Source organism: Thermobia domestica, chromosome 4 (genome assembly GCF_964235325.1).
Source record: "Thermobia domestica chromosome 4, izTheDome1.hap1.1, whole genome shotgun sequence".
In the NCBI taxonomy this organism is placed as follows: Eukaryota; Metazoa; Arthropoda; class Insecta; order Zygentoma; family Lepismatidae; genus Thermobia; species Thermobia domestica.
The window spans coordinates 22,383,284-22,505,179 of NC_137457.1; the positions used below are offsets into that span (position 1 = coordinate 22,383,284).

The window sequence follows — 121,896 nt, forward strand, 5'->3', positions numbered from 1 at the left end:
TACTTCCAGTACATATATAAATACTATGCCACATATATAAATAATTACTTCCAGTACATATATAAATACTATGCCACATATATAAATAATTACTTCCAGTACATGTATAAATACTATGCCACATATATAAATAATTACTTCCAGTACATATATAAATACTATGCCACATATATAAATAATTACTTCCAGTACATATATAAATACTATGCCACATATATAAATAATTACTTCCAGTACATATATAAATACTATGCCACATATATAAATAATTACATCCAGTACATATATAAATACTATGCCACATATATAAATAATTACATCCAGTACATATATAAATACTATGCCACATATATAAATAATTACATCCAGTACATATATAAATACTATGCCACATATATAAATAATTACATCCAGTACATATATAAATACTATGCCACATATATAAATAATTACTTCCAGTACATATATAAATACTATGCCACATATATAAATAATTACTTCCAGTACATATATAAATACTATGCCACATATATAAATAATTACTTCCAGTACATATATAAATACTATGCCACATATATAAATAATTACTTCCAGTACATATATAAATACTATGACACATATATAAATAATTACTTCCAGTACATATATAAATACTATGCCACATATATAAATAATTACTTCCAGTACATATATAAATAATATGCCACATATATAAATAATTACTTCCAGTACATATATAAATACTATGCCACATATATAAATAATTACTTCCAGTACATATATAAATACTATGCCACATATATAAATAATTACTTCCAGTACATATATAAATACTATGCCACATATATAAATAATTACTTCCAGTACATATATAAATACTATGCCACATATATAAATAATTACTTCCAGTACATATATAAATACTATGCCACATATATAAATAATTACTTCCAGTACATATATAAATACTATGCCACATATATAAATAATTACTTCCAGTACATATATAAATACTATGCCACATATATAAATAATTACTTCCAGTACATATATAAATACTATGCCACATATATAAATAATTACTTCCAGTACATATATAAATACTATGCCACATATATAAATAATTACTTCCAGTACATATATAAATACTATGCCACATATATAAATAATTACTTCCAGTACATATATAAATACTATGCCACATATATAAATAATTACTTCCAGTACATATATAAATACTATGCCACATATATAAATAATTACTTCCAGTACATATATAAATACTATGCCACATATATAAATAATTACTTCCAGTACATATATAAATACTATGCCACATATATAAATAATTACTTCCAGTACATATATAAATACTATGCCACATATATAAATAATTACTTCCAGTACATATATAAATACTATGCCACATATATAAATAATTACTTCCAGTACATATATAAATACTATGCCACATATATAAATAATTACTTCCAGTACATATATAAATACTATGGCACATATATAAATAATTACTTCCAGTACACATAAAAATACTATGGCACATATATAAATAATTACTTCCAGTACACATATAAATACTATGGCACATATATAAATAATTACTTCCAGTACATATATAAATACTATGGCACATATATAAATAATTACTTCCAGTACACATATAAATACTATGGCACATATATAAATAATTACTTCCAGTACATATAAAAATACTATGGCACATATATAAATAATTACTTCCAGTACACATATAAATACTATGGCACATATATAAATAATTACTTTTAATAAAATAAAAAATGCCAATTATTAGCAAGGAAAGACATAGTTTTAAGCTTCAGAAGGGTATTTTTTTTATTTCCGAGAAAATTACACAAGAGAGTTTAGAACTAACTACGTCATCTTGTGGAAATCGATCCGATTTATTGACTGATGTATGTATAATATTCGGATAATATTTAAGTTAAATATAAATAAAAAATTAGGATCTAATGATAATTTTAGGCTATACCTATTTCATTAATCGTAATATGCATTGTCCTACTGGTAATCCAGGCACGTAGCCAGGATTTCGTAAAGGAAGGGGGTCCGTGACATGACATACTTATCACACCAGGGACTGGATCAATCTATACTATTTTACTGGCAACATATATTTGTTTTTAGGACAATAAAATGAGGATATGTTAGTAAGTGTTTTAATAACAAACTGTGATGAAATCCCGAGTAAAAGAATAAAAAAGTATTGAAAAAAGATTTTACAATATTTAGTTCCTTATTTTATTCATTCAAATATAACAAGTTTCCTTTCATTATGACCTCAACTATTATAAAAAGTGCATATCCACTATTATAAAAGTACTATTCAATAATATATTGCAAAATATTTTACAATAGTTCCATTCCTTTCTCTGTTGAATCAAATGTTAACAGAATTTTCTTTCCATATAACTTTTTTTATTATTATTCTGTCAGTTACTGTCTGTTCCAAATGACAGGTTAAAGGAGCAGTAGAAAACTATTTATAAAATAACATGTTTGATATTGCAGAGAAGCGATGACGAAAAATTATGATAAAATAAATGTCCACACCGTTGCACAACGCACTATGCTTTCGAAAGCTTAAAATTTCCCTGCCTAGTAGCAGAACTTCTAAAAATTCCGTAACATTTCTAGAAATTTCAAATTTCTTGACTTTTCTACGATATCCTGCTCATTCGCCACCATGTATTGCAAGTAATACAAATCTCCTCATAACAAAGAGTAACTAAAAGCTTGATGTAGCTTTTCGCTTTTAACGCTGATAATTCTTTTTCTCGTTTCTTTTTCTTTCATCCGTCCTTAATTTTTTATTTCTGGTTTCGAAGAGGGTTCCGGACCCCCTGAACCCCCCTTAGATACATGCGGGGGTAATGTTATAATGAAGAGCATAATAGGAGCGTAATAAAGTTTCAGTTTCAAGTCCTTGAGTGGCATCGTTCTTGTGCAGCATTAATTATTAGGTTTACAAATTAACTTATTTTGCATTTTCCTGAGTATTACGCATGTGGTTTTATAGTCATGCATGTCATTTTGTTCAGTTAATAAGACCTACTCATTAGTAAATGTGTCATATTTGGACGTTTTTCTTTTTGTTAAAATTTTATTTTATTTTAGAATTCGGGATTCAGTCTGGAAGTAGTGAATCTTTTTTCAGAGAAGTTACTGTGTAGGTTTGCTAAAAGCTTACAATTGAATTTATGCTGATATTGTGTGTAAGAAGAATATACCATAAGAACTTCTTGTCCTATCCATTTTTAAATTAATAATCCCGTTTCAGAGTAATTATAATATGTTACTAAATCCTACAACTAATTAATTTTTTTGTTATTACTACTTAAAAAGGAACAAACAAAATCGACGTTTAGTTGTTTGCTGGACCTGAGAATCTTACCTGAATATATTATTATACCCCGACAATTGACAAAATTGAAAGAGACGTCAGAATTTTCATCCCGTAGCTATTAAGTAGTCTTTACTTTCATGAAATGATATCGGAAATGCATGTGGTTCACCTAACTACATACAGTATATATATATATATATATATATATATATATATATGTGTGTGTGTGTGTGTGTGTGTGTGTGTGTGTTTGTGTGTTTGTGTGTAAAAATGAAATGAAATTTTTGAGTTTTACGTCCCACGCATATGCCGGTTAGGTTAAAGGAGACGGTGATGATGAGAGATGAAAGAAATGGTGGAATGAAGAAAGTGGGAGGAAACGGGAGAACCCCGAGAAAACCCACGCACACGGTGTTTGTTCACCACAAAGTTCACTTGGCGGGAGCAGGGTTTGAACCCGGGATCCCAAGCACCAGAGGTAAACACGCTACCACTGAGCCACCACGGCCCCCAGGTGTGTATGTGTGCAATACACAGTTCAAAATCTCCCGTTACCAAGTGCCAGTCTGGCTTTTTCTTTCGGAAGAACTATCCAGAAGGAGGAGTTTACTTTAAGGTTTTCTCGGTGCTAGGCTAAACGTTGCTTGAATAGTGCGGCGTTGCCAGATAATATCGAGTGTTTAGATAATAAAGGATAGATAATAAAGGAAGTAATCACGGAATTTTGGTTGAATACTTACTGGAGAAATTAGTTACCTTTCCGCAATTCATAGCTAAGTTCCGCTTCTCAAACTAGAACGCTAGAACCCAGGAATTTTCTTATTGTGACTGCCACAGTTAAGATACAAATTTGGCAAAAACGCATTATGGCGTTTTGCGCAAGTTTCTTCTCAAAATCTATTTCCTTAAACATAAGTTAATATTTAAATAAAATGTCAAACATAACACAAGAAACGGCCAAACAATATATCTATTTCGTAATAAGACCGCTACTTTAAAATACTTTACACGTAGAAATAAACATTTCATAAAACTGGGCACTTCTAATAAGATCTGTTAGCAAGTGCCATCTTATGTGCTCATTCTAAAACGAATCAAATATTTTTCTTTTTTTTTTTTTGTTACATTTTTCGATATCAGAAGACAGAACCAAATGAATCAGTGTCTTGTGTTGTAGCTGAAGCATAACTGTGTCTTATAGTACAATATTTATAATATGTAACGTTTCATTGCGCAGTAGTTAAGGAAATGAGCTAAAATATGCACTGATTTCCGGGTGGTGATCCACCTTAAGGAGCAAATATTTTCCGGGCAGTTTTCTCGAAATTATTCTTTCGAGAATAAATAGATACTGTAACTAAATGTTTCATTAATATCTCTGCAATGTGATATAAAGTCATTGCTAATTAAAAATTAGGAAAGATTAATTTACTCTTCACTGAATAACTCTTTTTAGACAAAGTTCTTTGACAACACCTATTACAATTTTGTTCATATTTCGTAAATGAATGCTTCCGCAACAACTACTGCGTAACATGATTTAATTTAAGAAATGAGTGCGAGAATCTTTATACGAGGCGTTGTCTGCGAGATTAGATTTTGAGCTGTTTCATCTCGGAAAGGTTCAGTGAAACGTATATTTGTTCTTATTGAGAAAGTTTGTTTCATTTCTATTTCATCTGGAAAATTCTGTCTCGTCTCCTCTCCACTCGTTTCGTGGTCAGGACTAGTTCCGTTTCTCTTATTTGGTAGAAGTTTCTATTTCAGATTTATTGCTAAAATGTGAATAATATCGCTAATATTTGTACTTGATCATTAAATATGAACACGAAATTTTCTATCTTATTAAGGCAAATCGTAGTATTAACAAGATATAAAATATGTACATAACAGAAAATGATTTGTATGTTACTTTAAATATATAATAACACGTTAATTACTTTCTCTCACCTTTCTGCAGCCAGAATAAATTATTTCATATCTTCTGAATAATCTAATATTTTAACATTATTTCTTATAGTCTTTTATTTTCTTTTTCAGCTTGATGTTCCATTATGGGCAACAAGCAGATACAAACCGTTGTGCTTATTCTCTTGGTATATCTGAGTATTCACCAAATAAATGGAGATTCCACATGCCCAGCGGACTGTATAACATCAGTCAGTGATGATAAGAAAACAGTGGATTGTTCCGGCCAAGGATTGGAATGTATACCTACCACGTTAGACGTTGATACTGTTTCCTTATACTTGTCAAAGAATCCTATTGTGCATCTAGTGGATGACGCTTTCCAGAATGTATCTCTTGTGCAGTTGCAAGAAATTTATCTGTCTGGACATGCAGTGGATACCATTGATAAACATTCTTTCCGAGGACTCAAGAACCTTAGCATTGTAGATTTGTCCAAGAACAGAATAACAAAATTAGATATAAGCATTTTCGAAGACAATCCTAGCTTAACTACTTTAAATTTGAGCTACAATATTCTGCTTGAACTTCCAGAAAGTGGCCCATTCTTAAATGCTACTTCTTTAAAATCCCTTGACTTAATTTTTTGTAATGTTCACACGTTACAGCCACAACTCTTCTCGTTACTTTCAGGCATAACTCATCTTTACTTGGAAGGTAATAATATTCAAACCATAGAGAAAATTAACTTTTCTTTGCTTCCAAACCTCGAATATCTTGATTTATCTTTTAATTATATAGTTAAATTTAATAATACTATATTCGAAGACCACAACAAATTGAGAACATTACTTTTGAGACACAATCCTATGAATTACACGGAAGAAGAAGATTTAGAGGATCCAGATTATTGGTATACGCCTTACAAACGAATTGATCTTGGGTCAAGTAAAAACACAACATTACTTATATCCAGTTCTTTGGAAGTCTTAGATGTAAGTGGATGCCTAGACCACAAAATTCCTAGCTATACCTTCTTCTGTGGAACTCCTAGTTTAAACGTTCTCAATGTCAGTTCTAATGCCTTGATCAGAGTGGTAAATGAACATTTATCATGTTTGGAAGAGTTGGAAGAAATATATTTTATTGACAGTAGCTTGTATACTTTGTACCCAGACATGTTCAAGAAGAATACCAAATTATGGAAAGTAGTAATGCGTGGAAATTATTGGAGTTCCATTAAATTTGGAAGTGATATTCTCTTTGAAAGTCCAACTATTACTTACTTAGATCTCAGCTTTGATTGGATCACTCGTCTTAAGGGACCCGTCTTCAGTAAAATGAGAAATCTTACTCATTTGCTATTAACGTCAAATAACTTACAATCATTTGATGACGAAATGTTGTCATATCTTGAAAATCTTGAAATTCTTAATATGTCGTATTCCAAAATCAGTGCCATTCCAAAAAATGCTTTCTCAAATAACAAAAAGCTTGAGCAGCTGTACCTTATGGGCAATCCATTAGAAAATCTTCCAGATGGCACTGATATACTTGACATTCCCTCACTGTTACTGCTAGATCTTACAGCATGCCTTCTTAAGGAGATTCACCCGGAAGCTTTCTCTCAACTCTCAAGTTTAACCACCCTAAAATTAGGGAGAAATCCACTTACAGAACTGGGAACTCATATATTTTACAAACTGGGTAATCTTGAATTTTTAGATCTATCATATTGTGAACTAATTCACATAGACCCTGATACATTTGTTGAAAATCATAAACTCAAAACTCTTTCTCTTCGAGGTAATGCTTTACATGCTTTGCAACAAAAGGCATCTATTATAAATAGTTTTTCTTTGAAAATATTAGATCTCGGAAGGTGCAATATACCGCATTTATTACCTAATACTTTCAGTAATCTTACAAACTTGGAAGAACTATATCTCGATAATAACGAATTATCTAGCTTAAATGTTATTGTTGTAAGTCAATTAGAGAAGTTAGTAGTCCTGGAATTATCAGGGAATCTTTGGCGTTGTGACTGTGATTTAAAGGCATTAAGAGATTGGACATTGTCACAAAAAATTAAACAAAAGAATTTAATACGTTGTTCATCTCCAAGTGAAATGATTGGTTGGTCATGGGCGGAAGCTGGAGACGAGAAATGTGACGAAAATCAACAATTTATGTGTAAAGAAGATGGTGGTCAGGAGTTACCTTCCGACCAATTAACAACTATTAAACCTTCTGACCAATCAACAACTGTTAAACCTTCTGACCAATCAACAACTATTAAGGAAACTACACAACAAGCAATTGTTTCTTCTTCTAGCACAAAAGATAAAGGAATAGCTACAACTTTGCCTACTACCAGTAAAACAAAAATTGCAATTCAAACTGATTCTCCGACTACTGTCGCAACAATCAAGACTACAACCAATACTGAAATAACTAAACCAACAATTCATTATGTTGATGATATCATTGGACACAGCGCACATCATCAGATACCTGGTTATGGTTGGCTTCTTACAAGAGGAATTCTTGCTGGATTTTTAGGTTTTGTTTGTTTGGCATTTGTAATTTTTATGGCATGGCGGTTTATCACAAATCGATATGAGAGGCTACGATCGGGCAGCCAAGATGATCGCACATTAGAAATAGGGGACGATTCTTACTAGAAGTGCATTTCATTCAAAGAGAAGTGAAACAACATTTATCTTTATTTCTCATCTGACATCCAACAAAAAAATTAATTATTTTTAACGCTAATAACATTACTAGTAAGAGAGTGGAACTGTATTGATAAGATTATTGTTAAATGGAGCAAAAATTCGAAAATTCTTTTAGTATTTGTTTTATAAAACTTTGCAGTACTTTGTTTGAAATTTGTAATCCAACAATAATGTATTAGTTTCAACTATATGTTAAACTTTATAAGTCACTTAAATTATGGTAAATCAGAGTGATCATTTCTAATATCGTCAAATACCCTTTCCTATTAATTTACTACTTATGCTTCATGACATTGTCGATTGTAAGCTATATAACTTATTTGTAAGCCCCATGTAAGATACAAGAAACAGGTTTCTGAGCAACATCAATGTTGAACTATGAGGTTAATAATAATTGTTTAGAAGAATAGATGTTACAATATGTATTATGTTTAGGTTAAAGAATTTATTGAACCTTTAACCGTTAATTAACATCTTTTTTTATAATCCTCAAACGTTTAACATTGGTCTCAACCGGTTTCACTCCCTTTATAAGTAAGAGAATGAAGCTTGTCAATGCTCATACTTAGCATAAAGTTGAAGATCAAAGATATGTTGAGTAATTACCCACCTCCGAAAAATCTTGAAGCTATACAGACACAATGATTAACGAGTGTGTAACTAAGAAATTCTCGTTCTGTAAAATACCATTTCAGTAAAAACTTTTCATCATCCATATAGAGATAACGCATGTAAAACATGCGTAAAATACATTAATTAGTCCTAGAATACTGTATTAATGCTTAACTAATCTGAAAATGGAAGCGTGACTTAGTTATAGTTTTCTGTCAACTTGTGGAAACTTGAATTGTGAATTTTATAAAAACTACACTATTACTAAATCAGCAATCTCTGGTCTCTCAGTAATTCTATTGTAGAAATCGTTTTTTCTTTTTCTTTTCCATTTGCCGCTATTATGTGACAAATCATAATAAACATAATAATAAACATCACTAAAGCAAAGAAAATCAAATCAATGACAAGTTTCAAAGCTCTGCGAGAGGGTAAACAATTTAAGATTATTAGTACCCTACACTGTACTGCATATTGCACAGGTACTTGTGTTCAATTTATGTTATTACTTGTAACATCTGTGACTAAATCTGTACTGTAGTAATGTGTATTAAATATTATAGTTTCACGTAAATGCATGAAATGTAATGTAAATAGATAAGTTTAAACAATCTCAGTGATTTGATACGTTTGTTAATGCAGCACTCCTTTATGTATCCCAAGTTACTGACACTATGTTGCGTGGACTGTGAGAGAAGGATCAAGCGCATTTATAAGGAAAATCCGTAGGTTCCGGCTATAGGTGGCTTGCCTGACGTTGCTCCTGCCACAACAAGAGAACTCTAATTTGTATTATGGTACAGAATTTCTGTACTGAGTTGGAAAGAGCCTAGATGGTGTATAACTAATTTTTATCATTGTACGTATGTACCGTACATATTTTCTACATGGTGAAAATATACTCAATTCTTTTCCCTGTAGGTTAGGAACAGATGTTCTGGATTAAATTTGAACTCTGATTTTACCAGTACTTATTTGTTTCCAGCAAGAAGGAAAATCTAAATCACACACAAAAATGGGACTATGTAGTATTCGCATACAACCAGATAATGTTTATCAAAGCTTATAATCATGATTTCTTGCATACTGCTGACGGAGGACGCATGTGATTTAAGTAAATTTGTGAATATGCAGATTGTCTGTGGCTAAGCAACAAGCCTTACGTTACATAATACAGAAAATCATGTTTATGTGACACAAAATCGTGATAAATTTTGATGATCTGAATTTTCTAGAGTAAAAGTTTTTTTTGTTCTGAATGTAACTAAGCAATTTAACATCGTTTTTTGAATTCTGGGCTATTTGGTATACATTTGATTAGTCGATTCGTTGTATTGAAGATTAATGTCCGTTACAGCAGCGAGGCTATCTGAGACGTAGACTCCAGCTTAATGTAGTATCCGAAATATCTGAGCTCCCATCGCATCGAAAGAAAGCTGATTTTTAGTCTAGAAAATCCAGAAAGACGAAATTTACCCACTGTATTATACACGTGGCTTGCTGCACCCGGACTATAGTACTCGCGATGAGTCTTGAAACTTGGACTCTAAACCAATCATAGAAATATTTTGCTTGAGCTCCAACCCATCGGAAAACTTCGGTACAATTCGTGGAGCCGCTTCCCGAGCGCACACTTGGGGAAACGTCAAATAGCTGAAATTCCCCAACTATGTTGCCATACTTTGAAGACATAGTAAACGAGTATATAAAAAAAAACATTTAAAATTGCCAATAATAACACTGCACAACAATAACTACTGTAACAACTAGTCTAAAATGGTAATAATAGCACAAATAGTAACAACGAAAACATAACGCAACAAAAAAGAATTAACAAAACGGAACTTGACGCGAATCCGACAACACTGTACTCTCGGGAGATGTTTTCCGTGTAGCGCGAGAGAAGAAACTGACAAAATTTGATGGGTGGGGGTTGACGACCGGAACACACCCTCGCGTTCTATTGGGTGATGAAATTGGTAGATCTAGGTGAAGCTTCACGACTTGGTGCGAGTACTATAGTTACACGCTTGTTGATAACCAGGATCAATATGTTTAACTACAAATAGACTGAAAGCATGTGTGTATTCCGTCCGCATATACGCACACTACACAATCCAGAAAGTCTGCACTACAATACGAATTTTCTAGGATTACAGTTCTCCTACCATGTCAGGAGCAGTGCAGAGAAATCTGCCTACAGCTGTTATCTAGGGATTGTTCTTCTAAATCCACTTTATTTTTCTCTCCGTGTCGGCCTTTCGCGCCAAAGACGTGCACAATTGTTATACATTTGTCTGTGATGATATAGGCTGTAATAAACATTTTTGATAAGCAAAATTCGATTAGTTTGCCAATTCCTTTAAAGTTAATGAGCCCGAAGAATGTAAACTCACATGTAATTTTATCTGGTACATTTTTTTCGTTCTTTAATTTAGGAAGCCAAGAGCTACTTTTTTTCGACATGCTTTTAAGTACGTTTATCATTACAAGAGATAGAAATTCACAATTGATTATTGCTTATGTTTATCACTCATTTATTAAAAAAAGTTATTAATGGAAAACTTGCTTCAACAAAATAAACAAATATATATTTAAATTGTCTGTAAGAATTAAATTTCCTCTTCTTCTTGTGATGCCTTCAAACCAAGGATCTTATAAAATAGAGGATCTGCCCTTACAATAAAATCTTGAAGCCATATGTCACAGTTTTGCCACCCCTACTCTGCACACTCCGCCCAATAAGATCGCAAGGTTTTGAGCCAATCAGACAATGGCGAAAACGAGAGTAGCCAATCAGACTTGCCGATGCTCGGTTGTTTCTTGGCTTTATTAATTTAATAGGATGAAGATACATATAGGCAGATCCTCTATTTTATAACATCCTTGCTTCAAACAACATATTTATCTAGCAGAAAGCATAATACGTACAATTAACATTACTAAAGATAATTCATTTGGAAACCATTAGGGCGAAAAAGTAGATCAAGAAAATGGCAAATTAATAAACGGAATTTTTTGGTCGTTCATCTCACAATTATGTCTGTACGATGAAGAGAATGATTATGACGGAATTAGTAGTATGAGAATGTGTTAGCAAACATAAGAACCCTCAGAAAACCTATGATATTTTACTATCCACCACAAACTCATATCACCTGGGTCCTAGCTAGGGATCTGTTGTACCAAAATGAATGCTGTACTACTGAATCTGAGCCACCATTTCCCCAAAGAGTAAATGAAGTTAGTTACACATTTACGTCTTCAAGTTATCACGTACGATGTGATGTATTAACACTTTAAACGTACTAACTTGGAGAGCTAAGAAAAATTATTCACTACCAAACATCGTAGCTCGAGTGCTTTAAATTTCTTGTTCTACTGTAGTTTTTGAAGTGACTGTATTTCAGGTCTAGTCAGAGTTAAGCATAACGTATATTTCCTAATAGTTTTTAGTTTTGTAGAATACCTACTAGTTCTAGACTTTCGTCAATGATATCGTGCTCTCTAAATATTTAAATGCCTTCAAAATAGTTTTTCCACGGGAAATTCTTACTTTCAGTTATCCTTATGTGCGATTAAACTTAGCATATTCTCCTCGTGTGCAACTGTACCTTTAATTTTAGCTTGCAATTCATCATCATCATAGGAATTCTGCCATCATTAGCAGGTCACTTGCTGTAACAGAGAAGCCTCCATGTCCCACAGTCTTCCTCTAACCTCTTTGTCTTCACGTACGATTTCTCTGTTTGGATATCGTCCATTAATTGTAGTCTCCTTCTCCCTCTCCCTCTCCCACTCTTTCCTGTCACCAAACCCTCTTGGCTTGAAATTAATGAAAAATAGTTCCATGTATATCATGACTAACCTAAAGAGTATATTATGATTTAACTGGGTGCAAACAGGTGGAATTAAAAGCAGAACTTCTACACCTACCTGGAAATTTATTTTTAGCACATTGCTAGAATCCATTCACAGTTTATACATTCAAATTATAGAATGTACTTTCTATAATTTGGATGTATAAACTACACCGTTAGCTTGTTTACGACATTCTCGGAAAAGTACAGCCCTGACAAGCTTGAATACGGTAAATACGAACAAAACTTCATATCAAGTTTGAAGATTTTGTCACTTATTATACGTAGAAGTAGGATCTAAAACCAAATCTTGATATTTGTATTATATTAAGGAAACAGAATGAAATATTCACTCCTTACAGTTTCTAAAGACACTAAGGAAAGCTAATACCTATTATACATCTTTTATGTTTTTAATGTACAACATGTAAATAGGTAAAATTGCTTATACTTTTGTGATATTTGTTTGCAAGATCAAACTAGTTGTAATCCATTGGTTGTAAATACCAAGATATGAACATTATTTGTATTGGCAAATTACGTATGTTTCATTGAATTAAAATCATATAGAAGTTTGTTAAAGCTATGTTATAAGCTATATTTTGTTTGATTTCCAAAAATTAACGGAAAAGGTAGTGTAATCATTTCGGGAACGAAACAGCTGTTTCCTTTATCACTAAAACTTTCACTAACATCTGCTTGCAGTTGAATAAAGCTCTGACTTGTTTTCCGTAAACAGATTGACTTATTTACAGCTAATCTCTATCTTTCTTTTTGAAAAAGTTACTTTTACCATTGTAACTTATAATCCGTGATTTTGTATTTTGAAAAAAGTTACTTTTACCATTGTAACTTTTAATCCGTGGTTTTGTATTTTGAAAAAAGTTACTTTTACCATTGTAACTTTTAATCCGTGGTTTTGTATTTTGAAAAAAAGTTACTTTTACCATTGTAACTTTTAATCCGTGGTTTTGTATTTTGAAAAAAGTTACTTTTACCATTGTAACTTTTAATCCGTGGTTTTGTATTTTGAAAAAGTTACTTTTACCATTGTAACTTTTAATCCGTGGTTTTGTATTTTGAAAAAGTTACTTTTACCATTGTAACTTTTAATCCGTGGTTTTGAATTTTGAAAAAGTTACTTTTACCATTGTAACTTTTAATCCGTGGTTTTGAAATTTGAAAAAGTTACTTTTACCATTGTAACTTTTAATCCGTGGTTTTGTATTTTGAAAAAAGTTACTTTTACCATTGTAACTTTTAATCCGTGGTTTTGTATTTTGTAAAAAGTTACTCTTACCATTGTAACTTTTAATACGTAGTTTTGTATTTTGTAAAATGTTACTTTTACCATTGTAACTTTTAATCCGTAGTTTTGTATTTTGAAAAAGTTACTTTTACCATTGTAACTTTTAATCCGTGGTTTTGAAATTTGAAAAAGTTACTTTTACCATTGTAACTTTTAATCCGTGGTTTTGTATTTTGAAAAAAGTTACTTTTACCATTGTAACTTTTAATCCGTGGTTTTGTATTTTGTAAAAAGTTACTCTTACCATTGTAACTTTTAATACGTAGTTTTGTATTTTGTAAAATGTTACTTTTACCATTGTAACTTTTAATCCGTAGTTTGTATTTTGAAAAAAGTTACTTTTACCATTGTAACTTTTAATCCGTAGTTTTGTATTTTGAAAAAAGTTACTTTTACCATTGTAACTTTTAATCCGTGGTTTTGAATTTTGAAAAAGTTACTTTTACCATCGTAACTTTTAATCTGTGGTTTTGTATATAAGGGATTCAAACTTCTACTATAGATTATATAGCAATCAGCTACAACCATCAATCTGAAGATCAAAGCAAATAAGGTTAGCATGACGTGTAGTCTCATTAAAAGTACTTAGTACGACCAGATAAGAAAAGAAATAAGTTTTTTTCGCTTGTTATAAATTAAATTTGCTTGCTTTCATTTGGATATTTCACCAGCATCTTGTTTTCTGTATAACTCAAATAAATTTGCTACTAAAATACATAATGTAGATACACGAAGATTTCTTTATTTATATTTCTTCTTTTCTTTTTCTAAAATATACAAATCTTATGACTAACATTTTGTGACATCTTATGCAGAGATTCCCATTTCCAGGTCCATTATGCATTGGCAGTATAAATTATAGTTTTTTTTATACAAGAAGGATTCGAAAGGTATGATAACGAGCTTTTACGGATATACTTAAAAATGAAATGAAATCTTTAAGTCTTACGTCCCACGTTTGTGCCGACTAGGCTAAAGGAGAAATGAATGAAATGAAATGATATCTAAGTTTTACGTCTGTTGTGGCTGAGGAATAGAGGCCTCATGCTACAGAGTGCCCCTTTTTGTTGAATGCATTACGCTTCTAAAGTAAGAGACGCCACTCTTATTATGGTGAGTAAGTGGTGTGGGAGAGAATTAAGGTTGTAAAACTACCACAAGACAACCATCCTTAAATTAACAAAATAAATATTCTAATTTCTCCCTTGAAGTCTTGTATGTGACTTGCCGCTGGGGCCGCCAACACCACATTACTACACTGGTTGAGCATGAAAAAGTAAATTATCTCGGGGTTTTCATCAATTTCTTTAACAGTTTTGTCTGCATATTTTTCTCTTAGTCGGGCGTACACATTGATGAAAATTTACTTTGCTTGACTTTAAAGAAGTTTCCCTTCCTCGTGTTTGCGATAATACTGAGATGATGATAATTCGGATTCATTCATGATTTCAATTTCGCGCTTAACACTCTCCATGGTGTCAGTTTCACTACACCCACGTACCCACACTAACGCACGCCCGAAGACGATATTTGGCAGAGCAGTGTTACTCTCTGCACAAAAGTTGCAGATGTTACATGTGAGTCCCGTTCTTTCTTTTGTTTCATTTATCAGCAGGCATAGAAGTTTCTTACGGGGTAGCAACTCTAATTTATATACCATATAAAAATATTAAGCCATTTCTTATCCATTGTTGACGATTTGTAACATTGATCAATTAACTAATTTTACTGGTCTTCTATTTTTGATATAAGATTTTTCAAGTTTATAATCTTGCAACACTTGCAAGAGACTCGCATTCTAGCTACCGGCTTTTCACTCTTTTCTTTCCTTCTCTCTTTCCGATTCTGAGTCGTGACGTAATTTTCATAACCCGTTACTACTAAATCTAGTACCTTTTATTTTAAATGTTGTTTCTGTATTAACATTTTTATATACTTGAACTCAATTAGCTCTTTGAATTGATCTCCTAAGTGATGTTTTATGTGTGTAACGTGAAGAACTATGTAACGTGCGCGGAGTCGCCCGAATTGAAGTTGCGTATCTCGGCTATCAGGATAAGGTCGCGGCGAGTATAGTTATGTCCTCAGCAGCTACTTGTGCAGGAGGTATTAGACAGAAATAAAAATTATAAAAAAAAATAAATAAAAAATAGGAGGATACTTTATGGTACTCACCGGGCTGGAAATATGAAACCCTCAGGAGTTAGGATGGTGATGATAATTTATTGCAGAATAACACATAACTAATTCTTATTTACACTAAATTTTAGGTGCACCACACATATTTTATCACTCACTATATATTATATTTCAAATTTGCACACACACTATAACTTAATACTTTCATCAATTTGAATAAGCTTCAGATGAAATAATAATAATAATAATAATAATAATAATAATAATAATAATGAAGAAGAAGAAGAAGAAGAAGAAGAAGCTTCAATTAACTTCAATGATTAGATTTTACACAAACCCGATACTTTTCATTCTGTTCTTTCAAAGTTGATAGTCCTTCTCGTTTCACTTCTTTAAATAAAGATAATGATAAACAAAAAAATTATATTTGATGCCTATAACTGTTCCATACTGTTTAACATGTAAAATAATTCGTGATGACAGTCTCTCCACTGATCCCTAAGAAAATGGACAGTTTATCGCATTTCTGGTGGGCATTGGATCTCAAATCTGTACAAACTAGATGTTTCCAATAAACGGATTCATGACAGCACTACACCAGTTGTCACTATTGGTGAAAGAGATACTACTAATCACTTCTGTCTCCAAAATTTAAGGAAAGTTTGTCTTGTTGCGTGTACAGGCGTAATGGGGATAAATATTCTCGTGACGAGACACTATTGCAATATGTAACCGCAGTTGAAACTTAATCACAGCTCTCCTTCATCGTAAATGTCCAGTAGATACAACTGTCTGTGAATGTGGACAACTATCTGGAGGAATTTACCAAACGAAAGTACGACAAATGAAATCTTGGCACTGACGCAGATAACATGGTCTTTGCTAGAGGTAATGTTGATCCACTATCAGGTAATCTGTGTGTTAATTTTTATATGCACAAGATCACACCTTCGTACGGGAGTATGTTCTTACTTTTCAGACAAACACTGCATAGTTAATAAAATGATGATGCGAATTTTATAACTGTATTAGGATAACTTTATGTTTGTAATTCTTACACTTAAAAAAATGAACACTCCCGTATAGCCGTGAGGCTCTATATAGCTAAGGAACCACACTCCGCCGTGGTGGGCTCCCTCTCTTACGATTTTAAAACAGCAACTAACTTCTTTCTGTCCTTTTCTGCACAAACCACCACCGTTCCAGGAGAACAGGCCCAGACTCGCTCTAAAGGTCCATTGTTTTCAAATTACAAAAGCCCTCAGGCTACAACTATGTGGGTGGCCACTGCACCTACACAGACCAAGAGCTGCAGGAAACATGCAACATTTCAAAAACTTTTCAGGTAGGTGCTGCCCCTACTTGACCTGGTGGTGGTTTTCAGAAACCCTTGGGTGTCATCTGCCAAGAGCAGAAAAAAATGTGTACAAATAGTTATTTGAACTTTTTACCATATATACAACTTAATGAATAAAGACACGAAATAACATATGATATAAGATGATACACAGAACCTATTTACACATATTTCAAAGCATGACAACACTCTTATTTTTCCTTGGATTCATTTTTCCAGGCGATTGAGGTTCGTCGTCTGCAAATTTTCACCTGCCATCCCTCTCAGGAGGGGAGGGGAGGTATGTTACAATTGCAGAGAGTAATTTTGACAAAACAGAGATCTAAGTGTCTCTGGCGGTGAGGACCACGAGGAAAAGCCACATAATGAATGGTTACGTACTTTTCAAGAACATTCAAGCGTACTGCGATAGTATTAGTAAAATTTAATGAAAATTAGTCAAAATAATCATACAACTTTAAACTAGCAATGCATCCTGGGAAAATCAGAGAAAGGTCCGATAGCTTACGAGCTGTGACGGTTTGAAACAGACGCTATTGAAATTGAGGGCGAGACATTCTTTTAAAATGTGTGAAAAGCCCCTTTATTCAACTTCTAAGTACAGCGTAGTATTGCTAAAATTTGTATGGTACATGAAACAATAAGAACAACTCACGATGCACCTAGTGATTCCAACTAGGATTTCTTTTCAGAAAGAAGTTTCTGTATCCTATCAATAGTGTAGTTTTTCCATGTTCCTTTACAACTCTAGGTGTATATCCATAATATAGGTAGCAAACAGTGGAAACCAGACACCGAGTCAGAACTCTGTCTCCAGAAAAAAACTCCGGTTTTGCTCTGCTGCTGAACCAAGATCTCTAAGTTGAATATACATTTTTTAAATATCTATGCAGATAATTCCTGGTATTACTGCATTACAAATAGGTAAATTCTGCATCCCTCAGTTTTTACACAGCATAACATTTACAATATATACCAATAATAATATTATTATTAATTTTGTAGTATTTCGCTCTATGGTACCTAATATTTTATGATATGCTAAATATGTTATTAAATAATTAAATCTGATAATACATGAACACATAATTAAAACAGATAAAATTTTAATAGTGATATTGAAATGTGCACTCATCTGCATTTTGATATGCAGATGAGAGTTGAGGGCACTCGGCTCTATACACGTCCAACGATTATGCCGGTTAGGCTAAAGGAGACGGTGATGATGAAAAATGAATGAAATGCTGGAATGAAGAAAGTTGAAAAACCCAAGAAAACCGATGCACACGATGTTTGTCCACCACAAAGCTCACTTGGCGAGAACTGGTATCGAACTTAGCACCCCATGCACCAGAGGTGAAAGCTCAATCACTGAGCCATCGCTGCCCCAGAGGTATACTTGATTCCACAGGTAGATAAAACTTTACACGAAAAAATAGGACCTGTTACAAGTTACTTTTCAATACACTAAACATCAGACAGACAAGAACATCCGACATGTCGCTATCAGTTGTTATTTTTACCTTATTTCATAATTCTACATAAGATAAGAAAAGAAAAGTTCTCTTTAACCTATCGTCTTCGGTTTTGGAAGTTTGATTTTTCTTGTTATGTTACCATTTATCTACCTGTTCGGTTGCTTTTAGGGTTCATTTGGTGTCTTATATACGAAGAATAGTAAAGAAGTATGCTGTTCTTGTATTTGGATTGCAAATCTCTTATGTTTGCTTCATACGTTTAGATAGAAATATTAGAATATTGCAGCTACTACTTATAAAAATTTCATAACAGAACAAAACTGAATAAGATTCGACAAAATGTTTCGTACATGGGTCTAAAAATACGAAACTCTGATTTTCTGAGTAAAGTTTCAAGATTAACCCTGCTGCTCTGTTCCCATTTACTATACACATATACTGTTCTTGTCAATATGACTCATAATTAAATTGTATTGCAAAATGACTAAGTTTTCAAACAATGACTGGTTTATTTAATAGTCTAGTGCTAGGAAAATATTTTAATTGTCTTTAAATATTTTACAATGCATTACATGTACACTCATGTCCAAAACGATTGTCGCATATCTATAACTGTTTTCATGTAAGTAATATAATGTAATATGTTTTCATGTAATATAATTTGATAATGATTTTGCAGGGTACGGGAAATATATATTTGTGGTAAATTTTATAGGAAAAGAATTATAAATACGAAAATTAGAATGAGTAAAACAAAATGTTGCTAAATGGACAAGAAATTTTTATTTTCGTTTTATTGATCTTATTTACTGCTCTTTTGACATGAAATTTGCCACATACATGTATTTGCACACATACTAACATTTTAAGAAATACGGGGCGAATTCTTTATCAAATTATATTCCTACAACAACATATTTATAGACATGCGACAATAATTTTGGACATGAGTTTACATACTTTCCCCGGTGGATGAATGGTTACTCTCGCTACCTTATAATCAAGGGGTATCAGCTTCGACTCCCGTTGGGGACACAAGTGGTTCGGATCCCACTTTGAATTGTAGGTCCCGTCCTTAGGATGTTCTATCATCCCATGGAAGGCAATAGCAAACCGTCCTGGGTTCACCTTGCACAGGGACTTTCGGGTCAAGACCTACCTTCGAGCAGAAAATTTCATCATCATCATGATGTGTACATACTCTTGATGAAACCAAAATGTAGGAAATTTTGAATTAGACACAAATATTGGACATTTGCTAATGGTTTACTGTATTTTAACTTGGAACATTAGTTATTTTCAACTAAAACAACATGGCTTATGGTAGTCAGAATGTTATTACTATGCAACTGTTCATATTCGTAAAGGCCACATGTTTTACTGGTTTTAGTCTTCACAAGATTGGTAATTAGTAAAGAGAATATAACACAATAGACACGCATAACACTTGTTGGTAAATTTGGTAAGCGGTACTATTGACAAGCTTCCATGTAACAATTTGGTAAGCGTTAGACGCGATCACACCACTCTTTATTTACAGAGCGGACAATAATAAGCAGCATGGGATTTCATATGATTCTTGCAAATAAAGCAATCCAAATATTTTGTTGTCGTTAGGTGATGTACAGTATCTGCACCTTGCGCGCTTGATAAGAATTTGCTTCGGGTTTTATCACTGTAGCTTCAGATTCACAATTTCTTTGTGCTCTGGTTACAATCCTTAGAGTCTCGTCTCGTACAATCCTTAGCTGACAAATTGTATGTATGATACCCTTGGTCAAGAATCCAGTGGTAAATTCGGTATACGTGTTGCACGGAACGGGGAAGAAAGGTGCCCTCCTAATGGTGTAGTGGACACAAGTGTGAACGGGAACATGACGAGAGAACATCTTACCAAGCTTTTTGAGTCAGTATTAAATCCACATTTATCTGAGAACGATACATTGTTCGTAATGAGTGACTCTTGGTCGAGACACAAGAATGAACATATTCTCCGATATGTTTGTGTAGGAAAACGTGTCAATGAAACTAATCTCACCAAAAACTTCAAAATATGCTCAACCTTTGGACGCATATTTCTTTCGGAAATACAAATTATACGCCAAGCGAATTACTGAATACCTCCAGTTACGTTCCTAAGTGCATCAGCCGAATTTACATGATCAGTTCTTTCTCCTGAAATTTACATTTGGTCATCTACAATCAGTTCTCGGCGGATATATTTCAACCAATGCTTCGTTATGCATGGCAGAAAGCTGGTTACTGTAACGGCTCTGGTCGGTGCTTACAGCACTACAAGCCTAGTGGTTAGGTTAAATGAACCTGGCTGGAGTTTTATTTGCAGGAACCGGAATTTGAATATAAATCCACATTTCGATATAAAACAATTTATTGTAACAATAACTAAGAAGTAACAATGAAATAAATATTCAACAACTAACAGAACATTAAAAAAATATCGAAAGGGAGTAGTGAAATTCCTAATGTGCGCAATGTTACCGTGTAGACGTTGCTCGTGGTGACTAGAGTACAGACTAGGTATACTAATTTTAATTTAGAGGAGGTTGTTCCGAATGAATACAACTTAACACTATCATTAATTATTACTATCATATGATTAATAGGCAATCAGAATATGACCCTATGTTGAAACAACAGAATATGAAAAAAATGCAAAGTTACGAAAGAAAAAAAGTTAGAAAAAAAGTATTAAATAAATAATACCAATAATGAATAATGAACTTTCTACATACGGTCAACTCCTAATTCTCTATTAACCATTCACAAACCCATAGAATTCTTAATCTTCCTCCATAATTTATAAATCACCACAACATTTTGCACACTAAGAATTTGACATGTTATCACTAGGATGATTAGCTTTTACACTGCGCCCAGCGCTATTCTGCATTATATTACGTTAACATCCACAGATGGCAGCACAAGATAGAGCTATTATTCTTTCCAAAGCAAATCTAACCTTTATAATAACCTTACAAAGTTCAATATCTAGTTTCATCTTTAACGAGAAGATAATTCCCCCCCCCCCTTTTTTAACATCACTGTTTCATTACGACAATGATAAATTTGTGCAAGCTTTCAAAAGTGTAATCGATGGGGCTTTCCATTCGGAAATTACAGATGATGCGGTGTTAACATGTGACAGTTGTTCGTTTGTTGCCCTGCGTTCCGTAGTCTTCCGTACTGCTTTGATCTTTTTATTGAGAATTCTTATGTGCACGTTAGTCATGCCACATTACTATGACTCTCGTGGAGGTTTCCAACATCTTGCAGATAGCAGGAATGTCACCATTTGCTTGAAGGTTAGGAGGTTTGTTTAATCTTGTTTCTTTTCAGAATACCTTTTCAAAAATATACTACTTATTTTCCTTACCATTTAAAAAGTTTGTTTGGACCCTCTCTGCAATCCTCCGGGGGATCCTGGAACATAAATATTTCATTGAATACGTGAAATGAAATGAAATCTTTAAGTTTTACGTCCTACCGTTATGCCGGTTAGACTAAACGAGATGGTGATGATAAGAAATGAATGGAATGGTGGAATGAAGAAAGTGGGAGGAAACTGGAGAACCACGAGAAAACCCACGATCACGGTGTTTGTGCACCACAAAGTCCACATGGCGCGAGCTGGGATAGAACCTCCTTGTGAAGAGTTAGGGTAATCTTATTTCATTGGAAGTTTGGTCGTCCGGGACCCCAAACACCGGAGGTGAACGCTGTACCACTGAGTCACCGCGCGCCCATTCAATATGTGTGTTCTTAAACATAATTGGATACGTGTTCACCGATTTTTCGACCCGGTGTCAGCCCTTTTACGCAAAAATGGTCCGGGGTCAAACTTTATAGACGCCTTGTTGCTATTGCACATTCTCAACTTCGCCCTGCTCTTGTGAACGTTTACACCATCTTGCAAAGAAATGGACATCACTGTATGTTTCCGCGGTGCTAACATTTCACATGCTTCGCTTTTTGTATGTACTCAGCTGTTTGAGCCCAAGTACTTTCCTTGTTACACTTTACATTTGCACTTTGTGTTAACGAAAGATTAGTTTGAGTTTCACCTATTATTAGAACAGTTTGTTCATACATGTGCAACATTATGGATGTCTTGATATATTTTTCGTTTTCCGCCTGGCGAAACACCGAAAGTTTGACTGTTCACCTTAACGGCGAATAAACCAGTTTATTTGTAGTACAAGTACTCGCATGCACATAATTTATAATCATAACTATGCGCGAGAGAATGCACAAAAAGTATAATGTGTATATTTAGGAAACGACAACAGTTTTACATAACTATGATAAATATATTTATTATGCACACAATAATTGTATTAACAACGAAGAAAAAGTATTTATATATTTTGTGTTTAACATAAAGAATAAGCATACGAATAGAAAGTTCATCAACTCAGTTACATATGTTCACAGACGATATGTTTTATATGTAAGGATACATTATTCGAAATATAAAATTATATATATTATGCGAAGATGAAAATTTTGAGTTTCACCTTAAGAACAAAAACAAATACAGAGTTTGAACTGAACAGCTTTTATTATTTTTACAATAATTGTAAGAGAAAATTATGTAGGCATACAGTATTTGAATTAATTACCTAGCACGAAGAACTTACTTTCAATGGTGAACAGTATAATCAGTGGCGTACTTAGGGGGGCTTACGGGCTTAAGCCCCCCGAAATCTTACTTACTATGGTAAAGTATATGAAATATTTTGCAGAATTTTCATATTTTCAGCTAACCCCCCCCAAAAAGTTAGCAAAGCCCCCCCCCCCCGAAACAAAATCGTACATACGCCACTGAGTATAATTTACAGAATGATAGAATCAATTAAAAATAATTTAACTTACATTTTTACGCGATTACTATAAAATGATTACGTTAAAATAGATACCTTAAGAAAACAAGGACAATAAGCATATATAACATTTTATTAAGGCAGTGTAAAGGCATTATAGATCACCTTGCATGTAAAGACGGTTTTCATCTTGTTTACACAGAAGACTTTAATGCTTTAGATTCCGTGTACGAATGATGAAAGTATACAATATCTGGATGTCACGATTCTTTACCCATAAGTGATGGAACGTAAGAAGATTCCAGTAGATAAACCGAAAATATATGAGGGCCCTGATTTTGCGGAAGAGGAAAATATCCCAGGACTAGTATAATGCACTGTCTTGACCTCCAAAGATTTGTAGTTCTTAATCTTATCACCTTCTACGGGAGGACCATTACTTTTCGGTCTCTGCCATAAATGTATCCAAAAGGAAAACTGTCAATAATTGCTTATACTGCGATATGGACCGGTCTATCACTAGAACGTTCTGTACCCTAGGACTTCATGGAGCAATACAACCCGGAAACAAGATACTCGTTATTAAAGTAATATGGGAAATCGTACTGCTCGGTTCAGAGGATTGTAATTGTAATAGTCTTTTCCACGACTACGTGAATTGTTTCTTGAAAATGATATAAGAGACTTTAGGTTTTTCTGTTTGATGTAAAGCAAAGGAAACCGAGGAAAATTATATAACAGATTATTATGCACACAAAGGCACACAGTTAAATCAAGAAAATATAGGAACGACGCCTGGCTTGAGATATATTGCTATGATATTCCTTAACTCATTGGATGGTAAAGGTGACAATGAACAAACTTGTCACAATCGGTGATACGTCAGAGAAGTTTTTCAGTTATCTATGAGCACTACAGTATGAAGAAGATAACACACTTATTATTGGAGACAATAACATCTTATAATCACATATATAAACTTTGAAAACGAAAACAACCAGTAGAAATTTTTAAACATTATTCTTGCAGTTTATTACGTCATGAATAAGGCTTCGACTTCATGACCTATGATAGCTGTGGGAGCAAGAGACGTACTCTTACTGTGACACGGACATTATTATGTTTGTACAAAGATGAAATGAGAAACCTAAGCTTACCACATAGCCCGATCTGACAAAGGACATATTTCGGTTCGAACGCGAGGATCAACATAAAACTTGGTAGACATATACAGGACTAAGTACTGACCACTGTAGGGGGAGTCATTCCCGTGTAAAATTCGTTTTCCGTCGACAGTGCCACCTATCCTTCGAAACACCAGCAGTTAGATTCCGCGTTGTAGGCGCTGAGTGAAGATCAGTCATGTGCGCTAGTGTGTGGTAGTAAGCTCCAATTAGTGTTAGGTATGGTAGACTGTGTGTAAAAATGGGGCGGGCTGTTGGCATTAACCGCCTTCATGTAGTTGAACTGTTAAAAGGCAAACTAACGCTCAAATTTGAGGATCAGACGTCAGTTGGAGTGAAAGATTAGTCATTTGCGACATTCTTGTGTAATGTAATTATGACGGATACACATCTTTATGTTCTAAATGTTTGCAGTTCTTTTTGAAACGATCCTTTGTCAATGAGTGCAAGAATTTTCAAATTATTTTTTTAAATAAAATACTTTTAACTAAAATTTTTCAAACAAAATTTTCAAACTAAAAATTTCCAAAGCAATATTTTGAAACTAAAAATTTTCAAACAAAACTTTGAAGCTGTTTACAAACCAAAATTTTTCAAACTAAAAATGTTAAAACAAAATCTTAAAACTAAAATTTTTAAACAAAATATTCAAACAAATAATTTCAAACTAAAAATAATAAAATAAAATTTGAAACAAAAAATTTCAAACCAAACTTTTCAAACTTAAAAAATTCAAACAAAAATTTTGATATTAATGGTTGGAGTTTTTAAATGTGACGAAGATTTGCATGTGTCCTTCTCCTATGAACTGGTACCAAGACCATTGTCTCTGATGATATTTCTTTAAGAAAAATGAAGAAGTCGGTATTATTCGGAGTTTTGTATTTTATCGATGAGGAAGTAACAATAATCCCGAACAAGGTGTTACTGACGGGGACATGGATTTAAGGATAATTGGCTAGATCTTTATTACCTGAACTGGATTAAAATGTACCATACACGTTTGGAATAAGGTCGTTTCACGGTACTGGTGGCGGCCATTTTTCAAGATGGTGACCTCAGCTCTACTTGCATTTCCCAGGACTATTAGTATGTTGATTGGACCAGTATTTCACGCACCTGTACTGATTTTTTCTCTCTCTCTGACGATTTTCTGATATTGTGTGTGTGCGGAATAACGAAAACTGTCACTTTACGGCATAAGCGGTAGCCATTTTTTAAACATGGTGGCCCAAGCTCTATTCGCATTTCCCAGGACTTATAGTATGTTAATTGGGCCACTATCCCACACAACTCTACGGACTTTTATCTCTCTCTGACGATTTTCTGGCGTTTTGTGTGCAGAATAACGAAAAATGTAGTTTTAAGGCATCAGCGGCAGTCATTTTCCAATATGGCGGCTGAATCTCTACTCGGATTTCCCGGAACTTTTAGTATGTTGATTGAAACACTATTCCACACATCTCTGCTAATTTTTTTCTCTTTATGATTTTTTCCGCCACCTTCATTATTTTTGTCTAATTTGCCCACACTAATATTAGTATTGAAAATTAACACCTTATTCACACAACCCATTTGGAGCCAGCGTTCTATTTTTAGGACACTTGATATTTTATTTTTTATAACAAAGAAAAATAAGGTTTTCGAGTTCTGCTAATTACAGGGAGCAATTGGAGACCTGTCCTAATGCACTGTAATTTTTTTATATATTTTTTACCTGTGTAAGTTACTTTATTTGGGTATGATTCTTCAAACGTTATTTTTTGTTTTTAATGCAAACAATGCGTTTGGTATATATGTATGAGGCAGCAATAGGTAAGCGGCAATTAGACTATAGAAAAGTTATTTTAGTTTTGTTATAACTTTCAGTGCTATAGATGTTGAAACATTAGTGTCATATAAATAGGACGCTGGTCGAAAGTAATATACTACCAAGCAATAAAAGGGAATGTATAGATAGACCCACGTCCTTATTTGTTTCTACGTCTTATGCCTATTATGGTATTCATTGTCAACGCTTGATAACATCAATTTTTTGCTTTTGTCAATTGAATGCAATTTATATCTAACAAGGGACATCACCCAATTGTCCGGCTCCAATTTCAATGAAATTTGTCTAGCTGATAGAGGACATATATGTATTATTTGTGATTACAGAAATTTTTGCCATGGTGCATGTTTTCTATTTTTATAATTTTTAAGAGTTATGATGTGGTTATTAGAGATTACTGCAGAAGTCCCTTACTAACCTTTGTAAACGAAGCGTTAATGAAAGAACAACCATGTAGATACATATAAGGCCTATGGGGAGTTGTATGGTAGGTATGACCTTAACGGCAGCTGCATTTTGTTAGAATATTTTAAACAAAGAAACAAAGTTCGACCAACTCGACGTATCTGACTGTTTTTTCCCTGGCCACTTATAGATATTTAGAAAATTTAATTTATTACCTCATAAACAAACTTTGTTACACTCATATGGAAGTACATGATTGGTTTCCATGTATTTTGGCTAGTTTCGGAGTCCAGTTTGAAAAATGTACTCCCTGTTTTATCTTTACAACTGTATTTCACTAAATATTTTAACCAAACAAATGATGTTTGGAATAATTAGAGTACTTGGCAATTTGGTGCATTTGCCAACAGGGCATGGTGTTGCACTAATTTGTCATGAAAGCGAGAACCTTTCGGGGACAGTTCTTTTGACAACCGTGGATCTCTGTTCACGGAAACTCAAGACCATTGATCGTAGCAATGATTACTGACTAGGGTGGGATTCGTGTCATGGTAATCATCCGCTTGACAACCGGAGACATGAAAGAAATATATTTCCCTCATTATATGTAGTTTAGAAATCCGTTGAACAGTTATGACTGATATTTTACACATTAAGTATCAGTTGTGTGTTGTGTTGTTTGCTTTTGTGAGCCAATTAGAGTGCAAAATGTTATTCACAATGTTCATTTAGTCGACAAACAACCACATTTTTGTAATATAAAATCCACGACTGGAAAAGAAAAAAAATAATCATATTTTAAAACTCCAACGCCAATGCGACGTTTTAAGCGTCCATGTAGTCCAACAAAGTAATACTCACTTTGGCGCGTTGATAGCAGTGTTAATGTCGCGTTGATAATGCTTGTATAGTCCAAGCTTAAACTTGTAATGCGTGACTACGTTGTAATTCTCATTGGTAGGAATGTAAGATGAAGTCTATAGTAAAATTTGAAAGACTGCAAGTCAAGACAATACCGCCAAGGATCGAGTTAAGCGCAAGTGCTAGTTTGTTTTACTAGATTAATCTCATAATCGTTATCTTAATGTTTTCTTTGGGCAACTCCCAGGATTGGGAAAGGATGAGCATTGCGGATGTTTTAAAAGTGCAATTTCATTCCCATCTAAATATGGGCGGGCCGCAGAAGGTGTCGTTTTCTCTTGGGTCATGAGTATTCATTTATTTCTAGTTTCATTTGGAGAAGGATAACAAGGTTTATTTATTTATTGATGTGTTTGGCTGGGCACAATATAAAATTATACAATACAAAAATACACACCTACAAAATAAAACAAGAAAAATGCATCTTATAACAAACAATGAAATTCTGAAGTGCTGAAAAGGTTTCTTGACTTCAACAATAGTTCATAGAACAAATCCATGAAGATGATGAATTTCCTGAGCAGATCTCGGGCGGTTTCAGCTTTTGTATATAGATGTATAGCGTGTGTACTATGTTGGTCAGGTTTAAATCTTTCGGAAGTAGAAGTTATTTAATAGTTTGGATGATGTTTCCAGACGATGAACTACCATCAGGGGATGTCTTCGATATTGAAACTGTGATAGTGTATGGTATTGTAGGCTCAGGTCTTGAAGTGGATGTAGCAGTGATGTCTTGAACAGGTGCTGAATGTAAGACTGTGCTTACTGGTGTCGTTTTCCTTTTTGCTTGTAGAATTTGATGTATTGGCGGACATCCGGAATAATTAGCAGGACAAGTGTCTTACACATTTCACTGGTGTGTCTTGTGAAGTAAAAGGTGATGTACAAACATGAAAGTAAAAGCAAGGATATAAAGCATTCTCAAATCTCATTCCATGTTGCTATAACTCATTTTCAGAACCATCAAAAGTTGTTCCAAAAGAAGACAAGATACATTTCCAAGATCTCTCTTACCACCTCATTATTCTGGAAATATGTTGAAGGTTGAAAGTAATTTCGACATTTCTCAAGTTAGAGAGATGGATAAGTTAGCGATTATTTAAAACTTTTAACTGACTCAGCTAAGTTTTGGTTTCTGCTAAGTGAAGTCAAAATTTCTTAATTACAATGAGTTTGAAAAAGCAGTTTTAGAGAAATGTAACAATCCCAGAATAGTCAAAGCTAGAATTCGTCAATTACACAACTTGCGATATAACTCAACACGCTATTCTTCTTTGGTGAATTTTATCTGGGATGTTGCTAGAACTTATCAAAATTTAGATAAGGTAGAAACTGATGACCTTATTAAACTATGTTTAAATATTTTACCAGTAAGTTACTCTAGACAAATACATTTATTTCCGATTACTTCAATAGATCAATTAGTGGAAATGGTCTTCCAAATATAAACTGCAGGCATTAGTTTGCTTTTAGAAAGGGTTGAAAACAATAATGCAGTTAGGAATCGAAAGATTGCTGCGCGACACACTCCTCAAATAAGACAAGCAAATATTACCAAATCGTAAATTAAAGAGAGAAACTGTAGCTACCCAACTGAAACCAAAGCGGGCACTTCATGCTTCAGAAATTATAACAAAGAAAATAATAGTAGGAATATAATCCCATCAAATCCATACTATGATAGGAAGAATATAGGAAGAGAATGTCCATGTAGTTTAATTTAACTAATAATAGATATCCTATACAAAATTTCAGACAGAATGGGTTAAGGAAAGAGCAGTATCAAACTACACAAAGTGAACCGAGATAAAAACTCCAGCTCACAATAATGGAAATAACGCAGACGTGTTAAGTGTAAATATTGAAAATAGCGATAATAGTAAGCGTGCAGGTAAAGTTGGGGTTTGCAATCATATTCAACATGTAGGAATTACAGAGATGGATTCACCTGGTCAGAAATCTTCGACTTTAAACTAGGCCAGCAAATCCTGAAGTCGGCCAGTATTCGCCATAATTCTAATGGGAATAACACTAAATACCGACCATTTATAAAACTAAACGATTCAAACAATGCTAGTATTAATACAAAACGAAAAAAAAATCATTGTTCTAAATGTTCGGTTCTTAATACAAGAAGAAAAGGAAACACATGATAATATAAAGGTATGTAAATCGCCTGTAGTCAAAGCACACATAAACAACATTACTTTGGATGGTATTATTGATATAGGTAACGAAACTAATATTTTAAGCTAGGGATGAAAATAAGAAACACAATTTTACTCGCTCAAGAAAAAAGCTACTTCGCCACATCCCATAATAGAAATGATTTACTTACCTTCGGTATTGATATTAAATACTCGCCCGCACCGATGAACTACTCGCCCCGGGCAAGTGGGCGAGTGCTTATTTGTATCACTGTTTTGAGCTATGAAGTTTGGTGTAAACTAAAACAACAGTTTCCCCGTGCTAAATTAATATACACTGATACTTTATCATTAATAAGTTTCGTGGGAAATACCACACACAAAGTGAAAGGAATGACAATCCTTAATTTAAACATAGAAAATGTTATTTTTGAAATTTCAGTTTACCTGGTGCGAGAACTGGTCACTAATATTTTATTAGGTACCCCTTTCATTGCAGAATATCACGTGAATATTAATTATAAAACGAGGAAACTGACGGCCAGAAATAAACATGGACAAGAGATAACAGTTTGTTTAGCCCCATCTCAATTAATAAATCATGCAAAAATGTGTCTGTTCGACTTACCCAAGTAGAAGAAAAGTATCTTACTCAACCTAGGAATGACAGAAAATATATCTTCCTGTCAACCCAACAATATTGACTTAACAATTATCATAATACATTTCAGTTATCATTCTGCATTTAATTAAATAATTTAGTAATATATATTAATTAGGATCTACATTCAACGTAATACAAGAATCTGCATATTTAGAGATGAAGTACAGGTGTGAAAATACTGAAAGATTACAAGAAAAAGGCGACCATTTACATAATCAAGTACAGTTAACAATCGTAATATGGAATGAGATTTGAGAATGCTTTATATCCTTCCTTTTACTTTCACTTTTGTACATCATCTTTTACTTTATGAGACGCACCAGTGAAATGTGTAAACTGTGAAGAAACTTATCTTGTCAATTATTCCAAATGTCCGCCAATACATCAAATTCTACAAGCAAAAAGGAAAAGTGACACCAGTAAGAACAATCTCACATTCAGCACCTCTTCAATACACGACTTCTACATCCACTTCAAGACCTGAGCCTACAATACCACACGCTATCACAGTTTCAATGCCGAAGACATCCTCTGATGATAATTCATTGTCTGAAGACATCGTCCAAACTATTAAATAACTTCTACTTCCGAAAGATTTAAACCTGACCAACATAGTACACACGCTATACATCTACATACCAAAGCTGAAATCGCCCGAGATCTGCTCAGGAAATTCATCACCTTCATGGATTTGTTCTATGAACTATTGTTGAAGTCAAGAAACTTTTTCAGCACTTCAGAATTTCATTGATTGTTATAAGATGCATTTTTCTTGTTTTACTTTGTAGTTCTGTATTTTCGTATCGTATAATTTTATATTGTGCCCAGCCAAACACATCAATAAATAAATAAACCTTGTTATCCTTCTCCAACTGAAACTAGAAATAAATGAATACTCATGACCCAAGAGAAGACGATACCTTCTGCGACCCGCCCATATTTAGATGGGAATGAAATTGCACTTTTAAAAAATCCGCAATGCTCATCCTTTCCCAATACTGGGAGTTTCCCAAAGCAAACATTAATATAACAATTGTGAGATTAATCTAGTAAAGCAAACTAGCACTTGCGCTTAACTCGATCCTTGGCGGTATTGTCTTGACTTGCAGTCTTTCACACTTTACTATACACTTCATCTTACATTCCTACCAATGAGAATTACAACATAGTCACGCACTACATGTTTAAGCTTGGACTATACAAGCATTATCAACGCGACATTAACACTGTTATCAACGCGCCAAAGTGAGTGTTACTTTGTTGGACTACATGGACGCTTAAAACGTCGCATTGGCGTTGGATTTTTAAAATATAATTATTTTTTTTTCTTTTCCGGTCGTGGAATTTATATTACAAAAATGTGGTTGTTTGTCGACTAAATGAACATTGTGAATAACATTGTGCACTCGAGTTGGCACACAAAAGCAAACAACACAACAAACAACTGATACTTAATGTGTAAAATATCAGCCATAACTGTTCAATGGCTTTCTAAACTACATATAATGAGGGAAATATATTTCTTTCATCTCCCCCGTTGTCAAGCGGATGATTACCATGACACGAATCCCACCCTAGTCAGTAATCATTGCTACGGTCAATGGTCTTGAGTTTCCATGAACAGAGATCCACGGTTGTCAAAAGAACTGTCCCCGAAAGGTTCTCGCTTTCATGACAAATTAGTGCAACACCATGCCCTGTTGGCAAATGCACAAAATTGCCAAGTACTCTAATTATTCCAAACATCATTTGTTTGGTTAAAATATTTAGTGAAATACAGTTGTAAAGATAAAACAGGGAGTACATTTTTCAAACTGGAGTCCGTAACTAGTCAAAATATATGGAAACCAATCATGTACTTCCATATGAGCGTAACAAAGTTTGTTTATGAAGTAATAAGTTAAATTTTCTAAATATCTATAAGTGTCCAGGGAAAAAAACAGTCAGATACGTCGAGCTTGTCGAACTTTGTTTCTTTGTTTAAAATATTCTAACAAAATGCACAGATAAACAGGAAGTTTATTCCTTAAGTTCTGAGCGGAAGGTAGTACTACCAAACGCAATCAAATATATTGATCTATGTCAAACTTCTTTTGAAAATAATTTAAGAAGTACCTAAGATCAAATTACTAATCAACAATGCGCTTGTTTTATTCTTTGGTTTTGTCCAAGCTGTATTTACATGCGCTGTTTTTGTCCACGCTGTATTTGCATGCTCATGTTTTGTCCACTGTTTTTTGTTCATGCGCTGTTTTTGTCCAAGCTGCGTTTTTGTTCATTTACTGTTTTTGGCCACTGTATTTTCGCTAATTGGTGTTATTGTTTGCGCGGTATAGATCTAGAACGTCTGCTGGTAACACGCTATATTAATGTCAATATAAATTTTTTCACTGCTTTTGGAAATTTTTCGATTTATATGAGTTTGCACTGAATATGATTACGACATAAACTGGACTTATTGGTTATGACTTGTAGCTTCCAAATGGGCATGAACAAAGTATAGATTAAAAAACTAAAAAAATGCATTCAAGCAATTTACTGTATAACATTATATGTTAAATTGCATACAAATATATTGAATCATTTATGTATGTGTTAGTAGAAATGAGTTCATTTCGTAGATTCGTCCCCTTTAAGCTGCTCCATGTTGCATGAGAAAGAACGCTGTTAGCAGAAGAGAAAATCCTCAGCTACTTGTAGAAGTCATGAAACATAGGAACAAATAAACGGGAGTTTCCCTAAAATATCCATCTACTTTTCAATACTGATAGGTATTGTTTTATGTTACCGAAGTTTAAACAATAGTATGCGTTCCTTTCGTCTTCGTTTCAGATCCATAGTCTTAAACCTTCTTTCCATACTCTATGTTATTTTATAGAATATCACTTCCTAATATTGTATTTAGATAAGATTTAGGCAATTATTTGGGGCTATACGCAATTTCAGTTTACTCGTGATGTCTATCCAAATGCGCTTGTATCATTGGATCTAAGGAAACGATACAAATAATCACTCGCCCCAGGCGAGTGGTTCATCGATGCAGGCGAGTATTTAATATTATATCGAAGATAAGTAAATGATTTCTATTGTGGTATGTGGGCTACTAGCTTTTTTGCTTGGGCTAGTAAAATTTTGTTGTTTATTTGTATCCCTGATTTAACGATACTGTGAATTGCAGAAATAACTTATGAAATTCTTTCTCATATAGGCTTCTGCTGACAGAAATTCCATTGCAAATCTCCTTCTACAGAGGTTGTTCAGCCTACGTTTGGCCGATTTCGTTCCTTCCCCCTCCCGAGCAGAATGGACTCACCCGACCTGGCTCATGGTGTCCTGCAGTGTTGTGCAGTGGGTTCCTGGGAACGGAGTTGTTTTTAAGCGCGAACGACAATAACGCACAAAATAGAATCATTGTTGTGAGTGTTGTGTTAAATTTGTTTCCAATTGTCTGGGTTTCCGCTCTGTGTGACAAACATGCCGTCCAAACTCAAGGTCCGTCGACCCTACTGTTCCGCGCTTTTACAGGTCCCTTCATAATTCGCTGTTTCTGCGTAGCCACTTTCTCCAGCTGTAGTGTGACGTCACCGCGGTGAAGCAGGGACGTGTGCTAAACCTATGTTCCGCCGTAGCGATTTGCAAAGGAAAACAAATTTTTAAATGCAATAAAAATAAAGACTACATACAGATACAATATGTACTCACTATAGCATTGAGTAGCACTTGAAGAATAGCTTTGCATCCACTATCTTAAAGAACATTCCTCCTGTGGAGTTCCTGTGTTTTTCTATTCAAAAACCGAATTCTGAAGTATGTCTTAGCCGTGTCGAATAGTTTCAACATCGATTGTCTTTCTTAGGACATAAAACGGTCGGCCAATCACATTCTTTTTCTTTTCTTCGATTCACAGTTTTTTGTGAAATGTTCGAAATATAACTTCATACTATTTTATTGCTTCCATCCGCCTGAAAGAAGGTAAAAACGAGAACACCACGTAGCCTCATATTGCCGCCATTGAACTTCGAAAGAATCGCAACTATCTTGAATTCTGAGATTTCAACTTTCAATATGATTTCGAAGAGTAATTTTTTACTTTTGATAGTCTTATCGAAATCATAATGCACTGGCTGTTTCCACACATCTATTAAGCTCGAATCATTGCCACCTGGACATTTTGGTGTGGTCCTAAAAATAAATAAACGTCTTGGTCATAGCATACGCGCCTATTAACATTCAATTCATCAAATATAAGCACTGAAAATTTTTCCACACTCTTTAAGTAGCGCCCTTCCTAAGTCAAAATTTTCAAAACTGGGGTAAGAATACCAGAAAAAAAACGGTAATTTTTGCATACAACGTCGAAATGTTGACACATTGGGTACGGGGATTCGAACTTGTAACCGTAGATGATTGTATAATTTATCAATGAGGCGTGTTGTATTAATGCAAGAATGATATTTTAATCAATCCATCTTAGTTTTTTCTTGCCATTTATTAGCATATTTACTTGGCCTAGTGTAAAACTTTTTCGTAGTATATCATCACCCTGTTATTAACCACTTTATTGAAACGATCACAATATTATATTTTAGAACTGGCCTTTGAAATTAATTCTTTATTATATTTGCTTTCTAATTCTTTTAACTTCGTTTGTCAACATATTATTTTGGCTTTGTACATACTGTTAGACTTCAGATTTTCGTCCTCTTTACGCAAAAAGAAGAGCTCTTCTTTTGGTTTATGCCCCTCACTCTCCACAGAACAAACGGAAAATAACATAAACAAAGAGTTATTCTTTTGTTTTAGTCACAATAGTTATTTCATCTGGCTGCACCCCAATGTCTGATATGCTTTTTTTCTTTAAACACCTAACTTTCATACATTTAATTCTTTCATTATTTACATCAACGCGGTTCCGTATGGTAATGGTAAGTTTAGTGAAGGCACATCTTGTTTAATCTTTTTCTTGGGTAGAATGTTTAGAAGCTCACATTTTAAATTATGTCCATAAGCTTCGGGAATAAAATGATCGGAATAGACGCTGTCGTTTTCAACTTTAAATATGTCTTTACGACAGCATTTCTTTTGCCAAACTTCCCGCAAAAAATCCGAGGGCAATACATGATAAATAACTTTGGAACCCGTAGTATTTCTACTATAATTGCGACATGTACTTAGTGTAGAATTCCACATGCTTATAGGCTAACACGTGCACTACAGTAATTAATGTTTTATTAATACAGGAAAGCAAGAATCACTCACTTTCCTGCAAAAATCAAAGAAACAAGCAAGGGTGAATGACAAGGACCTTGGGAGAAAGCTGTTTCTACTCCCGCCGTGACGTCACAATTTTACTGCATCTTCGGTTTTCAAAGAAGGGTAGTTATGACGCGACCTTAAAAGAGGAAAGGAACAGTAGGGTCGACGGACCTTGGCCCAAACTAAGCCGGTTTTGGGAAGGCTATGTTGAGGCTCTTTATGACGCCCACTTTAGTGTTTCTGTCATTACAAAACAGTGCAAGAAGAATGGTTGCAACATCAGTTTAAGTGGAATAAAAAATGATATTAAAAAAGTCAAGGGCAACGAAGCTCCACCATTTGGATCACCAACGAAGTTGCCTAGGAAGCGGGAATGCACTAAGGTCACCTCCACCATGCAGAGGAAACTTCGCAAAATGGCAATGCAAGGAAATCCGCCAAGACAAAGGTGTATGGTTAATCGTCTTGACGTGTCTTTGGGGACTGTGGGCCGGACCTTACACCATCAACTCAAGCTGGAAAAAGTCCTGAAATCTCACGGCCACCTTCTCACGGATGTCCACCAAAAGGAACGAAAGTGTAACGCCCGGAAGCTGTACGAACGATATCTGGCAAACATAAGGTGGATGTACGTCGTAACTCTCGATGAAGCATGGATTTACCATTACTGACTGTGGCAAACCGAGAGTCATCATGTACTGAGAGAAAGGCGCCAAGAACTTCAGAAGGTGGGTCCGTGTCTGTAAAGAATCCTTTCCAAAAGGGTTCATGGTCGTTACTGGCTAATGTTACCGAGGTAAACTGAAGATTCGTAGGGTGGCGAAGAACTGCAAAATAAATTCGCAGTATTTTCAGGAGCAGATCATGCGGCCGATCTAGAGCATGAGATTCCAACAATGTGCGCAAATGACGCCAATCTGGCGCGCATTCACATGAACAAGGCCTCATCACATACCTCACGATCGTCCCTTGCATTATACAGGGAGATGGATGGGGCAAGTGGCATACAGGTGATATCTTTCAATGAGGTACCTGTTAAATCTCCAGATGCAAGTCGTATGGACTATTGTGGATTTGGATTGCTGAAGAGGGCTTTGGAAAAACGGCGTGTGACAACTGTGGAAGGACTTTGGAAAGCTGTGCAAATGGAATGGAAAAAGATTCCCCTCCCAGGTCTTCAGAGAAGGCTATTACAGTGGAAATTACGCTGCCGAGCTATTGTTATTAGCCTAGGAAACATATCGAGGACTTATGAACCTGGCACCATGGATTCTTCTAAATTTTTAGGTAAGTCGAAATCTACCAAATGTATACGGAACAATCTCTGTACTCTTCATACAGTCCAGTGATTGTGGTGTAAAATGGAAAATAGCTCTTCATACAATACAGGTGCTTACATCTGCAATACCAGAAAAAGGAGAACGTTTGTTTTGAATGATAGATACTATAAAACCTTTATTTTTCCTTAAAATATTGAAGAAACAACGTTACCCGCCACCTCTACGTGATATACAACCATCAGTGACGAAAATGTTGTTTAGGAGGGGGTTCCTGTCTTTTTCTGGATTAATGTTTTCCTTTAATATTCAATAAAATAAGGACATTCATTATTCTTAGACCACAGTCACTCATAGTCCAGTAACTATCAAAAACACATTTTCAATCTTCTTCTGAACACGCCAGTCTGTACGTTTTCTACACTCATCGGGCAGCTGAAACATTCGAGCATGAATATGTTTTGCTCTTGAAGTGAGATATGATTGACCTGGATTTCTTTTGAACTTTATCTCCTCTCGAAAAGCTCTTGTATCGTCTCAGAACTTCTTCTCCATTCTGCTTTTACGTGAACTACATGATAGATAAGATAATTTGTGGGTTCAAAATGTGACGATGATCCTCCAGTTTCGCGTTCATAACCCACACCTTAACACTCTGAAAGTTGTGCAGGAGTTGAATTAGACATAAATCCTTCTGTCGAGCTTATTTTCTCACAACTTTGCTTTCAGCGCTTTCTGGTATGCCTTTTCCGTGACGTGACTTGAGTTTAACGTCCTGTTAAGCATTGAGGCTATATGAGACGTGGACCTACTGATTAACGTGGAATCCGAACCACATGAGCTCCCGCCGGGAATCGAACCCGTGCCTCCCACGCCAAAGGCGCGTACGCTAACCGTTTAGCCACGGATGAGCTCTGGTATGCCTTTTCCATTTGCTACTTGCTTCATCGTCAGATGAACCACACGGAGTTGTTACATCGAAGAAAGGGTCCTTCATAGTATAATCAGTTCAAGTAACTCTCTGTATTCATTACCAGCTGATTTTTCACTGAAACAAGGGAAATAATACTTACCCAACACTAGATACAGAAGTTTCACACATATCATGCAAGTGCACATACAATTATAGCCCCACACACATAAACGTATGTACGCACACACACACACACACACACACACACACACATACACGCACACACAAAAGATCAGGGGCTCCCATGAGGCTAAATGGATAACACGCTCGCATTCTACAAAAGGGACCCGGGGTTGATTTCCAGTGGGAACTATGTGGCCCGCATTTCACGGTAAACTGTAGGTCCACGACTCATCTTGCCTCGCAGCTGAAACGGACGTTTAATCCAACAATCAATCAACAAACATACCCTCCACACGGACACACTTACATGCATGTGCCCAGACATGTTTACATGTGCATACGAAAACTCACGCACAAACGTATACATACCTACAGGCCAGGGTGGCTCAGTGACTTACCTTTGGTATGTAGAGTCGCCGGTTCGATCCCTGGAAAGTAAGTTTGTAGTGGACAACATCGTTACCATGAGTTTTCTCAGGACACTTTGGTATTCTCAAAATTCACATTCCACCAATTCTTCGATCTTCATTAGCTTCCTTTAATAATAGTCTCCCTTAGCCTAAACGTCTTTAAAGAGAAAGATTTCATTTTATTTTCATTTTCGCGCTAATGGATTTAAACGCCCGTATATTTTGTTAAAATAATGTATCGTCTATTTCAAATGAAATTATTTCAAAAAGAATAAAAATAATTTTTATGCTGAATATGCAATGATGCGCTTTAAGAATCAAAGACGTCGACATTGAGAAAAGATGAAAAATCCAAGTTGGAAACATTTGAAATGTGGTGTTGGCGCAGCATGCTGCTCATATTATGGACCGAAAGGAAAAGGAACGAAGACGTACTAAAGGAAGCTAATGAAGGACGACTGATTATAAAGATAATAAGAAAAAGAAGAAACAGCATGCTTGGCCATCTTATTCGACACTCCGATTGGATCACTGTGCTGATAGAGGGAAAGGCAGAAGGAGAACCAGGAAGAGGAAGACCAAGGATAGAATATCTAGGTGCAGTTACAAAGAAGAGACCTTATGAAAATATAAAACAGCTCTCCCAAGGGAGAGAAAATTTTTAGAATTTCCATGTTGCCCATCAACCTATGATTGAGGTCAGAAAGAAGATACATCTATCTATCTATCTATATATCTATATATCTATATCTATATCTATATCTATATCTATATCTATATCTATATCTATATATATATATATATATATATATATATATATATATATATATATATATATATATATATATATATATATATATGATCAACTATCGCCCAAATATTTACCATTCGCCAAATACTCGAAAAAAAAAGTGGTAATACAATATCCCGGTGCCTCAACTACTTATTGATTTTACAAAGGCGTACGACTCGGTTAGGAGAGAAACATTATACAACGTTCTTACAGAACTTGGAATACCGAGAAAGCTAATTAGATTAATTAAGATATGTTTAAATGAATCCCAAAGTAAAGTCCGGGTAGGAAAATTTTTGTCCACGAGCTTTCACGTCGAAAATGGCCTGAAACAAGGAGATGCGTTGTCGCCATTATTATTTAACTTGAACCTCCGGGTTCCATAAGCCATAGAGTTAGTTAGTTAGTTAGTTGTATTGGGTGACTCAGTTTTAAGTAAAGCTGTAAATTCCGCCATTTTGGTATACGTATATTAATTTTAACATTTCAGCTTACATACAAAAGTTGACATTTAAAAAGAAATCATGTGACGAAAAGAAAAAATCGAAGCTTTAAAAAGTCTTCTTATTCTGCTAACGAGGTGGCGAGCTGCAATTGGCTGAGGATGAAGCTTATGTCTCGTGAAGCTCCATCACTTTATCTTCTTCAGAAATTACATGTTCAAATATATTGGTATTTAAATGATATACAATATGACGAATAGACAAGAAATGAGAAACACGTCACACATTTCGCTTGAAGCAATAGATAACAACCATATTATCACAATGAATTAATACAATGTTAGGATAATACAAACCAGGCATGCAACCATCCACAGAGGTTTGGGGGGGCATGAATAAGTTAGGGGGGCTAAGTCATTAAAAATAAATTACAAATATCTAAATTGTGTGTTTCTTTTTTGTATTAATAATGGCATTTTGTATTGAAGTCTGGGGGGCCACGAAAACTTTAGGGGTGCCACCCCCTAGTTCCCTCTAGTTACCTGCCTGATACAAAGCTGCAAATGCAGCTGCTAAAAACTCAGTTACAAAAATAGGGAACTGATTACGCCACGCCTATTGAAACTTAATCATACAATTAGCATCAACAACTGGTGAAGATGTGGGAGTAGTATTTTATGTATATGAAATCCCTAATCCCAATTCTTAAATCTCAATGTAATATTCCATTACAACTGCCTAATATTTATTTAATTCATATATATCGTACACAGTGACGAGGAGAAAGTAACTTCAGAAAATAACGTTACTCCACCGGCTTAGTAAGCACGCCTACCTACGTTAAGTAAATGACTTAGGCCCCTTACTCAACATAGTTAATATTGGATAAATGAGTTAGAATCTTAGCTACATTGTGATATGGTTATACCGAAATTTTCCTATATTCTTCTTCCGTTTTTTCATCATTTAACGGGACGGAGAAAGGTAAACAGAACCACTTTATTTTAAATAGAACCTGGTGATACCACATACTTTATATTGTCTTTCTTTGCCAAAAACAAATGAATTTGTTTCTTTCAATGGATGATCAACTGGATTATGCACTGATTCGGTACTTTCGCTCTATCACACGCAGCAGTTATGCCTGTTCTGTGACGTTTAATATAGTGTTGCAGGTGTTTTATGTACTGCAAATGTTTTGTTCCTGCCGGAGCAGCAGAGACCTTTCAGCTGCTAACCCTAATTTACCCCTAAGTGAGAAAACGTAATCGCTAAATTCGGAATAAATACGTTGTTCTATAAAGGATGAGGGGTGATTCGAGATAGAATAATTGGAAAAGGAAGAATGAATTGGGAAATTTCGGTATAACCACACCGTTGAAAATATGAGTTGAAACCTTGGCTACGTATGATAAATGAATTACAATATAAACAAAATACATACATTTTAAAGAAGCAAATAATGCAATATAAGTTTAGTAAATTTAATTTATTTAATTTACATAAATACCAAACATATTATTATTTACTTGATATTCAAAATAATTTAGGGTACAAAATACTTAATACATTTTCTCATTTCATGATATTCAATAACATTAATACTTTCAAAATATGCACCTTATAAACAAGCAGGCAATTGTACGTATTCATCACCTGCTCCTTGCATTATTAATACCTTTGAAATTATTGAGAACACTTGAATACAGTTTCCTTATTCTAGAGAGAACGTCATCATCGGTACCTTGGAGAAAGCCATGCTAAGTCAGTCAACGTATTTCAAAGTTATTAGGTGTGCGTCTTAGGCGCAGAAAGACTTGGGATTTATTGGCCCCAGGAGCTCATATCATTCGGAATCCACGTTAAGCTCTAGATCTACAGCTTAAAGAGACGCTAAAAATTCAATCAACAAAATTAAGGTTAATACTATATTAAGGAGCTCCCTGAAAGTTGTACTCAAATATTTTCATTCATTTCTTCAGTGTGAACCAACGTAGCATGAGAAAAACGGTTATGTCTACCAGTTATTCTTTCCCTAAATTTAATAAATGCAAATGCTCCTAGTCCAACTAGTATTATTATACCAAATATAACAGCAAGAATAGTACTAGTGCTAGAGCCTTTACTAATATCACCCTGTGTATTTTCCAGCTTACTGGATTGTAAATCATTACTCAACTTTTCACTGTCTTTGGGTTTATCGTAACATCTGGGTGGTAAAATAATATTAGAGTTACCATCGCATGGGAAAGCATTAAGTTCGTACCATGGTAGTCCCATCAATTCTTTAGGTTCACTACAAATCACAGTATTTCTTACTAAAATCCTATTGGATAATGTCCAATTCAATAATGGTTTCAACTTACAATCGCAACGCCAGTAGTTACCAGATAAGCCCAAAGTTTCGAGCTTTGGTAAGGGAGATATAGTTTTAACGTCCAGATTCCTCAAAGAGTTGTCGTCCAGGTACAAAGTTCTTAAAGCTACTAGCTTAGAAAACGTATTTTCTTGAATACGGTATAACTGACACTCGCTTAAATCAAGGACTTGTAATTGTGTGTTATTAACAAATGAATTACCATGAGAAATTCCGTGAATAGGGTTGCGTCGTAGTGACAGAGTAACAAGATTAGGATTAGCACGTAAAATATTAGGATCAAACAAAGTCATCTCACAACTTGACAAATCCAAATTTTGAAGCAGTGGAACATGTAAAAATAATGTATCTGGTAAAACTGACAGTGGATTTCCATTTAGAAATAGAGATTGCAAACGTGGAAGATTTTCAAAAGCATTATTTGAAAGATTTGAAATTTCACAAAAACTCATATCAAGCACTTCTAACGTTGGGATTCTAAACACTTTAGGCATATTTATTCGAGTCAGTATATTGTTTTTAAGGTAAAGAAATCGAAGATTAGTATTTTTAGAGAACGCATCGTCATCTATAATAGCCAAAGCTGCGTTCGCAATGTCTAAATATTCCAGATTTGTAAGCTGTGAAAGCATATCCTCGTTCAAATTAACGATAATTGTAACTCTAAGAATTAAATGGGTTAAATTTGGTAACATTGAAAACCCAGTGTGAGAGAATCTCTGCTTTAAATTGTTGCTAAAATCCAAATGTTTTAGACTTGGTGAGTTTAACTCGAAAAATTCTTGTTTCCGACTGCGAATGAATACATTTCCTGAAATGTTTAATCTCGTTAAAAATTTATTACTTACAAAACTCAGACTTTCGATGTAAAAGACGTTAGCTTGGGACAAATCAAGTTCTTCTAATTTTGACAGACAAGTAAAATGGCGTTGAATTGTAAAGAGAAATGTTTGATTCAGATTTATTCTCCTCAAGTTTGGCATTTTGCAGAAGAAATCTTCAGGAAGCAGTCTCATAATTGCTTCACTTAGTTCTAGATTCTCTAACGAATAGGAGGACAGAAATGGACCACTATAATAGGACATGTCCGTGGGGAATAACAATGCAATTCCACTAAATTCTTCTCCTTGGGTTAAGTTCAGTTTTACCCGATTAAGAAGTAATGACTTCAACTTAGTATTTGTTTCAATTAAATCAGGTGGTATATCTTTAATCTTGTTTCCAGATAAATCCAGGTGCGTTAGTTCCTTTAACTTGGAGAACATTTCTGAAGAAACATTATGAATTTCGTTGTTGTCAAGTAGTAAGATTTCTAGACTTGGTAACTTTGAAAATGTAATTTCAGCAATGAATTTTATAGAACATTCTCCAAGGTTTAGTGTTTTCAACGAGTCGGAAACAAGAAACGGATTTTGATAAGAAAGTCGAAGAAACGGATTATGTCTCAAGTTGATGGAAGTGAACTTACGGTTCTCCTTGAACGTGTTTCTATCAATTGTCTCCAAAGTACTTCTGGATAAATCAACAGATTGCAGATTTTTCAGTCCACGGAATGAATCCACTTCAATTTGCTCTACAGAATGACCGGTTAATCGTATATGTTCTAACTGTGAAAGATTGTTATTAATAAAAATGTCATTAGTTAAGCTTTCGATTGGGTTTGAAGATAAGTCCAATGTGGTAGTATTTCCTGGAAGGGAAGAAGGAATCGCTGCTAATCCTTCACTGGAACAGTCAGTCAATGTCTTTCCGTTGGAGGTCACAGAGCAGCGGCATACTTCGGGACATGAAGTCACGTATCCAAGGATAGAGAGTAACACCAAATTACTCACAAACCAAGACATATCTTGCTTTCCTAGGGCATGTAATATCTGAAAATGCAAAAAAGTGTGTTAGTATTTTAAAATATACCTACTAATTTGTTTCTGATATACATACGAAAGCATTGCATTTTTTATAAGTACAGGGGACGATCGAAACACTTAGGTTACAAAACCGATATTTTTGGAGTTTCGTCTATTATAGAGGAATGAGAAGTGGGAGGTAATTTTATTATATGGAGTTGGCAACTGTGCAGAGTTTCAAGACACACAACGAACGGCGCTAGCAGTAGATAAACACAACGCCTCGTTTGGAAAAACTGATCTCGCAAAGAAGTCCGCTGAGTTATCCGATTTCTGTAGGCGAAACATGTAACCGCGGCCTCTATTCACCGGCTGCTGGTAGAAGTGTTCACGGATATACTGTAATGTCTCGTCAGCATGTCGCAGAATGCTGTCGAAAGTTTGCGGCTAGTTAAGAAATCGTTACCGACGAAAAGCCCAGAATACCACCATGTTGTTGAAGCAATTTCACTGGGAGATCACCTACCACCCTCCCTACAGCCCGGACCTCGCTCCAGACGACTTTCACTTGTTCTCGCATTTGAAAGAGCATCTAGGAGGCTTTAGCTTTGATTCAGATGAAGAAGTAAACACTGCGTGACAACGTGACTGAACACTCAAGAGCAGGATTTTTACCAGGAGGGAATCTTCAAACTCATTTCACGGTGCGATAAGTGCCTCAACTCATATGATGACCATGTCGAAAAATAATTTAATGTACCTAGGTATGTACTATTCGTTGGATTTATTGGTTGTATGAAATAATATATACACATTTCACTGCAGGCTTTGTAACGTTACTTTCCGATCACTCCTTGGATTTATTTAAAAGTTGGTACGTTCAGAGCATATGGAAATTAAGTTAAATTACCAAAGTTGTGAGAAAACGAGTTCATACAGTACTCTTAAGTACTAGTACACAGTACTCTTAAGTAGGCCTACTCTTAAGTACTCTTAAGTACGTGAAAAAATAACGTTCTGTGAATTGTATTTCTTTTTTTTTTTTACAGTAACGGAATATTTTTTTAAAAAACTGAAAAGAGAACAGATGGAAAAATGAAATCTTTGAGTTTTACGTCCCACGGTTATGCCCGTTAGGCTAAAGGAGACGATGATGATAAGAGATGAGTGAAATGGTGGAATGAAGAAAGTGGGAGGGAACGTGAGAACCCCGAGAAAACCCACGAGCACGGTGTTTGTCCACCACAAAGTTCACTTGGCGGGGGCTGGGTTCGAACCCGGGACCCCAGGCACCAGAGGTGAACGCTCTACCACTGAGCCACCGCGCCCCTCAAAGAACAGATGGAGATCTTAAAAATGAAATATGTCAAAATGACAAAAAAAAGAAAGTAAACTTGCTTCCCTTCTCTACTGAGCACGCCACTTATTTGTGTGTGTACAAATTAAGCGCAATATATTAGAAGAACATATTTCTGTATATTAAAATATTACTTTAACAATATATTAACGAAATATTTGGTATAGGAGATTAATGGCCATTAAAAAGGAAAATCTTATAGCAAACGCAATCAATTCTTTAACAATCAGTTATAGTATACTGTTCTAGTAACCATCTTTTTTTGTCATATAAATGTCTAAGTTACGATTTAAATGTACCAAAAGCTAGCTACACTGAAAAGAACATGATAACTACATTGAACTTTATATTTTGCACTTTGGAAAATAATTCCATTACAATAACTAAATGAATAAAGATAAAAACTAATTGTTGACTTATTTTTAATTAGCTCAGGCAAACTTGTTTATATTTCATACATAAATATTCCATTAATAACCTGATAATATCACATAAGTCATCTGGCCTGAAAACTGTACGAGAGATACTTCGTATTTGGGGTGAGTTTCTTTTTGACAATTTTCTCGGAAAGGACTATATATATTTCTCAGGTAAATCTTAATTGTTAGGGGAGACTGGGGGATTCACGAAACTTAAGCTTTGATTATAAATAACTCGTTCATTTTTGTAGATACAATTAAGATTTCTTGTTTATACAAAACTTGGAAGTTTTTCCTGTTTACTAAAGTGCAGAGGAGAATAAAAAGTAACATTTTTCAAAATATCAGTGAGATGTTTTAAAAATGTCCCTATGTTCGGGATTCCCCAGTGGTCGGGGTAATCCCGAGCATACTGTTTATTTTAAACTTTGTTTTTACGAAAACAGCGAAATGCATTAAAATACATTGAAAATATACCATAATTTAGTATTTAAATCTTTAATACAATTACAAACATAACTAATACATATATCATATAATAAATATAGGAAACTATTCTAATTAATAAAGCTAATAACGCTTATTACCAAGACATGATCTATTTCCCAAACCAATTTCATTAACTTATTACTTACTTTTCAATAAAGGAACTATTTAAACATTTTTGATAATTCATTTCACACCATAAGGCAATTCCGAACACTCCGGAGTAATGGCAAACATTCTGTCTGGCATTTCCCCATGAGACGCCATTTTATTGTTATAGTTGAAACTAATTGTTGACTGCATACAGACTAGTAACATTACAAAGAGTTAATGCTCACGCAGGGTGGGACCCACCTGAAAAAACCTACTTTAAAACCCACCTAGCTTTTTGGCCTTTTTGTTAGTATATTATTGGTACAACTAAGGTGATTACATTTGAAGTTATTTTTATCAGATTTTGACCTTTCTTTGGGCAAATTATATGCTTTCAAGTTACGATAGACAACAACATTCAACATAAAACCATTATAAAATTCTTACTGCACTGAATGAGTGAATTAAAAAAACTCACAGCTTGAGATAATTTTAAAACAAATTAATGTGTGGGTTATGCTTATTGCCTATTTGAAGTAAAATAAGCAATTTTATATTTTAGAAAATACTTTCCCTGAATAGTGTGCTTCCTGACTCGGCGCCGCCGAGGGACATTATCCCTCATACGCTGACGGGTTTAAGGTCATAGGTGCCGGTATTAACAGTAAATATGTAAATACATTAGTAAAACTATTAGTAAGTAATTATTTCTTACCTTTGATGGTGACAAAAGTATTCAGTAAAATTTGGTTTTCTAACAACAGTTCAGTTCAGTCATTTGTTGCTACCCTTCAAATAAGCAGTCTGTAGAATCAACACCAGCAATAGCGTAAAAATTCTTGTCAAAATTAAGAAGCTTAAGGCTCGGAGTTCTGAAGACTACGTAACGCTTACTATTTTAAGTGCTGAATTGAAACTTCAGTATTAATGGAAGTTTCGACGTACAGTAAAGCAGGCTGCATTTTTAGGGAAAACCCGTCATGAAAGAAGTGTTCGGGAAATTCCCGCAATTGAACCCACAAGACATCGGAGTGAATACTTCAACAATAAAACTATTTATTTCGCGCTGGAGAATATTTAATTTCATTTATGACATTTTGAAACATTTACTTTATAAAATATGAATTATAGGCCTATTTTTGTTAATTGTTTTAAATTAATTTACAGAAAAGAACTGTCTTGCAACAAGTGCTCGGGAAATTCCCGTAATTGAACGCACAAAGCATCGAAAGCGATAAATATTTCATATAAGACATCATGATGAATTACATCTTTGTTTTAAATTAATATAGTTATATGATATTCATATTTGGCGAAGGCCACTGAAACTCCTGGGATAACTCGATCTACATTTGTTCGTTTGTCTGCCTGTACCACACAGTGTTCAACTTTCGATCTTTTGAGTTTTCAGGACCGAAGCTGGAGATACTCTAAATTTTCTGTATAGATTTTGGCGGCATACCAACGTAAAATTACAAAATGACATCTTTTTTTCAAAATAGCGTATATACACGCTACAAAGAGCAGTTTTCGGTCTTTCAAGTTAAAATTTTCAGAGTAGAAGCACGAGAGACTAAATTAGCTGTATATATTTTGGAGGCATAAAATTTCAAAATGGCGACCATTATTCAAAATAGCGGGTATCCATGCTATAGGGTGCAATTTTCGAACTTCTTAAGTTGAAATTTTGAGGGTAGAAGCACAAGATATTTTAAATTTGCTGTATAGATTTTTTCGGCTATCCAATGGCGGCCATTTTTTCAAAACAGCAGTGAATAGAAAATTGTTGCATGTTGTGACAATGACAATCTTGAAATGTAAATCATATTTTAACATTTTTACACCAAAGACATTAAAATATTTCGAAAAAAGCCAATTAAACCCGAAAAAACAATTAAACCCGAAAATACCCGAAGAAAACCACATTGGCCAGGTGGGTTGTTTTTTTCTAAAAAAAAAAATACCTGGGTTTTTTCAAACCCTGCATATAGGGGAATACACAGCCTTATCTGTAACAATGTAGATAAGGATAAGAGCCAACTTATTTTGCCCAGATTGTTGAATCAACTTTATAAGTGAATCGACAAAACAACAACACGCTTTCTTCCTGGCAATTCACTCAACTGACTGTCACCAAATTTATGCTACACTTTTCTAGGTCTTTTGCCTAGTGTATGCAGCAAAGTCGTCTGTTTTCTGATAAGCTTCCTTGGGCGTAAACTTGGATGTTCGGCATTACCTCAGTGTTCGTAAATACCCCGGTTTCCCCTATTCTTATAATGTATTAATTACTTCCATTTGAATATCAACGAAGGTTGTTTACTTTTGGGATTAGTTTGTTTTTGGTGTGACAATTTGGTAAAATATCGCTCATGCGATTTTGTTGTAATTTTATAAAGAAACGTTTCATTAATAATGCCTAACATATGGCGTAAATAATTTCTTAGGGAAGATCTAAAAAGAGTACTGGACGAAACACGAGATATTGACAATATTGACAATAGAAAGTAGAAACGCTTTCAAAGTCTTGACTGGTAGACCCATAGGAAAACGACCGTTAGGAAGACCTAGGCGCAGATGGGAGGATAATATTAAGATGGATCTCGCAGAGATAGGAATACAAAGTAGAATCTGGATCCAATTAGCTAAGGATAGAAGTCAGTGGAGAGCTTTTGTGAACGCGGCACTGAACCTCCGGGTTCCATAGGCCATAGAGTTAGTTAGTTAGTTATTGACAATAGGGACAATATCTTGTTAGTCACGCAGTACATCAGTCTGCGTAGCGTAGTCATCAGTAGCGTAGTCTCATGCCACCAAATCTGAACAAGTTCTAAGAGGGCTCCATTATGACCCTTTCCGACGTAGAAATGTGTAAGATGCCTAATTTTCGTATGTGATCGTGCCACTGTGAATCAATTATACGAAAATATGCGGCATAGATTCCCACCACATCGACGCGAAGAGATAGAAACCGGCCTTCTGTGAAGAGAACCCCGCTGCTATTGCGTGAAATTCGGCGTATGGCGATCTCCAAAAGTCCTCTCACACACAGAATGCTATGGCCAGCAAATGCTGTACATCGCAGACAAGTCAAACGCGCCATTTAAAAGGATTTGTCAAGCACGGCCAGGGCCCCCTAGGGAAGCTTCCGGCCGTTCGAGGGAGGGTCCATTTTAAGACAAAATTATCTTACTCCATATACGATACGAACATGAAATTATAAATAAAGCATCAAACAGGTTCACTACATAACATAAACAAAACAGTACACAAAAGGCAAATAAAACATAAATGAGTCGTGGGCCCATTTCAGTAAAAAAACAACTACTTGTAGGGGCCCTAGAAATAATATTTATTCGTATAGCTTTAACATTTTTCAATATTGTTCCGTTAATTAATATGTCAAGCATGGAACGGACCCAGGGGCGGAACTAACGCCCCGCAGACCTTGCCGTGCGCGAGGGCTGAAAGCCTCTGGGGTTCTCATGAAAAGTAACAGAAATATGGAAAGAGGGGTGTCGAAGAATTAGAAAAACAACGTTTCCTTGGGGGCTCAAATAAGCGTATTATTTTCTAATGCTTGCGCCCCGCAGAAAAAATCTAAGTTACGATGCTGGTCACGGCCATTCACAAGAGCAGTGTGCATGCGCTAAAACTGTGTTATATGGTTGTCATATGACTGAACGAAAAAGAGACTGCAGTAAGCTATATACATGTCACCTCGTGGATGATCGATAGAAGCTTGTAGTTACCCTTGATGAGGCGAGGACGTACCTCGTAGACTGTTTTAAAGTTCGTGCCATTATGTACAGAATTTGCCAAAAGGTTCATAATTTTGGATTGTTTCTCTTACGTGGCAAGTTATGTCTCCGAAAAGTGGAATAAAAATTCAAAACCATTGTTCCGCACTACAAGACTCATGTTCTGACTGAAATATATCAACACGAAATCCCAGCATTGCACGGAAAAGACGTAAAATAGGCTGAACTGCACCATGACAAGGTATCGAGCCACATGACGAAAACATCGCTGTAATTGTATTGCTGTATGGAACAAGAAACTAAGATTTCAGCAATTCCCTTCTCGGAAATTCCTGACAAGAGTCCAGATGACAGCCAAATGGACTAATGTGCTTTCCAACTCCTCAAATAGAGCCTGTTTCAGAAAGTTCGGACCATTCGAAAGGGGAATGGAATACAATATCCATGGTCAGGCTGTAACACAGTCATCTGCAATGGAAGCTTTCATGCCGAGCAACAGTCAGTAAACCTGGCCTGCAGATCGAACACAATTGGTGGTGAAAACGCAGAATTTACTAGGTAAGCGGCACATTCAAATTCGGCTCAATATAACTGAATTAACCTCTGTACAAGAAAAATGTGCTAATATCAATTACTTTTAGATACAATTTCTCCTTTTCGTATTAGTTTTATACTTCATATAGAACGGGACAAATCATAAAAACAAAAAATCTTACTACATTTAGCACGTTCTCTCGACATTTCCTGGAATAAATATGGTTTTAACTTAAAAGGAAATGCTTTAGAGATACTAGGAAGTATTCATATATACTCACAGTTAACCTCCTGAAACTGCCTCTAAAAATTTTACAGTTCATCCAAATTTTAGTTCTCCGTTTATCAGCACATTAGTCCAAACACACAACTCTTCCGTATAATGATGTTAATTACTTCTTCTAATATAACAATTAAGCTAAATATAGCGAATTATATCGCTCTGAAACGCTGTAAGATTACTTGAATTGCGTCATAGAGAGCAAGATATCATAAGAAATAGTGATGGCGACATGTTCTTACATTCCCATTATCAAACTGTGATAGTCATTTCCTCCTTGAGCTTCTGGGAACTTTAGGCTCCGAATTTAATCTTTTCCCCCTCTTAAACACACAGAGATAAGTTTGCTTTAAAAGAGAACATCCATTTATTAAGTTATGTAAAAATTAAAAATGAATCTAGGGAAATCCCCGTTTCTTAAACTTTCTTCAAGTGGGACCTACTTTTGTCAATCACAGTATTCTACGAAATACATTGTTCTCTCCCCCTTCGAATGTAAATTTATATACAGATACTTATCAATTTAACTAGAACACCTGAAGTTCCAAACAAACCAGATATATGAGTTGGCAACAGTCAGGTGGAGACAACAGAGTACCGCGTTGGGTATGTTGTGTTACGGAAAAATCTGTACTACGTGAGGAGAGGTAGAACGGCGGTGTGTACTGAACAGAGCAGAGACTGAGAGTGATTTTACCTCCAAAAAGGGGAAATTGTTGGGAAAAAGGGGAGTTATGTGATACAAGCAAGTACACTGATTCTGGGGGACCGGGGAGCTCATGTGGGCCCCCTCGTGTATTTATGAATATACAATATTTGGCATAATTTGAATGCAATTTGTCCTAACATCCTCATATATATATATATATATATATATATATATATATATATATATATATATATATATATATATATATATATATATATATATATATATATATATATATATGTTGTGCGCCTGAGTGCCCCCCCCCCAGATTTACAGAGAAATCGGCGCCCTTGGATACAAGCATGTTGTACGGTGCGTTGTGTATGTCGCAAGGGACAGTGCAGGTTAAAGGTGGGCTATAAAACTAATGACGAAACCACATCGGCAAAAATAAATAATAGTCGAATGAAAATACTAATTAACAGAACTCACAAACGTTAAAGCGGATTATCACTCAGAAACTTCGAATAATGGTACTAATCGCGAGAAAACGAAATGAAATCTTTAAGTTTTACGTGCCATGGTTATGCCAGCCAGGCTAAAGGAGACAGTGATGGTGAGAAATGAATTAAATGCTGGAATGAGATGAAAGAAAATCCATGCATACGGTGCTTGTCCACCACAAAGTTTAGTTGGCCAGAGCTTTGATCGAACCAAGGATCCCATGCACCGGAGGTGAACACTCTACCACTGAACCACCGCGGTCCCACGAATTGCTAAAAACGTGGATAAAATTCGAAGTATATAATAGAAACTCAAATTCAGTGTAAGAACAAGAACCATGTACTAGGTCAATCTACAAGAATGACTTTTTTCACAAATATGTGATGGTTATTGTAGTTATTATTGTAATATGCGCGTGCCAAAGTAACAAAAATCATTATTTTAATAAATTCGATTCGTTAACTTAATTTTGAATAGTTTTTTTCCTCAGGGCACGTTAGTTCAGTGGTGCAGCGCTTACCTCTGGTGAATAGGGTACCTGCTTCGATCCCAGCGAACTAAGTTTGTGGTGGACAACATCCTGTCCGTGGATTTTCTCGGGTTTACTCTCGTTTCCTCTTACTTTACCATTCCCCCAATTCTTCTATCATTAATTATTTGCTTTAATAATGGTCTCCCTTAGCCTAACGGACATAATCGCTGGACGTTGAACTGAAGGAAAAATTTCATTTCAGTATTTCTTCCAATGTAAACAGTATGCACGAAAGAGCATGTATGATTTCCAAGGATGTTATAAAATAAAGGATCTGCCCGTACGTATCTTCATCATATGAACTCAATGAAGCCAAAAAAACAACCGAGCATCGTCTGAACCGGCACGTCTGATTGGCTACTCTCGTTTCCGCTATGAATGTTGGCTCGAAACATTGCGATCTTAGTGGCGCGGAGTGGGCAGAGTAGGTGTGGCGAAGCTATAACGTATGGCTTCACGATTTTGTTGTATGGGCAGATCCTCTATTTTATAACATCCTTGATTATTTCTTATCGAGACCTCTGATAGTAAATATAAGTTTGGCCCTAGAATATCACAAAAAGTACAAAATAGCTATTTGTAGAAATACAAAAATGGACACAAAAAGATATAACCAAACTGACGCTCTGTAAACAGATAATCTTTATTGAGAAAATCGCAAAGGGCTTAATTATCAGCTTTACGAAATAAGATCTTGAAAACATTGCTGTACTCCCGCATCAAGAAGTGCACGCGATAAGCACTTTCGGACTATGACGTTTATTGACCTTGAAATCAATTACTTATTGTGCCAACTAAGCAACTTATCATCGCGTATTTTAATTCGTGAACAGCTGTCTTTTGTGCAGTTTGTTTCGGTCTATTGAGCAGTGTGTGATGAATAAAATTGAATTTGGTTGTGTCACCGGGAACTCCGTGACACAATTAAAGAAAAGGAAAGACTCCTGTGCAACAAAAGGAGCGTGTTGAATAATATGTATGAAAAAAAATCGATGAAATATGCATTCTGATATTTCAAAATTTTTATACAGGGTGCCTCCTGGCATAGGGTAACTGTTATTATCAGAGTTACAACAAAATGTAAGAGGAAAAACAGTCTCCAAATATGATATATTCAATCTAAAGTGAAGGATTTTTTTATATATATATCGGACGAGCCATTTGGGCTGTACACGCTTTATGCGCGTAGTGTTAAATGAAAATGCAACATTTCTGGGGGAGGGGAGGACGGGATAGGAGATTGAGAAACTTTGTAAGAGTATGATGAATGGGTGCATGCTTGAAATGGGGGCTGGCTCGACCCGTTAGCATAACAGACAGTAACATCATTCACTTATATTGTGGATCCAAATAAATGACAACGTTTCATTTTAATTTAACATTGGGTACACTGCAAACGGCTCATCCGATTTAAAATATTCCTTCACTTTAGATTGGGAACGTCATATTTGGAGACGGTATTCTCTCCTGCATTTTCTTGCAGTGCTGATAATAACAGAGTTACCCTATGTTAGGGACTTTTGAGGCACTCTGAAACTAAACTAAAGATTAGACACTAACATCGGTCACTTTCAATCATTTTTATATAGAGTGAGTTCGCCACTAGTCGACCGCCATCCAATAGTCGACCATTTTTGCTTACTATTGTGTATATAATATATATATATCTGATTTTCTTGTGGAGCGAAAAGTTATTCACGATAAATCATGCATTACCTACTACCAATGACATTCATTGTTTCAGTCCCCTTTGGCAGAGTGGTCGTCTTTGACCAATAAATTTTCATGTATCTGTAGAATTACGACTCAAATGCGCAGTTTACCACAGCGTGTAATGAGAATCTTGTGATCCTGTTGTTTTTCGTTTTTCTGAAGATATACGTAGTACATGAGGTAAGAAGTGTTTTTGTTACATAACTAAATTAGTCTAGAAGCTGTATCATCATAATTTGTCAATAACTGGAAAGTATTAAATGAAAAAATAAGCGTTAAAATGTGGTCGGAATTTGGCACTTTTTATTTCCCATACAAACCAATTGTCGACCAAGAGTGGTCGATTATTGGATTATTTGAGGCTACCAAATTGCTTCAAATTATTCCCTGTTTGTTATTAAGGTCTGTTTTCAACATACATGTATAAAATTTCCGACTTCGCGACATATTGTAAAAATCGACCGCCAGTTCCCCATGTTGGTCGACTATTGGAATATTTCTTTCTACCTGTTTTCTTTCTTTTTTTTTTTCGTTTTGCTGACTGGAATTTGTTCAATAACACTGGTTGAAAGTTTCATTTTCTGGTAATTTTCTATTTCAATGTAAAACCAATTTTTTTTCTTTCTTTTTTTAACATGAGAACAAGAAGCTCTCCTCGCAGGTCCTCGCTTAAGACCTACTTCACCAGTATGAACAATCTTTTCATTCTAGAAAATTCACTTAGAATTTTTAACGCGGATAAATCTTCTTTTAGTTGTGCCCATCATCCGGGAAAATTTTGGAATCATAAGCTTAGAAGAATATTTATGAGGTTCAAGATAAGAAAAAGGAAACCCTTACTTTTCTAGGAACATTTAGTGCTTCGGGAGAAACAGTTTCTCCAATGATTGTTTGTCCATACAAATCGCAAGTACCAGAGATAGTGTGTCCAATATTCCTTCGTCGATTGTGATAGGACAATCCGAATCTGGCTGGATGATTAGTGAGACATTCTTTGAGTGAGTTGCCAATGGTTTCAACAAATGGCTATTAAATCACGATGTACCTGAGCCTGTAACACTTTTCGTCAGATCACTTAACTTATGAAGTAAGCAAATTTTCTGACTACAACGAGATCATATTGTAAGCCCTGTACTCTCATGCAACTCATATCTTGCAACCATGCGATGTATCCATTTTTAAGGCGTTAAAAACAAATTGGAAATTCGTTGTCTGCAGCTACTAAAGGAATATAATTTATCTTTTACTACAAGAGTTCAATTTGCACCACTTTTTGCAGAGGTCCTAGGAACAGTAGTTACACAGTCAAAAATAAAGAATGGATTTCGCAAATGTGGAATGTATCATTTCAATCCAGACGCCGTTGACTACACAAAATGCATCAAGAGTGTATGCAAAAACAGAGAGTATTTCCACTCAGCCAAACGTTAGTGAAGATCATCTTCTAACTGCAAGAAAAGTTATTACTGTGTACAAGGATGAACTTCAAAAGGCTGCGATTGATTTCAACACAAGCCTTGAAGTTTTAAAACTTCCAAGAAAAGAGCCGATGGATGAAACACTACAAACTGATGGTAAAAGTGCCAGCTTACCAGTAGATGACGAAGTTGTAGTTGGTGAAATCCCTGTATTTGATGATAACAATGAATACTTGTCTCAATCTAATCTTACTGTTAGTCACGATTCACTAAATGATCTTCTCCAGTCATTGGCTGCTGAAAGCAATACAGGACTAACAACTGAAAACAGTGAATATAGCACCTATTCTACCAACGAAACCTGAGGAATCCGACGCCATTGCAGCACAGGATAAAGAGGAAATCAGTATTGTGACAAACCAAGAATCAGTTATGTCTGGTCCAACAACAGAATCAGAGAGGCTTTTAATTATTCTGAGAAAGGAATTCCAGAACTTGTGCCATCAAATGAGAAGAAGTGTAACACATCAACACCACTGAATGAAACTGAACCTATGAAGGATATTTGACAAAACACTTATTCTCCCAAAGAACCTCCTACTGAAGCTCTGGTTTCTATACCAGAAGCGCAGCAATGAACAAGGGACATTGAAAGCGATGCTGTTGCTGGACCAAGTGAATTAAGTTAGAAAAATATCGCAACAACACCTAAAACTATCAGACCAATATATACAACGCCGACATTTAAAAAGCATTTGTTCTGGCCCAAGAGTCCAGTCAAAAATTCTAAGAAAGTGGAAAAGATATCGTTTGCAATTAGCTCAGAATATCGCCGAGTACCGACTGCAAAACAGAAAGTATAGAGGAAACTAGAGGAGGAAAAGAAACGCAAAAGAGATGAAAGAACAGCAAAAAAGAGCAACAAACTGGAAAATCCAAAGAAAAGATCGAAGAAGATGGCCGCTGCTGTTGTAGAGGAACATCACAATGAAGAAGATGTAATTGACTATGGCGATGGAGGCATATGCGAAGGGTGTGGAATGATACCGGTAATTAACGATTTTGCTTTGGAAAGTGAGGCTAAACCAGTGGGTTGCAATCAATGTGATAAATGGTTCCATCTTTGATGTACCTATTTATCTGGCTATGCATGGGAAGATCTAACATATAAGTAGCTTGCAGATATATATGGTGTGCGGATTGTAGTGTATAAATGATTTGAACAAACATTTAGAAACTTACTGTTATTACATGGAAACATAACTCAATGTGCTCAAGTAACTCAGAAGAGAATCCTAACACGGGAAAGAAACCTTGTCATATATGAGAAAACAATTTTATGTGACCAAGTAACTCAAAAGAGAAACTTAACACGGAAGAGAAATCTATTTCACACGGGGGAAACGTGAACACTTAAGATTTGCTAAATTATTAGTGGCTAGTACTTTGTTTAGAATTTGTAAAGCCGTAATATAAGTGATAAAATAACGTGTGCATATAATGCAGCAGAGAAATCTTGTTTCACGTGGAAGAACCATTTAATATTCAAATCCATTATTCCAAATAAAGTAGCTATGTATCAAACCCTAATAGCCTGATTCTTTTATTTAAAATCACTAAGGAGAAAACCTTTTAAAAAATTAAATAAAATCTATATAATCGGTTTGCCAAGTTCAAATTTCACGAGCAATACAATTTTCAAATATCCTCTAAGGCAATCAATTATTTCTACGCGATATAAATGATGGAAATTGCGCGCGGTCGACTAACAGCATGAACGCGGTCGACTACTGAGCGACAATGGTCGACAAGTGGGAATTTTGATGAGTTTTCATAAAACGTATTTTTATATCACTGCAAAATTTTAAAAGTGAGCAGTTAACACACGGCATGATACAAAAGAACCCAAATAAAGCAAATAGTTCACTTTTGTCAAATATTATGAAATCATCACATTTTATAAGTATTTAGAAATAAGATTTTTTTTTCAGCGGTCGACTATTGGCGAACTCGACCTATCTTCCCCCTTCCTCAAGTTACGGGGCTGAATTTGGATTTAAATGGCATCAGATATATCACTGTTCGTCTCAGCGAACCCAAAAACTATGGATTCAACAACAATATCGGTCATTTTCGATCATTTTTAAATATATCCCCCTCCCCCTTCCCTAAGTTGTACCCTGAAAGTGAAATGATTAAAACCGTCCCAGACCCGCACCTCATCTTTGGTGAAAATTTGATCAAGATCGGTCGGCCGTCTATACGAACGGCGTTTGCTCCCCTGCGTATTCTCCCATCTTCGTACATTGAGACGAATCTGCATCTCTTTAGCATACAGGCGACATATGTACACGGAGAAAAATGCATAATCCAGTCGGCATGTAAATGCTGTTTTTACCAGGTTACGTGCGTCAACACATTAAGTAATGTTGTTTCATCAGTAGTACGATCTACACCATCGTCCAGCGAAAATTTTGTATTGTGGGACCACCATTTCAAATCTAGAATTAACACCATACCCATTCCGACGGTGGTAACTTACGTATATAATGTTGTTACTACCTTCCTACGAGTGTCCCCTCTTGGTTCTTTCTAAATCTGTGACTCCCTACCTTACGAGAGAAATAGTTTTTAACACGAAATCAATCATGTGAATAAAATTATCCAATCACAGCGAGTCTAGTTCGACACCGAACTCCACACTTGGCGTGGTGTTCCCACCTGCTGTACTTTTATACATGAAATTACAGTGCTTAAGGAGCGCACACGCATAAATACGATGTATCCACACGGAAATCCTAGTCCTTTTTTTTCTCAGTGTACCCAAAGCCAAAGCAAGTATTTTCTGTTTTCGTTTCTCCTTTCTTCCTGCTCATTGGCAACATCTTCACTCACTTCCGTAACACATTATGACAATTGTTGTACAGGTGATTGGTCCATTTCCGGATGTTCTACTTTCTTCGCATGGGTGTATTGCACCTAGTGATGAGTAGTGAAAATATTCCCGGTGGGAAGAAAAATAAAAAATGGGAATATGCCCGGTTTTTTTTTTCCTTGGCATATAAATTCCTGGGAAGGAATTTGTTTCCATTTCTTTATTTTGCAAATTAGAAGAACTATACGACTAATTATTTTATTTATATTTATTATCATTATTTATTACATTTACTTCTAGGTTTTAAATGATTTGGAGGTTTTAAAAAAAGTAAAATTCGTTAACTGTACTTTGTACGACTAATAATATGATCTTTTAAGTTCCATTTCTATTTGTACTAAAATGTAGCGAAGTACTAATTTACAAATAGTGAAAAGCAACCAGTTTGCAAAGTATAAATTGTGTAGAAATAGAGAGAAAATACTATCAATACACTCCTAACCACCGTTAGTAACAGACGTCGGTCTGTCTGCTGTCTCTGACTAGAATTTATGAAGGGGCCGCGGTGGCTCAATGATAGAGCGTTTTCCTCTGGTGCTTGGGGTTCAGGGTTCGATCCCTGCCCACGCCAAGTGAACTTTGTGGTGGACAAACACCGTGTGCGTGGGTTTCCTCGGTGTTCTCCCGTTTCCTCCCACTTTCTTCATTCCACCATTTCATCCATTACTCATCATCACCGTCTCCTTTAGCCTAACCGTCATAATTGTGGGACGTAAAACTCAAAGATTTCATTTCATTTTCATTCGAATCTATGAACAGGTACTCAACCTTTCTTATATGTGAATTAACGCATGAAATTTCGAGAAATGAGTAAGAAGAAAGATCGTGTGTGGCAATGTTACGTGCAAAATTCTAAAGATAAGTCAGTATCTTGCAATTATTGTGGACAAATATGTATGCGCAAATGTTGACAAAATGATGAGACATGTGTTTTCTGGCAGTTATCCAACCTAATTTGTTTATAACATTTAAAAATTTAATATATTTATAATATTAAGTTTAGAATAGTTGTAGTAGGGTGAAGTTTACAATAGCTAGTAACATATATCTTTTAACTGTTTAGCGCTTTAAAAATATCCGATTTCCTACACCAAATGCTCTTTTCTTTTACATCAAAAGATCCAATATATTTCAGGCAAAAATTTTTTTGTAGGCCCTATATCTCGAGAACTACATATAGTTTAGCCAAACCAAAACTATCATTTAATTCATTATCATGTTCTTATTTCGTAAAAAAAAAAAACTTGATTTAGAGGCCGTTCAAAAATTTTGTGGCCCCTGATCCTCAAAATTCAATATACTTCATTGAATTAAACATTTTCTTCTACGTTCCATATTTTGAGAACTATATATAGTGTGGCCAAACCAAAACTAACAATTTACTCAGCATGATGTGCGTCTTCCGTAAAAAACAAAAAAAAAAATATGAAAACTTGATTTAGAAGCCATTCAAAAGTTGTCTGGGCCCTGATCAAAAAAATCAATATATTTCATTGAATTAAATATTTTCTTGTACGTCTTATATGTGAAGAACTACATATAGTGTAGCCAACCCGAACTATCAGTCAACTCGGTATGGTGTGCGTATTCCGTAAAAAAATACGGAAACTCGATTTAAAAGCCGTTCCAAACTTTTGTGGCCCCTAATCCGAAAACTAATTCTTGGCCAAGTTCGCAATCTTTTGATGCATTTTTGATCATTCGTAAAATTCTTGTTTCAACATAGGCCTACTTAATCCTATAAAACAAATTGTAAGGAAATATACATTTATGCGTACTCTCTAAGTATAATGAAATATTAATAAAATAAGATAGTACCGTTCAGAATATACATTTTAAGGACTCCTCTGGAGAAAACACTAATAAATAGTGTAAAGTCGTTGGCGGGCTGCTGTCGATACTGGTCCGAGGCCCGCTCTTTGGCCGCTTTTGGCTGTTGAAGGCCTGCTCTCGGCCCACCAGCGGATTGTCAATGGGGAACGCTGGTGGCGTGCCGACTACAAATATTTTTTTCATAGGCAATTAGTGGAACAGTAAATCTGATAAATTAAACCATGACTATTCTTTTGTTTATAGTCGCCGATTTTTAGCCATGCTCGCCAATTAAAAATAAAATTGACGTTTAAAATCTTTTTTTCAAATAGTTGATGGGAAAACGACAGCCTGAAAAGTCCGTATTCCGACGGACTGCTGCGGCATTTTTTCTCTCCGAAGAAAGCGTTGTGACGAGCAAATTTTGAATGCATAGAACAGTGTTGTCCTTAGTGGTACTGATAGTGAAAAATGTGCTTTCAGGGGGGAAATGTACTGACTGTTATAAGTTTTTCACATTAGGTCCAAAGACGTGTTAATTGAATTATTCTAAACGGGCATTATTAGCTGCTTACTTGTTATTTTTAGGACGCTTTCAAGCATTTGTAAGTCATTCCCAGATACTTTCCTTCTATATGGCACTTAAATCGTACTGAGGATTGTAGAAATGTACTGCGTATGTAACGAGTGCAACGTTACTGGTTGGAATCCGCCATGATTTTCATTGCATTGCTACGCATCTTTTCTGCTGTTTGTCGACTGCTCGGAAAAGCTACTTTCTAGCGGCGGCTCCGGTGCATTGTATGCGCTTTCCGGCTGTTTGCCGACTGCTCGAAAAATCTCTTTTCGATTCGGCTTCCTGATTCTCTCACAGGAGGCATCCAACCTCTTGCCGCCGTCGAAAAGTGGCCCTTTACGACTGGAAATCAACCCTTCAGGAAGGCAAAATTTTCACTACCTTTTACAGTAGCTTTGCCTAAGTCTGCCTCGGTGCTATAATTTCTCAGCAAGGGCAAAATTACTAGTTCTGAAAGCATATAATACTTGCATGTCCCATTCAATTGATTCTTTTTTGGCTTAGAGTGCTGCAAAAAAGAAAAAAAGGAAGAAATTTTATACTGGGACACACAAAAAATGCAAGTATTATACTTCAAGAAATTGCAAGGATGCTCCTTGTCGAGAGCATGGGGGAAGACTTAGGCAAGACTAATGTAAAAGGTGATGAAAATTTTGCCTTCCGGAAGGTTGATTTCCAGTCGGAAAAGGGCCAATTTTCGACGGCGGCAAGAGGTCGGGTGCCGCCTGTGGGAGAATCGGGAGACCAACATCGAAAAGAGGTCCTTTCGAGCAGTCGGCAAACAGCCAGAAAGGCGCATAAAATGCGCCGCCGCTGAAAAGTAATCTGTCCGAGCAGTCGGCAAACAGCCAGAAAGGCACAGCAAATGCGCCGGCGCCGCCGTCTAAAAAAAACCTGTATAATGGGTCGGAAAGAGGCCTTTCCGACTGTTTTGCCGACTCTGATGGTCCGCAACAGTCGGAAAAGGGTCAGTAAAGGGCATTTTCTCTTTTACGATTTTCGACCGCTTGCCGCTTTGGCAAAAGGTTCGCAACTTTGAACACGTAGATCGTCGTGCCACCGTCGATGGCGGCAATCTCTCTTGCCGGCCCCGAATTCCTGATGGAGATCATTTTTATGCCATTTTTATTCCCCTATCTGACCCTTTCAATGCTCTTGTTGACCGATGTAAAAAATACGTGTCACTTCTCTTTCGATGTTCTCTATGGGTGTGCAATCTTATCAAAATCAGCATGTTATACCGAGGTACCCTTCCTTGTAAGTTATATCCAACAACAGTAAATTTTAGTTTAATTATCTTTGTTTTTGTAGAAATTCTTACAGCTACAGGGTTAAACATATGATTTCTCAGAACAAGGTATAAGTGTTTATTCTTTAATCTCAAATGCTCAGATATCAAGAATGAGAAGTGGGATCATATGAGTGTAGTGGTCAGGGTTATTTGTATTTGAAACGGGTACATATCATTATCAATGATTGTTGATCCATTGCTGGATTAAAGTCTTTCCAATACTTTTTGAAAAGCATCTATCTTCGATAATAATTGTCTCCAAGGCACGCAATTTTGTCACACGACTTTGTATTAGGGTGCTGTATAGGTATCTACTTTTCATTTGTGGTATCCAGTAAAAAAAATCACTTTTATCTTCCTTATATTTTGTGTCCTAAGAGAGTTATATCTTCTCTCTCTCTCTCTGTATATCTATCTATCTATCTATCTATCTATCTATCTATCTATCTATCTATCTATCTATCTATCTATATCTATATCTATCTATCTATCTATATATATATATATATATATATATATATATATATATATATATATATATATATATATATATATATACGGTTGTTAAAAAATTAGAATAACACCACTGGTATTAGTGATCTAGACATTTCTGACAATTCAGAAAATGGCCGGGACTTCACAGCACTGGCATCTTGTCATAATAAATAAGAATAAATAATGAATTAATTGTTAAACTTTTAACATGTAATTCGAAAAAGCTACATGTAGGTCCGATTTACCCTACGAAAACAACAAACACTTGTTACTTGATGTTCAGCGCCTCTAGTGGCGTTAATCAGCAACATGTGACAACAAAAGCTACATAGCAAATCTCTCTTATATTGTGTGAGATGGAAACAGTATGGTTCATTAACATTAGAGGCAGCACTTGACAGCACACGAATTAGAAATTATGAGGTCCGATCGGACCCGCATGCCAGCTAGCGTGTTAAAAATTGATTTAGTTCTAATAATAGGTACCATCATCTCCCTTAACACTCCATTTAAATCGGAAGTAGCAGAACATGAACTCCTTCAGGTGATACTGTTATTTGTCACAACAAAAGTAATAACATTTTCTAACTCACATTGCACCCATATTCCTTGCCTAATCAATATAACAGGAATCAGAAATTTTACCAGAAACCTTCTACTTGTGAATGCCAAAGTACAAGGAAAAATATCGTAAGAAACTTACCTTTATAAAGAAATAGATTGTTTTCTGCGTCGTTTGTCTGTTCCTTTTGCGTCCCAGACAAAGTAGACTCAAGTGATATTTTATGCTTTCATGTTAGAAAAATTGAGGACTATTGAATTTTGATAACACATATCTGTTATCTGACCATAACTTACAGCACTAGATAAGCGAATAAAAGCAAATCGTTGTACACTTTGCATACTGAGAAATACATGAGTCACTTTATTTCCAAGTAATTAAAGACTGATAATACAGGATAAGCGAAATATGGCTAATGAGCATAACCCAAAGAAAGTCTTATATTAAACAGTAACATTTAAAAAAAAAAATATGTCAGCTATAGAACAATGTATACAAACCTTCTTTTGGTTTTAATACGTGGTTTTAATACGTGTTCAACACGTGCATTTGCAAGCGGCGGCAAAATCTGTCGTAATTATATTATTTAAAATAAATGTTTCTTGTTGGATACAGACGTAACAATGATGGTGGTTACATTTGCTAAGCTGACCTATTTCAATACTACATTCATAAATCATGTTTAGGTCGCATTAGTTTAACGTCACATGGGCAGATCTAAAGCAAACGGTCAAATAAATTCTAGCACGAATTGCTTGATTGTTGTAGTAGTATTGGCCCCACCCTATCGCACTCTTGATTATCCAATGTAGGGGCTCCATGGACTATAGCGTTTGTGCGAATGAGTCAGAGGTAGTTTGGCCCGGGATTGCGTCACATATTGAAATTTTGCTTAAGCTTACTCAGGGGCCAGGGACCAGGAAATGCATAGGATCACTCAGGATACATAAGATTACCTTGGTTATCCAATTAGGGACCCATGCCCCATAGCGTTAGTGTGAATGAGTCAGGGATGCTTTGGCCCGGGATTGCGTCAACTATTGAAATTTTGCTTATGCATACTCAGGGGCCAGGGAATGAATAGGATCACTCAGGATACATATGAGCACCTTGCTTCACATGAGGAAGGAAGGGTATAGGACTTCGTTTTCTTTGATGAGTATAAAAATATTAATTTCGGATTTTTTTAACCTTAACCTATTATCTTTCACGAGACCTTTTCGTTATGTAATTGAGTACAATGGTTCACTTTTTAAATTTGGGAGTTATTTCGTTCGCTTTGATGAGTATTAACGATTAGTTTTGGGGCCTAATTACGTTATATGATTATTTGGAGGCGTACTTAAGATCATTCCCTTAAATTTGATATATACTTCGCGATCCATTTCGTTCCTTAACCCTTAAGGGATCCGACGGTACAATTTGTTACGGGTTATAACTCTTCTATTTGAGCTATTTCATCCGTTTTTTTTTCGGTTTTTCAAGTCCACAGGCATTGTAGAAGACCTTATGTATGGTTTCACACCTTTCTGCGTCCAGACATAGGAGGTGATGACGTCATAGTTTTAAAATATATATTTTCTTATTAAGCCTATGTTCATTATTTTTGGTGGGCTTATTTTTGCACGTAGAAGATTGAAATTTTGCACAAATATTCAGTCCGCCGAGTAGTACTTACCAGATTTTTTTTTCAGATTTCTGCGTTAAAACAGGGGGGATCCAGAGTGGCAAAGAGTTTAAAAAAGGGATATTTTTTATCAAAAAATCTCTTTCTTCGGGATTTTCCCGCCTTAGATACATGATGGAGACACGTGAGTCATACCGTCTAAAAGGCAGTTCTATTCTGAAGAGAATGATGGGCAAAACATTACTCTAGGGTAATTAGGGATGTCTCAGGAAATTTTTATAAAAATATAGTTCTGTATAGGGGAATATTTGACATTTTCGCTACTTTTTTTTGCGTGCTTATTTTTGCACGTAGAAGATTGAAATTTTGCACAAACATTCAGCTCACCTACTAGTATTTACCAGATTTTTTTCAGATTTCTGTGTTAGAAGAGGGGGGTTCAGAGGGGCAAAAGTTGAGAAAAGGAATATTTAGACCAAGAAACCCCTTTCTTTGGTATTTTCCCGCCTTAGATACATGATGGAGACACGTGAGTCATACCATCTAAAAGGCAGTTCTATTTTGAAGAGAATGATGGGCGAAACATGACCCTAGGGTAATTAGGGATGTCTCAGGAAATTTTTTACCTGAGATCATGGTGTTTTGCGGTAATTTGGGGCATTGTGGGGTTTCTTGATAAAATTTCTCCCGCCCTTAGTATTCGAGATAGAAACTTGAAATTTGGCCCACACATTCAGTCTATTAAGTACTATTTATTAGATTTTTTGAGATCTCTACGTTCACACAGGGCCGCTCCAGAGGAGGCCAAAGTGTGAAAAAATCCCCTCCAAAATTTTCCCTTTGACATCAATTTTCCCTCTTCGGGTATATGATATGGGCATGCAAGTGGTACCATGTGAAAGCCAGCTTCATTCTGAAGAGAATGAGGTATGAACCATGATCCTAAGGTAAACAGTGACGATCCAGTAGCTGCTTGACTGAAAGTCTAAAAAATACCCCCAAAACCACGGATCCCTTAAGAGTTAAAATATACCTCAGGGGTGAACATGGATATCTTAAAAGTGTATTGTTCACCATTGCCAATTTTAAGTTAATGTACGATCTCATGATTTATATCGTTCTCCTTGAATAATGATTGGTTACTATGTTATTGACATTGCAATCGTAGCGAGTTCGATTCTTGGTGCTAGTTTCAGGAAATTTTGAGTTGAACGTCCCCTCGAGACTAAGGGAGACAATGATAATGAGAATCGAAACCTGGTGGCGCATACGCTAACTGCTTAGCCACGGAAGAGCTCCAAACTTTCCGACTTTCATATTAATACTAATACTAATTCATACTATTACTGGGGTCTACTTATTCATAATGCAATAGATCATCAAGAAAGAAATCAAAGACCTTGTTTTAGTAATTTTATACTCATAAAAAGAAACGAAACAAACCATCATAACCTCCAAGCTAAAAATCCCAGTTCAGTGACGTCATATGAACACATTAGTTCGGAGTGGGGGCGCGGTGGGTCAGTGGTTGAGCGTTCATCTCCGGTGCTTGGGGTCCCTGGTTCGATCCCAGCCCGCACTGTGTGGACTTTGTGGTGGACAAACACTGTGCTCGTGGGTTTTCTCGGGGTTCTTCCGTTTCCTCCCACTTTCTTCATTTCACCATTTCATTCATTTCTCATCTTCACCGTCTCCTTTAGCCTAACCGGCATAAGCGTGGGACATAAAACTAAAGATTTAATTTCATTTTTTTCATTCGCACCAGTGTTAGTCCAAATATATAACGATATAGGGTAATAATATCTCATCAAAGGACGTAAAAATCCAAATTTTATGCCATAAAAGGGAACGAAAATGAAAAGCATACACAATCCCTGTATTAATTCATAACATAAATAAATCATCAACAAAGAGATCAAAGACCATATTTTTAATAATTTTATACCCATAAAAAGAACCATCATAACCTCTGATCCAAAAGTCCCAATTCAATGATGTCATACAAATGCCTTAGCCGGGCCAAGGTACCTCTGACTCTTTCGCAACAGCCTGCATGGCCCCTTAGTAAGCATAAGCATTATTTCAATAGGTGACGCAATCCCTGGCCAAACTACCTCTGACTCATTCGCACCAACGCTGCATGGGACCCCTACAGGGGCTCATGGGGTACCTACATTGGATAATCAAAAGTTAGACAGGGTCAGGCCCTTACTACTGTTGTCAAATACAAGAAATCACTTCTCGAACAGTAGCCAATACCTGTTCCATTTAGTTAGTTATCAGAAGGTGGAAACAAACTTTTTTAATAGATATAGAAGGAAAATCAAGAAATAAAGATAAAAAGGGGTAGTTGGACTGAAATGACAAACTGATATATTGACATTGAAGCTTGATATTGAATTCTATAAAAAGCATTGTGTTTGCTTTATCTTTCGCTAACATAATAGATAATTATTTTTAAAAAGAAAAAGACAGACACAATGAGTTTGTATTTAACGTGGATTCCTGTCACCACGGCATGGCGCGTCCTCGGGTTGCGGATCGAGGAGAAGGCCTCTAGATATAGAGGTTTGCTACGAATATACTGAATACGCAGTCGCGGACAGTCGACTAGGAGTGGTCCTCCAGCTTAGGGGTTTGGGTAAGGCTAACACCCTCAACCTGTAAAAAAAGGTACTTGTTCAGAAACATTCACAAAAGCCTCGGACAAGGACTGATAACTTGGCACGACATCAGTAAAAGAAAATGGACATGAGATTTGGAACATGGAATATTAGAAGTCTTTATAGGGCAGGCGCGTTAAAATCTGTAACGAGTGAGTTAGAGAAATACAGGATGGACTTAGTAGGAGTTCAGGAAGTTAGGTGGGAAGGAAATGGATCTGAGAATTCCGGAAATTTTACGTTCTTTTACGGGGAAGGAAATAAAAATCACCAATTAGAAACGGGGTTTTTCGTTTACAAACGAATAATATCAGCAATTAAACGGGTTGAATTTGTTACTGACAGACTTTCTTTTATTACTTTTAAGGGACGGTGGTGTGATATTGTTGTTTTAAATATACATGCCCCAATAGAAGATAAGGATGACGATATAAAAGACAGATTTTACGAAGAAGTGTAACGGATATTTGACCACCCGGATACCATATGAAAATTCTATTAGGAGATTTCAATGCATAGGTAGGACGAGAGGATATTTTCAAACCGATTATAGGGAACGAAAGTCTGCATAAGGAAAGTAATGCAGACAACGGTTTAGACTCGTGAACTTTGCAACATCCAAAAACTTAATCGTGAAGAGTACAAAATTCCCACATCGCGACGTTCATAAATACGCTTGGACCTTACCAGGCGGAAAAATACATAATCAAATTGATCACGTTCTAGCAGGTAGAAGAAGACAATCTAGCATAATTGATGTCCGGTCGTTTAGAGGGGCTAATTGTGACACTGACCACTATCTGGTAGCAGCGATAATACGAGAGAGGTTATCGTTGAATAAAGGTAATATTCGTTGTCCGAAAACGGAGAGATTCAATTTAAAGAAATTAGAAGAGAGCCAGGTAACAGAGAAATATCAGATTGAAGTTTCGAATAGATTCTCGGCTTTAGAAGATTCGGAATGCACTAGTGTTGAAGATACTTGGATTGAAATTAGAGATAGCATTAAAACTTCAGCAAAACAAAAATTTGGGACACGCGGAAATACGTAGGAACAAACCATGGTTCGACCAGGAACGCATTAAACTAACAGAGAATATAAAACAGGCAAAATTACGTTGGCTAAAAATTCCGAATGAAATAACTACACAAAATTTCGCAGATATCAGGCGGGAAACTTCCTAAACTTTTAGAACAAAGAAACGCGATTTTTTGAAAGCTAAAATTAAGGAACATGAAGATAATAGTAACACAAAAACATTTGGGACATCTTTAAGGGGATCAACGAATTTAAGAAAGACTATTAACCTCGTGGTTATATATTAAAGAAAGCTGACGGAAGAGTCATTTCGGAAACAGATAGCATCTTAAATAGGTTGAAATATTTCTTTGACGATTTTCTGAAAACGCTGCCAAAAACTAATGTGCGTGGAGAAAAGGAGATACACACCGCAGAACCATATATTCCAGAACCTAACCGAATAGAAGTAGAAATCGCTATAAAGAAATTAAAGAAACACAAATCTCTGGGTGTAGACGAAATTCCGGCTGAGTTAATTTTAGCTGGGAGGAAAATTGTGGAACAAGATACACAAACTCATTCTCCTTGTCTGGAATAAGGAAGAATTGCTACAAGAGTGGAAAGAATCAATTATTGTTCCATTCTCAAGAAAGGCGACAAAATTGACTAATAGTTATCGAGGCATTTCTCTTCTGTCAACATCCTATAAAATCCTTTCAAACATTCTATTAGCAAAATTGACGCCATACGCAGATGAAATTATTGGAGATTATCAGTGTGGATTTAGACAAAATCAGTCAACTATCGACCAAATATTTACCATTCGACAAATACTCGAAAAGAAGCGGGTACAATACGCCGGTACATCAATTAGTCTTACGACTCGGTTAGGAGAGTAATATTGAACAACATCCTTACAGAATTTGGAATACCGGAAAAGCTAATTAAATTAATTAAGGTATATTTAAATGAATCCCAAAGTAAAGTCGGGATACGAAAAGTTTTGTCCACGAGAATGGCCTGAAACAAGGAGATGCGTTGTCGCCATTATTATTCAACTTTGTCCTGGAATACGCTATAAGGAAAATCAAAGATTGCAACTAGGGTCTAGAATTGAACGGTGTTCATCAGATTATGGCATATGCTGATGATGTAAATTTAATAGGGGATGATTGGAGAACAATAGAAAGAAATGCAGAGGTTTATTAAACGCTTGCAGTGAATTGATTAGATTTAAATGCAGAGAAAACTAAATACATGGAAGTGCGTCGGGACCGTACGCGACAAATCATGGATGCGTTAAAAGTTTAAATAATACTTTTTATAAAGTGGATAGTTTCAAATATTTAGGATCAAAATCATATTCACGAAGAAATTAAATGTCGACTAAGAGTAGGGAATTCGTGTTATTATTCCGTTCAAAATCTCTTGTCGTCGCGAATTCTGTTGAGGAATTTCAAGCTTAAAATTTATAAAACGATAATCATGCCTGTTGTTCTGTATGGTTCCGAAACATGGTCGCTTACTCTGAAGGAAGAACATAGATTGAAAATATTTGAGAACAAGATCCTGAGGCCAATATTCGGACCCAAGGGGAACTGGAATGGGAAATAGCGGAAACTTCATAACGGTTTACCAAACATTGTTAATATCATCTAGTCTAGAAGGCTTAGGTGGGTAGGTCATGTAGCTAGAATGGAAGAAGGTAGAAACGCTTTCAAACTCTTGACTGGAAGACCAATCGGAAAACGACCATTAGAAAGACCTAGGCGCAGATGGGAGGACAATATTAAGATGGATCTCGCAGAGATATGAGTACAAAGTAGAAACTGGATCCAATTGACTAAGGATAGAAATCAGTGGAGAGCTTTTGTGAACGCGGCATTGAACATCCGGGTTTCATAGGCCATAGAGTTAGTTAGTTTACGAGTTTGTATTTGTAGTGTTCTGGCCTTTCTGAGTGCAAGTGCACTTTCCCTCATCTTCGTTGTTCATGATAGGATAGCATAGCTTTAAAGATTTTTTCTGGAGAAAGAGAGCACCAAAAGACGCCATTGCACTCTGCGATAGATTGCCGAGGGCCGGCCCTGGATACGGTTTAAACTTACCAAATCGAAAATACACCTGAAAATGTGACAAATAAATTGATATCCATTTCCTATCTGCATTTTGGGGTTAATTGAAATCAATAATTAATAAAACAACAAGTGAGTTTCTTTACACAGTCCGAAACTACTGTAGACCTCCAAAGTATGCCAATTCAATATTCAATCTTTAAGTAGTATATCTATAAATACTGGTTGCAGTAAATTAATAAAATCAAATGTAGAACCTGTTCCTTGGACGCTGAATTCACATGAGCTATGAGTTACTGTTTTTGCTTTATGATGATAAAGGTTGAAACCGGAAACTGTTTATTTGAACCCCTTCCGGTTTGAATATATCGAAGGGGAGAGAGAGAACCTAACTTTGAGATGCTGAATCGATTACAAGAAAAGATGTATCTGGATATATGTATCTTAGCGCTTTTGCTCTGCGAAAATCAGTATTGAAATCGGAAGAAGTAGGGTGGTTGTACCAGTCTTCGACCACCTCCTAGTTGCCGACCACTTTTCATTTTAAAACCATGTGTTAGGCTTCTTTTTCGATAAAAAAAACATGATTTTCCGTTATAGTTGAATTGCAGCTTATTCTGAACCAATCACAAAGATACTGTCAAAATATATTGCACATGCACTCGGTAATAGCCAATCAAATGAATGCCTACGAAAGACGCACTGCGTTTCCGATAGCATTAACTGTTGCAAATGAGAACGATAGCGCCCTGTTTGTCGTGTTTTTCCGTAGTTATATCACACCAGGTAAGAAATGCACATACTATTCTGTTGCACGGAACTGTAGAGCACATTTTAGTAATAAAAGTTTACTAATAACTGTAAGGTTTGAAGAATAAATCGATATAATGTAGTGGTCGGACAATGACTTAGGAAATATTCTTTGTTAACTAGTATTCGACCACAGGGTGGTCGAGAACTGAAAAATTGTAGAAACGTCAGTAACGACTAACTTTCGTTTCATCTGCATGAAATGAATTCCTAGTTACCAATTCTGAAGTTATAATGGTGTACAAAACATTTACTGGTATTCGACTACTACTTTTCGCAATACATTTTTACTGTTCGATTATTAATCTTTTCTTTCAGTCTCCGACTATGCTTTGCATTTGTACTTTCTCGCAGAATTCTTTGATTCAAGCATTAATTGAGTGATCAATTTACATTTGTATAATCATCTGCTGAACCTTGCTGTTAGTAACTGAATATTCACCGAATGGCCATGGCTCAGTGGTAGTGGTCTCGGGCGCTAGGCTTCGGATCATGAGGAGGCAATTCACTGGTGATTCGAATCCTTCTGAAGAGCACAGGCGTTTCTAACTCTCCTCGATATTTCTGTGTTCGTGTCCCTGTCGTGATTGGATTGCCGCGAGGAGTCATCAGGCTGAATATCTCGGTTGAGATGATTTTTTGTTTAAAAATGGTAGAGCGTTGGATTAGCATTTGGGAGGTGCTCGGTTCGATCCCAGCGTCAGGCCATCCTGACTGAGTTCTTTCGATTTTTTCCTCAGTCACACCAGGAAAATGCTGGGATGATACCTACAAAATAGATCCTGGCCGTCTAACTTCCAACATTCTCTCCCCCACTCTATCCCAACCGGAACCTTAGATACCTATAGGCCATAAAATAAATTCAAATTCAAGTAACTGAATATTCATACAGTTTCCGAAGATTATCATGGAAAATTAATGGCTCTGTTAAGGTATGACATTTCATTTGAATAATAAATTTATTATATTTGGTCTAATTCGTTTAATACTGAACTACACTATTCTCGCTTCGCCGTGGAACTGTATTCAACATTGTTAGCGGAATAGCTACTATCAGCTTACGCCCGTAATACACCTGTTTTCCTTATATGTCCTTAAGAATTTTCCTGTTTCTTTCAGAGATAATGAGTCTGAAAAGGCCTAAGCTTAAACTGCCAACTTATTCAAACGAGGATCTACAAAACCTCTGGAGGCTTGTCGCAAAAAAGAGTATTTCATACGAAAGGCATCAGTAATCTATTTAATTCCTTCGATAACGCTGATGGATAAACTTCATGGTCACAGTCCCGAAGAGTGAAGAATGGGCCCAGAACCATCCTAACACAGAAAGTAGAAGAGGGATGAGCAAAATGGTTCATTAATATGAGCAAAAGGGCTTCCTACAAAAGAAACACGATCATCTGAAAAGTGTTAAAAGGTTGTTGATTGAAACAAACGTCGTTCAAAGCCAATGACCTGGTGAAACCTGGTACTACACTTACATGAGAAGACATCCACAAATCGTGTCTCGAAACTTTGAACAAGGCGCGATATGTTATAACCGAGGAAAACATTCGCATGTGATTTCAGGACCTTAAGAAATACTTGAAAGGAATGAGGCAATCTAATATTCAGAATGATTCTGAGTTAATATTTAATGCTGATGAATCCAGCTTTCAACTATGTACCAAATCAGGAAAAGTGTTGGGGCTCAAAGGGTACGAGATGAAGGTCAACGATAAAGAAACATTAACAGCACTTTTTCCGCAGCAGGAGAAATTGTGTCCCTGATGGTCACATCTCCGTATGTAAGACATATTCCAAAGGACAAGCATCAGTGCAGTTTCTTCAGAGATTTTTATAGTTAAGTCAGATAGCGGCTGGATGCGAAGTGAAACATTCTACAAATGGATAGCAAACGGCTTCCTAAAATAGGTGGATGATCCCTCTATTAAGAAACTAGTCCTTCTGGTAATCGACGGCAACAAGACTCATTTGACAATGGAAGTCAGCAAATTTTGTTCCAGCCATGGTATAGTACTCTACTGCCTGCACCAAACAGCATACATATTCTTCAACCCTGTGACGTATCAGTGTCCAAATCGTTAAAAAAAAAACTGAATGAAGGAAGACAGTTCGAGAGTTCTACATGGAAACTGAGCAAAATGTTACACGCGTTACTTCTGCATCACTAATTAAAAGAGTGATATACAAGGAAGCAACCCTATTAGTAATTATAAATGCATTTAGAAGATAGGGTTTATACCCCTTCAACCGAGAGAAGACGAAAGCCTGTTTAGTGCTGTATTCCACTGAACCTTAAATGATTTTTTTGGTTCTTTTCTTGACAAACTATCAAAAAATTACTTATTCTCAGCAACTGTTGTGCAAAACTGCGAAGTGATACCTAAAAAACTAATGATGTAACATCTACAAAAGTTATTAGTTTGGTAAAGTTATGCTTTAGCCTTCATACTGTAATTAAAAGCACATTAACCGAGTATGGTCGATGACTAAACAGGATGCGGTCGAACATTAACGAAAAGTGGTCGAACACTTAAAGATATCAGTCATTGGTGTTTCTAAGACTATAAGACGTGGAATTGTTTTGCTTTATGGGAAGAACTGTCCGCCTAGCATTGTTTAAATAAATCTTCCTTTGACTCTAAAAACATTATTTGGGTGAATAAATACACGCTAATTTTACTTTATAATACTAATCCATTAAATAATGCAATAAAACAATTAATTTAAACAACGAAATGTGCAAATTGTACATATAACAGAAAAGACAATCCCTTCCTAAACATCCAAGCGTATGTCGTTACACTTAGTGAGCAACTTACAGGATGGCATATAGATTTACTGTGATGATTAGTAATTTAACCCCTCATACTAAACATATGGAGCGGTATTCAGAGAGAATTCGTTAATCGAGGGTTAGACACAGATTAGTTAGTAAGGATACTAAATCTTTACTATGGAAGGTGCACTTTTTGGTATTCAGAGTCTACTTTGAGTAGAACTAAAATGATGATTTGGGTATGATTAACTTATAGAACCCCAATGCATCGGTGAGAAAAATAAATGTTTCAACTACGGGAAAGAGATGTGCGCATGCGTAGTCTGTAAAAATGGAAATACATGACATACGAAATCCGAAATGTGTCGCACAAGCTAAACCGTGGCTAAGTGGTACACTATGCTCTAGATTAATTAGTCACATGTAATGAACTCCATCCGTGTAATCAGAGACTCTGAATACACTTTTGATAACCATTTGTAAGTCAATCTCGTAGTATTGCCTTAATCAGACGTCAAAACAGCTCTGCATAAGGCCCATGATGACTAGTAAATTTAGTATGAGGGATTAATTCCGGTCTTTCCAAATACAGTTTCTCTCAGGATCGTGGCAGTTAGCACACCGTCGTGGCAGTCAGCACCTTGATATTTGAAATCACCACCAGTCGTGGCAATCAGCACCAATAATTGGCTGTGGTAGTCAGCACCGATGACAATCAGAACAAAACCGTATATACATCTCATGATCTTGTTCTGAAAATCTTTCAGTTTACGTTCTTCCCTCAGAGTATGCGACCATGTTCCTTAAGCACACAGTTCAACAGGCATAATTATCGTTTAATATATATATATATATATATATATATATATATATATATATATATATATATATCAGAATGCGTGAATTGTGTGCGTGAGCTGTAACTCCGGTTTTTCGATTGACTGGCCTTGTCTGTTCGAACTTTCAGTGAAAGTTCACTAAATCAAGGAAAAGAAATACCACTTCACTATAGGTACGTGAATTAATGACGTAAAATTGAACTACTTGAACTAGAGAACTGGAAATAAAAGAGCTTTGTAACAAACACTAACAGCTTACGCATACAATAGTATTATTTGTAATCTGTTATATTTTTGTAACTGAAGAAAGTTTCTTATCATTAGAATTTAGTTTTTATTTTACGCAGAGATAAAATTGAGAGGTAACGCGAGGGAACGCCGTCCCCCATGTCCGAAAAATATGGAGGGCGTCTCCTCAGTAGTGATGGGTAGTGGGAATATTCCCGGTGGGAAGGAAAATAAAAAAATGGGAATATTCCCGGTTTTTTCCCCTGGCATAAAAATTCCCGGGAAGGAATTTATTCCCATTTTTTTATTTTATCTTCCAAATTATAAAAACCGTATGACTAATTATTTTATTTTCATTTATTATGATTTATTTCTGGGTTTTAAATAATTTGGACTTTTAAATGAATTAAAATTTGTCGTCTGTACTTTGTATAACTAATAATATGTTTTTTTTTACCGTTTCCATTTGCACTAAAAAAGTAGTAAAGTACTAATTTACAAACCATGAAAAGGAACCAGTTTCTAAAGTAATGGCAAATTATGTAGAAATAGTGATGAAGTACTATTAATACGCCCCGAATCACCATTAGTAAGAGACGTCGGTCTGTTTTCTGTCTCTGACTTTAATTTCTAAAGAGGTGCTCAGACTTCTCTTACATGTGAATTAACGCATGAAATTTCGGGAAATAGGTAGGAAGAAAGATCGTGTGTGGCAATGTTACGTGCAAAATTATAAAGATAAGTCAGTCTCTTGCAAATATTATGAACATAAATATGTATGCGCAAATGTTGATAAAATGTTGCGACATATGTCTTCTGACAGTTACCAACCTAATTTGTTTATAACAAATAAACATTTAATACGTTTATAATATCGGTAGTAGAGTCAAGTTTAGAAAATCCACTTTCATATCAATTTAAACTGTTTAGTGGTGTAAAAGTATGTGGACCTACTATACAATTTTTTTACACATATTTACTTACATAGAACATATCGTAAGTAAATATACATTTACGCGTACTCTCTAAATATAATAAAATATTAATAAAATAACATAATACCGTATAGAATGTACATTTTAGAGAAATTTCTGGAACAACAGTAATGATATACTGTGATAAAAAAACAAATTTAACTTTGAAACTATAATATAGTAATGGAATGTAATTTTATTTGTGATTGTACATAAATTTCCGGAAAATTCCTATTTTTGGGAATCTTTCCGGGAATATTTCCAAAAAATATCTTCCCGGGAATTTACCCATCACTACTCCCCAGTTCCTAAAAATTAAAATGGTCAAAAATAGCCAGGGGGACGGCGTTACGTCATGCCGCTATCTACCATCCCCCTACGTTTTCAGATCCATTTTTACCCCTGATTTTACATTACACAAACACTGCATATTTAACCCTCAACCAGTGTGGTACGGGTCGGATCGCTGTAACGAATAATTCTTTGAGTGTATATTTTTTATTGTTTACGCTAGACGATTGAATCAAGCAGTAGCTGAAGTCCTTGCATTGCTCCCTGAGAAACAGTTGTCGCTGAATGCGTGGATCATCCAGTTCGGTAGTTATATCCCGCTCGGGTCTTCAAGACCCATACCCGGAACAGACGGTAAGTGTTACAAATTTTGTTCCGACGTATTCTACCCTTTTGATACATTTTCGAACTCTATCTTATTAATAACCATTCTATTTTGACTAAGGTGTGTGCCCAGTGTTGTAAATGACTCTGTACATTACATTTTATGACTATGACATGCAGTTCACGTCAAACTTTAGTGCTAAGTGAAGAGGACATACGAAGGACAGTTTCGGTGAAACTTATTCGGATATCACTGAGTTTCAAAGTGATATTACTGAGAGTGAAGATAATCAGGAGGAGAGTAAACACGATATCGACAGTGAACAATCGAATTAAGTAAGAAGTGCAAACGACCACCTTGTGGAAACTGCACAGTTAGAGTTCGTGTAAATTATCATGTACAATGAGGTATGCCGTTCGAACAAGAACAAAACAGTGGATTAGTTTTTTCAAAGTGTTTCTATTGAACTCATGTTTAGAACATAATTAAAGAAAAACTACTTTCATTATAAATAATAATTTTTGAATAGCAAAACAAATACCATGCTAAAATTTGCTATTGTGAAAGTCTAAACCCAGCTTTAGTATATTTTCCTAAAATTAGTATTGTAATTTGCTGTTACACAGAAATGGCGCTGTAATTTGCTGTAATTTGCTGCTGCAATAAATATACAGAAATGGCGCGAAAGATGTGAATAAACATTAAAATATGTTTTCGCGTTATTCGTCTTTTTTATTTAATATGTTTAGCTTTTTAAAAAATGTTTGGATCATTTTGACCGGTACCACACCAGTTGCGTAGCAGATATCCACCACAGTAGTTAAGGGTTAAACGAAGTAATAACAGTATACTCTATAGAAACGTTCTTGACAACTACTGTACGTAAATGTATTCTTAACTGTTATATCAAATTTCAAAGAAAGAAACAAACTTCCTCATGGGTAAAAGGTTAAAATACGAGCATTTGGCGAGAGAGACGCGAGTTCGATTTCCAGCGGGAGCTCTTATGGTTATGATTTCACATTAAGCTGTAGGTTGTCCACGTCTCATGTAGCCCCGTTGCTGAAGGGAACAAAGGAACTGAAAACCAAATAAAATGGAAAAGAGAGAGAGCACAGAGATGCACTGAAACACACCTAGAAGGCTCCATCAAAGTTATACAGAAATCAATGTCACTAGATAAAGTTAAGTTTATTAAACACGCGACGAATTTTATGTTGATGTCATGTGATTTAGGTTATTTTTTTTTAGTTGTGTTCATTGATTCGTAGTTACTAGCTGCTCTGATATAAACCCTGTAAAATAACTCTCTGAAGGCTGTGTTTGTCATTCTTAAATTATTGTTAATTGTACCACTACTTTTACCCAGATCCATAATTAATAAATACTAAAAATCTTTCTAGCAGAATAATAATTGTGAGCTGCATCAGAAATCAAATATAAGACATACATTTTAACGCATAAAAATTCGTTTCTCCTGCTTTTTTATATATGCTTATGATAATTCACTTTCGAGTATGTCATTTTGTACATCTTAACGTGGTTTATCGAATGTTATATGTCTTTGCACTATATCATAATATCAGTAAAAGAAAAATTAAAGTGTAAGACAAAGACTAATTTTTTGGATATATTTTGTTAACCATATTGTATACCGCCATCTAGCTACTGTGATAATGAAAAATTTAATTAGTGTATACTTCAAGGTCAAGTTTAGGTCAACATGTAAGCGTTAACACCATGGTTAAACCCTAATACCATGGTTAGATGCTAATGCTATGTTAGAATTTCTAGTGTTCTTAATAAATTATTCATGTACGTACTTGGGAGTGAGGAATCGTCGATCTGCACTTCGTTGATAAGCGTGTTGCGCTCGCTATTGGCTCACCAAAAGATGATCTGGCAACCCTGATGAATACACAGACAGAACAAACTGTAGAATATCAAAAGTTAGTATACTGATACGAGAAGTAATTATCCAATTATAACACAGCACATGAGTAATACCTCATATTTTTTTACATCATCTGAAGAAAGGCGAGAATCTATGTTCAGATATCAAAGCGGGAAATTCCCGAATAATTGCTTTTTCATAATGATAACAGAAAATGCGTTGGCTTTAATGTCAAGAGATAATACAATAACATGACGTATCTCCTTTCATTTACGTTTAGGAAATACACACAGGTACCCTTATGACACTGGCTCTCATAATGTTAAACCTCAATCTCATTTACCCAGAAAGCCAATGGGTGGGGACTAGAAACTTGAAGTTGGAGGTACTATCACTATGAGGGCGGAGTCAAGTGAGGTTGAAGGATGATGGAAATCATGAGAGTGAGGATTAGGATTAAGATTAGGAATTATATTTCTGGGCTTTCAGGCATGTATGGTAAATATTAGCCCGCCACGCAAGAGGCATGGCGTCCCTCAGTGATCACATTTCCCAGAAAAGTTGAGAGGAATTAAGAAGTGGAGAAGGAAGCGTACTGGGTACCATCTACTTATTGTTTAAGGTACTTTTTCGGTATTTGCCTTGTGTGAATTGGGAAACCTCACTAGCCTGAAAGAGTTTTTCCAGTTTTCAACTGTTTTTCAACTGAAAATCGAACCCGAGATCGGTCACACCAAAGGCGAGAGCATAAGTGACTACACTTCGCGGGTCACTGTCTTGAGTGTGAGGGCGAGTGAGGTTAAGCGGTACATAGTAAGCGTGAATATGAAGGTGAATGAGATTAACTGATACGGACCTTAAGATGAGGACGATTGATGTTGAAGGGTACTGATTAACTGTGAATATGAGAGCGAGTGAGATTGTATGGTGATGGAGGCCTTGAGGGTGGAGCTTGTGAGATTGAGGGATACTAAATGGGATTGGAGGAGAGGATGAGTCAGATTGAAGGTTGATGAAGGTCGTGAGGCTGAGGGCGATTGAGGTTGAGTGATTTTGAGGGACCATGAGGTGAGGGCGAGTTTGGTTTCGGGCTATTGAGTAGTCATTAGGGTGATGGCGAGGGAGATTGAAGAGTGTTAGAGACTGCGAGAGTGAGGTTGAGAGGCACTGAGAGTGAGGGATAGTGAGAAAATGAATTATTTAAGCTTTACGTCCCACGCACATACCAAGCTACATTAGTTTCTACGTATGTTATCAATCTGTATGTAATTATTTGGGCATCTGTCAGGTTAATTACAGTCTAGAACGCTGTAAGAAATCATTTAAAGCAAATGAAGTGAAAAAAAATGCTATTTTAATATGAATGACTAATCTTAATGTGCAGTGTTTTATTTTGCCATAACCGCCGGTCTTTATTTAACAATATTACCCATTTTATTTCTCACTTCTAACACTTCGGTGTAATTTACTCGTACATGTCCGTTGCTATCTATTGGATTTCATGTCACCCAAGATTACTCATTATTTTTATTCAGAATAGTTTAGAAATGCAGTCATCAAGCATTTTAAAACGGACTGAAAGAGAGTAATAGCGGTCTGAAGTTGCCAATTGTCCTTAATTATCGACATTGTGTCTGCAGTGTCTTATATCCACCGATGTTGCCGATTGTTCCTAAGTTCCGATAATATCAGCAGTGGCTAATATCCACCGATGTTTGCGATGTTCGTAAGTTCCGAAAGTAAGTCTGCAGTGGTTAATATTCATCGATGTTGGCGATTGTTCGTAAGTTCCGAAAGTAAGTCTGCAGTGGCTAATATTCATCGATGTTGGCGATTGTTCGTAAGTTCCGAAAGTAAGTCTGCAGTGGCTAATATTCATCGATGTTGGCGATTGTTCGTAAGTTCCGAAAGTAAGTCTGCAGTGGCTAATATTCATAGATGTTGGCGATGTCCGTAAGTTCCGAAAGTAAGTCTGCAGTGGCTAATATTCATCGATGTTGGTGATTGTTCGTAAGTTCCGAAAGTAGGTCTGCAGTGGCTAATATTCATCGATGCTGGCGATTGTTCGTAAGTTCCGAAAGTAAGTCTGCACTGGCTAATATTCATAGATGTTGGCGATGTCCGTAAGTTCCGAAAGTAAGTCTGCAGTGGTTAATATTCATCGATGTTGGCGATTGTTCGTAAGTTCCGAAAGTAAGTCTGCAGTGGCTAATATTCATCGATGTTGGCGATTGTTCGTAAGTTCCGAAAGTAAGTCTGCAGTGGCTAATAGTCATCGATGTTGGCGATTGTTTGTAAGTTCCGAAAGTAAGTTTGCAGTGGCTAATATTCATCGATGTTGGCGATGTCCATAAGTTCCGAAAGTAAGTCTGCAGTGGTTAATATTAATCGATGTTGGCGATTGTTCGTAAGTTCCGAAAGTAAGTCTGCAGTGGCTAATATTAATCGATGTTGGCGATGTCCGTAAGTTCCGAAAGTAAGTGTCCAGTGGCTAATATTCATCGATGTAGGCGATTGCTCGTAAGTTCCGAAAGTAAGTCTACAGTGGCTAATATTCATCGATGTTGGCGATGTCCGTAAGTTCCGAAAGTAAGTCTGCAGTAGCAAATATTCATCGGTGTTGCCGATTGTTCGTAAGTTCCGGAAGTAAGTGGGTAAGCAGCTAATAACCACTGATGTTGTCGATTTACCGTAAATTCAGGCAAGAAGTCTGCAAAAGCTAGTACCCACATTACGAAAGAAGGAGGTAAATACAGTATTGTAATTTAAACCAAGCTCACTACTCAATCTGACAATGTGTGAACTGTACATATCCTATACTAAATTCAACATTTTTTGTTGTCTAAAATCAGAATCTTGAGACAGGATTGGCTGCTTCCGTTTTCGTCCGTTGGTTCAAATGACCGTTAAAATCAAGTCCATAAAATCGGGAGATGGATGTACATTGCATGCTAAAGGTTGTTACTGAGACAATATCTAACAGTTTTATTAATTACTTCAAGTTTGGAATTAAGTCTGTCCACTTCCGCTAGATTACCTTTATCTTTTACAATGCTTCCGTCGTCTCAATCAATATAGTTCCAATGAGTCACCATATGACTATTTTCAGACATACTTCCAGGTTTATTCCTTCATTATTAACGTCAGTTGAGATAAGGAATCAAAAACACGAAATTAGGCAGATATGAATTAGGATTTGTTAGAATGTAACTGGATGTTCCTTCTTCTGGTTCCTGCTGTAGGACCTTCAGCAGTTATTTGACATATCAAATTAGGCTTAATTGCACATGAGAATGATCAAATGTAAATCCATATAAAACTGCATAGTGAATAAACTGTTACCAATTTGTCAATACTGGATGTGTAATTCTATACCATAATGCTTTCCACAAAAGCTGTTATCAATATAAACTTTATGCACAATTTCGATACCATACTACTGTGAAGTAGCTGTGTACTAGATGTGAAGTGACCATGTAATAATTGTGTAAACTCGTAAGTTAATTTGCCAAATTCAATTATTTTGTTAAATCATATTTATCCACGACAGAATCTTGAACTCTATGAAATTCAACGGAATAAAAAAAAACTTTTTATTAAGATTGTACATTGCCAGACAGCTCGAATAAGCATGTATTTGTTAATTGTCACTTTTGAAATTGTCAATTAACTCGACTAGTTTCCTTCTTGCCTTTTCGCGTTCTTTTCCGCCTAGCTTTACATTTCCTAGTTTACTAAACATCAAACTCATCGTTTTTTTCTTTTCTTTTCTTTCTTTCTTTTTTCTTTTCTTTTCTTTTTTCTTTTTTTGATTAAACAAAACCACGGAGGACACATCTGTCTAATGGTATCTAAAAGAAAATTTAAAAATCCACGTTCTTCACAATTCTTCTAGACATGAATAACATATTTCCATGAGCTGATACTTATTAATGTAATGCTCTTCTAACAGACATTGAAAGATCTAGATAACAATTCTTTTTCATCCTTTCCACATATACAGATGTAAATCCAAGAACAAGAGTGTATGGAATTAGTTATCAGCCACCAGGAATAAGAGATAGGGTGGAATCTGCTGTTGTAATTGGTCACTATGTTCGAGGTTTTCAAACTTTTGATGTTGGTTGATTGATTTAATTTTGTATGCACAGAATGGGTCAAATTGACTTCATCTACCTTTGTTTTTATGATGTTCAAGATTAACAGAACTTGATATGTTGTCTGCATGAGCAGAACATTGCTCGGGCACCGAAACTTAACAAGTAACTCAGGCATTTTAATGTTATCTCTTATTAAATGGAACTTGTAAGCCTGAAATAGTATGGTGATGAAAATCATGCACATGATGTTAAAGAGAAAACACATTTTAGCGGAATGTAGAAGTACATCGTTTATAGATAAAGAAAAACAAACTCAGAGGGGTAAAACGTATATGGCCTACGTAAAAACGTAGGTTGCATGCGTAAATACTGCAGTTTTTGGACTTAAAGTACTAGTATATGTAGCATACTGCACCAAACGTATAACGGTAAACGAATGTTTCATTATACTTTCCGTGTAAGTGTTCCATCCATACGTACTTTTCGTATGAAACAAAAAAATGTATATAGGCGGTCAGAATCTCACACATGGACGTATAAAATAGCTGAAGTAAGTAACATACGTATACCCTATATGTATGTGATATACGGAAGACTGTTAGATGTCGGGGATACTGCAGCGACATGATGTAACATTTATGCGGGAAAAAGTCGGTACATATGTAGCATATGAGTACGTATGCTTCGTACAGATTTCCGCAGAAAACATGTGGATTCCTTATATTCGTACAATATACCGCTGTCCAAGTAACGGAGTTTTTTCAGTGTTTTTATTAGTATTTTTTATCACAACTACTATAGTGATGAAACATTAAGAATTCCAACCTCAAATTGAATAAAATATCGTTCAATTTGCAGTAACGATTCTTTCCAAATCTAGACTATAAACTTATCTCAACTTTATCGTAAAATATCGTTGTACTACTCAGAACTCACTTTGACCTTCATTTAGATTTTTAAAAAAAAACATAATACCATCACAAATTACATGACTTGATGGTATAATTGTCGAACTTGTCTCTTTTGAGAACAATACCACCACATCAATTGTGTATCTAAACATGTTCCAAGCGTTTGCTATTTCCGAATTGGAGGACTTTTGTTTTCAAAAAGGTGATGCAAACTATCATTGGAGTGCTTACCTTCATAAAATTTCTCCCGAAAGATGGGTTGGTTGTGGTGAACCGACTGCTTGGCCTTTCTGCTCTCCAGACATTACTCCCATTATCTTTTATATTTTGGGTCTTAAGAACGTCGTGTGCACATCAGCACCTGGTCTTACAATTGAAAGAGAGGATGTCCATTGACATTGCCTTGATCCAGCCTGTCATGTTGTAAAATATGGACTGTGAAATCGAAAATCGCCTGGATGTGCTACATTCTACCAAGGATGGGGATTTATTAATATCCAAGAAAATATTATAAGTTTGACAATACTTTGCCACCATTTTAATATTTTTATCGTTATGATTTAAATAATTAGTTTTTTAATGAAGTAAATACTTCTCGGACACCTTACATGTTACATTGAAGATAAAGCGAATTATTTTTCATAATATATTTATCTACCACTCGTAGAAAACAAACATTTTACGGACTTGCCGTCTGCGATGATCCAATGAAAAAAATAAGCAATACATTTTGATAACGTTCTTGTTATATGTTGAGGAAATATTAATTTTTCCTTATTAACCTAATATTAACATGAAATATCAAGAAGTGTAGTGAAGATAAGAAAGGTCACATAAATGTCAGAGCTCTCATCAGTGTTGCCAACCAGATCTTTCAAACTTCCACCAGATTAGTGTACAAAACCGCAAGAAATCCACCTGAAAATATGATGATTTTAAAATATCGTCAAAATCTCGGTATTGCTGACAAGTATGTATATTTTAATTGATTTTAGTCTATATAAATTTTAAAAAAATGAAAAATAGTTATCACTAAGGCATAATCAGTGTTAAATCATCGTTAAACTCGTCGTGTGTAGGTTGTAAGGTAGACTATGATATATTTCATATTATAATATTACCTAGGTATTTCATAATACGAAAATAGGCAAATCAAAATCATGCATCTTTTCCCTCTTTGCCAAAACCTTGCATTCAGTTCTTTAAGTTGGGTCACTTAATCATTTGAATCACAGATGCATTCTGAGAAGAGTAACAAACGAAACAAATTCGCTCATATCGGAAAGGAAGGAAAGTGGAACTGTTAAACAACAAATAACAAACTACATAATGAGGGAACGAATCAAAAAACAAGTGACTCACAATTAATAGTTGATTTTTTGTTTTTTTATCCTCGGTTATGTCATTTCTGTTATATGCAGTTCGAAAGCATCTGTAACACACTTGTCCTATCGTCGTAGATGCGGAAAGAGATGCACAGAAACGTGTGCTATCGAAACGTCATTTGCTTTCAAAGTGCATTCCAAACAGTTCTTGAAATCTATATGAAACGCTAGAGAGGTAACGAGAAGACGCCTATCTTGGGTTATCATGGGTCAGCATTTACGCGGATATGTCCATTGTGAGAGTAAAAATTTCCGTCTATATATATTTTCCAAAATTTTCTGATCTATTTGCATGATCTAAAATCTGTTTTATTAATTCAAATTCGGTTATTTTATATGTGGGGTAACTGAAAAGTTCTTGATCTACCCAATAAAGATTGTCAGTAGCCGAAACGTTTATGGTTATTTTTCGACATAGTCCCCTTTTAAGGTCACACATTTTTTTCCATCGGTGCTGCAAGGCCACTATACTTTCTTTGTAGCTGCCTGCTTGTCAAAAAAGCTGTCCACCGCAGCCATGACGTCACCATTTGATGGGAAGTAGGTACCTGCTTGATGTTTTTTTAAGATTAGAGAAAAGATGAAAGTCTGAGGGAGCCAAATTGGGGGAAATAAGGCGGATGTCGAAGCAGCTTGAAGCCACAGGACTTGATAGCAGACATCGCAATGGTGGATGTGTGCTCGGGTGCATTATCCTGATAAAAGAGGACATGTTTTGTCAACATTCCTGGGCGTTTCAATTTGATTGCATCCCTTAAAGGCTTCAGTTGAGCAGTGCTCCGTTCAGTGTTTCACCTTTCTTCAAGTACTTAGCCAGAATAATGCCTTGTGAATTCCAAAAAACAGAGACTATCACTTTTCCAGGTGATGGGACTGATTTGAACTTCTTTGGGTTGGGGAAGGAAGGGTGTTTCCACTGTTACGATTGTACCTTAGACTCTGGCTGAAAGTGGTGATCCTATAATTCGTCTATTGTCACAAAACGTTTGAGAAATGTCACAGGGTCTTTTTCAAAAAGGGTTAAGTTTTTTGTGGAAATGACGTGTCTCTGTTGGTTTTGTCAACATTCTTGGAACCCATCGACATTAAACCTTGAGCATGTCCAGTATATCTCTCATTATGTGTTCTACGCGTTCTTGAGATAGTGTACTCTCTCAGCAATGTAGCGTTTTGTCACACGCCAGTCTGCCATGATGATTACTTGAATTGCAGTAGTTTTCCTCGGTACTGGCCGTGACTAGTCTTCCACTGTGAGAGTCATCTTTGACAGAGTTGTTGCCCCGCTTGAATTCCGCCATTACTGAACTAACAGTCGGACCAACATGATTCTTTTATGTACTAAAACTGGAGCTCATGCTGTTTCGACCAGGAGAACTTTCTGTCCTGCTAGACGTACACAAAGTATTGTAATTTATAGATAAACATGGTAGGACTTTTAGGATGTTACGTCCTTCCGGAAGAACGTTCTAAGATTACGCTTCAAATTCCTCTATCATTAGGACGGAAGATTCTGAAGTGAATAATATCACGAATTCCCTGCTTTCAATAAACATTTATTTTCTTCGTGAATAAGCTTTTGGTTTGTTAACATTGACCTAGATGTTTGAAAGTATCTACTTTGTCGGAAGTATTATTTAATATTTCGATGAATCCAAAATTTACAGTATTACAATCCCTGTGAACTTCCATGTATTTAACTTGCTCTGCATTTACTTCTAAACCCATGCTAGTACAAGCGCATAATAAGACCTGTACATAACCTGCTAAATATCATTCACCTAGAGACTGTCTTTCATTTTCTTTATGACGTACTCCAAAACAAAGTTGAATTATAATAAGAAACAACACATCTCCTTCTTTCAGGATATTCTCGACATGAAAGTTCGTGGATAAGAAGTTTCCTACTCGGAGTTTACTTTGGGATTCAATTAAACACACCATAATTAAAATATCTAGCTTTTTTTGGTATTCCGAATTCGTAAGAGTGTGTTACAATGTTTCCCTCTTAACCTAGTCGTAGGCCTCTCTAAAATGTAAGAATTCTTCATGTTCCGGGGTATTATATTCCCATTTGTTTTTGAGATTTTTGTCGATGGTAAATATAGTCGATAGTTGATCGATTTCGTTGAAAATCCGCATCCTTGATCTCCAATAGTTTCATTTCCTTATGGGGTCAAACTTGTTAATAGAATTTTCAGATGATCTTATAGGATGTTGACAGAAGAGAAATGTCTGGATAATTACTACTGTCAGTTTTGTCGCCTTTGTTTTGAATTAGAACAATGCTTAATTCTTTCCACTCTTGTGGCAATCCACCCTTGTTCCGGAAAGGAGACTAATTAGTGTATTTCGTTCCATAATTTTTCCCTCCCCTCCAGCGCGAATGGATATTGTAAAAGTATCTTACCACTTCCAATTGGTATATTAGTACGTAGGCGAGTCAAAAATTATCTACACTTTTGTAATAACTTTACTTACATTGCGCACTTTGTCTTCTGTCCTCGCATATATGATTATTGTACTGTTGTGGTAATGCTGTGAAAGTGTGATCTTAATTCCTCTATTTTTCTTCCTTCTGTGGCAGATATATCATGGCTGCTCCATTAGAAGTTTGCACCAGGGAGGAACAACGAGCAGTGATCCGATTCCTCTGGTCGGAGGGTGTCAAAGAGTCAGATATTCATCGCAGACCATCATCGCAATATAGGAGAACTGCACTATCACGTAAAACTGTGTTTTTGTGGTTCGGGAAGTTTAAAAGTAGTCGAACAAGTGTAACACATGAAGAGGGAGCAGGACGGCCATCAACCTCCACTACAGATGACAACATTCAGCAAGCTCGAGAGATAGTTCTGGCGAATAAACGAATCACTATCGATTAGGTAGCATCTGCTTGGAACATCTTCTTTGCGTGGTCGCCGATTTGCCTCAGATTTAGACGTGAAAAATGCTGTGCAAAAGTGGCTTCACGACCAACCAAAAACCTTTTATTTGGAAGGAATACGTAAGCTCGTTGACCATTGGGCCAAGTGCATTGATAAGGAGGGAGATTACGTAGAAAAATGATGTGCATAGTTAAACCTTAGCTTCATGTAAATAAACTGTAGAATGAAAAGTGAAGATAATTTCTGACTTGCCCTCGTATATTAACCTTTAAGCAACAAAACGAGTAAAAAGTAGTACAATATTGGTTTTAGTACGACGTGTGTATTTGAAAAATAAGTTTCAACTCTCACCTTATCCAATTATTACAACTGGCACTTATACATCTACTGCGATTAGCTTTAATATTGAGTTCGCATAGTTTGAAAGTCTACTGCAATTCGAAATTGCGAAACAAAACTCACTTGTACTTTATACGGAGATCCAAACGGAAGAGAGATATTTGCCTGTTTTCATTAAAGTGTAACGGTGTGATATCATTCGTGGGATCCGTACAGTGAAACCATTTCTCCTCTAAGGGAATTCAATGACTTGAGATGGTCAATGTAAGTCTTCAGTTTTCAATTAGGACTAATACTAGGAATTATATTTCTGAGCATTTGGCGTCTATGGTCTTTTAAACCCGACAAATATAAAGAATGGTGTCCCTCGATGATCACACTACCTGGTGAACTGGGGAAGAAAGAAATCAGCTTGGAACCTTTATATTACAGTAGATATCATTCGCGACAATTTTTGATAGGAATGAGGAAAACTGAAGAAAACCTCACATTCAGAATGGTTAGCCTGAAAATGTTTTTATACCTTTCTGAATAAGTGTCACCACAGGAAATCAATCCCGCTACAACTTACACTGAAAGGCGGGACCATTAGCGTCACTTCAATTTTCAACAGAGAGAAGAGAATAAAGGTAGAACCTGTTCTTCGGAGGATAAATTAGTCATTTATTTCGTTAACCACCACCAGCTTTTCACTGACAAATTTTCTAAAAAAAAATATTTTGTTCTGACTTCTTCTTTTAAATGATCCTCAAATATGTCCTCACTGTCATTACACTGGCCCATCATCAGTGAACAATAATTGCGTACAGATGGATAATGTGCTTGCAAACTAAGGTGCACTAGAAATTATTGCGTCCAGATATAAATACATGTCAGAACGAATGATATAAAAACTACCATGAAAAAAGAAACAGAAACTAACTTGTGTTAGGTTTCCAATTAACCGCCGAGCCGTGGAGCAAAGCTAAAGGAGGTGATACCTTACTATACGATGTTAATTAGTCACTATCATACCACAGATATTCCTCATTTTCTCAGTATACACCCTCTGCAATGGAGTAACCCTACGCCGAATCGTGCGCAATGGGAAAATAGATCCCTGTTCATTACTACTAATATATCTAAGTATATGTGTCCTCTTTTTTTTTTTTTTTTTTTGGTATCATATCTTATAATAACTATATTAACCAATTCTTCTCAGTAATGTTTCAAATGTTTTAAATGTTTCAAACGTTTCAAAATTTCCAGCTCTCGTAGTGAGGCTTACCGAAATTTACCCCATAAATTCGTATCAAAACCGTTACTCACTTTGTCTTACTGTTGTTTCTCTGGTACATGACAGACGAACGGAAAGACAGAAATAAGAGTTTTATAAACATTTCATACTCATGATCAACGCTATAAATAATTTGCAACTATCATAAGGATGCAACAATTACAGTCCTTCTTAACTACATAAAGAACTTAAGACATCATTGGGAGTCATTTTAGCCATGAATAAATTAAAGTAATAAATCGAAGAGAAATAAATTCATTCTCTACATTGGAATTTTAACATTACATTACAAGTCACTGACATTTACTGCTCTAAAATACCTTTATTTACTAAGAAAACAACTTCACATATTTCATCATGGCGATAAGACAACGCTTGCAAAGGGGTTTTTTTATACGAATTCCCAGAACAGGAAAGTTCAGTTATTTTTTTAAAGTTGTTACAATCACAGTTATTAACAAGGCTTTACGCCACACCCATGTATTCCGACAGGTTAGAAAGAATCTGTTCTTGTAGATGTTATAATTAACAATTTTTAGCAATGTACGTAAATAGTGTAATAATCATGCTAAATTTACTTCAACCGTTAGCATTTTAACTCTTGTATGACATAGGTCAAGGTTACCCAGATATAAATTTGTTTTTTCCCCTCATTTTGGACGTAATATTTACTCTGTTTTAGTAATTTATAGGTATGTCTATTAAGTAATATGGCCAATAGTACTAGCAATACTCAAAGATGGCATTTCGGCCGCAGATTGCACCCATGAGATTTTTGAACTGGGACATTTTTTTATTAAAAATTGTACAATAACACTGAAGAATTCTGTGAACTACTTTGTGGTTAAGCGGTTAGCGTACGTACCTTTTGGCGACGGAAACCCTGGTTCAATAGCCGGAGGGAGCTCATGTGGTCCGGATTCCAGGTAAATCAGTAGGTCCTGTCTCATGTAGCCTCGCTGCTGAAAGGAACGTTAAACTCAAAATCAACACAACTCAAATGAAGAATGGTGAATGTGGGGGCCAGATATATATATATATATATATATATATATATATATATATATATATATATATATATATATATATATGGGGTCACAATGTATATTTGGGGTATAGAAATGAAAATTTTGGTACAGAATGATTAACATTTAGGAGGAAAAATGACAAATTCCGGGACAGAATTGTAAATTTGGGTCCGAACGATAAATTTAGTGACGGAATAGTAACTTTCGGGGGTATAATTTTAAATTTGGGGGTTGCACTCAAAATTTTCGGAACGATGGCAACCCTGGAGAGATCGCTGGCGACACTGATAAGGATATCTACCTTAGGACAGGATATCTATTATCTGTCCCTAATGTAAAACTATAATTTGAAGCTTATAGAATGTTCTCAAAATGTCATTTTATTTAAGGGACTAGAGTTATAAAATGTTTTAAAAATTGTATTTCCCTCGGAAAGTATAAATTGTCCTCAAAAGCTTTATTTCCTTATTGACCTATTAATTAATCCACTTTTGTCCCTTGGGACTACGTTGTGCCTAAAATTAGTATTTCGTTTGGAGGCTACGATAGTGAAAACTAATTTCTTGCAGGCGTCCCGAAAGCTGTATTTCCCTTGTGGGCCATCTCTAAAAGTTTTATGGAGCTAAATAGTTTTACGTTTTTCCTTATGGAGCTAAATAGTGTCCCTAAACTTTTTTTTTCTCTGGGGGCTGCAGTGTGTCCCAGAAACTTTATCTTCTTTAAGGTATACAGACTGTTTTCATTTTTTTTTTCACTATAGGTTGCAATCTATACGGTCTGTTTCTCATCGGAGCTTAAGAGTCTACTCAAAACTTTTTCCCTATACATAAGAAAAATAGTGTAGCGCAAAACTTTATTTCCTACACAGGCTATAGAATGTTCTCAAAAATATTTTCGTTACAGGTACCCCAAAAACTGAATTTCCCTTGGGTTCTTTAATTTGTCCAAAACCTTTACTTCTCTGCTTATGAAGTTTCACCACTCGCTATCAAGCTGCTGACTGCAGCCACAAAATTACACTATGTGTTCAAAAGTAAGTGTTAAATGCAGTGTTACTATGCAAATCAAAGAATTTCAGCTAGAATGTGTAACGCCACAACGAAAGAATATTGGCTGTTAATGTTGTTTTACATGCATATCCTTAAGTTAACTAAACGTAGAAAAATACGGGGAGCTTTTGACACCCTAATTCACTGTGTTACTTGCTGTCTTCGCCATTGTCGCTGCCTTATACTTCAATACTCACTGTATTACTATTACAGGACGAATCTTTGAGTGGAGATCTAATAATTTAAGGCATTGTGCTTACATTATTTCAAACTGAATTTGAACTTAGAAACGTAACATTGCATACAAAATGTAATTCTAAAAGTACTAAAAGTGTGTATACTGTAATTGGAAAGGCAGGGTATGTATATACTGGATCTCTATTGACATCAAATAAGGAAGGTATTAGCTACTCTCATCATCAGGAGCATATGCAAAAGGTGGCACCTATGAGTCCCCATTCTGTAACTTTAGTCTAAGTTTAGGGTAATTTTACAGATTTTAATATAAATTATTCTTATTTTGTATTTAAACTCCCCTCGAGTATCTTTGGATCCTCTCTCGAAATCAGTTCCTGCTTACTGTATAAAGTGAGGAGTAAACACTAGTTTATTACCATACCAATATGTAAACTTATTTACATACTAATATTTAAATTTATAGCTCGGTTCACTTAGCAATATGCTAGTATAGTTTTGGATATTATCCTTATAGTACAGTATAGTATATATTTGTTTGTATGCTCTGTAGCATACAATTGTATGTTTATTAGGAAAATTTCGAACAATTTATTAAAATAATAATAATAGTAGTAATATTAAAAGAGAAAAATGAAAATAATTATTATTATAAAAAACAGTTATAGTAAAAATTTAAAATGAAACAGTAAACTATAACAACACATGATGGTTACATATGAAAACTTTAAAATTATAAAATGAACAATTACAATTATACAACAATATTAATTTAATGTTATGAATATATTTCTGCTAGCTAACGTCTCATGAAGATAACTTTAAGAGTTGAAGCTGTTAGAACATTTAAATGAAGGGTGTGAGGCAAGAACATGGTAACCCACAATTTTGTAATTGCTGCGTTTTACATCATCGGATAAAAAGCAACGCATACCGCTTCGTTTAACTTTGTCTGTTTAATTCTCCATGTACAGTCTTATGTGAAAAATCAGTTTTCCGACTTTGAAAATGTATGTGCAGCAGAGAAACTCTAATTTCTTAAAATATTAAAATTGTGGGTTACCGTGTTCTTGCCTCACACCCTTCAAATTTTAATAAAGTAAGCTAGTTTTAGACGGAAGCATTTATGGTAGCATTTCTCGTAGCAAAAATCGTTTCATGGGATATCGATTAAACGATTTTTGCTACGAGAAATGCTACCATAAATGCTTCCGTCTAAAACTAGCCTAATTATTAAAATTTGAAGGGTGTAAGGCAAGAACACGGTAACCCACAATTTTAATATTTTAGTCAATATCCTACTGCGTAAAGTAGCAAATGCTATAGCATTTAGCATGTCATGGCGTATCTCATGGCATTTTTTGTCGATAGAACCTGCTCTATTTCGTAGCATTTTCCTCAGCATGTCTGGTATGATTGCAGTGCCATGGTGTGTTAAAAGGAAGAGAAAGATTTTGTGTCAAATATCCATGTTCTTGTTTTGTGTGGGAAATTGAACTGTATTAAAGAAAGTATCCCTATGAATTGAAGTAGGGATGCTATTATTATGCTGATTGAAAAATATGATAAGCATCCTTGTTTGTACAAAGAACTTTTCGAAGGTTTCGTAATCCATACGGAGGAAGTTCTTGAATCTGAGGACTAAGTTCTTTCTCTACCATACCTGGTAGAAAGAACTGAAATATTATCATCCCTCCGCAACAACCAATTCTTTGTCCACATACTTCTTTGTGGTTTTCGTTTTTTAATATAACCGGCTAGAACTGTTGTTACAACCACTATAGTTTTAGCTACCTCACGCTTCAGTTTCGTAGCCATAATTACGCTCTTCTCCAGTGATTTGTCTGCTACGTCACGACAAAGATGCGTATCAAAATGCTATCGTGTAAAAGCACCATATACTTTCGATGACATAAAATATTATACGATACTTTTTGCAGCACTCATGCTACCATAAATACTTCCCTCTAAAACTAGCCTAAGTGTATACGCTGGTCACAAAAGTATTAATTATATGCTGGTATGACTATATATATATATATATATATATATATATATATATATATATATATATTTGTAAATTGATTTTATTTGCTTTTAAATCCTCTTAACTATTAAGAAACCGCATAAGGATCGATTTTTGTTAAAAACATTATTAAAGAAGCGGAGAGAAATTATGACAGCAGTTTGAGTTTCAGCAAGACCAGGCATTTTTTTTCTTTCTTTCTACTTGAAGAAGATAAAGCACTCATAATTTTATGTTGACGAATTATTTATTCAACGCTAACCAAAAGGTAGTATAAAGAAGAAAGGCTTTGTATTAGTACATTAGTGTACCTAAGAGGAAGAGAAGGAATGTATAGTTTCACCATTTCCCTCAGTCGCCAAGAGGAAGGGAAGGAATGAATAGTTTGACCACTTCCCTCATGTCACCAAGAGCTCGCAGATAGGACATTGTCTTGAGCCATGTTTGCACTTGCAATTGAATGCCAAATTTCCTCATACTGCGCATTGAAAGATAAAAATAGAAAAATATAATATTAATACTAACTAATTCTTGTGATTTCTAATGCAAATGACGCTTCCTGCATTTCCTATTTCTCTTATCATTTAATTATAACTCTTTCTTACTCATCGCAGAGTCTGCCTTTTCTTGTACCTTACGGCAAATGTTGTCTACCGGAATTAATAACTTCCGCTCGCTGTTATCTAGAGTAACAGGTTCAAAATTAATTTTTAGTAAACAAAATATGTAGGCAAATTAACTTGGGAATTTGTAGTTTATATATAAAATACTTCTAGTCTAATAGGGTAGGGTTTACGACTAGAATACGGAAGGAAGTCGCTTTACCCTTATTTATACTTATCATGTTCACCTTCCCCAAGAACTAATGGAGACGGTAAGGAACTGCTCATTCAGATTATTAATTACCTAAAAGCTCCAATTATATGGTTTCTGTAATTAGTTATGGCTCTGTGGTAATACAGGAGCCAGTACTCTCTCTACTTTGTTTTAAAGACTGTCACTGTGGCTTTGAGAGGAGTCTGGCCTATTCCTGGTCGGAGCCTCTATAGTCGGAGAGCTCCAATATAGCGATCTCTTTAATTTCAGCAGGATTGCGTAAAACAGGTGATCGGGATAACAGCCATCTCTCCCTGCCAAGTTATATAGTACTCTTGCATTCAAGACCAGAGGTATCAAGGAAAACACAAAACTGATATTTTCAACCACGAATCTCGTAACGTTAATAAAATTTTACTTATCAAGTTTTCACAAGTGCATGACTGTTACAGGGATCGAGCCCAAATCCCAACTTGGATTCCTCAAAAAGAAAATCTCCACCATCTGGAGTGTTTTAATTTCCTAATCCTTCTGTGTTTACTCACTCCCTAAGCAGGACCTTCGATACTTTTAATTAATCATTTCTTCTATTATTTAAAACTGAAATCCATTTTTCATCGGTTAGACCTAGGATCTGTTGACTGCCAGCAAGTTAATAATGTTTAACACCTAGCCTGGTTCTACCGTATGTTACGGCCAGAGACAACTAAATCCAGCGGGAAAATTGCAAAGCAACGAACCTAAATATCCCATGACATCCAGCATCAAAGATAAGGAACATATTATGGTCCGAACTCTCTCCGTAAGGAACACGTGACTAGGCTGTAACATCAGAGACCAACCTAGCTGCAAGTCGTCCACGCAGACACAGCAGATAGTAATAAAAAGTTTCCGTTATATAACTGTTCGAGTCTGTAAAATATTCGATTTACATCGGTACAAACATTGCAGGTCAGCAGTAGAAAAATACTGAAAGAATAAGTACAAAAGAAAGCAGTCCATTATCTAGCCTCTATCCAGGGCCTAAAAGTGAGAAATATAAACATGAAAATCTATCTAGCTAAGCAGATGATTTGAATATAGATTAATATATAGCAGAGTAAATTCTCTATCAATATATATATATATATATATATATATATATATATATATATATATATATATATACAGTGAAACCTCTCTAAAGCGGACAGCCGTGGGGAATCAAAAATTGTGGCTATAGAGAGGTGTCCGCCTTAAAGAGGTTTCAATATTTTCTTACGTAAATTAGTAATCAAGGTAATATGTAATTAGAAAAAAATATTTTTGTATGAATCGTGTATTTACGAATATTACCAAAATGTTACGATATCTGCATTACCCTCCGCCATCCAATACTCTATGCTCGAGGCACAATATTGAAATAAGATGCTATGGTTCTCTGCACTTTAAACTTATCACTACTTACTACGTTTTCAGTATGTCGCTTTAATTTGTTGGTTAATTGCAGTCCAGAAGTGTCTTTTTTGAGACAATATGCATAACCGCGGGCAAAAATACCAAACTTGTCTTCTACTTGGTCAGAGATTCCAGAGGGACAGTAGCATAACATGTCATCCCAAAAGTCGGGCAACTGTCAATCACTTTTGTGTCTAAAATAGCTTGGGTGGGAGTGCGATGCATGCAAAATAAATGAGAGTTGCTAAACAGAGACGCTTCATCTGGGTTGCTGAGCAGACAGTTGAGGAATCTAAATGTCACATTGCTTCTTTGGTAACATATATGAAAAATGAATTTTTACTATACTTTCTAACTTGTTTCTAGAGAAAGTGTCCGTAATACGGAGGTAAATAATACCTATAAAAGACAGAAAAGACTGTCCGTGTCCGTACTAGAGAGTGTCCGCTTTAGAGAGGTTTGCCAATATGTTTTTCCCTATTGCAGTGTTTGGGGTTTACAAAATGTGTCCGTTACGGGAGGTGTCCGCTTTATAGAGGTGTCCGTTAGTAGAGGTTTCACTGTATATATATATATATATATATATATATATATATATATATATATAAGATTTACACATGATAAACCTTAATATTAATATATATTACGCTATACCAATTTAAATGACCAAGTCATTTCTAACTGAAAGCTAAGTAATTAAACATAAATTAGACACATATAATTTAATAACAATAAACTCATGCAAGTAGAATAAAATAAATCAGCACTCAAACGAAGTTAAACTTGCAGCATTTTCACATTTTTTTAAAAAATGTCACACTTTTTTCTTTCGTATTGTCGGTCTCATCCAATATCTAAACTAGCCTAGAAATTCGAAGTATATACATGCATTCGTTTGAAATTACAATTGTTTAAGTAACAGTCACAAACAAAATATATAGATAAAGCCATATGAAGCAAAACTATTTATGGGATATACCCAACCTTTACTTGAGATCTGACAAGAAGTTAATCTCCAGCTTGGATGACAAATGATAGTCTGATTCTTGACTATAATTTCTGTCTCCTTTTGCAAGAGTTCTCCATCTCCTTTAGTGAACTTTTCCATAACTTTGTGAACAATTCAGGACTTAATCTGCCATTGATTTTCCAATGGAGTGTTACACGGACGTCCTAAGAATAATTCAGTTGGTAAAGATTTCAACCCATAATGTTCATAAAGGTTCGGTAAAAGTTGAATTTCAGGTATATAATTAGACCAGTTAATTTGGCTATTAGAACAGTACGCTCTCAAAGAATATTTTAATGTTTTAATGAATCTTTCTGATAAATTCGCCTCAGCGTGATCTTGACTTATACGTACAGTATGTTCTTAATGCCCAAACTAAACAAAAAAGATCTTGAAATATAGTGAGACGAAAATAGAGGCATTATTCATAGAAAGAGTTTCTAGAAACCCACACGTATTGAATAGTTCCTGTATTTTATAACAAACACTATGAGAATTTAAAACTTGAAGTTTCTCCAGAAAGACGAATATAGAGGTGTTGTCTACATTAATTAAAATAAACAAAGCCATTAGATACAGATATTGGCCACACTATATCGATCTAGTTTTCGCGGTCTCGATTAGAATATTTCAAAATTAAGGGTTCTATTCTCTTAACATTATTGTACTTTACCTTCTGGCATTCAGACATGATCGAACGTGTTCTTTAATGAAATACGTTATTCTTTAATATACGAACGCATTCTTTAATGAACGGAAGAAACAATATGAAGCGTTGGATGGCAAAGTGGCATAACTCAGTATCATAATCCAGAAGAGCATTTTCTTCTTATTTTATATAAATGAAATTGTTGTCAAACTTTCCTGTTAATTTACTTTGATATCTAAGACGCTGACACAGCATGTAGGGTATTTTTGTCTTTTAAACATCCACACTTGAGAACACAAAGTTTACTTAGCCTTGTTCTTGTACCTCTAAAGGGACTTGCTCCTTCCTTGATTGTTTTGCTGTAGGAATCTCTCATCCATGAACAGATACAAGAAGTGTAGGATATTATCACCATCATGATTTTGCCAGCTCCTATTATTAAATTATTTGTTTTTATACTATTTTATTAATTTTTACTCCTTTATAATATATTTCTGTAAAATTTATGGTGATTTATACTAATACTAATTATACTAATTTATACCATTTTGTAGTGATTTTCTTACATTTTATTCCCTTTTTATAGTGATTTTCAGTGTTGCCAGCTAAATGAAATTGTTGTCAAACTTTCCTCTTAATGTACTTTGATATCTAAGAACTTGACATAGCATGTAGGGTATTTTTGTCTTTCAAACACATCCACACTTGAGAACATAAAGTTTACTTAGAGTTGTTCCTATACCTCTAAAGGGACTTGTTCCTTCTGTGATTGCTTTGCTGTAGGAATCTCTCATCCATGAACAGATATATCTTGTTAAAAATAACTGAGATGAAGTTGAGAGGTGCGGAGAGAGGTTTATGTTTACTACATTCAAAAGTTGTTTAGCCTTGGACAAGGTTGGCTTTCTTTGTATTTAAGAAACTAGTTGGAAATGGAGAGGAGGAAGGGAGCAGATTTTGGATGAGAGTGTTACGGTCCTAAGTCCATGTGGGCAGTGTGGGAAAGCAGTTGTGGGGAAGGGAGTAGAATATTTGAGATTTGTATCCAAAACTGGGGGAGATAAATATTTTGTTATAGATAATGAGATGTCGTAAAACCTTTTCTCACTAAAGGAAAAACTTTTGTAGTGGTCTGACTGCTGGCAGTCAACTTGTTTTATGGTTCTTTACCTGAGAGTAATGGTTAGGGTCAGGTAGTCATCCATCCCTTTATCTGAGTTTTGGTTTATTGCTTGGGTAATAAAGTCTCTACCTGCCGTTGGGTTTTTATGATAGGGATATAATGAATCCTTCTTTTCTCTCAGCTAGTCGGCTAAAACATTTCTTTAATACATTTAAAAATAAGATTAAATACTGAATATTTATGGCATGGGTTTAATAGAATAACGAAAGGGTTAGAAAGTATAACTTTTTTGATTAGTGTTTATTTTAGATGTGTAGCGAGGTCTGTACAATGTAAGATTACTATATAATGTATAATACATATAAAAATATATTGGATAATGTTGAAATATGGTAAGAAAGGCACGCAGCTCTTTCATTTATAAATTACATATGTATATGAGTATGTTTCTTCAATATATTTTGCATAAAGTACTTTTGTTTAAAAAATAAGATTAACGAATTAAATATTTATCAAAAGGGTCATTAAGAAAGACTTAACCTGTTTTGCGTTCATTTTCGAGGTGTAGCTAGGTATGTACAATGTTAGAAATATATATATATATATATATATATATATATATATATATATATATATATTGTACATTACATATATGGGATATATCAGATACTATAACTCCAATTATAGTATCTTATTTATTTTATGATATTTGAGGTGATTATATGTGGATTAGCATAAACTAACAATGTATCATTGCTGTTTAGGTATGATTTAGTACGAAACTCAGTTCTATCTTAAATGACATATGTATATGCCTATATTTTTTCCATGGCTCATATGCATATGTGTTCTTATTGATGTATGATTGGCAATATGCGTATCAGGTTGTGACATGTATGTATGTGACGTGGGTTTCATAACGTTACCCTGTCGTTTGTATTAAAGGATTGTATTCTTTGTGTATCGAAGTGTTTCTTAACTATGTCCTGGATGTATTTCAAACCCTCACATATGATATTAATGTAGTATGTTTATTTAAATCTTTAAGAGCGTTTGAAGTATATTTATTTGAGGAAAATCTCTTATATTTTGTGTATTTATATGTTATTAATACATTTCTTTAATGAGTATAATTAACTTACTTGTGCGTGCCATTATATTTACATTATCACTTATATTCTTTTATTAAAAATATTGAACTTACGTTACGAAATAATCACATAAACACATACTTGTAAAGGATTCATTTTATAGAAGACTTTATGACATCAGTAATGGATGTAGAAGTAGCGTTTTCTGATTTCAAGATGCTTTACAGTTTGTTTGATTTATTGTAAGAACCGATTAAAAATTTGTAAGGGGACCAAATAAAGTATTATAAATAGATATAAATAAAATTTACATAAAAGATATATGTGTTTTTTCAGAATACACATACCTATAGCAATAAAATATTATTAATTCACCTAAATAAACTTATACGTAATATCTCTAAATATTTGACATGAAACTGTATGAAGCATATGTATTCTTCCTTTATCTTACATCAAATACACATGCTTATGAATATACCAAATAATTCTGTGCATATAGGTATAGGAATAAAACACAATATTGATAATTGTTATTTTTATTGAGTTGTTCCTTGTTTAAATATATATATATATAATAAATTAGTAAAATATAATTAAGTTATACATTATTTGCAATAACGGTATTCGTATTATTTACATATATAAAATTCTTAAATAAGATATTTACATATTTGAATTATATACACGTAGGACAAGGGTTGAGCGGGGTGTGTAAAGGGTCGCGAAAAATTTATCTGTTAACTTATCCAAAAATATCACGACTATGTCACTAAGTTAGGACTACGAAGTATGAGTGACATGATGTTTCCTTTAACATTCACATCTTTTACTATGTACATAATTATTTACAAAGATGCACATACATACATACATTCACACAGACACATACATACATACATACATACAGGCAATGAAAATCATTTGACACAGCCAGTACCTTGATAGCCATATGGTAATGTCCTACAATCCGTTTCATTGTCATGATTTACTTGTCGTGTTTTATTTACATCTTTCTGATGTGTCTTACTCTCGAATCTGGACACGATGAAAAAACACTGGTTGTCGTACAATCTTCGTGGGTTGGTTAACTGTTTCTTGTCAACTTTATCCCGAACTAAATTATAAAAATGATCAAACTTAATTACTTGACGTGTCCGATGATTTAAAGTTATTCCTATAATTTTAAATACATAATCTACTTTCCCCGTCCCAACCTCTTTTAAACGGTACGCATAATTTTTTGGACTAATCATATAAATGCATTAATTTCCCATCCCTCAGGAATTTAGTTATTTTGATCACCTAGGTATGAACCCAAGAAAAGCTGAGATTTCTCATCATGTCGCTGTACAAACATGATACTATTGGTGTCAGAGTACAACACACTATCAGGCAGTACAGCTATTAATAACTCGTTAAGCTTTAGACGCTCCCAAGAGCTGATGAACACGGCAAGAACAACATTCGAGAACTACCATTGAGAACTTCCATGTTCTCAATGGTTTAATACTTTACAACGAGATGTATCTTTCCAATGGGTAATACAGTTTTCGCCTCATATTGCTGTGCCGACAGGTAGCTCAAATTTTTTTCTAAAGTATCAAGAATCACAGATTGCAACAAACCCCTTTCATTGTCCCCATTTCCCATAATGTGAATTGAGGAGTTCTTCGAAAAATATATCTAAGGCCGGGGCTCGATTCAACGCTATCTTCCGTTAACTGTATGCCTTCGTGGGCATAATAATCTTCTATGCATTTCTGTTTGTTTTCCTTAGTCTCACACCAGCTGGCAAATCCTGAAGATTCCTGCTTCATTTTCAGGAAGGAATTCACATAGTCTCTGAACAGATTTTCCAAATTATTCTCCTTAAATTCAAACAGATCAAAATAATTGCAAAATTCTATATCCGGCCTTTAACGCTTTGTGTAGTTCTCTGGTACAATACGTGCCTGTTAAGGTCCGCTCGGCATTTCAATGCATGCAATTGTCAATACTTACCTTTACACACGTATGGCACAACCAAAAAAGAAGCCGCCCGTTGCATGTATATGTTAGGATCGGAAAATGTGTCTTTTGGGAATAAGACAATACATTTCACTAACTCTTCAACACTTTCAACCTCGGGAAAGTCAGGCCCTTTTTATATTTTTGGCTGACCTACAGGCAGCGGTTTACGTCCATCATACTAAGATATAACGATGTTACATCATAATATGCCTCGCTTGTACATTCTTATAAGGCATTGAAACATTCAGTACGTCAACCATGAAAACTATCTGTGGGTACCAGGTGATCAACAAAATCGTTACGTTGAGTTTGAATAAACTCATAATTTTTGTCGTTTTCCACCAGGTGGTCTCATTCTCATTGAAGTAGATGTTGAAGTCGAAAATAAAGTGCATGGAGACGAAGCGTTTAGTACTCTTTGGGGCGAGATTGAAAACTATGTCCTCGATTAGGAATAGAAAAGCAGCTGGGATAGATAATATACAAAGCGAATTAAGTAAGAATATAGGACACAGGTGCAAGAAATAAGACTTAAAACTCAGCAATGAAATATATGAAACAGAAGAATGGTTAAAAAGGCTCCTGAAGACGATCATGTTACCGATGTGTAAGAAATCGAACAGAGATATGTATGAGAACTCTAGAACAATTATCCCATATCTCAGGCAGCAAAAAATTTTCTTTAAATTCTGAACAAAAGATTGTATTGTAGAACAAATGAAAAAGTTCCACGTTTGAGTTCAGGAGAAAAAAGCGTACAAGAAATCTAATTGGATTATCGAGAGTGATTCTTTAAAAGTTTGTAGGAAAAGTAAAAGGTACGTGGTATTTATTGATCTAGAAAGGGTTTTAGAATTGGAAATTATAGTTGGAACTTCGAAAGATTGTTGGGTGGAATACAAAGATCAAGGACTCATAAGAAACATATATGAACAAACAGTAAGTGTTAGAATAGAGTAGGAAATGACATAGAAGAGTGCTATTGGAAGAGTACGCTGCGTCTCGCCAACATTATTTAACAGATATTTTGAAGAGATAATGAAATATGGCATACTAAAGGAAGACGACATTTCGGTAGAAGGTAGAATGATTACATGTGTGTGATTTGCAAATGATATTTCTCGCTTGTTGCAGAATCTGCAAAGGAAATCAATAAGATGTTGAAGAAACTTGTGGAAGGACTGTGAAGAAGATGTGATTTTAATAAATATTAGAAAGTCAAAAGTCATGGTTATTGAAACGAAGAGGTCGATGTCAAATATAGAAGTAGGGGAGAAAATAGAACGGCGTGACTAGTATCGGACACTTGAGTAGTATTATTAGTGATAATATGAAGTGTGAACGTGAAATAAAAACAAGGATATGAATGGTGTAAAAAGGCTTAATAGAAAAAAAATTATTTTGTCGGACCTTAAATAAAAAGTTGAAAAAATGACTCATAAAATGCTTCATGTGGAGTATTGCACTGTATACGGCGGAAACATGGACGTTTCACAAAAGTGATTAAAACACCTGGAAGCTTTCGAAACATGAGTGTGGAAAAGAATTAAGAAAATAAGTTAGATCGAGCGAGAGACGAATTGGAGGGTGTTAGAAATGGTGGGACAGAAAATAACAACTTAGATGTTATTAAGAAGAGGAAGAGAAACTGACTGGGATATTGGCTAAGAAGAAACTGCATCATGAGAAACGTGCCAGAGGGTTGAAACAATCGTCATAAATGATTTAAAGAAGAAAACAAAAAGGAGTGGTCGCCAATTATAATGCTTTACTGAATTTGGAAGAGAGGGATGAAATATTTTAATTGAAACAAAAAATGCAGAAATTGGAAATCTGGCCATAGTGGTATGAATTTCAAACATTGTGTTCTTTAGTTGAGAAAGATTAGATAATAACGTTATCACTTTATAAATTTATCATGTCATGTTTATGATCTCAAAAATATACATTAAAAACTTTTAATATTCTCTTTCTAATTTTCAGTTGAATTCAAACTAAATGGAAAAATATAGTATTAAATATTTAACAAGATTTCTTACTTCCTTATAAAACTTGCTTATCACAGCACAGTCAATTGCAAACTCCAAACCTAAAAGTTCGAATAGCTCTGTACGACTTTCTGTGAACAGGTTATGTTTAGTGTTCCATTAAATTATTTCAAACGTAAGGACATTTATTGTTGCAATCTGTTCATTACGTCACGAAATACTGTAACAGTCCGTACAGAGTTGAATTGGTATAATCACCGTATAAATTTGGCATAATTCCCATATTGAATTGGCGTAATCACTTAGCAGAAATCTATATGTAAAAATGAAAGTACGTTCGTATCTTAATAATTCTTGAACGACGCAACCAGAATCGATTAATTTTCAACATAAATGTGGTTCAGGGCTGGGATGGTTTTTATCACTTCACTTTGACGGTGCAGTTTAGAGCAAGGGAAGCAGGGAGATATATAAAAGTGATGTTCAATGGCCGACATTAATGTCAAATTCAGTCTTCGGGATCGCTGAGATGAACAGTGTCTCTTCCGATGCCACTTAAAACAAAATTCAGCCCTTATTAGTACTTCTAATGGGAAATGATGACATGGAAAAATAATTGAAAATAACGTATATTAGTGTCGAATTAATAGTTTTTGGGGTCTCTAAGTTGATTGATGACAGTATTTTGCCCTTTATGTCCAAAATGGAACGTACTTTTCCCGTAGGAAGAACGGGCATTCTGCTAGCAGTAATATATTTCCGATTTCTAAAAATTTTCTAATAAGGATTTCCTTTCCCTTGGTTACTTTATGTAGGTCCACGTCTTATCTAACATCGGTGCTGAAAGGGACGCTTGACTGCACCCAGTCAACGGATTCTAAGATTCGCTTTCTGACAGCTCTCGAAATGCACAGTGACACACACTATGTTCGAGAAAGTGTATTTTCTCTATGGAGTTTCTGAAAAAAAACGTAACGAGCTCAGTTTTGACGTTGACTTCACTTTTCCTTGTAGTTGGTGGGATTGGATGCCTAATGTTACAAATGTTCTGGTGAATCTCTTGCTGAATTCTACATATTTCTTCAGATTTTACATTGCGTGAATTTTGCCTTAAAGTTCTGACTTCATAGTAACTTTCATAATATTGTTAAGGTTACGAAAATCCGTTCATACAATCTCTAGCCAAAAATTAGTTGCAAACAACTGTTTCTTGTACATTATGAAGGTAATATAGACTTCCAATCTACGACAACCCAATATTGAAGCATGAAGTATAACTTCTACCACTTCAAAAGGGACGGAAATAAGATTTGTTCTCTGAGCACTGATTTTACATCTGAAAACCATTACTTGTAGCTTAACCGCTTTAGACTTACAAATTGTGTTATGCAGAAATATCCAAAGTCTTATAGAACGACTCGTCCATCTGTCGATAGTTACCAAAGTAAATACACTAAGAAATATCGAGATCGTTCTGTTGCAATTGATTCAGCGTCCCAACAATAGGTCACATCTCATACATTGAGCTTCTATTCAAACAGAAATGATTTAAATTATTGATTTGTGGTTTGAACGTTGATCTCCAAAGAGCAAGAAACAATAAAAGATAGTTACAAGTGGTTTGCTGGAATCTGTTCAGAGTCCCAACAGTATGTTCAGTGTGTTTCTTCAACCCTCTGTTCAAATCTAAAGTGGTTGAAATTAATTATTCTTGTACTTTTAGCGTTAATTTGCTAAATTGCAAAAATGATCCCAGATAGTGATATCCTTCAATCGATTAAACGGCCCAAGAGTACTTTTTTATCTCTATTCTTAATTCTCTACTCCAAACTGAAACTGGTAAAAAATTTTAGTAATACTACCTTTTTCAATATTTAAGAACAAGAACTGTAAGAAATACCGAGGATTGTTTTTACAAACAATTAATTGTCCCCAAAAATATATGTTGTGATGTTTCTTAATCCTCTATCTAAGTTAAAAGTGGTAAAAATCAATCGTTTCTGATTTTAATTTTAATGCTATATATCAAAAACGATAATATCATAGATATCGAGAAGTAATTTCTTGTTTGGATTCAGTACCGCAATAATATATTCAATTTTGACCTATTGAGCCCGTAGGTTAGGTTCAATGCCGTGTTCACAAAGCTCTTCGCCGTCTTCAGTTCTTAGCTAACTCGACCCAGTTTCTATGTATTCCTATTTCTGCAAGATCCATCTTAATATTGTCCTCATATCTGCGCCTAAATCTTTCTAATGGTCGTTTTTCGATTGGATTTTCAGTTAAAATTTAGAAACGTTAACACTTTCCTCCATTCTGGCTGCAGAAGCTACCCACCTGAGCCTCCTAGACCTGACAATCCTAACAATGTTTGATAGATGGTATATTTTTTGCAATTTATCGTTATGAAGTTTCCGCCATTTTTCATTCTTCCTTTCATGGAAGATTTTGAACTGAGTAATAACACGAATTTCCTGCTTTCAATATACATTTAATTTCTTCGTTGATATGGTTTTGGTCCGTTAATATTGACTCTAAATATTTGGAAGTATCAACTTTGACAAAAGTATTATTTCATATTTTGACGGATCCGAAATTGCACTATTGCGATCCTTGCGAACATCCATATATTTAGCTTTATCTGCATTTCCTTCTAAACCCATGTTTCTACACGTGTTTAATAAGACCTCTACATAACTTACTAAATATCATTCAGCTTTAGGTCCTTGTTACAGTCTTTGACTTTCTTCATAATGTACTCCAAAACAAAGTTGAATAATAATGACTACAATGCATCTCACTGCTTTAGGATGTTCTTCGCATGAATTTTCGCAGGACGGACAAGAATTTTTCAATCGGAATTTACTTTGGGATACATTTGGAAAGGTCTTAATTAATCTAATTAGCATTTCGGATGTATATAATTAAAAACTAGAGTGAAGAAACACAAGCCAACTTGTGCTAAGTTTGCACTACAACTACGAATAAAGTGGAGTGAAGCTGCGAGGAGTAGGTACCTTACAATAAGATGTTAGTTACTATCACTCCACAAATATTGGCAATTTTCTCAATATACTTCCACAATGGAGTAACCCTACGCCGTAACGTCCGCAATAGCAAAAAGGATCTCTGTTCACTACCACTAATATATCTAACTAACTAAACTAACTCTATGGCCTATGGAACCCGGAGGTTCAATGCTGCGTTCACAAAAGTTCTCTACTGACTTCTATCCTGCCCTGTCGCGACAAAACGCTATAACTTTGGCGGAGCAGTTTTGAGAAAAAGAGCCTAAAGTCGCTACAGACCGGCTAATTTCCTACACTGAGAAAAAAAGGACTAGGAATTCCGTGTGGATACATCGTATTTACGCGGGTGCGCTCCTTAAGTAATGTAATTTCATGTATAAAAGTACAGCAGGTGGGAACATCAGGTGGGAAATCTGGAGTTCGGCGTCGAACTAGACTCGCTGTGATTGGATAATTTTATTCACATGATTGATTTCGTGTTAAAAACTATTACTCTCGTAAGGTAGGGAGTCACAGATTTAGAAAGAACCTAGAGGGGACACTCGTAGGAAGGTAGTAACAACTTTATATACCTAAGTTACCACCGTCGGAATGGGTATGGCATTAATCCTAGATTTGAAATGGTGGTCCCACAATACAAAATTTTCGCTGGACGGTGGTGTAGATCGTACTACTGATGAAACAACATTACTTAATGTGGTGAGGAGCGTAACCTGGTAAAAACAACATTTACATGTCGACTGGATTATGCATTTTTCCCCGTGTACTTACATCGAAATTCTCTTTGGCATATTTTCAAAAGTATTTGACTCAGCTCAATGCTGGGCCTGGTGAACATAATATCGGTGGCGAGAAATTCAAAAATGCTTATAGCGACAAAACAATGTAACTCAAGTTACAGCTTTTTGTCGCGACACGGCAGTATCCTTAGCCAACTGGATCCAGTTTCTATTTTGTATTCCTATTTCTGCAATATCCATCTTAATATTGCAGTCCCATCTACGCCTAGGTCTTCCTAATAGTGGTTTTCCGGTTGTCTTCCAGTTAACAATTTGAAAGTGTTCCTGCTTTATTCCATCCTGGCTAAATGACCTGCCGACCTGACCCTCCTAGATTTGATAACCCTAGCAATGTTTGGTAAACCGTATGAATTATGTAGTTCCTCGTTATGAAGTTTCTGCCATTCCCCCTTCCCGTTTGTCTTGGGTCCAAATATTCGTCTCAGGATCTTGTTCTCAAATACTTTCAATCTATGTTCTTCCTTCCGAGTAAGCGACCATGTTTCGCAACCATACAGAACATCAGGCACAATTATTATTTTATATATTTTAAGCTTCAAATTTCTCTACAGGATTCGTCACTACAAGAGATTTTGAACTGAATATATCTAAGTAAACATTAATTTGTATCCTCTTTTTCTTTTTTCATACATCACAACTACTATTCCCTGTTCAGCGTAAGCTCTAAGCTCGATAAACAAAATATTTGTATCCTTCCGCTTGTCACGAGTACGATTGTATAGTGATGTATCACTCCCACTCCCCATGGGGAGGAGCAAATTATACACGCGCATTTTGACAATACTGTCTCGTGTTGTCCAGATACTTACAGCAGCAGCAGAAAAGAAAGAAAAAACTCGAAAGATTAAAAAAATATTTTTTAATTTCGCTGGTAAACAATTGTTGCTTAGTGAGTAAAGGTTTACCTTGATGTTTCACCACAACACTCGCTGAACCGGAATTCATGTCAGCCATGTTTCAGACTTAAAAGCAGAACACGCCTTGACAGTTGAATCGGAGCCATGATTACTGGGCATACTTAGTGTTTACTTATATTGTTTCACTAACCACATTCCATTGCAGTTTAATTAGATAATCCATATTATATTTTTGTCATTTATAATAATGTTGTAGTTTTATATTGAGATTCATAGTAAAAGTAATAATGCAATCACATGAACTATTTTGCGGAGGAGTACAAGCGTTGGTGGGACAACAGCAAATCAGCGAGATTTCGTTTCACGTGGATTTGTTTATCGTAGTTTAGAGCTTACGCCCAACGGGGTTTATATTAACAAATTCTTCTCCGTAATTTTTCAAAATTTCCAGTTATCGCAGGGGTGCTTACCGAAATTTACCCCATAAATTCGTATCAAAACCATTACTCACTTTGTCTTACTGTTGATTCTCTGGTACATGACAGACGAAAGGAAAGACAGAAATAAGACTTCTATAAACATTTCATACTCATGTAGAACGCTATATAAATTTGCAACTATCGTGAGGGCAAAATAATTACAGTCGTTCTAAATTACGTATAGAACTTAAGACAATCGCCATTGGGAGTCATTTTAGCCGTGAGTAAATTAAAATAAATTGGAAACTAACAAATGCATTCTCTACATTGCTATTTTAATATTGTATTACAAATCATTGATCTTTACTGCTATAAAGTCCCTTTATTACCTCAGAAAAAGGAAATTGACAGATCTTATCCTGGCGATAAGATATCGCTTGCAAAGGCGCTTTTTATACAGATTTCCATTGTTGCAATCACATTTATTAACAAGACTTGTCGAGATTGCTTTCATCACACACGTACTTCTACAGGTAAGAAAAGAACTACTCTTCTAGATGTTATAATAAATAATTTACGAATGTAAGTTAATAGTGTAATAATCATGTTAAATTTACTTCGAATGTTAGCATTTTAACCTTTGTATGACATTTGTCGAAGTGATCCAGATAAAAATGTCTTTTCTCACAAATTTTGGACGTAATATTTACTTTGTTTTAGTAATTTATTGTTATGTCTACGGCCAATAAAAATGGCGACACCTACAGATGGGGCATATTGCCCAAATGTGTTATTTACAAGTGTCAACTTTTCATTGAAAATGTTACAATACAACTATGCAATGGCATATGTTGAGCGATAAATGTACATTTAGAGTACGCAATTCATACTTGGGCTCAAGAACTGTAAATTTTAGGGCAAAATGATAAATTTGGGAGCAGGACAATAAATGTAGTGTCGGAATGATAAATTTGCTGGACAGAACGATAAATTTATAGACAGAATGGTAAATTTGGTGGACATAACAATAAATTTGGGGACAGAATGGTAAATTTGGGGGCAGAACAATAAACCTAGGGCCAGAGTGGTAAATTTGTAGAGGAGAAGGATAAATTTAGGGACGGAATGTTAAATTTTTGAAAAGAACAATAAATTTTGCTACAGAATAGTAAATTTTGGGCACAACGGTAAGTTCGGGGACATATGAAAAAATGTGCTTTGTAATTTTTGTTAAGCTAAGCTTGGAGAGTTGTTAAACACAGTTTTTGAGTATTTTAATTTTCGAGAGGCCACCACTTTGAGTTGCCTCATATTGTTGTGAATTTGGTACATAGTTGTGTGTGTGTTCAGTATTACCAAAACCTGTTAAAAACCACTTGTTTACATTTAAAATTTAGGAAACAAATAAAACCCCATACCAAAAATATGCCTCATTGTTGCCAGCTTGCTGAAGAAAAAGACTATTCGCTCACACAGATACGTCTACAATTCTGCAAAAGAACAACAAAGAATCCTAAACGAAAGCAACCCTTTTTATTGCCTACAGAATAATTTGTACATTGTTGATTTATCAACAAACGCAACACGCCTCTTGCAGATTACTGTTTTTAATTTTAATTGTATTTCAATATGCAGGTTTTGTTGCATTTGTATTTTTCTGGTATTTCAATATGTAGTGCTCATTACTTTCATATCGTACCTCTTTCATTTAAATTGATTTTTAAACAACTCTGCACTAGTTGAAAATGTTTACTATACCTACTTTTTGTTGTTCTTAACAATATGTATAAAAATAAAAATATGCCTATGAGAACAAAATTCAAAATATTTTCGTGCATTAGATTCTAATTATATTTATCTCTTCTGCGTATTTTTGCGATCCCCATGAAAGCCTCTCGCGATCCCCAAGTTGAGAAACCCTGCTCTAGAGTGTAATAAAAAAAACAGTAGTATTTCGTGTGGAAAGTACACCTTTTCGGTAGCAGACGGGTTATGTCGAAAATTGTCTGAGAGGGACAATTAACATGTCAATCGATTCAGTAGGGTCTAAGGAGTGTTTTAAAGTTGGTTTCGTCACTTGCTGATGTGTGGTTGCCGAGATATTCAATATCAACGTAAAGGGAAGGGCGCCATAGAAAAAATTTCTATCTGAACCTATTTTACTGTAATTTTTTCTCTTGTTATAGAACAAAATACTTGTGAGATCTTTTCTTTTATTCATAAAAGATATTCTTTGTAGGAACGTTATTGATTTGTCATATGAAACATTAGAATCCCTTTTTGAAGAGGATTTTTTTTAAATTTGTTATAACAGATATTACGATGCGTGTTTCATAGATAAATATCAAAACACAAGCTCAATTGGAAAATCATATCATGGTGGCAATTACTAGAAGATTTTAATAAAGAATTTGCAGATGAGATAAATTGAAAAAAAAATGTGAATATTGAACATTATCAGATTTTATACGAGGATTCTCAGATAAGGATGATTCTGATAAGATGTGTTTTTACCAGGACTTAATTAATGACTTTATAAATGAAGTTCATTTTGAGAATATATCTTCTGGAAGCAAATTTTCAGAAGAATTTATACGAAAATATGCTGATAAACTCTGTTGCTCTAGCTTATCATATAGAATGCATATGTAAATAATTTCAGTAAAATAAAAATTGTCAATTATGCAAGGAAAGGACATAGATTTAAACACCACAAAAATCTTTCTTAATATTTTCTCGAAAACTACATGAGAGAGTGTACCCTTACCCGTGTTATCTTGTAAAACTTACTTATGGACAATATTTAAGTTGAACATAAATAAAAATTTAGGATCTAATGATAATTTTGAGCTGTATCTCGTTAGCCATAATATGCATTATTTTCTTGTTAGTTATGTAATGAAGGCCTTAATGAGGATGTATTAAAAGATCAGTTTCACTTTATCCAGTAATATAGTTCTTGTGCAGCATTAACTTTTAGGTTTACATATTACTTTTTTACATACTACGCACGAGTTTTTACACTCACAGATTTTGAATTAGAAACACAAGTACATTTACTAACATAAGAGCTTGTGCGGTTTTGTTTACTAGTATAGTACGTAGCAAGTTGGAATATACATCGATAATATCGACTCCTTATTATAAGCAACTCCAAAGAAACATTGAAAGAATATAAAATAATGCTTTTAGGATATTTGTATTTTAAACTGTACAGGGTGAATTTCTATAGCATGAGAGTTTCTTAAAGTACACTATTGTACATGTTTAAAATTCGTCACTAACTACACGGCGGGAAATATCTCAATTTATTTTCTTATTTAAATTGGTGAATGGTATTATAAATAATCATGAATGCATAGGTATGTTAAATTTTAAAACAACCATAAACAGCCTAAGAAATAAAAAGCTATTTTATAATGTGAAATCCAGAACTTCCATGAATATGAATTCTCTAATTCGAATTTGTCAAAATTATACTAATGTATCTAAGAAAAGTCCAAAGATTGATCTTTCTCTTTCATATCTTTTATATCCGAAATTGTTATATATATATATATATATATATATATATATATATATATATATATATATATATATATATATATAGACAAGAAATGCACCAGATGACTAATGGAATAATGTATATTTACTTTGTTCTGTTAAGTTACAGATATAACTAGGGATGCGCTCGAGACAGGATTTTCCTGACAAAATTCGAGTCGAGACACGGCTCTTCCAATAGAGAAATATGCACTTTTCGAGTCGAGACATCACTTTTACAGCACATTTTCGAGACGAGATAGCCACAAATCTTGTCTCGTGCGCATCTCTAGAGATAACGTTTTTTTTCTTTACATCAATGCTAATCTTATAGATATTTCTCTTTATTTTTATGTTATTTTATTTCATTTATGTTTCTTTCTTTTTTATTTCTTTCTTATTCTTTATTTTATTTTTATTGTTTATGTTTAATACAGGGTGATCCAAAACTAGGTATACAGACCCATACTGATCAGCTTATGGAATTTTATATAATTAACTTTCTTAGATCTACACAGATATTGGCTTAGTTTCTCCATTATTTACGGTTGAACAAATGAACCAAATGAGCTGAACAAAAACTCAAATAGGAAATACCATGGGGCAAATCGAATGGTAATGTCATGGTGCCCCCCAGGGTCACTCTTCATGGGATCTCGGGCCCTAATTTGAAAATTTTAAATGGAAACATGGGGTGAGTGATACCTTGTTTGATAGATCTTTAAAATCTGAAATGCGCTGTAGCTAAAGATTTTTCATAAAGGTCAACGTTTTTAAAATAGCAGCCGAGATATGTTGCTTATATCAGCAAAATATCCAGTACCACTAATATGAAAACGGTTGAACATAAATGAACCAAACAAAAACTCCAATAGAAAATGTCATGAGGCAAATCGAATGGTGTTGTCGCGGTTCCACTCAGGGCCGCCTTTCATGGGGGCCCAGGGGCCAACATTTAAATAGAAACATGGGGCGAGTAATACATCGTTCGATAGATCTTTAAAAACTAAAAATTGTTGTAGCAAAAGATTTTACATATGGATCAGTGTATTCAAAATGGCCGCCAAAACATGTTGTCTGTATCAGGTGAAACGTCCAGTAACACTAATATGAAAACGGTTGAACATAAATGAACTGAATAAAAACTCAAATGTCATGGGGCACATCGTTTGGTATCGTCCCAGTGGCCCCCAGGGCCACCCGAAATAGGCTCTCAGGCCCCAACTTCAAAATTGTAAATGGAAACATTAGGTGAGTGATACCTCGTTCGACATATCTTTAAAAACTAAAGAGCGCTATTGCAAAAGATTGTTATTATGGGTCACCGTTTTCAAAATAACCACCAAGACATGGTACGTGTATCAGATAAAAGGTCTAGTACCACTAGTATGACAACGGTTCAAGATAAATGAACAGAACAAAAATTCGAATAGGAAATCACAGAGGGTATTTATGATTCCACGGCTCGAGAATGTGGCAACAGAGGAAAAATAATTAGAGTGAAAGTGCCATAATGGAAAGGAGGAAATCTAATTCCTAGAAAATTGATGGCTCCGTAATTTGGGTGAAGCGGGAAGTATAGGTGAAACTGCAAATGAGAACCTTAGTTCTTGCAAATTGTATCTACGAAAGAAATTTATCTGAAATGTGTTGAGTTAGATGTCTCTGTAATAAGACATCTTATTAAATGGTAAAATGGAATGGTGTGTAAAATTCTTGTTAAATGGTAGTTTCCATTTTAATTGCAATGATTTGATGCAAAAATGAATCAACTGAAGTGTGAAACAAATTTGTCTATCAATGCAATTTTAGCACAATGTGTACAAACGTTGATTTTGTTCAACAGTCGTATGTATCATACTGGTTCAATTCTTTTCCTTCTCTGTCTTCTTGCATGTGATAGAATATGAGATTCACTGAAATGTTATCCATAGTTACATTCCGAATAACTTTCAGTGGTAATCTCAGTTATGATCCTCAGTAACGAAACTGTACTTACTAATGCAGATACCTCCCAAACATCTTGCACGCATTGCGTTAAATTATCAGGTGTGGGCAAAATGCTTGAAAGTTCGAAAAATGAATTATTAAAACCTTTGCTTCGTATTTCAGTTGCTTCTTTTTTCCCATCAAATCACACTTCGTAATACAAATAGGTGTTACTCTCCAAACCGAATTTTACCTTATTTTTATTATTACAGTGCCAGGCACTTGTCGTACAAGTGTTTCAGACAAATTATACCTATTGCAAGTAAAAATGGGGTTATCATTTGAGATTTTACCATTCATTCCCGTTTCACACACTTACGGAGAGAGATCGGAAAGATATATTTTTTTAAGAATTACGTTTCTTCTTCTGTATTATGTCAATTATACTTTAATAATCTTTTTCTTCGTTGCATTATTCTCGAGTCGTGGCATGATAAATACCCTCTGTGATTTCCTATACGAGTTTTATTCTGTTCATTTATCTCTGTTTTCATATTAGCGGCACTGGACGTTTTATCTCATACGGGCACCATGTCTTGGTGGCCATTTTGAAAACTGTGACCCATATGAAAAATCTTCTGCCACAACGCTGTTTATTGTTTGAAGATATATCGAACGAGGTATCACTCGCCCATGTTTCCATTTAAAATTTTAAAGTTGGGCCCCATGAAGGGCGTCCCTAGGAGGCACCGCGACAACACTATTCGGTGTACCCCATGGCATTTCCTATTTGAGTTTTTGTTTGGTTCATTTATGTTCAACCGTTTTTTAGATATTTCCGTGGAAAGATTAAAAAGGGCCACTCTGGATTGATTGATTGATTGATTGATTGGTTTGTTGGTTGGTTGGTTGATTGATATAGATAGATATATACACATACAAAGCATTGATTAAAATCTCCCCTTACAATCCCCTACGTGTAACTCACTTTTTTGGAAGAGAAATGTAGGAGGAGGAATCTAAGCGATCGGATAAATTGTTTTCGGATGACTTTTCGAAAACAATTCATTTGATTGTGTTCTGATTTCCTACATTAGTATTTCATTTATATAACTGCAATGTGATATAAAGTCATTGTCCATTAAAAATGCAGAAAGACTAGTTTACTCTTGGGGACAGAAATCTTTTTCCGACAAAGTTCTTTGAAAATATGTAATTTCCTTCGTATTTCCTAAATGAATACTTTCACAACAACTGCCGAGAAATTTGTTCCGTGAGGTGTTGTCCATGAGATTAGAAGTTCGTTTATTTCTATTTGAACAGTCCTGTCTTACTTCTATCTCGTCACAGAAATTCTGACTCGTCCCGTGGGAAAGAATAGTTCTGTTCCATTTATTTACTAGAAATCTTTTCCAGATTAATTGCAAATATTTGATTAATAATTCTAATGTTTTACTCGGTCATTAAATTTAAACACGAGAGATTCTCTAATATTAAGATACATTGTAATATAAACATCTCATGAAGCACGCATATAGCAGAACATAATATGAAGGTAGGTTTAAATCAACTCAAAGGTTACTTCAAATAAAGATTTAAAGCTCAATTATTTTTCTTCGGTTTGTAGCTATTAAAATCTCTTGATATCACTTGAATAATCTAATATTTCTCATTCTTTCTAATAGTCTTTTATTTTACTTTTCAGCTGTATGTTTCATTATGCGGATCAAGCAGATAGAAACCGTGCTGTCTATTATCTTATTATGTCAGACTATTTACCAAATTAGTGGAGATTCCACATGCCCAGCGGACTGCATAATGTCAGTTAGTGAAGATAAAAAAGTAGTGGATTGTTCTGGCCAAGGATTGGAATGTATACCTACCACGTTAGACGTTGATACTGTTTCCTTATACTTGTCAAAGAATCCTATTGTGCATCTAGTGGATGACGCTTTCCAGAATGTTTCTCTTCTGCAGTTGCAAGAAATTTATTTGACTGGACATGCAGTGGATACCATTGACAAGTACGCTTTCCGAGGACTCAAGAACCTTAGTGTTGTGGATTTGTCCAAGAACAGGATAACAAAATTAGATATAAGTATTTTCGAGAACAATCCTAACATAAATACTTTAAATTTGAGTCACAACGTTTTGCTTGAACTTCCTGAAAATGGTCCATTCTTAAATGCTACTTCTCTAAAAGATCTAAACTTAAACTTTTGTAATGTTCACACGTTACAGCCACAACTCTTTTCTTTACTTTCAGGCATAACTCATCTTTACTTGAAAGGCAATAATATTCAAACTGTAGAGAAAATTAACTTTTCTTTGCTTCCTAACCTTGAATATCTTGATTTATCTTTTAATAATATCAGCAAATTTAATAACACTGCGTTTGAGGACCACAAAACACTGAGAACGTTATTTTTGAGACATAATCCCCTAACTTACACGTATCGATATAGGCGTTACATAAAAACTGTTCCTGATTCGAATAAAAACATAACATTACTTATATCCAATTCCTTAGAAGTCCTAGATGTAAGTGAATGCATAAACGGAGGAATTCCATGTTACACATTCTTCTGTGGAACTCCTAGTTTAAAAATCCTCAATGTCAGCTCTAATGAACTCATGACGGTAGAAAAGAAACACTTTTCTTGTTTAAGAGAGCTGGAAGAAATATATTTTATTGACAGTAGCTTGATAATGTTTGATAAAAAAATCTTTCAGAAGAATGGTAAATTATGGAAACTTGTAATGCGTGGAAATTACCGGAGTGTTGCTTTATTGGGTTATGGAATTCTCTTTAACATCCCATCCATTACTTATTTAGAACTCAACCTAAATTTCCATAGTCCCCTAACGGGATCGGTCTTATGTAAAATGACAAATCTTACTCATTTGTTATTAACGTCAAATAACTTACAATCATTTAATGAAAAAATGTTATCATATCTTGTAAATCTTAAAGTTCTGAAAATGTCGTTTTCCAAAATCAATGCAATTCCAACAAATGCTTTCTCAAATAATAAAAAGCTTGAGCAGCTCTACCTCATTGGGAATCCATTAGAAAGACTTCCTAACGGTACTCATATATTTGATATTCCTTCCCTGTTACTTCTTGATCTTAGAGCATGTCGCCTCAAAGAAATTCACACAGAAGCTTTCTCTCAACTTTCAAGTTTAACTACTCTAAAATTAGGAACAAATCCACTCACAGAACTAGGAATTAAGATATTTTACAAACTCAGTAATCTTGAATTTTTAGATCTATCATACTGTGAACTAATTTACATAGATCCTGATATATTTGTTCAAAATCATAAACTCAAAACTCTTTCTCTTCGAGGTAATGCTTTACATGCTTTGCAACAAACGGTGTCTATTATAAATAGTTTGTCATTAAAAATATTAGATCTTGGAAGGTGCAATATACCACATTTATTACCTAATACTTTCGCTAAAGTTACAAACTTAGAAGAACTATATCTCGATAATAACGAACTATCTAGCTTAAACGTCGCTGTTGTAAGTCAATTAGAGAAGTTAGTAGTTTTGGACTTATCGGAGAATCCTTGGCGTTGTGACTGTTATTTAAAGGCATTAAGAAATTGGACATTGTCTAGAAGAATAAAACAAAATAATTTAATACGTTGTTCATTTCCAAGCGAAATGATCGGTTGGTCATGGGCGGAAGCTAGAGATGAGAGATGTGATGAAAAACAACAATTTAACTGTGAACTGAATGGTGGTCACGATTTCCCTTTTGACACATCAACAAGTATTAAACCTTCTGACAAATCAACAACTATTAAGGGAACTACTCAACACGCGATTGCGTTTTCCACTAGCACAAAAGATAACGACATATCTGTAACTTTGCCCACTAGCAGTAAAACTACATTTGCAATTCAAACTGATTCTCTGTTTACTGTCCCAATAATTAAGACTACAACAAACGCTGAAATAAGGAGTAAACCTACAATACATTACGTTGATGATATTGTTGGGCGCAGTGCACATCATCAGATACCTGGTTATGGTTGGCTTCTTACAAGAGGAATTCTTGCTGGATTTTTAGGTTTTGTCTGTCTGGCATTTGTAGTTTTCATGGGATGGCGGTTCATCACAAATCGATATGAGAGGCTACGATCGGGTAGTCAAGATGATCGTACATTAGAAATAGGTGACAATTCTTACTAGAAGTGCGTCTCATTTAAAAAGAAATAGTTATACAGAGGGATCAAAAATGTCGGAAACTTTCATTCAAAGTTCACATTCCCACAACCATGTGCTGAAACCATTCATGGTAGTCCATCCTTCGATCTAGGTCGTTCTCGTTCCTAGCATAAAGTAGTTTTGGAATGTGCACTTTCCAGTTTTTTTCTTTTCAGAATAATTCTTATACTTGGCAGTTTAAACTCACTTTCGCACCCACCTTGATTTCTGCAGTGATCGGGTGAACTGTTAGAACAGTGGACGCCGAAAACTTGTAGCTGTTCGTCGCCGGGCAGATTTACTAACATCCCACGATTATACCCTTAAGGATAAGGGAGACGATGAATAATGCAAGTGAGTGATGACGGAAGATTTGGTGGACTGACAAAAGAGGGAGGAAACAGGAGTTCTCCGAGAAAATCCACGAGTACGATGTTGTCCAACACAATCTTATTTGGCTGGAGTCGAACTCATATATCAGAGATAAGCATTCTACCACTGAGTCCTCTTACCCTCCTGAATGCGGGGAATTGTTTGATGTGTTGGTACTTTTGTCCCATACACTCCCTACCATTGATGTTGTACCTTGTCAACGTTATCTCCCTTTCAGTACTATTTGAGTACAGTTTTCCGTTCAACAAATAAACCAAACCTCAACCATTTTGCTACTCTTGTCTTCTGCTGTAGTGACTAATATGACTAGCTCGCTCCATCACCAATCACCCGCGTATGTGTGGCATAAATTTTCAGTTACAGTTACTACGAGCAATTAAATACCTTACACTATTTTGCACATTAGATTAGTGAGTATAGGTCCTCTTGTTTAAAAATTATTTAGTTACAAACAGTGAGTTATTTTTTGGACTGTTACACTGAGAAGAAAATGTATGTGGTGTTCGTAAAATCGTATGTTGCATTTGTAAATCCTGTAGTTTTTGGACTTAACGTACAACAAATATATAACTGAAAACAAATGTCTTATAATATTTTGTGTATAAGTTTTTCATCTGTACGTACTTTCCGTATGAAACAGTACAGGCGACCACGATCTCACATACAAGTGGAAGTGTATATAACATAAAGTATACCAGACAATCTAATATACATATATGTATGTAATCTAAGGAATACTGTTAAATATCCTGCAACGACATGATGTAACATCTAAGGGCAGTGCCTCTGTAGCATACGGATAGCGTATGCTCCGTACTGATTTCTGTAGTAAGCAAGAGGATTCCGTATATTTGTACAATATACAGAGAACGGATTTTTCTCAGTGTATGGTAGGATTATTAAGCAGAGTGAGATTTCTAAAATAACCTTAGTATGTACGTTCTCGGTAACAACATTCACAAAATGTCAGTACATTGTTTGAAATGTATAATCCCATAATAATGTATTTGTTTCAGCAATTATTTAATCTTCATAAGTCACTCAAGTTATGAGATATCTAAGTTATCATTCCTAATATTGTCAAATACATTTCACTTTTAATTTACTATTTATGTTTCAAAATATTGTGGATTGTAAGAAATATACTTGTAAGCCAGTGTAAGTTATTAGAAACAGGTTTCTGATCGTCCTTAAAGTCTAGCGGTGAAATTGAGTAATGGGGGGCTTGGGAGGTACAACATGTTACCAGGGCCAACTGATATATTTTGATTTATGGGGCCCTAGGGAACGTGAAACGACTTGTTGGCATTCTTGAATTTCTAAAATTACGTCAGGAGCCGCCATTTTGTAAAATGATGGCAGTTTTCAGAAATACACTACTTTATCTGTAAATATACATGAAAGCCGTTAAATATATGCATATTTATTATATGTTTGTAAGATACGAGGTTGTATAAGTTAGGACAAATTATTTAATATGTGATACTAGAACGCATAAAATATATTTTCAATATGGCTGCCAAGAATTTTCAAAATGGCCGTCATATTTTTGCTTATTAACCTAGCCTTGTTTGATATCAAACAATATGTTTAAAAGGATACAAAATTCAATGAAGAAGTTTAAAATAAAGCCAAAAGCATATGAAACAAGATTATGAATATTTGTTCATCAATTGAAAATTATGCACTCAGTTAAAACTCTCACTACTGACTCAATTTCAAATAAAAGCCTTTTCTTCCAAATATACGCTACTATAGAACTGTGTGATAATCGTACGCATAACAGCAGTGAAATATTAATAACGTGACTCAAATAAGAGCAGATACAGAAGTTGCACTTAATAGTTGGTTCATAAGTATAAATTGTCACTTTACGATTATATAACTATTTTTTTAAATATTAAAGTTCTTTATGTTTTAATTTTTTTGAACCAGCTATTGTTCTATCTTCATGAAAATGAGCTCATACATCTGTGAACTGGAAGAGATGCGTCATTGGCCAAAGTGAAATATGTGATGGTATTAATAACACTGGCACAAATCCCGGGGGGATGAGCGGGACATGTTCCCTGGAAACTGAGAACTGGGGTGGACTCAGCCACGTAGCCAAGGGTTGGGTCCTTAATGAAAAATATTAAGGAA

General features: G+C 35.1%; 3 protein-coding genes across 6 annotated transcripts in view; 2 read left to right on the plus strand and 1 right to left on the minus strand.

Annotated features, from left to right (window-relative positions):
* LOC145683760 (podocan-like) overlaps positions 1–9,275 on the plus strand; it is a 23,916-nt gene extending 14,641 nt beyond the window's left edge. The window contains exon 2 of the mRNA XM_081755317.1: positions 5,447–9,275. Within this exon, the coding sequence (XP_081611443.1) occupies positions 5,461–7,998 (2,538 nt within the window). The 5' untranslated portion in view covers positions 5,447–5,460 and the 3' untranslated portion in view covers positions 7,999–9,275. The remainder of the gene's footprint in view (positions 1–5,446) is intronic.
* Positions 9,276–41,545: 32,270 nt separating this feature from the next.
* LOC145683762 (uncharacterized) lies at positions 41,546–79,314 on the minus strand. 3 transcript variants are annotated; one of them, XM_081755323.1, is made up of 2 exons: positions 79,173–79,314; positions 41,546–44,323 (listed from the first exon to the last, which is right to left on the minus strand). In XM_081755323.1, exon 2 carries the CDS (start codon positions 44,294–44,296, stop codon positions 42,032–42,034), a length of 2,265 nt encoding a protein of 754 aa, XP_081611449.1. In that variant the 5' UTR covers positions 44,297–44,323; positions 79,173–79,314; the 3' UTR covers positions 41,546–42,031. The 3 variants fall into 3 exon arrangements, with proteins under 3 accessions (XP_081611449.1, XP_081611448.1, XP_081611447.1); XM_081755322.1 differs by lacking the exon at positions 79,173–79,314 and adding an exon at positions 63,856–64,000; XM_081755321.1 differs by lacking the exon at positions 79,173–79,314 and adding an exon at positions 51,228–51,476.
* Positions 46,100–121,383, plus strand: LOC145683761 (podocan-like). Of its 2 annotated transcripts, none has more exons than XM_081755319.1 (2): positions 46,100–46,192; positions 116,846–121,383. In XM_081755319.1, exon 2 carries the CDS (start codon positions 116,860–116,862, stop codon positions 119,344–119,346), a length of 2,487 nt encoding a protein of 828 aa, XP_081611445.1. In that variant the 5' UTR covers positions 46,100–46,192; positions 116,846–116,859; the 3' UTR covers positions 119,347–121,383. The 2 variants fall into 2 exon arrangements, with proteins under 2 accessions (XP_081611445.1, XP_081611446.1); XM_081755320.1 differs by having other exon boundaries at positions 46,180–46,243.
* Positions 121,384–121,896: the final 513 nt, after the last annotated feature.

Coding starts and splice junctions, on each gene's coding strand:
- LOC145683761 (XM_081755319.1), top strand. CDS start 116,860: ATGCGGATCAAGCAGATAGAAACCGTGCTGTCTATTATCTTATTATGT.
- LOC145683762 (XM_081755321.1), bottom strand. CDS start 51,269: ATGAACTGTAAAATTTTTAGAGGCAGTTTCAGGAGGTTAACT. Junction 44,324..51,227: donor GCAGTTTCAGGAGGTTAACT/GTGAGTATATAT, acceptor TTGCATTTTCAG/ATATTACATGCCCTAGGAAA.